This window comes from Protopterus annectens, chromosome 17.part0 (genome assembly GCF_019279795.1).
Source record: "Protopterus annectens isolate FY-2018-M chromosome 17.part0, PAN1.0, whole genome shotgun sequence".
In the NCBI taxonomy this organism is placed as follows: domain Eukaryota; kingdom Metazoa; phylum Chordata; order Ceratodontiformes; family Protopteridae; genus Protopterus; species Protopterus annectens.
In genome coordinates this window covers 702794113-702938291 of record NC_056751.1, presented here as the reverse complement: position 1 = coordinate 702938291, position 144179 = coordinate 702794113, and positions in this window count along the sequence as shown.

Here is a 144179-nt window from a genome sequence, read left to right as displayed (position 1 = left end):
GTCAAAGTAAATTCCTTCGGCTACAAGATGATCCTGGAATTTCTTAATGTAAAACCACAGCAAAAGTAGCTCTCAAGTACAGATTAAACAAGAAGCAACTACTAAGCAACTAAGTCACTATTCTCCCTTTTACAAGACAATTTGGGGCAAACAGAACTACAAAAGCCAATTGACAAAATGATTTATACTACATGCATTAAATAATGCTCAAAAACAGTAGTGATCACTGTATAAAGCAAGTGAAGTAAATCAAGAAATATTCTTATCTAACCTGGATGGCTCTGGATACAGTTGAAACAGCTGAAAAACATTGCTGAGTTCTATGGAAGTGGGAATACTTTACTATGGCAACTATGTATTTGTGTAAGACAAACTTGACCTATACTGTCCTTTCCAAAATTATATATTTTACCACATTCAGACGTCTGAGGTGTACACAGCCAACAGGGGGACTGTTATTGCTGAGTACAGGGGCTGTCTGTGCATGAGAATTACTAAACTTTATGTCATGGTCAAGTTAAACAGTCACTACTCTGAATACTTTTCAACATCTTACAGCAAGAAATCTGGACAAAGCCATCAATATTGGGGAGACAAAGATCTAAAAATAGGGACACTTTTTAATATTGCTCTTACAAACTTAGAAAATTGATAGAACAACAGGCTTCCCATTAGCATGATTTTTCTGAAGGGTATGAAGTCTAAAACTCAAATGTCTGTCATTATTTTCTGACTTCAACCCACAATGATTTACCAAAGAATTGGCAGAAAAGCACAATTTTATGAGAAACAAACCCAAAATATGAAGCAAAAATCTGGACTTTTGCGAAAATCTGTACGGTTGAGAGGTATGTTGGCTTTGCAGGACTAGTCTGCATTTGTGTAAGGCAAATTGGAATACTTTACTGTGGCCATATTGTATCATAAATGCATATTTAAGGATTATAATGACAGAAGTCCAAGTGGTCTTTTATGGTTGAAATGAAATGGATATTTGTTTTTATCGGTTAGCACATTTTGTTTAACTTCTTGCTGAAAAAACATTCAAAACTATTCAAATTTAAAATAAACCCACAAAGTTGGGCTTTATTATACAATAAATGCAATTTAAAACAAACTTGTAAACAAAAAGCAATCAGGAAGGTGAATCAAAATGAACATTTGCATTTGTAAATGTTCAAAAAAAGTGGGAGGGGCATGGTATGAAAGCTATCCATGCCTTAGGCACACTTAATCCACCACAGAATGTGCTAAACAGCATTATATAACCAAAAGAATCAGTTTCAGACTGTAAAATCAATAGAAGAAAACACATTTCAAAAGTTTATAAACAAATATGTAAATAAGGACATGCTGATACTGAATTGGGTATATTATAAGCTCACTGTTGAAGGGGAAGTGGCTAAGAAAAACCTTGCCGCTTATATGCTGCTGACTGGAGGTAGGAGGTTCTTTTCCTGGACACTATGAAAGGAATCCATGCAAATCATAAAAGCTTCTAAGTTATATATAGCCAAAATTCTTTCTGTGCAGTCAGAAATGCACTACTCATTTGCACAGACAATACATGTAGCACTATGCAAAGCTTTATAGTCATACAATATTTTAGTGCAGTTTAGCTTATTGTGGTAGAGCTACACTATATGGCATAGTTCTGAGTTAGTTATATAGTTTAACCTGTGTTACCTCAAGTTTGGTGTTTTAGTTCAGCTATAGAACCAGGCATGACAAAGTACAACCCACTTAATAAACTAGATTTGGAGTTTACCAGCGGGATGAGCCAGTACAAATTTTAGTGAGTGGGATAAGCAGGTTTTCTGAGTCATCACACTGTGATTTTTTGTTTGTTTAATTATACAACTGTGCTCCAAAGTTGTCACTTTTATAAGAAAGCAACATTGTTTTATTAAATATATAGATCTTGGTGCCAGCCTAGAATGAAAAAAAAAGATAAAAGTGTCTACTTCAGGTTTCTGTGAAGCATGTCTGCTTAGTCTTCTCTGAAGAATGGGAAGGGTAATGACAAAGTGACAGGAACAGTGCAGATGATGCCACCAACCAGATTTCATAGTACTGACATGTTATATATACAACAAAGTCTCCCAGTCACTCTTATTGCCTCCATCTATGTAACGGCTAAGTCTGTCAGTGATACATGCAAGCCCCACCTCTCTCAGCATGTCTACAACATTGTATTCCTTTTTCTCCCTGCATAAAGGGTAACTTAAATTAAAACTGGTGTGTTTTATGCTAATCATTCATGCTTTTAAAAAACAACTGGGCTGGCAGGGCCCTGTTGTTTTATCATTTATATTGTATCTCTGCCACTTACATTCGTTTTTCACTCTTGCCAATGTAACTGACAAAGCTCAAGATTGCATCCTTCTATATTGCTCCTGGTGAAGAAGAAAAACACATTTTCAGTCTTTAACTTATCAAAGCCTCAAATGCGCATGAGGCGTGAAGTGACGGTTCTACACAGTGGTGGGTATGCCCTGTTTCACTCGTCTACTCACCTCCTGCCTTTCCCTGAAGTCTCACTTTTATATATTACAAAATCACTCACATTATTCCTTAAAAGTCTACATCTCTCTACCAGCTTGACTACATTTTACTTGCTTGTCAACATGCCTTCTAACTCAAATATCCAACCTGTGTCTTATCAGTCACATAGCCGCATCATTTACAAAGACTCATAACATCTTTTGATGTAAATGTTAAGTCACAGGACCGAACAGCACCTTACAGCAAACAATCCTTAGTTTCTTTACATCTCTGACACCCCATTCACTTCACATTAACCTTCGGCATGGATCAGTCTACAATGATGCCCCAAGACACTTCTGCATAGTATACATTACAGCCCAACTTGCCACCACTATTTCTCCACCTAAAATCACCTTGTCATTCTACACAGATACCTGAATATGGAATAGAATTACCATCTTACATGTTAACAGCTTAAGTAACAAATGGCCCTTCACAGAAGCTTGGTTACAAGAGTGAGCCATGATGTTTTTCAAAATTACAGAAACATACCACAAAAACAGCAAAAGTACAGTTGCGTAAGCCCTACTTACCCATAACAGTAGATGTTCAAATTCCTCACTGCCTTAGTGGCATTTTGGGTTATTATCTGCCAAAGTAACCCAATACTTTGAAGATGAATCTTTATTAAAGGGAAAGACCAAATTACATACAAATAAATTGAAATTGTGGGAACAATGTTCAGGAGGTGGATGAATGAAGTTTGAGGGAAGGCAGGAATTCAGCAATTGGTGTAATGCTGGACTGATGATAGTTATAAGGAAAGAAAACATATGCAATGTATAATGCATGTAAATGGGAACAAATGCTAATATGGTTTGTTTTCTGTGAATGTGTTTGCCTACTTCCTAAGTGATAATTTAATAAAGGTGTTTAAAAATATAAAATAACCTAGTACCACCCAGCTTTCAACAGCTCAGACTATTCTCCCTCTCTCTTCATGTGATACCTGATTGGCTGAGCATATCCTTAGAAGGAAACCTTCAGCTGTCATAGGAAATGAGTCTCCAGTATTTTTTTTTTGCTTTCACAAAGAAGAAGAGGAAATTATCTGAACCCAAAGTGATCTAGCAAAAGTAAATTCACAGCCGATCGCAATACAATATAAAAACTAAATCTTAAAACAACCAAATCAAGTAAGTTAAAACCCACCTCAGTTTTGCACAGTTCTGGGGGATAGCAGATGGGTGCTGCCACTGAGAGGAATTCAAATGTATGCTTTTACAGTTCAGTAGGACTTCTGTAACTGTACAATATACATATTTCCTATAGCCTCAGTGACACTTTGGGTAGATTCCCAAAGTTTACCCTACCTGGGAGGCGGAAAAATGCTTCTAGAGTCCACCCCTTTCCAATATTCCAACCGAAGAGGATAAGGCCCTAGTCGAGTGAGCCTTAACCTTGCCTGAAAGAAATGTACCATGGTGGGAGTAACAGAAAACCATAGCAGAGGACAACCATCATGCAAATGTTTGCTTACAGACAGGTTGACCTTTCCTAGCCCCTGTACAGGAGACAAAAAAGAAGCTATGTACTTACTATAACATGCCATCTGTATTGTCAATTTTAATTTCTCCTCTCATATGTGTTCAGATACGATCCATCAAATCTGACTTGGCTGTTACAATAGCTTGTGGCAACCAAAAAGCTCTTGGGCACCTCCCCTTATCCATAATGCATCCCTCCCTGTTACCTCAGATCTTGTTTGCTAAGGCTATCTTATGTAGGTGTATAGAAAGAGAATTTCACATAAAAATGACCATAGTGAGATCATTTCTGGAGTATGGAGAAATATAGTGAATCTACCAATGTGAAACTTCCTGCTTTACCAGGAGCAAAGGCCGGGGACTTGGAGAGAGGGAATGTGAGGAGAAATGAAAATCAGCAATACAGATGGAAAGTTATGGTAATTTCCATAACTTCTTTATCTGATATTCTCAATTTTCATTTCATCCTCACATATGGGACAGACTCCCCAGCTACCTTTATCTTGGGTGGACTCATGGAACGATGTTCTTCAGAACCATTGAACCAAAAGAGACCCTTCCCTGGTGACCAAATCCAATTTGTAATGAGTGATAAAGATATGATGATTAGCCCATGTGGGCACTGCACAAATTTTGTCCATGGATGCATTAGCCTGAAAAACTACCAAAGTAGCCATGGCCCTGGTTGAGTGAGCTTGAACAGGTTGGGAAAGCTTTATACCTTGTTTGGTGTAGATGAAGGAAATGCAATCAGAGAGCCATTTAGCAAGAGTAACTGGATGCTGGAAGGCCCTTCCTAGGGCCTGCAAAGGAGATAAATAATTGATTTGCCTTTGTAAAATCATTTGTCCAGTGTAAATAAAAACATAATTGCCTATGGACACCCACCAAATGCAGTACATATTCATCTTTGTTACTGAAGTTAGGAAAGAAAATAGGCAAGTTAATAGTTTTATTGATATTAGACTCTGAAACAACTTTAGGTAAAAAGGAGGGGTTGGTGCACAAGGAAACTCTGTCTTCATGGAAAATTAGATATAAAAGTTGGGAAGATTACCCCTGAAACTCTGATATTATTCCAGCAGATGTAATGGCCACTAGGAAGATGGTCTTCCAAGACAAACATTTTATATCACATATTGCTGATGGTTCAAATGGGTGCTTGACGATAAAATGTAGCATTAAGTTTAGGTCCCCTGGAGGTGAGGGGTCTTTATGAGATGATCTTACCAAAAGGGTCCCCTTCAAAATGGCTTTGCAGAGTTTGTGGGAGATCAGTGATAAGTTATCTTTCCCTGTGTGAAAATCAAAGATTGCTGCTAATTGCACTTTAGTTGTAGAGGCAGCTGCTCCATTATTAAAAAGGTGAGCCAAAAATTCAAGAATAGAGTAGACAAGTGCAGTGAAGGGATGTACATCATGCTGTTGAGACCAGGATACAAATCTTTTCCATTTGCTCCTATAATGTTTTGAGTGGAAGGCTTATGGGAGGATAGTAAATGATGATGTACTGGGGAGGAGAGCATAAGCTGTCTGGCTATTAATGGAATTGGAGAAACTAAGGCATCAGCTTGAGGTTGGATAGACTGTGATGAATCATTCCTGTTGGATGTGACAGTAGGCCTGGAGTGGGATCCAGAGTCCAGGATTTTCTCTGTAAATGAGGCCAAAGGAAGGGAAACCAGATTTGTTAAGGCCAAAAAGGGGCAAGGAGAATTACCATTCTCTTCAACCTGTTTGCTTTCTGGAGAAATTTGGGAATCATGGAGTGGGGGAAAGGCATACAGTAGACTGGGAGGCCAGTTGTGTATCAGAGCATCCCTTGGTGACTCCCCCGTCAGGGGAATTAGGGCAAAGTAGCTGCTGCATTTGCTGTTCATGGGGGATGCAAAGAGGTCACAGCAAGGCTGGCCCCATCTGCGGAAAATTTCTTCCACCACTTTCTGGTTGAGGGACCACTCGTAAGGCATGAGAATGGATCTGCTCAGCCTGTCCACTATCATGGTGGACTTTCCCGGAATATGCATTGCTACATGAAATTGGTTTGAAGAGCTCTCCCACTGCCACACCCAGAGTGTTTCTTGACACAGGGTGTATGGTCTGGTTCCTCCCTGTTTGTTTCTTGACACAGGGTGTATGGTCTGGTTCCTCCCTGTTTGTTTCTTGACACAGGGTGTATGGTCTGGTTCCTCCCTGTTTGTTTCTTGACACAGGGTGTATGGTCTGGTTCCTCCCTGTTTGTTTCTTGACACAGGGTGTATGGTCTGGTTCCTCCCTGTTTGTTTCTTGACACAGGGTGTATGGTCTGGTTCCTCCCTGTTTGTTTCTTGACACAGGGTGTATGGTCTAGTTCCTCCCTGTTTGTTTCTTGACACAGGGTGTATGGTCTGGTTCCTCCCTGTTTGTTTCTTGACACAGGGTGTATGTCCTCCCTGTTTGTTTCTTGACACAGGGTGTATGGTCTGGTTCCTCCCTGTTTGTTTCTTGACACAGGGTGTATGGTCTAGTTCCTCCTGTTTGTTTCTTGACACAGGGTGTATGGTCTGGTTCCTCCCTGTTTGTTTCTTGACACAGGGTGTATGGTCTAGTTCCTCCCTGTTTGTTTCTTGACACAGGGTGTATGGTCTAGTTCCTCCCTGTTTGTTTCTTGACACAGGGTGTATGGTCTAGTTCCTCCCTGTTTGTTTCTTGACACAGGGTGTATGGTCTAGTTCCTCCCTGTTTGTTTCTTGACACAGGGTGTATGGTCTAGTTCCTCCCTGTTTGTTTCTTGACACAGGGTGTATGGTCTGGTTCCTCCCTGTTTGTTTCTTGACACAGGGTGTATGGTCTGGTTCTTCCCTGTTTGTTTCTTGACACAGGGTGTATGGTCTGGTTCCTCCCTGTTTGTTTCTTGACACAGGGTGTATGGTCTGGTTCCTCCCTGTTTGTTTCTTGACACAGGGTGTATGGTCTCGTTCCTCCCTGTTTGTTTCTTGACACAGGGTGTATGGTCTGGTTCCTCCCTGTTTGTTTCTTGACACAGGGTGTATGGTCTGGTTCCTCCCTGTTTGTTTCTTGACACAGGGTGTATGGTCTGGTTCCTCCCTGTTTGTTTCTTGACACAGGGTGTATGGTCTGGTTCCTCCCTGTTTGTTTCTTGACACAGGGTGTATGGTCTGGTTCCTCCCTGTTTGTTTCTTGACACAGGGTGTATGGTCTGGTTCCTCCCTGTTTGTTTCTTGACACAGGGTGTATGGTCTGGTTCCTCCCTGTTTGTTTCTTGACACAGGGTGTATGGTCTGGTTCCTCCCTGTTTGTTTATATACCAGACCACAGATATGTTGTCTGATTGAATCACCACCATTCTTCAAGGAAGAGCATAAGGAAAAGCCTGCAACACTAGAAGCACTGCTCTCATCTGCAGGATGTTTATGTGTAAACTGGCCTCGTTGGCAGACCATGTGCCATGGACTGTCTTCCCTAGATAGTGCCCTCCCACCCTATCTGGGAAGCATCTGTAATCACCGTGGCCTGCAGCTGTGGAGGAACAAAGGGTCTACCTTGTGTTAGTTGAGTGGCATGAATCCACCAGGAGAGATCTGTTTTGCAGGTATACATAATGAGAATCTGGTAGGACATAGGGTGGTGGAGAATTGGCCACTGTGCAGCTTGTAGCCATTGTAGTATCCGCATGTGAAATCTTGCTAGTGGAACCAAGATGATAGCTGTCGCCATTGATCATAGACCCTGTAGGATGTAATAGGCAGCTATCATCCTGTTTTGAAGCAGCTTGTAAGTTTGGCATCTGATTGTCTGTATCCTGGAGGATGGAAGTTTCACAATTATCTGACTCATATCTAGGACTGCTCCTATAAATTCCAAATTATATTTTTCATAATTTATGGTTATGCCTAGCTCTGTACAGGTGTGGCTAAGAGTCCCTTGCTTGTATAAGTAGAGCCTGGTCAGGGTAGAAATGAGCCAGTCATTTAAACAGGGAAACATGTGGAATCTTTGTTGTCTCAGGTGAGCTGCTACCACTGCTATGCATTTGGTGAACACTCTAGAAGTGGTAGTGAGACCAAAGGGCAGTGCTTTGAACTGGCTCCCAGATGGAAGCATAAATGCCTTCTGAATCACCTATCCATCTTTATATGGTAGTACGGATCTTGAAGATCTATGGAGCACATCCAATCACTCGGTTCCAAAAAAAAAAAGTATGGACTGTTCCATGATCATTAGGAACTTTTGGAATCAAACTGACTTGTTTAGTCTGCTGAGATCCAGTATTAGTCTCCAGTCTGCTGTTTTCTTTGGAACTAAAAAGAACAGTGAGTAAGTTCCAAATCCTCTATTGTCTGTGGGGGGACCTCTTGGATGACTCTTTTGTTTAGCAGTTTTTGTATCTGAACAACTGCATGATTTCTTCGGCTGGGTGGAACATCTGGGATTTTCTTGTTTGGGGGAGGCGGATGGAGAAAGGGTATCAGGTAACCTCTGCACCCATATATCGTTGGTTATGTTTAGCCAGGCTCTCCAGTGCAGGGGTAGTCAACCCCCAATTGCCTCCAGAGGCAGGCAATCAGGCCTCCTTTCAGGAGTGCTGGAAGGATTTCCCAAAGAAAGGTTCTCTGGACCCTTATGTTCTGTGGGCCTCCTGTGCCAAGAGGGCAGCATCTTCCAGAATTGTTCCCCCCACTGCCTCTGGGGCAACTTTCTCCATGTGTCTCATGATAAGACTCTTGTGATTTCTTGAACCACATTTTGCCACCACCTTTCTGATTCTTTGGATATGGTTTCTGAGGGATGGAAAAATGTATGCGCATGGCAGAAAGGGTCTTACCCTCTTTTTCACACCAGGATAGCGTATCTTTGACTTTGGGACCAAAAAGGGACAGGCCATCAAACGGAGTGGAACAAAGACATAAAAGGCTCCCATAGTTGCAAAGGCACATCCAGGCATGCCACTTCATAGATATACCTGAACCTGCCACTCTGCTCATTTCATCAGGTGCATGTGATATGAGCCACAAGGAAGAGTTAGCTATAGAATGTAGGGGTGCCAGCTGAGAAGTAACTCTTTCTCAAACCCCTTCAGCTACGGCTCCCTAAAGGGTATCTGTCAGTTCCTTGATCAGATCCCTCTGAAGTCTAGTAAAATGGAAAAAGCAATTAATTGACCATAAAGCAAAGGTTGCTGAAGAAAAAACTCACTTCCCGCATCTATCCATTATTCTGGAATCCTTATTATGGGGACAGATAGTCGAACTTTCCTCTGAGAGTTCCTTCTTGGTAGCTGCTACCATGACCATTGCATCTACTGCAACCCCTTTAGTAAGAACCTTTTTAACTTCTGGCATGGCCATTATTTTGTTAGGTCTCCTGTGAGTTGGCTCACTGGAGAGAGGGTTCTCCAATGCCCACCAAGAGATCAAGTCTATGAGCTCTTCAATGGGCAAAGCCACCCAGGAAGTAGACAGTCAAGATCTAAAGGTCACCAGGTACACTGACTCCTCAGGTGAAGGATTACTGGTCTGCCAGACACCTCTCTATTTCAAGATCTCCAAGATGTCACTGAAGGAAACATCCACAGGAGGTGACCATGGGGATCCTTCTCCCTCATTAAGGTTCGGCTCTTTCATTGCTGACTCCTCGGTGGAGTCCAAATGTTTCCTCTTATAAGTCCTCTTCTGAGGGACCTCCTCAATGGGGTACCCTGGGGAGGTATCAAAAGAGGCAGTGGTACCTTTACAGGTATCCTGGGGCCTAAGAACCTGCTATCCCTGTGGAATGTTATGGTCAAAATTGGTGCGCAAGGGCTACTGATGAGAAGCCTGTGGATCCAAGGAGGCAGGTGTCTTCCTAGTTGCAGAAGCAGTTATGACCCTCTCCAAAGCCCCAGAGGCTGACTGCTCCTGAGTAGAGAAGGAGCCCGGATTCAACAGGTCACACCTATGGACTGGGGACCTCTCAAGCTCTGAAGACAGCTCACCCAGGGTCAAAGCTGAAACTGAGCTGACCTGTGCAGAAGCCCTGAGGTGCATCAACTGCTCAGAAGATACCAGAGTCAAATGCATCTGTAGCCCACAAGGCTCACTATGGCTCTGAGAGTTCTTAGACTCCAAAAATGCTGAGGAGTTCTGAGCACAGGTTGAATCTAAAGAAAAGGAAATTCTCACATCTGAGCCAGAAGACACCGGATGTGTGAGATACAGTAGCTCTGAAGCTTGCCCTGAAGTCAGAGGAGGAACCAGTGGGGGATTGGATGCTTTGATGAATCCTGGACCTAATAGGAAGGAGCCATTGGGGAGTTAGTAATGTCTTGCACCCACAATATATTCTGGACCATCCATTCCACATCTTCTTCTGTAAGGCTTCTGGTAGAGCAGGAAGAGGAGGCAGACTGAGATTTTTATCTACTGAGAAAAGGGAATGATACTCTAGATGTGACTGGGTCAATAGATGAAGAGCACCTGGTCCTTGGCAGAGAAAGACTTGGCTTGAAGGGGCTGGTGGATGGATCCGAGTGCAACAGCTCTGATCTATCTTTATCAGACCAACTCAGAGCAGGAGAAGCCAGATCTGAGACAGACATGCTCAGAGCATATGGATCCGACAAAGTTGTTTTCTCAGAAGTCTTGAATATATCAGTCTTCAACTCCAAAGAGTCTTTAGGAGCCGAGGAAGGTCTCTTCTTCCCTTTGTCAGAGCTCTTAGAGGAAGAAGAAGCGGGGCTTGACTGAGCCAATCTAGACTTTTCAGAAGGCTTGGGGTCACTGCCAGAAATGGCCTCTACAAAAGAAGATGGCAACATGCCCCTTAAAATCAATTTGTGTTCCTTTCAACCAGGCCCCTCTGGTAGAATGAATGACAAATCGAACAATCCTCCTGTAAATGGAGGGAACTCAAACAGTAAACACACAAATTGTTGGTGGCATTGTTGGTGGTGATTGTAGGTTGGTGGCAACGCACGAAGCTTCGGAAACCATCCAGGTGCAACTAACTATAGGCAAAACTGCTCTACAAATTGTAGCATGCTACAGGCCACCCTCTCAAACTCAGGAACCCCACACAGCCTTCCTGAAGACACTGGAGGGTATAAATGTATCTCCAAACACCATCATATTGGGTGACTTCAACTACCCGAATATAGACTGGGAACATTACTCAAGCCCTAACTTTCTAGCCCAACGGTTCCTGGAGTTCATAAATTCAAATGCCATGGAACAGCTAGTCACTGTTCCCACGAGAGGAGAAAATATACTAGATCTCATTGTCACAAACATGGGGACAAAATGCTCCACACTGGAAGTATATCCCTCATTGGTGAGATCTGATCATAAACTAATCTCACTGGAAATCCACATCCCCACCCCAAACAAAAAGACCACAGTGAAGAACTTCTCTAAAGCAAACTTCACACTACTCAAGACTGGTGTGGTATCCTTCAAGGCCCCTGAGCCAGTGGAAACCACAACCCAAGCTGTGGAAGCCCTTACAAATGCCTTCTATGAACACCTCCAGGACTGCATGGATCAGGCAATCCCAAATAAAACCAAGACTCTTTCCACAAAGGGCAAACATCCAGTCTGGTGGACCCCAGCCATTAACAAACTTTACAATAAGAGGAGAAAGCTATTACATGATAGAACAAAATCCATAAAAGGGAAGTCACCCCTGATCATTATTAGAAAAAAATACGAGCACTCATAAAATCAACTAAGGCCAATTTTGAGAGAAAAATTGCCATGGATTCAAAGGACAATCATAAGGCCTTTTCAGCTATGTTAGGAACCTGGGTGGAAACTCCCAGATATGCTCAGAATTAGTCCAAAATGATACAAAAATCACTGAACCCACAGACATTGCCAACATACTGGCAGACAGGTTCAGTGCAAACTTCACCCCCCTCTCCCACCCTAAAGGAGAGATAACTATCCCAGCAGTGTAGCCTCCCAGACATCTCAAATGCGCAGGTGAAAGCTGCTCTCTCTAAAGCTAAAAACACAGCATCAATGGGACCGGATGGTGTCCCCGGCTGTGTGCTACGAGCTAAATGAGGAATTAAACCGCACATAAGGCAGCTGTTTAATCTCAGCCTTACCACAGGATACGTGCCCAAGGAGTGGCGACGGCAACTGTGGTCCCACTCCACAAAGGCGGTGCCTCTACCGACCCTGGTAATTACTGCCCCATAAGCAACAAGTCTAGTCTGCAAAGCTATGGAGAGGATCATAATGGAGCTCATAAACAAAGATATAGGGGACTTGCAGACATTGGACCCGACCCAGTTTGGCCGTCAAGGGAAGATCATGCCTTTTGAACTTGGTCGACTTCTTGAAACAGTCACCAAGGCCATTGATGAGGAAAGGCAGTCCATACAGCCTACCTTGACCTTGCAAAGGCTACACAATACCCCACTCGGGTATTGTAGAAAAACTTACCAGCTTAAATGTAAACCCATATGTCACAAGATGGGTTGCAAACTGGCTTAAGGACAGAACCCACAGGGTTAGAGTTGCTGGCGCTATGTCAGACTCCAAGCCGGTCACAAGTGGTGTCCCGCAGGGCTCGGTCCTTGGCCCCCTATTGTTCGGCATCTACTTCTCAGAAGTACAGGCCAACATGGGAGGACTTTGGCTGACAAAGTTTGCTGACGACTGCAAACTGGGCCATAGTGGAAAGTGCATCGGACACGGATATCCTTCAGAAGGGACTCATGGAAACAGATAGCTGGTGCCAGAGCCATGGCCTGAAGTTAAACACCAAAAAATGTGTAGTCATACCCTTCGGGAAAAACAAGGTAACCCCAAGCTACCATATAGGTGGCAATCCACTAAGCACAGAAGAGGTTATCAGGGACCTGGGGACCCAGGTTGACAGTGGCCTTTCTTTTGACACTCACGTTGCTAAAGTGGTTAGAAAGACCTTCTACATTGCCCACCTGATCATGAAGGATTCACATCCAGATCTAGTGAGGTCATTGTTCCCCTGTACTCTTCACTTATCAGACCAATGATCGAGTACAATGCCCCATTCGGGATGTATCTCACCCGGCATCTGCAGCAATTGGAGAGACCCCAAAAGTTCCTCACCAAAAGGATAAAGGGACTCCAAAATCTGTCATATGCTGCCAGATTGAAGAAACTCCAGCTCTATTCAGTCGCATACCGTCTGCTCAGAGGTGACATGTGCCTGACATACAAGGCCATGTCCAACCCGGAATTAATGGACATGCTCCACCTCAAAAATCCAAATCCACCAAAACCACTAGAGCAAGCGACTTAAACCTTAGCACGGATATAAATAGGACGTGCTGGAGGATAGATTTATCACTCAGAGACTCCTATGCTGTGGAATAAAATCCTGGTCCATGTGAGGCAGAGCACCTCGCTGACTCTGTTCAAGAGAAATCTTGACCTGTGGATGGGAGATCGTAGGTTTACCCCGGGAATCATCTCTGTGTCACTGCTGGACAGAGGCACACCAAACTAATGGGCACAGTATTTTTTCATATAAGGGGTGGCGTAAGCCACAAAAATTTGGGCTAGGCTTATAAATGCCTTAGGGCAGATAGCCTAGTATAAACCTATGAACCTATGAACCTATGAACCTAATTGTGTGAGTCACTGAAAGGAATTTTGTGACCGCACTTATAACATTTCTTAAAGCCAGCTAGCTTTTCAGATTTCTCAGCCATAGTAAAGTATGGCAGAGGACACACACACACACACACACACGCAGATATGCACTCACACACACAAGAAAAGAGAAAGACTTCAACAAAAAACAGCAATAAATTTTCAATATATAACAATCTACTTATCTTTGGGAGAGAAAGTGAAAAGGAGAAAGAAGGGGAAAGCTACTAATGACAGAGCTACACCAAATGGTATACAGGAGTAAAAGTGAAAGTAACCTAATAAAAAGGAAGGAAGTTTTAATAAGACAGGGGAGAAAGTGCTGAAAGTTAAACTAGAACAGCAATAAAAGAGGAAGGAAAAAAAGGTGATAAAGTATGAAAAATCCCACTTACCTGCCCAAGACCACAGGAATGACCACGTCTTCACGAAGTGGCAAAAAAGATCTGAGGTAACAGGGAGGGATGCATTATGGTTAAGGGGAGGTGCCCAAGAGCTCTTTGGTTGCCACGAGCTATTGTAACAGCCGAGTCAGATCCAATGGATCATATCTGAACCCGTATGTGAGGACAAAATGAAAACTGACAATATCAGATCAGCTGTTCAGCATTCCTAAAGGACTTTGTTCTGGCAAGGTAGTACTTGAGCTGCCTGTGGGCAACCAAAGCATGTAGAATCATTTCTCTCATGCTTTTTGGATCAGGATAGATCACTGGGCTAGTGATGGTTTGATTCAGAGTAAATTCAGAAATAACTTTAGGTATGAGCAATGAATTAATGCATATCACACTATCCTTTTGAAAATCAGATAGAGTTGGCCCACCATGAAAGCCTGCAGCTCTGCAGCTCACCTTGCAGATGTCAATGCAATAAGTAAAATAGTCTTCCAAGTAGTGAACTGTGAATCCATTTGAAGGGCAGGCTCAAAAAAAGGGAAGATCAATTTTTTATAACAAAGTTGAGATCACAGGGAGGAGGAATTTGCTTTCAAGGGGGTCTCCTGTGCAATACTCCTTTCATAAACTGATCACAAAAGGAGATGAAAGAGGGGGATCTATGGGGAAACAAACTGAGATGCCCACAAGATGCACTTTGAAAGAAGCATATAAGAAACCATATCTAAGTAGTTTGCTGAAACATTTTAAAACCAGCAGAGTCAAGACCCTTTTGGGACCTCTGTTTTTGGCTAGACACCATCTAGAAGACCTCTTTCACTTGTAAACACAAGATTTTCTAGTTGCCTCCCTAAACACTTGCTGCACATCCTCATCGAACAAGTGCCTAAAAGGTATCAAAATAGAATTATCCAGGCTGTCACCTAGAACTGCTCTAAGTTGGGATGTACCAATCTTCATTTATGCTAAGTGAGCAGATCGAGTCTGTGTGGAAGCTTGTGGTAATTACCATTAGCCAATTCCATTAAAAAGGAGAAAAAAATGGCATAAAAGGGGGTTACCACAATGACCTTTTGGTAATTCTTTCTGAATCTTTAGAAGTACCTGGTAATCATCAGAAAGGATGGAAATGCATGCAGAAATATTACTGACCATGGGATTGATAGAGCATCTGTCTTCCAATTATGGCTGCAAGGATGTCATGAACAGAATCTTTTCAGTTGTCTGTTTTGAAAGGAGTCAAACAGATCTACTTGAGGTGTTCTCCACATCTGGATCAAGTTCTGAAGTCCTGTACATGGAGCTTCCACTTGTTCATAGGTTCACAGATTAGTACTAGGCTAACTGCCTTATGGCCCATTTTAAGCCTAACCAATTACCCCCATGTAAGAATCAAACCCTGCATCTTGTGTCTGTAAGGCAACCACCTTAACCATTGTGCCAACCTCTCACCATGTGAAGGTATGTCTAGGATCTGCTTAGTCTGTCTGACATTGTGTTTTGCTCTGATGGAATGTATTAAGTCTGAAGAGTTAGAAAATGCTGCAGAGCCATCACTGCCAACCAGCAATGAGGTTATGGCCTTGTATCGCCTTCCTTGTTCAGGTATCATATCACAGTAATTTTGTATGTGACCATTAGAAGAGGACCGCCGAGTCCATTAGTAGTGAAGAAAAGGCATGAATCACTACCAACATCTCTTTTACATTTATATACTTTGGCATGTCCGGAGGACCCGAAAAGCCTTGCACTTGAACTCCCATGGACACTGCGCCCGGCGCAAAATCTGAAGAATCCATCAGGACAGAGTCCTGAAGAGACAAGGGAAGTCCTGGAGTGATACACAGTTGATCCCTCTAGTACAAGATTTCTTATTTTACAAATCCCAGAACTGGTACCTGTAAATCTAAAGAATGAAGGTGTTGGGTCCAACAATTTTTCAAGTACCACTGAATTTTAATCCTGTGTAGTCTGGCTAGTGATATCATGAAGATCATTGATGACATGAGGCATAAAATTCTGAGTTACTCTCCTGCTGAGGCTATATCTAGAAGAGAGAAATCCAAGAAAATGCCCTGATAAATCAGAACTTTGTCTTCTCGTAGAAAGGCCATCCTTTTTAATGTGTTTGTCCAACACCCCAGGAAAACAATTTGTTGACAGGCTGTTAGGAAGGATTTTTGAAAGTTCAATTTGAAGTCCAGGTGGGAAAGGCGGGATGTGATCTTGTCTAAGGACTTTGAGTACCTGGATACAGAACCTGCATTAATCAGCAAGGCATCTAAATTAGGCAAATGTGGATACCTAGGGTTCTACGACAGGCAACCACTATGGCCAAGTACTTTGGAAACACTCAAGGTGTAGTAGATAGCTCAAAGGGTAATGTAGAAACTGATAATACAAGCCAGACACAGCAACTCTCAAAAAAATCCTGAAACTGGGAGCAATAGGAATATGATAATCATCCTAGAGATGTAGTGTCACCATGAAACAGTGGTCTGGAAGCAACAGTACAAGCAAATGTAAGGTCAACATTTTGAATTTTAGAAGTTTAACATAGCTGTTTAAAAAGGACAAATCTACAATGGGTCTCCAGGACTGCTCCTTTTTGGTACTAAATACATTCTGGACTACAATCCTTTGCTCTTGTGTATCACAGGCACTAGATATGACTCCTGTTTCTACCACGTGATGGAGCACTGGAGGAAACAACTCTGTCTGATCTGGTGGGAATGGGGGAATTTCCCTGAAAGGGGGAGGATTTTCTATCGACTGTCAAGTTCATAGGTTCATAGGTAGGTACTAGGCTATCGGCCCAAAGGCCTAAATAAGCCTAGCCAGCAAGGTTCCATAGCTTACGCCACCCAAGAAAGTTATTTTCCTGTGCCACTGTACAGCAGAGACACAGAAGTGATCCCCGGGGTGTATTTCCTATTTCCCATGCACTCATCAAGATTTTTCTTGAAGATTGCTAATGAAGAACTTTGCTTGACATAGATGGGTAGCTTGTTCCAGAGTATAGGAAGTCTCTGGGACAGGAATCTATCCCTCCAGTGTGTCCTGTTTATTGTGGTGACAAGGTTTAGGTCCCTTGAGCATGTAGCTCGAAGGGATTGGGATTTCTTTAGGTGTAGCATGTTCAACAGCTCTGGGTTTGACATAGCTTTATATGTTAGGCAGAGATCACCTCGGAGTAGGTGATATGCTACGGAGTAAAGCTGGAGTTTTTTGAGGCGGTCAGTGTAGGGCATTTGTTTGAGGCCAGTAATCCTCTTTGTGAGGTACTTCTGTGGCCTTTCCAGCTGCTGCAGAGGGCATTGTACTCTATAATGGGTCTAATGAGTGATGAGTAGAGGGGAGCAATGACCTCTTTTTTCCTGGATGAGAACCCTTTTATGATGAGGTGTGCCACGTAGAAGGACTTTCTGACTACTGTGGTGATGTGACTATCAAAGGAGAGACTACTGTCCACCTGGGTCCCAAAGTCTCTTATCACCCATTCGGTATTAAGTAGATTGCTGCCTATGTGGTAGTTCATGGGTACAGAGTTTTCTTTCCGAATTATTCTCAGAACCTATTTCTCTGACACTATTTGTGGCCAGGCCACAAGGCTGTAAGAGATCTTGGGAGGAAGGAGGGGGAGAAGGGGTGCTCTGTGGCTTGGCATAGTCATTCCTTTGCAGGGAGTTGATCCTTTTTCATAAAGGAACCCGTCTTGTTTGCTTTTAAAGAATTATTCTCCTGCCATTTCCTTTTGGATCCCTGACTTTTGTTTGGCTGGAATTTTTGTTTTTTCTACCCCTTTAAAGAAGTCACCTTGTTTGGGGAGAAACTGGGTACACGAAACATCCTAGAGATCTCGTTCATTAATTTACCGCTGTCATTCCATTGTTTGAGAATCAGTGTAACAGAAAGACAAACACCAGTTCAGGGTTACCTATTATATTCTCGAAAGCCAACAATGTCGAATCCGACATTGTCGACACAAGAATAGCTAAAGTGCAGAATGTCGAATGGGTAAATGGAAATCTCCGTAGGGAGAGATTTCCATTTACTTCAATGTAATGCAGTGTCGAAGTTGGTATATTTAAGTAGAGGGGGGTGGGGGTGCGCTTGCCCCCCTGCCTACACCCTTTAGATTTTCTTTTTTTTTTATTTATTTTTTCTGAACATTCAAAATTTTAACGGTTCCATTATTAAAGGTTGACCTTTAGTGATTCGAACCATTAAACTTTCTATGTTCTAATATAGACCCCCAATTCAGAACTTACAGGTAAATTCAAAATTTTGTCTTTTTAATCATCAAAGAAGTTCTGAATCCATAGGCCAAGCATACACCCTTAAAACAATGGAAGCAGGAGCAGCATTTTGACATAGTTTGAAATGTGTTCAGAATTTGTTTGCAACTGACAGAAGTTAAAGCATTTCTAGTCCACAAAGTCCTGTCTCCAAAACAACCAATATGCCAAATGTGTGTTAAAAACCAGCTTCACATACTTTAACTACTTATAATAATGCCAAGACTGGAATTTGAAAAGTCAAAAGGTGTTGATGCTGGGACCACAGAGATTTTAGATACCACTGCTTCTGTCACATGTGGAGTCTTGCAAGAGGCATCACAAAAATCACGGAGGCCATGAGACCCAGAATCCTGGAAAATTCCAGAAACACATCTAAATATCTGTTCTTTGTGCTGAGGTGTCCAGCTGGCTCTGCAGGAAAAGCAATCCTGGAAGAAGTCAGAAAAGACTTTTGAATGTCTCTTGTAATCCCAGCCTGTGTAGGAGATCCTTTACCCAACACACAGACTCCTGACACTTTGAAAAAAATTCTGTAAAGATAAGCAAGTCATCTATATAAGGAAAATGCACACAAAATCTTAAGAAATCCATGAAATCTAGATGAATAGGAATGTAATGATATGTATCGTTTAGGTCTAAAGTCACTAAGTAATTCAAATGAGGAAGGAGGAGTAATAAATCATGAACTGACAGCATTTTGAACTTGAGCACTATCACAAACTGGTTCAGGAAGGAAAGGCCAAGAACTCCTCTCCAGTAGTCTACTTTCTTTGGCACAAGAAACACTCGAATAAAATCCTTCTCCTGACAGAGGAGGAAAAGAACAGCTTCTATTACCCCTGCAACAGTGTGTGATGCAGGATAGGAGAGAAAAGAGTTTGGACAGGCAGGTGAGCAGGAATTCCCTGAAAAGGAGGGAAAACCTCCCACTTCTATCTGTAGCTTTGACAGATCACATTCAAGACTCATATGTCTGACACAATCTGCCGCCAAAGAAACAAATGAAGATTCAGACTTTTTGAGAAGTCTATGGTACTGCTAGGGTGGAAGGGAAGGGGGCAGCACAAGGTCTCCTTATACAGTCATTCTGACTTATCAGACTGTCTTTTGTTCTGAGGGTTTCCATCTTTCTTTTTGGAACCTTCCAGTCATTTCTAACTGTTTGCATACCAGCAATTTGCTGAGATTATTTTGCTTTTTACTAAAGTTAGACGACAGAGCAAAGAATCCCTTGAAAAATTTATAGAAGCAGGGCTGAAAAGCAGAGATTTGGTGAATCAACTTCGACCACCTCCCCCAGTCACATGCTTTGATAACTTCTGCAACATAAGGGCCAAAAAACTGTATCTCTGTACAAAGGAGGATTCAAAATTTTACGTGACTTCCTATGGGAGGATGTAGTGGCAGCAGCCCTGGAAGTGGTATCCACAGAGACACAGGCACATTTTAAACAAAGAGTAGTGAACTGGGAAATAGAAGAAACCAAATTACACAAAACAGATTTCTCCTCACAAGAAGAACTTGTTCCCAAAATATAATCTCACATGTTCACAATTAGCGAGGATAAAATTCAGCATATGAGCCTTACAAATGGGAATAGTAAAATTAAAGCTGCAGAAGCATAATTTTTTTTCCTCAAACTTATCAACTAGGAATTAGGACCAACAAAGAATTTAGAAGTAGCTGAACTCATTAAGGCAATAGCTACTTCATCAGGTCTGGGATTTGTGTACAAAAGCTTAAAAGATTGAGGGACTTTATATAATCTATCTGCTTTTTAGGGGCAGCAGGCTGACTGTTAGGGAAATTGCAGACTAACAAAAACATCCTCCAGGGCAGACTGTGCTGGAGGAATAGACAAAGGTTCTGGAAATTCTAGTTTTAACAAATCATAATATTTTTGAGGGAATAAGAAACCTCAATATTTTCCCACTGAAAACAATGATTTTTCCTGGAAATAGCATCAGTGAAAGGGAATCATTCACAGGGACTATCAGATACCAACACTCTCCTCAAAATCTGAATCAGAAATTTGTAGAGATAGAGGTAAATATGTTCCTCCACATTCCACTTTAGGTTCAATCTCTTGAATCTCATCAGGAAAAGAAGGATCTTTTTTTCTCTCACCTGAAACAGTCTTAAAAGAAGGGTCAAGAACCTGGACTAGAGCTAAGTAGAATAAATTACTCCTGTCCAGAGTAAATGAAAAAGGAGAAAACATATGCTTAGGTTTCTGCTTCTTTTGATAGAAAATTTCTGAAGAAATGATCCAGCATTGCCAGTAACAACTTCCCCGGGGATGGGCACAGCATTCTGGATAAGCAGGGACACATTCCCTGCCCCTTCTCCCATGATTGACAAGAGCGTCTCTCCCCTGCCCCCTGAGAAGACACCAACAGCTGCAGAGGACATGGCTAATCACTGGTCCATGGTGACTGAATGGAATAAACCAAAGGGATCTGAAGAAAAAGCTGAGCAGTGTGACAGACCAACTCTGGCCATAGCATTGTCGCCCACTCAGCTGAGTCAAATTGCAAACCTACTTTGGTGGCAAAGGCTGCTTTACAATCCTTACTTTTTTGTGGCTAGAAGGTCTTACTGAGGAACCAGTACTTTGTTTCCTGGTCAAGATGAAAACCATGCTAGTTTCCCAGGTAAGCTTAGAGGCAATAGTCAGTTAAACAGGTAAGTAGCAAAAAATACCATTTCTCAGAAAAAAAGCACTTTAATCTCTTTCCCCAGCTCCCAAAAAAATAAAATAACCACTGTTTCTCCACAGAAGAAGTAGTTCAAACAACTTTTAAGCACAACAGAAAAAAAGTATATTCCCATCTAAAAGTACACAAAAGACATGAGATAGTCAACAAAAACACTTTTCCTAGCTTACATTTACTTAATTTTAAGAAAAAAATAAGTCTTCGCAAGTAAAAAAAAGTCATGTGGAAAGCTCTCCCCAAATGAAGTTATCTGCCCGGCAATGGAACAGTGTTAGCTGACCATTGATCTCCAAATGCCTGCAGAGGAGTGCTCTTCTCAATGGCAGGAAAATTCTGAAGTGTGTGGTACATAAACCTGACTTTTTAGTCATCTCGGCTCAAGCTATTGATTTGGGAGTGTGGAAGGTACCTTGAAGCTTTGGAACCTGGCCAGCTGTTATATTGTGTGCAGGATATAACCCATACTGCTTAGGCTCCTGCAACAATGATCATACTTGGGCCAAAAGGCAATCAACAGCAGAATCTTTAGATAATCCTTCTGGATTGTTAGAAGAATCCCTAATATCAGTGGAAAGGGCAGAAAAGTACATAGGATCATTCCTGGCAATGGGAATGAGAAAGCATCAGCCTTCCTGGTCTGTTTGTAAGGAAAGCTAGAGCAGACTTTCTTTAGTTGTCTATTCTGAGAGGAGGCAAACAGATCTATCTGAGATTTTCTACACAGCTGGATCAAGTCTCAGAAGATGACAGAGTGAGGTTTGTATTCATGAGGGTCTGCTTGTCTACTACAAAGTTTTGCTGTAATGGAATGTCTGAAGCCTGAAGAGCCAAAAATGAACTGAGCTAATACCTCCCAGACTATCATAGCAAGTCTGCAAAGGGGATAGAATCTGGTACTCCCTTTTTCTAAGTACTGCATTACTTTGGTGTTGTCTATGAAAACCTGCAGAGGCCATGAAGACAAGAGATGATTTATGGGCTTTCAAGGTATTTATAGCAGCCATCAACTCCTTGACATTTTGTCCTATTTGTTGTACAGACTTTGCAACTTTGGAAACCATTCCCCATGCCAGGTCTGAAGCATCTGTTATTACAAACTGAAGAGGAAGCACAAGGGAGAGTGGTAAACCTGGATTCTGGGAGAACTGGTCTACTCATCATAGAATAACCCTCATTACAACCCCCAGATATAAGGATCTGAAAAGTTAAAGGGTGTAGATGCTGAGTCCAGACTGAGCTGAAGTACCATTGGATTTTTCTCATGTGAAATCTGGCCAGAGGAATCAATCACAGAAGCCATGTACTGCAGAATCCTATAAAATTCCCTGGCAAATGCCAGATTTTGTTTGAAAAACACTGGTAGAACTTTTGGAACATCTTTTATTCATCTGGAGGAAGGAAAGCTCTTCCTGGGACAGAATCTAAAAGCCATCCTAGGAAAACAAATCTATGAGAAGGGATAAGAGAAGATTTCTGTAAGTTCACTTGAAAACCCAAGCTGAGTAGAATATTCTGAACAGTTTCTAAGGACTCTTGACAACTGAAAAACAAAAGTTTTCATATAAAAGACAATCAAGGAAATATGAAAGCATGTGAATGCTTTGAAGTCAGCAAAAAGCAATTACTGGAGCTTTTTATTTGTAGATACCTTGGAGCAGTAAAACTCACATTGTCAAGTGCATTCCTGCTGAATGACTTTCCAAGCCCATTTATCCAAAACAACCTGGTGCCACAAGGGAAGATGTAGACTCCAAGAGATCTTGATGGGGGATCCTGAAAAGGTCAACAGTCATTCTGATATTTAGGACTGTCGATTTTGACAGGCTTTCCCTTTGTTTTTGGAGCCTTTTGCCATTGTTGTTTTTTTTAAATTTTGTTTCACGCACCTTTCTGCTTGAATTGCTTTTCTGAAAAACGGAGAGGCAGTGGAAGGAAAATTTTATTAGCCTTAAAAAGGGAAGGTTGGTATGTACTGATCACCTCTCGAATCAAATTTTTCTCTCCTCAAACCTCTTAAGCACCTCAGCTAAAGAAGGGCCAAAAAGGTTTTAGTTTTAATGTCTTCAAAAAGATTTTGAGGACGTACCAAAGCAAATCTTCTTAGAACTAAACCAGAAGTAGCAGCCCTGCAGACAGTGCTAGCAGTGTCATAAGAACACTTTAAGGCGTGTTTAATTTTGACAAATACAAAAGGGCCATTCAATTTTTTTTTTTTTGCCTCAGAAGAGTGAAGGTTAACAGTTAACTTTTTCATGTTCTGCGATGACAGAATTAAAAACTTTAAGATATGATTGTGGCAGTTTAAAACTCTGAATGTTAAATAGGCAACAGAATACCCATTCTTCCCAAATTTGTCAAAAACTTTCCCATCCTTGAGAGGGGGAATGGGAACAGTATTAACAATTTGTCTAGTTGTAGTTTTGGATGGAGAAATCACTGCTTTTGGGTTACAAAACAAGTATTTGCAAGTCTGCGATAACTTGTACAACCTATCAGACTTCCGAGGGGAAGAAGGCTAATTGTTAGATAAACTGCAAGATGAGAAAAAAACATTCTCTAAAGTGGACAAAACAGATGAAACTGCTGCAAATTGAGGAATATCCAAATGTAACGAATTTTAATGCATTTGCTGAACAATGTGAATTTCTTTTCTGACTCCAGTGAAAAACCTCTTTCATTTTAGAGAAATTTTCAAAAAACAAGAAAGGTCTTCTGGAAGGAAATCTGAAGCAACACTTTCCCCAGAATCAGAATCTTCAGTTTGTGAAGAAAATCCTGAATCAGAACATTATTTCTCCCTAATCCCTGCTCTTCTGACCAAAAAAAATCAATGTCACAAAATGAGGAAACTGTTTTTCCTTTCTTTTCTTTCTTGAAGAGGAAGTGGGAAAGGTAAAAGCAGAAATTAATTTGCAAGTAAATCCCAGCAAATCTTCCCTGTTCACAAAAATAGAAATAGGAGAAGTCACATTTTTTTTCTTTTACTCTTCTTTCCCTGGGAGACTGCCCGGAAAAGGGCCAATAAAAAGCAGGTGGACTCTTCCAGAGTTCAGGCTGCCTTAAATGGCCATGTGGTAGACTTTTGCTCACCCCTACACCTGAGACCATGAAGACTGCCTATCCTTTGTCCATGGATGGCAACCCTGCAGACACAGAGGATGTATCCTTTCCCCAGTCCCCAGTGGTTGTAGAGAGGCTACACCAGAGGGACTGTGAGAAAATTATGAGCAATCCAAGAAACCAAATCTGGCCACAGCAGAGTCATCCATCAGTGGCTGAGGCAAAACTGGAAACGGTTTGACACTAAAAGACTCCCAAACTACTTTTTTCTTCTTGCAGACAAGGAAGGAAGAAATAAAGAGACAGATTACTGCTCCATAGGTCAGGCTGAGAAGGAAATGTTGAATGTAGGTAGCAGAGCATGAGAGACAATCAGTAAACTTAAAGCAGTAAAAAAATGATGGTTCTCAGGTAAGAAAACCACCACAAGTCACCAAAAGCTCAGTTTCTTCCCTAATACCAAAACCTTGGATAAATATGCAGAAAAAGTCAAGAAATAGTTTTTTACACAGTTTGTTCACACAAGCATTCACACCGTAAATGCTCCTCTGACAAGAAGTAACAGCTTAAAATATGTAAGTTTAACTGCCAATATTTTTTCACAGGAAAAAATCCTCAAGTTTGCCTCAAAAAAAAATAACAATGTGGAATGTTTTCCCCAACAGATAATTTATCTGCCCAGCCTTGAAGTATCACTTGCTAACTCAAGGTATCACAAAGCCTGCTGAAGGAACAGACTTTGATGGAAGAAAGCTCTGAAGTGTTTGATGCTTTAACTATCCTTATATTGGAACTCTACTCAGGTGCCTGATGGAGCACATGGAAGCTCCCCTTAAGCTTTGAAAAGCTGGGAAGTTAGCAGAGGATGGGTCACAAAAACCTTAGGCTACTGCAATAGTGATCTAATGTTGAACATCAATCATGACATCACAGCCAACTTTTTTGTAAGATTATGAAATAAATAACATGTTTGAAATCTACAGCTCAGAGCTCAAAAAGAATTTAAATATACAGTTCAGAGCTCCAAAACCCTTTCTGATAATACCAATCTATTAAACACCGTCTAAGGCTTCACTGCCCAAACAATTTCCTGAAACACCACTTTATCAGTAACTAACTTAGAAAAAAAAAGACTTTTTCCACCAACTGGAAAATTCCATTTTCAATGACAGTGCTATATTCTTTAAACAGTAAGAAAGCATTTAGAAAAATACAAAAGCACCCAAACCCAAAACCGAAAAGATCTTCAACACTCATTTCCATGTGCAATTTCTGTTACAACATTCTCTCTCGCACACATTTATAATTTTTCTCTAACATCCTGCATAATCTTCATTCGCTTTAATCATGTATTTATCCCTAGTCCTAAAGTTGCCTCTTCATTGTCCTTTCAGGAGTACAGACCCACTTAAAATATTTCAAAAAACTTAGTACACGAAAAATTTACTGACAATGTCAGGAAACACACATATTTCTGAGAAAGCTAGTGTGGGTTTCATTCTGGCCACAACACCCTTAATGCCATATATTCTGCCATGAAAAACTATTTGCTCAAGTATAGAAAAAAAAAACGTGTAGCTCCCATTGTATTTCACTGTATGGTTAACAGACTGCAGTTTTCCAATACACCACAAAGTGGAGCTCCTTTTCATTTGATATAAAAGAGAAACGAAAGTGAAAGAGGTCAAACTGAAACACAGGGTGAAGGAATAAGGGGCCTTGCATTAAAACTGGATTTTCTAGTGTCTAGGACAAGGAAGTGAAGTTTGCAGATCGTGTCTGTCCTCCTCTGAAAACCTGGTCAATGGTGATCTGTGGAATCAGGAGAGAAGTCTGGAACCAGTAGTCCAATGCCTGCATCTTATCAGCAAGGACAGGAATACTGTTGGGCCACTTATAAAGAAGCCATATTCGATTACCAGACGGCTGTTGGGTGATCTCTACACTTCTCATCAGTGGAACTGCAGTGCCTAACATCCAGAATATTATAAACAGAGTGGTGAGAGGCTTCGGCTGCCATTTTATACTTTCATAGGATTGTGCTATAGCTTTGACTGGGGCAGTATGCCTAGACCTTTTCACTTTTTCCTTTTCTGAACTGAAACTGTTTAGCTTTATCTCAAAATAGTACTGGTGCTGTCATTCTGTGGATCTCATGTTACTCACCCCTCAGTGTGGATTTCCCCTTTAATGCTTTGTGGATTACAAATACCTGGGTTTCAAATGAACTCCAACTTTGGGCCCTATCATGCCGGCATTAAGACTGTAAGTCGTTGCTGGCCAGTGAACAGGGTATAACAGCGTGTTTTCCCAGTTTGGTTTGATTAGAACTGATCAAGGTTATAGTGCTGTTAGTATTGCTGCATTATAGAATCTTTACTGCTCAATGACATTGCATTTTTTTGCTCATATTTGAATGACAAGACCTCTCTTATTGAGTTCTGGGGGTGTGATTTCACTGTATGTACACCTCATATTGCCTTATTGCTAAACTTTGTGCTGCTGAAATAATTTATCTGCCATTGTGCTGTTGCCTGTTAAGACTAGAGTTTTCCATCTAGAATAAAATCTGTTATTACTTGCAACCTTCAAAAACAAATAAAGCAAACACTGCCAGCACCATGATCTTGAACAATACTTTATTGTAAGAACAAAATAAAAAAACATACACAGATTGAGCGCTTTCTTCCCTTACACAGGGATTTCATCAGAATCAATAATCCACCATTTAATTTGCCTTTATATTCTCCCCCATGAATAATTAATTAGTTACTTCCTCCCTTTCTTAAAAAAATATATATTAGATTCTTAAAAGGAAACCTTGTTCCATGTTTCAAACTATAAACTTTAAACTTAAGAAATCCTTTGAAGTACTATAAAATGCTATAAAGTGCTTAGTGGAACCACATGTATTTTACCTTGTTATACATATGTGTATTTATACAGAATTGTTTTAACCATTGTAAAAGTGTTTAAATGTATTTTAAAAATTATTTTTAATGTATGGTATTCAAATGCATGGGTTTGCACATGTGGTTCCACTAGGCACTTTATAGTACTTCATAGGATTTCTTAAGTTTAAAGTTTATAGTTTGAAACATGAAACAATGTTTCCTTTTAAGAATCTAATATATTTTTTTTAAGTAAGGGAGGAAGTAACTATTTATTTATGGGGGGAGTATATAAAGGCAAATTAAATGGTGGATTATTGATTCTGATGAAATCCCTGTGTAAGGGAAGAAAGCGCTCAATCTATGTATGTTTTTTTATTTTGTTCTTACAATAAAGTATTATTCGAGATCGTGGTGCTGGCAGTGTTTGCTTTATTTGTTTTTGGTGGTTTTGACACTGTCATGGCTTTTGGATTCATTGTTGGAATTATTTGCAACCTTGGTCTGTTGGGTGTAAATAGGGTGTCACCAGAGTCAGGTAGAGAGAAACCCGTACACTATTCAGTTACACCTGCAGGTAAGCTTCATTTGTGGGCTCGTCCAGGATTGCCTGTACTGCCTAGAACTCTGCTCTATTCCCCTGAACATGTGTAAAGCAACACCAGCAGCAAGATGATCCCAGAAGTAGCCGCTAAGTGGTGCAAACAGCACAATGCTCAGTCAGAGCACTGCTTAGTTCTAGTGTTGCCAGGGGTCACATGGACTGACATGCAAATACATCAAATCACAGAATACTTACCAGTTGTAGGCCGTGGATTCTTATTAGACAGCACCATGGACACTACAGAACAGAGCACATTGGCTCTATTAGAATGAAAAAATCCTCTAGTATATGAGCATATACCTTCGAGTGTATCTGTTTCAGGTGAAAATGCAGTCCGTGTGGTCATTCCTGAGAAGTGCACTACCCCAGCAACAGAGCAAATACCTGTAGAAGCTATCCAAGTAGGTCAGAACCTTACACCAGAAACTGAAGCTTCACTGCCCACAAATACTATAGGGCCTGAAGTTTTGAATGCTTTGGGAAGTCTTGTAGAAAAATGCTTAAAACCTACACAGCCATTCATCGGGTTTGGGTAATGCAAATTACGTTTCTTCTCTGGCAAACAACCCACACCTCAGGGAGAGGAAGATTTTGAATTTTTTTTTGGATGATCAGGCTTCACAAGCCCTAGAGGAGTGGGATACCCCAGAAACTCAGAAGAAGCAGCAGATAGCTGAAAGTTTAAAGGGATTAGCTGCGGATACCATACACAACCTAAGGATGAGTAGGCACGATTGCATGGCCAAGGACTATTTAGGAGTACTGCAGGATGTGTTTGGAAGAACAGAGAGGGCTGCTGACCTATTATATCAGTTTGAACATACATACCAAGAAGATGGTGAGAAACTATCTGACTACATTAAGTAATTAGATAAAAAGCTCCACCAGATCATCCTAAAGAAGGGGGTGGATCCAAAAGTAGCTGACCAACTTTGAATTTGTCAAATTTTACAAGGAGCTCAAGCTATGGATCCCATTATGTGGAAACTGAGGATGAAAGACAGGAAAGAGATTCTAACCTATTCTCAGTTGGTTAAAGAAGTGAAGGAAGAGGAAGCCCTGTTGGAAGCCAAATCTCAGTGTTCAATATCAACTAAAGCAGTGAGTGAACACAAGCAGGAGCCTACAGCAGTGCTTACTACTCAAACAGGAGTCATGGTCCAGAGTGTCCGCAATGTAGAGGTGTCACAGTTGCAGGTGCGAGTGCCTTCTATAACCGACACCATAGCTCAAGTTACCAAGACAGTTGCAGAATTACAGAAAGCAGTGGTAACTTTAGCTCTATGGAGGAATACATCTGCTAGAACCTCCATGAAGGGACTCAGTGAAGGAGTGCTCAGTTACAAAGAGCTCCATGAAATCTAACATCAAGAGAAGTCTCCCTGGATCTCACTTCCCAACCACTCCTTGCAATAGGGGAGAGAAACTACCTACTGTGCACACCTCTAGCTCATCTGAGGTGAACAACCAAACTGTAAAGCCATCTCAGCAAAAGTCTCAGCATCCAAAACCGCAAAGGATTACTAAAATAGAGTTCCATCCTTTAAAATGGCGAAGCCAACTGACTATACCTCAACAACATCCTGACTGCCGTACAGCTGAACAACACCAGAAACAGAAGGTACCCGATGGCCTAGTGGGACTGTCCCCTATCATGCCAGTGAAGATAGAAGGAGTGTACAGTAAAGCACTGTTGGATACTGGTGCACAAATCACCATTCTGTTCAGAGACTTCTACCAGAAATACTTAAAGCATTTGCTACTTGGAAAGATAGAAGACTTGGAGATCTGGGGGATAAGTGACATAAAGTTCCCTTATGATGGTTATGTCTCACTCAAGTTAGACTTTTCCACCTCAGCTGTTGGGTCAACAGAAGTTTTTGAAACTCTTACTGTTGTGTGCCCCAGGCCAAAAGAAAAGGATTCGGCATCTATTTTAGTGGGGACAAATACTGACCTCGTCAGAAGAATGCTGACATCTCAGTTGACCCAAGAACACCCAACACTATATCCACTCCTGAGACCAGCCTTTTGTGCCCTTCAGAAGGAGAAGATAGTAAGAAAGATGAAATTGGTCATATATGGACCCTTGCTGGGAGAGAACATATAATTCATCCTGGTCAGGTCACCTGCTTGAGGGCCAAAGTGATAATACGTGGACAAACCGCTTCCTCTCATCTCAGGATGGAAATGGATCCAGAAATAGACTTGCCACCGGGCCTGGAATTAGTCCCCAAAGTTTGGCCTGCTGACATGCTGAAACATCCTTATGATACTTTGTCTGTGGGGTTGAAGAATAAAGGAAGTACACCATTGTCCTGCATTCACAAGTGTGTTTGGGAAATGTTTATGCTGCTACTCCCTTACCTGCTTCTGTTTTGACAAGAAACGAGAACAGTGTCAACGAGTTGAAGCTGGAAGATATTGATCTAGGAGGTGGCCTTCTGTCACCTCAGTGCATAACCAGAGCTAAAGAGCTGTTGATGAAGAAGAAAAATTGTTTTTTTTACAAGTGAGCTGGATGTGGGTTGTGCGAAAAGTGCAAAACACCAAATAACATTAAAAGAAGACCAGCCTTTCAGGAAACATTCCAGAAGGGTAGCTCCAGGAGATCTGGAGGACTTGAGAAAACACCTGGAAGAACTTAAAGCTGCAGGGATAATTCGAGAGTCAAGAAGTTCATTTGTCTCTCCCATTGTCGTTGTTAGGAAGAAGAATGGGTCAATTCGCATGTGTGTTGACTATCTTACTCTGAATTAGTGAACCATTCCAGACCAGTACAAAACTCCCCGGATTGAAGATGTTCTAAATTGTCTGGTGAGCAGTAAGTGGTTCAGTGTGCTAGACTTAAGGAGTGGATACTATCAAATCCCTATGCACCCAGAAGATAAAGAGAAGACTGCCTTCATCACCCCCTTGGGATTTTTTGAGTTTGATCGCCTACCTCAAGGTTTATCAAATGCACCGGCAACTTTCCAGAGAATCATGGAAAGAACAGTTGGAGACATGTATCTCCTGGAAGTCTTAGTGTACCATGATGATGTCATTGTTTTTGGGAAGACCCTAGAGAAGCATGAAGAAAGACTGATGAAAGTACTGGACAGAACTGAGAAGGAAGGACTGAAGCTGGCACTGGACAAATGCAAATTTTTCCCACCTTCAGTGACCTATGTGGGATATGTAGTGTCTGCAAATGGAATATCCACAGATCCCAGCAAAGTTGAAGCTGTGACATCTTGGCCCAGACCCAGAACCATCACAGAGCTGGGTTCTGTAGTTACTATAGAAGGTTTGTGAAAGGATTTTCAAAGATAGCAAGACCACTCAACCAATTGCTCCGAAATGATGAGGAAGCAGATGAAACAGATGAAGATATCCTTTTGAAGAAGCCTAAGGGACCGAGAGGCTCTAAAGAATTCAAAGAGAGTCGTTGGACTCCTGAGTGTGAAGAGGCATTTGAGCAGCTTAAGTACTGCCTCACACATTCCCCTGTGCTGGTATATGCTGACTCAACAAAGCCATAGACATTACATGTGGATGCTAGCAGAGATGGTTTAGGAGAAGTCCTTTACCAGGAGCATGACAAGAAACTGAGACCTGCGGCTTTTATCAGTTGAAGTTTATCTCCAACAGAAAGAAACTATCCTGCACACAAGTTGGAATTCCTTGCTTTAAAGTGGGTGGTAGTAGACAAGCTGCATGACTACCTCTATGGGGCTGAATTCGAAGTTCAGACTGACAACAATCCTCTGACATACACCCAGACCACTGCAAAGCTAGTTGCTACTGGCCACAGATGGATGGCAGCTTTATCCAACTACAACTTCAGTTTAAAATATTGCCCAGGACCTAAAAATGGAGATGCTGATGGTCTGTCCAGAAGACCTCATGGAGATTTGCACCTCGATGATGAATGGGTGGAAATTCCAGCACCAGGAGTGAGAGCTATGTGCCAGATTGCAACCTGCTACCAACAAACTGAATGTTGGGCCCAGAAGTTGAGCCTGTCTGCAGAAAGCATACCCCAAGCTTACTGTAATCTGGTCACTTTACAGGCTTCATCGCTAACAGCTTTGTGTAACAGTGACCTCAGGAGAGATCAAAGAGAAGACCCCTTAGGTCAGCTGGTGGTAGCTGCTTTAGAGAAGAAATAAGTTGATATGCTTCACACAGATATTCATCCACTGGCAAGACTTTTGGCTAAAGAATGAGACAGATTCCAAATACAAAATGGAATAGTGTATAGGAGATCTCCTAGTGCACTTGGCAGTGAAGAATGGCAATTGTTGCTTCCTCAGAAGTATCGAGAAGTAGTAGTTCAGTGATTGCACGATGAACATGGTCACCTTGGTTATGACAGAACTCTGGGACTTGTACGAGACAGATTCTACTGGCCATGCATGAAGCAAGATGTTGAGGATTATTGTTGTACATGTCTTCACTGCATTCAGAGAAAGACTCTGCCCACCAGAGCTGCCTCATTGGGTCAAATGGAGAGTAGTGAACTGGACGAAGGCTGGATCAGTAATGTGCTGGTGATGACAGACCACTATACCAGATACACGCAAACATTTCCAACTCACGATCAGAAAGCTATTACAGTTCTTTGTACACTGCGGCCTGCCAAAAAGGATACACTCTGATCAAGGGCATGACTTTGACAGCAAGCTTGTCCATGAACTACTCACTCTTTTGGGAATTTAGAAAAGTCACACCACTTCCTATCATCCTCAAGGGGATCCTCAGCCTGAACGTTTCAACAGAACTTTACTAGGCATGTTGGGAACACTATCTGCTGAGAAGAAGAGTCAATGGAGTAGACATGTAGCCACAGTGGTGCATGCATACAACAGTACTAAAAATGATGCTACAGGATTCTCACCTTACTTCTTAATGTTTGGAAGAGAAGCTCGTCTTCATGTTGATTTAAACTTTGGAGTCACAGTTGATGATATGCCAGTGCGATCTCATGGCAGTTATGTGGAGAGACTCAAGAAGAACCTCAGACAGGCCTATGAGCTAGCTGAACAATCAACAGGGCAAAGACATCAGCGAAACAAGGCTCACTATGACAAGAAAGTCGACAGAGTTCTTTTGAGAAACTTGGGCATACAAGGAAAGCATAAACTAGCTGACCATTGGGGATCTGAGATCTACATAATTTGTTCTCAGCTACCTAACATCCTTGTCTACCAAGTCTGCACTAAGGGGAAAGAAGGACCCATCAAAACATGGCACTGCAACAACTTAATGTCTTTGGCAGAATCAGTGAGACTCATGATTCCGGAACCTAAAATGGCTCAGCGAAAACCTAACTCAAGGCGATCCAGAAGACCTAGACAGAGAGGAAATATCCTCCCAAATATTCAAGAACCTGTGATTCCTCCTATTGAAGGAGAGGAGGACAGTGATGATGACTGGGATTTCAGTGGACTTTTTTTATGATGATGTTCGAGACCCTATGGACTGCAATCTCAATGTAAATGCACCGGAATTCGTCCCTTGTCACTTTGAACAATCCAGCCCCAGCAATAGACTGACTGGTGTTTCTGTGCCTCCTGCAGGACCTGATGCTGATGGAGGTTCTACTATGCAAACTTCGGATAGTGGTGCTGAGGACAGTTGTACAGTTATGGAAAAAGAAAGTGAAGTTATACAAGAGGAAATCTTAGAAGTAGACAATATGCCTACTGAGGAACTGGACATTGAGTGTGATGTGAGTAAGCAACCCTCAGAGCATAATTCCCCAGTTGTCTCTTTTGAACCAAAGCCTCAGAGATTGATTTGACCCCCACAAAGGCTTACATATGACAGTTTGGGACATAGTACACTGGAGCCTGTGACCACTGCTCATCAGAGAGTCTATGCCAATGATCCCAATGTCTCCTGCTCAGTTGGTGATACCCCATTCCAAGTTAAGCATAATGTTGATCAGCCTTGGTGGGATGTACCTTTTGAATGCAGAAATACTGTTCAGTTGATGGTGCATTAGTGTTTGTATATATATATATATATATATATATATATATATATATATATATATATATATATATATATATATATATATATTGTTGCTAATGTACCTTTGACTTGAGAGGACCCAAGTTTTCAAGTAGGGGAGAGTGTAGTTCCTACTGTATTTCACTGTATGGTTAACAGACTGCAGTTTTCCAATACACCACAAGGTGGAGCTCCTTTTCATTTGATATAAAAGAGAAACGAAAGTGAAAGAGGTCAAACTGAAACACAGGGTGAAGGAATAAGGGGCCTTGCATTAAAACTGGATTTTCTAGTGTCTAGGACAAGGAAGTGAAGTTTGCAGATCGTGTCTGTCCTCCTCTGAAAACCTGGTCAATGGTGATCTGTGGAATCAGGAGAGAAGTCTGGAACCAGTAGTCCCACGCCTGCATCTGATCAGCAAGGACAGGAATACTGTTGGACCTATTATAAAGCAGCCATATTCAATTACCAGAGGGTTATCGCTACACTTCTCATCAGTGGAACTTCGGTGTCTGACATCCAGAATATTATTGACTGAGTGGTGAGAGGCTTCGGCCGCCATTTTATACTTTCATAGGATTGTGCTATAGCTTTGACTGGGGCAGTATGCCTAGACTTTTTCACTTTTTCCTTTTCTGAACTGAAACTGTTTAGCTTTATCTCAAAATAGTACTGGCACTGTCATTCTGTGGATCTCATGTTACTCACCCCTCAGTGTGGATTTCCCCTTTAATGCTTTGTGGATTACAAATACCCGGGTTTCATATGAGCTCCAACTTTGGGCCCCATCATGCCAGCATTAAGACTGTAAGTCGTCGCTGGCCAGTGAACAGGGTATAAGAGCGTGTTTTCACAGTTTGGTCTGATTAGAACTGATCAAGGTTATAGTGCTGTTAGTATTGCTGTATTATAGAATCTTTACTGCTCAATGACATTGCATTTTTGCTCATATTTAAATGACCAGGCCTCTCTTATTGAGTACTGGGGGTGTGATTTCACTGTATGTATACCTCATATTGCCTTATTGCTAAACTTTGTGCTGCTGAAATAATTTGTTTGCTATTGTGTTGTTGCCTGTTAAGACTAGAGTTTCCATCTAGAATAAAATCTGTTATTACTTGCAACCTTGGTGTGTTGGGTGTAAATAGGGGTGTCACTAGAGTCAGGTAGGAAGGAACCCGTACACTCTTCAGCTACACCTGCCAGATACATCATTCACTGATCTAAGAAATGCCTTTGAGACCACTGGTCAGGCACCTACTCCTTCTTACACTCCAACAGACAGGATTAAGTATGGACCTCTTTCCTGCTTTTGGACCTACCTTTCAGACAGAACTTTTCTTTAAGATACAGCCAAATACTATTTTACTAGAATTAGGACACTGTACAGTAAGAATACCCCAAGGCTCAGTTTTGATCCCTGTACCCTGTTCTTTATCTAGCCATAAGCTGGTGATCATTTTACATTCATATGTTAATAGTCTAAAGCCAACAAGCTATTGGAACTCCACAGCAGCATATAATACCATCAGGTACACCCCAAGAATTAACATTTTCTAATTTCATCAATCTTATGGAACCATATAATCACCCCAATCAAACAAGCCCCTCTACATAAATAGTTGGGGCTAGACCCATTTCGGAACTTCAAGGTGCACACAAAAAATAATGTTGATCAGATAAAGGCACAATTGAAAGCTTGCTATTCTATCTCCAGTTTAACTCAAGGTGGAGAGTCTTAACACACAATGTCCTAATACCTAAAATTACAGTATGGACTCTCTTCTACTGCCTTCAATTCTTGATGTAATACTAAAACAAAACAAAGTGCTGTTAACATTTGTAGGCTTATTAATTTATTTTGCTATTTATTTGACATTTGTTTACCGGGAAAGTCCGACTGGGCACTGGGCCAAAAACTGTCAATTTTCAGCAAAGGTCCAGGGAAAAAAGCTTCACAATCACAATCTATCAAAAATCAATTACAGATATTTAAAATCACAAAGAATCATGTAACACTACAAAACATAGGCGAGAAAAAATGTTGTAATGAAAAAAAGATAGAGCATATGTTTCATAGTAGAGTGCAATGAAAAACAATAACATGAGCTGGAGAAAATATGTGAGAAGAATTTCATTAGTCATATTAGTTACATAGATTAGTATGTGATAAATGAAACCTGAGACAATTATAATAAGATATTTAAAAGAGATATTAGAGGTTACATGATTAGAGACATTGAGAAGAAATTTAGTGAAGTCTTAGTATGACAGATGGTGTTCATGGAAGTAAGGATGGAAAGAAATGGAGATTGTAAGAAGAGTGCAAGGTAGGATGTCTTTAGGTAGCTTAGGTAAGTAGGGAGAAAAGAGAAAGAGGCAGAAGAGATGGTAAGGTAGTGGGAAAAACAAAATAAAGGAGTGGAGTAGGAGATTGGAGAGGGTTGTGAGGTGCGATTTAGGTTGAATGGGGTGAGTGAAGTATAGTGAGTAAGTTCAGCCAGGATTGGCACAGGAGCAGCTTAATGATTTTATAGGCTCATAGGTTCACAGGACAATACTAGACTATTGGTTTGGAGGCCCTTATAAGCCTATCCAAGAATTTCACCCATGTTCCCACAAAGTCAGCACCTGTTTTCCCTGTCCAGCAGGGACACAGGTGGGATCTCAGGGGTATATTTTCTGTTTCCCATCCAGTTGTCCAGGTTCCTCTTAAAGAGGGCTAGTGAGGTACTCTGCTTGACATGGACAAGAAGTCTATTCCACAGATGGGGGAGTCATTGGGACACAAATCTATCCTGCCAACAAGTTCTATTAATGTCACAGACCAGGTTGAGACCTTGCATGCGGGTTGCGCGAGTGGAGTTTGACTTATGGATATGCAGCAACTCCATCAAGGCTGAGTTTGAGAAAGCCTTGTATGCCAGACACAGGTCACCTCTGAGCAGTCTGTATGAGACTGAGTAGAGGGACAGGGCTTTTAGCCTATCTGTATAGGATAGGTGTTTGAGACCCTGGATTTTCCTGGTCAGGAGCCTCTCTGGTCTCTCCAACTGCTGCATGTGCTTGACAAGGTACATCCCAAAGGGGGCATTGTACTCGATAATGGGTCTGGGAAGGGAGGAGTACAGGGATGTTATGACCTCTTTGTTCCTGGATGAAATACCCTTACTTCTGAGGTAGGCCACGTAAAAAGCCTTCTGTACAACAGAGACAACATGGTGGCCAAAAGTCAGGTTGCTATCAACCTGGGTGCCCAAGTCCCTCACGACTCATTGCATGCTTAGTACACTGTTATTAATGTGATAATTAGTGGGGACACAATTTTCCCCAAAGGAGATAATGATGCATTTCTTGTCATTCAGTTTGAGGCCATGCTTCTGGCACCAGTCATTAGTTTGGTTAAGACCCTCTTGGAGGATGTTCACATCATTAGGGGAATTTATGACAGTGCCCAGCTTCCAGTCATCTGCAAACTTGGTCAGCCACAGACCACTGGTTTTGGCTTGCACCTCAGAAAAGTATATCTCAAACAGTAGAGGCCCCAAGACTGATCCTTGGGGTATGCCACGTGTTACGGTTCTACTACTAGTGGTGGCTTCCCCTATTTTGACTGAGTGGGTTCTATCAATGAGTCAGTTAGCTACCCATCTGGTAATATATGGGATGATGCCTAGCTGGGAGAGTTTATTTATTATGCTGGAGTGGGGAATAGTGTCAAAGGCTTTGCCTAGGAAAAGGTAGGCAGTGTGCACTGTCTTGCCCTCATCCATGGCTTTGGTGACTGTTTCGAAGAAGTTGACCAAGTTTAACAGGCATGATCTCCCAACAAACTGTGTGGGATAAAGTGTTTGGAGAGTGCCAATGTCCTTGTTTATAAGGTCCATGATAATGCATTCCATGGCCTTGCAGATCAGGCCAGTTAGGCTGATTGGCCTATAATTGCCTGGGTCAGTGGACACTCTACCTTTGTTTAGAGGGATGACAGTGGCTGTCCATCATTCTGATGGGATGAAGCCTGTGCACAGGCTTTGGTTGAATAGGGTGCCTAGTGGTGCTGAGAGCTCTTGCCTGAGTTCATGCAGGACACAGCTAGGGATGTTGTCAGACCCCATGGAGGCCATATTTTTTTCCCTTTGAGAGGGTATTAATAACCTACTCCCTAGTAATGAGGGGAGGGTGGCAGGTGCTGGGGATGTCCTGGTTTACTGATGGGGGACAGGGGAGTGAGGTTTTCACTGAACTTGTCTGCCAGCAGGTTGACTATATCTATAGCATTTGTGTATGTGGTGTTCTTGACCACCAGTTCAGAGCAGATTTGGGAGTTACCATTGAGATTGCAGATGTATGCGAAGAAGGCTTTGTGATTGCCCTTAGTGGATGTGGCCAATTTGGACTCGAAGGATTTCACCAGTGACCTTATTTGCTTGTTCAGACAAAGGAGAGATTGCTTCCAACTTGGCACCTGCTCCTTCTTGGTCCTGGACAGCAATTTTTTCATTTTATCATACAGTCTGTTTATTGCTGCTGTCTACTAGACAGGTTTACTCTTCCTTGAGGAAGATGATTTGGTCCTGTCAGGTATTGCTGAGTCCATGCAGCTATATAGGTGCTCATATAATTTTTTGGTGTAGGCTTGGACATTAGTGCTTGATTCAACTGAAGGGATGGTGGCTGTGAAGCTGCTTATACCTGCTCTCAGGAGGTTGTAGTCAGCTTTGGAAAAGTTTTTTTTGTTTGACCCTGGCAAGGGGGTGGTCAGGGGAGATGGTGACTTCGAAAGTGATTGCTTTATGGTCGGATCTTACCAAGGAGGATGACACTGCAGGGGTGCTACAGTGGGTACTCATGTTGGTTAGTACCAGGTCCAGGATATTTTCACCTCTTGTGGGGGTGTCGACCAGCTGATCAAATGCATTGACATTGACGAAGTCGAGAAATCTCTGGGCATTCGTGTTTAAGCTAGGATAGGTGGGCTGTGATGTGCATGTGTGCTTTTGCCACGGAGGTCTCTTTTGTTTAGTTATGTTTTTGTTGAGAACCTCCACATATGTAGGAATCTACTGTACAGGTGTGGGTGGTGTTAGAGGTGTGGTGCTTGTAGTGTTTGTGCAGACAACCTTCTCAGTGCCAGATGTACTGACTTGTGATTGAGACAGCAAGGATTCTAGGTTCTTAATGTAATTGCATATCTCACATATTGTGTTCCTAGTTGGTAGAAGAAGAGGGTTGTCCATGTACATGAGGCAGTTGCTACACAGTCTCAGAATGCCCATATCAACAAGATTAGCAGGAGAAACCACAGGAAATTGTCAGTCCATTGTTGTCAGAATCTGTGGAAGAGAAGTAAAGGATGGTAGAGTGGGCACTATCAGAATAGCTATAGGTGTGAGTAGGGCTGGATAAAATCACAGTAGTTGCAAGGGAGGGAGTCAGTTACACAGGAGTGCTGATAAGCAGAAAAATGCAATTAAGATACCTCGGAATGCATTAAAACAGCTCCACAGCAGTGCACAATGAGCAAACAAGCACAACACCCTGCAAACACAGGGTATAAATACCAGAAAAGATGGAAGAATCTAGAAGCATGAATTACTACCCAATCCTGCTAGCCTCTGCTCTTTCAACCAATCACTCATGCTAGAGAAGGTCAGGCAACCCTGTTACTCTCATTAACAGTGAAGACAAGAAACTACCAGCAGAAGATGGCTGCCAGAAACACAGGAAACTCAACAAACAAAACAACCATGTCTGGATAACAGCAGGCTTCTATCCAGACTATGCTACCTGACTAGAACACAGAAACCTAACATAAAATGCACAGAAAAGCACAGATAGAGCACTCACAAACAGAAAATACAACTCGGTATGAAAAAGCAGTTTACTGTTAAGTAATTCAATAAAAACGCTATTACAGTAATGGAACACTAGCAATGAAAATACAGGGTTTTTTTTGCTATGGAGTATGAGTACAGGCTTTGACCAGAGGATTTATTCGGTTTATTTACAGGAAAAGTTGTGTTATGATCTGAGAGTTCTTTTAGGGAAATATATGTTGATTCAAGGGGTAAGAGATGGGTAGGCTAGTGGTTGTGTCAGATTTTATGTATTGTCATAACTTGAATGTAGGAGAGGTGGAGGGAGAGTTCCAGACAGCTAAGGGTATGCAGAGCTTTACAGTGGTGGGTAAAGGTGGATGAATTAGTGGCAAACTTGGCAATTTTATTGTAGCAGATTTCAAGTTTGTTTTTTATGGATGACTGTACATTGGTTAGAACTGGGGCTCCATAGAGTAGGGAGGGCATAAGGTATGTTTTGACTAGAGTATTTTTTGTGGGTGCACTCAGAAAATGTTTGTTTCTATATTGCATGCCTAGTTTTTGATGGGTTTTCTTGATATTGCTTTGGATGTGGAGGTCATATTTAAGATTATCATCAATTATGACTCCTGATAGTTTGGTACAAAGAACTAATTCAATCTCAATGCTATTTTTTTGGCAGGGCTGAGTAAGAGTTTGGCTTTTGAAAATCAGGTTTCAATGGAGATGGCAACTTGTTGAGTGACTTTTTTGGAAGTGACTTAAGGTGTTTGAAAAGCAGATGATGATAGAGTCATCTGCGTATTGAATCAGGGTGCCATCACAAGAAGGTCAATTTAGACTATTGATAAAAATATCGAATATTATAGGGCCAAGGATGGAGCTTTGTGGGACTCCTGTGTAAGGGGGAAGGTATGCAGAGATGGATCCTTGCCATTTTACAGCTTGTTGCCTGTTGGCAAGGTAGCTAGAGAACCACTGACTAGATGGTGATGATAGACACAGGGAGGAAAACTGACTGACGAGGTTACTGTTAGAGACCATGTCAAAGGCTTTTGATAGCTCTAGAAAAACTGCACATACAAGTTTATTAGAGTTGCAAGCTTTAGTCACAGTGTCTGTAAATAATAGTAATGCAGTGAAAGTGATGTGGTCTGGCCAAAATCCATGTTGCATATTGGTGATTAGCTTATTTTGTAAGAGATGGAGAAAGTGTTGATGTATTCATCTTTCAAGGATTTTAGATAGGGGAGACAGCATGGCTATGAGATAGATATTTGTAATGTCGGTGAAATTACGTTCTTTATATAAATAGATAATGTGTGCCATTTTCCATAAGTTAGGGACACAGGATTCTGCCATTAATCTATTAGTAAGAATGCTAATTTGGTATGCTATTGCATCTACAGCTAGATTTAGGTATTCTGGGGGAATATTGTCAACTAAGGAGGAACAAGGTTTTAGTTTATGTAAAAACGTTTTGAGAGTTATAAAAACTTATTTGAAATGCAAAATGGGTAGAGTTGTCTGTGTGGATTGGAGAGGTTACAGTAAGGTGAGTTTTGTGAAGGAGATATGCTAGGGTCTAAGGTTGGGGGAGTTAGCTGTGTGGAAGGTGCTGTGTTAGGTTCATTTGAGGTTAAGGTAGCTATGCATTCTGTGAACAGGGGGAATGTCGGAGTATGAGCTGAGATCCTTTTTTGTATCTGGGTTGATGAGAGAGGATATGGAGACCCAGAATTTTTAGAGCTGTTTTTATGGCTCTCTTGTAGGTGAGTATAATAAGACTTTTTATTTCTATTAACTTGTTTCTTGACTTGGTTTCATGGCTGTCTGAATAGATACAGATTTTTTGTCACTTTTATTCTTTTGCCATTTAATCCATGCTTTGTCTCGGTTTTTCATAAACAGTTTGCATTGGTTGCTGAGCCATGGGGCATGGTTGTTTTTAATTCTTTTTGTGCACTGTGGGACTAACATGTTAAGAATATTTAGAAATATTTAGAAATGCTGCACTGAAGTATTCAATTGCATCATTTAAGGGGAGTCTTTTTAGGATGGACCAGTTACCTGCTTTCAAATCTTCAATGAAAAGACTCTTTGGAGTAATTGAAGAGATTATGGGTAGTTTTGAGCTTATGTTACTTTGCTAGTTGTGTAATATTCCTGTGGGCATAAGTTGGTAGGTGGTCCCTTAGTTTATCTTGGGGGGTACCTGAGGAGGTAAAATTAGATGGGTTGGTAACCAGAATCCAGTCCAGGATAGATTGTTGGGAGTTATTTTTCCCATATTTTGTTTGTATATTAATAAGTTGAGTGACTCCAAAGAGGTTAATGCTGTTGATTGCTGAATTTGCAGATAAAGACTGCCAGCCAATCAGTGTTTACATAACCAAGGAAGATAATATCATTTGTGATTGTGTCTGCTATCCAGGATAGTATGTTTTCAAGTACTGGAATGTTCTGTCCTGGGGAGGGGGATATATATCACAGCAATGCCTATGTTCTTGTCTCTATTAAGTTTCAGGAATGAGATTAAGATTTCTGCTTTGCCAAACATTTGGATTGTGCCTGCATAGGGAGTTACTGTGAGCATTTTTTGGGAAGATTCTAGCTATTCCACCGGCTTTATGTGTTCTATTGAGCCTAATAATATTATAACCAGGGGGTAGTATTTCAGCATCTTTAATTTCAGGTTTTATCCAGGTTTCTCTTGTGGCTAGGATTGTCTGGGTTGTGTAGAATCATCCAGGCATGAAAATCTGTGATTTTGTTGAATATACTTCTAAAGTTTAGAGTGAGTACTTTTAAACGTTTAGGGTATTCCTTGGTTTGAGGTTTGTTGGAGTAGATGTCACCACATTGATGGATGGTGGACAAAGGTGGTTTATCTATTTTGACATTTTTAGTGAGACTGATGGAAGTGCTACCTTGACATTTGAACTGGCATTTTGTTATTATTTTTGGGTTACAACAGTGGAATGTAGTTATAGGAAATAAGCTTGAAGAAACTTTTGAGTAGTTATTGGGAAGATGGTTGATAGGTGAAGATGAAGTAGTGGTTGAGGTGTGTGTATTTATTATTACTAATGCTGGGAATGAGAGGAAGAGGATGAATAAGGTGATACAGGAGGGGAACAGCATGATTAGTGTTTAAAAAATCTTGTAGTATGGTGAGGTGAGTTAATTATCAACGATAGTAGTATGCAGAATAGATTTGATGAGGAGGGAGCAGAATGAGATTTAAGAAGGAATTTAGAAAATAAGTGGGTGGGGATGATAATGAGAATAGTTTATGATGGGATAGTGCAGTTAGGCAATAGATAGAGGATGAGTAAAGGAGGCAGAGATTTTAAGTTTAGATGCAGTGGGGGTGGGAACTGGGGGCAGGGTAGGAGAGCAGAGTGAAGCTTCAGAGTAGCAATGGCTGGACAGAGTGGGTTGGCCCACAGTGGAGTAAGTACCAGGAAAACAATCTGTAAAACTGCAGTGAGATATGAGATAAGACAAGTCCTGATAACTTTAAAGGAGGTAACATAAGCTGCTAGATTATTGTTAGGATACAGATACTTTAACTGCAACAGGCAGTATTGCAGTGAGTTTGGCTTGAAATGAGTATAAGAAAAGTAGACAGGGGGCTGAAATATATGCCCTGGTTATTATACTGTAATTTTAACTCTGTTTTCAGTGAATTTCAGTTGTTTACTTAGGGGATTACAGGTATTAGAAGACATGTATCTGTTACAGCATAATAATAATAATAGATTGTTGTTATTGGGGTTTGAGGGCTCCACTAGGTATGTGCATGCTGACCTCTGGACAAGTTAGCTTTAAATGCACTGTGCAGGTTAAAACTCTGATTTATCTTATTTTTAAAGTGCTGCAGCTTATATCACTGTTTTCAAATCAGTTTATGGGCTTTACCTGCATTTTCCAGGGAAAATTTACACTGCTAGAGTGAGATATATTAAAGTATTAATTTAGCTTGACAAGTATTATAAGGCCTTTGGGTGTAGGCAGGGGTGCAGGTGTCCCTCCAGCAAATTCAGCGCTACAGTACAGAACACACTGACACAGAAGTGAGGAGAAAAAAAATGTTGTCTTAATATAGCGTTCCATCTAAGTTGTCCATCTTCCACTGTCATCAACCTGTCGGTTCGGTTCCAATCCTTCAGAACTGACTCATCCATTTCTATAGCTCATGGACTCCAAAAACTCTTGAGCATATCCCTTACCCACAATGCTTAAGGTAGATTACCTCAGATCAAGTTTGCTGATAAGTGAATGAAAGATGTAAAAAATAAATGATAAGAAACCATATCTGGAGTAGAAATATTTTCCAAAATGAAAAGTCTCAGATGAATGCCCGTTCTTCCAGGAAATCTGGTAGGGGAAGGGGGGAGGCAAGTTGATGCCAGATGAAGATGGACAACTCAGATGAAATGCTATGGTAAGACATAACTTCTTTATCTGATGTTGTCAATCTTCATTATGTCATCAACCTGTGGGACAGAGTCCCCCAGCTACTTAGAACACTGGATTGACTCAAGGAAGAATATTCCTGAACAGCATTGAACCAAATTATGTTCTTCCACTAGAGACCAGATCTAACTTGCAATGGTATGAGAAGATGCCCAAGTTGCAGCCACAGAGATGTCATCTATGGATGTTCTCAACTGGAAGACAGCAGAAGTAGTTATCGCTCTAATTGAATGTGCTTTTGGGGTATAGGCAAAGAAATACCCCTCATCCTATAAATGAAAGAGATACAGTCTGAAATCCACTTAGCTAGAACTATTTTGTTCACTGGTTGTTCTAATTTATTATGTGAAAAGCAAATAAACAGCTGATCAGACTTCCTGATTCCCTTGGTCCTGTCAAAGTAGAATCTTAGTTGTCTGTGAACAGCTAATAGATGTAATGAGTACACTCGCCCTTGTTAGAAACATTTGGGAACAACACCAGAAGGTTAATGCATTGATTAAGGTTGGTTTACAAAACTACCTTAGGTAGAAAGGATGGATTGGTTCTGAGAGAAACTTTATCCTTATGGAAAATCAAATATGGTGATCTAGACAAAAATGTTTGAATTTCTGAAATTTGTCTAACCGAGGTGATGGCTACTAAAAAGATAGTTTTCCAGCATAGATACTTTAGATCACACCTAGAGTCCAGCTCAAAGGGAGACTGTGTCAGAGTTTGCAGAATCAAAGTAGGGTCCCAAGGAAGAGTAGGATCCTTAAAAATGAAAAATAGGCACCGGAGGCCAAATCAGTTCCAACACAAGCTTCTTTAATGGCGAAATTCACAGACATACATAAACATTATATAAACACTCCTGTAACATTTTTGTCGTAAAAACTTCATCAGATGAGCGTACTAACCTACATAGCTTGCTTATAAACCTGTTGTTTCTTTTGAATTAACCAATGAAATGTATTAAGTATGTTAATCAGTCATGAATAATGCATTGTAGAGATTTTCTATAACATATAACTAAATATATTATACACACATACATAAAACTTTTTATAACTTTTTATATGAAACTTCATACTTGAAAGTTGTTCTGAAACTGTGAATAAGTCAATAAAATAATAATATATTTGAAAACAAATAATATATAAATGAATAAAGTTTAAAACTGCAGTAAAAACCATTTGTATGTTAAAATGAATTAAAATAAGGTGATGGCACCATTTGCTAGACAAACAAGAAAATCACATATAATTTAAACATGAGCAATAAAATCTGTACCATATAAATATATAAAATATAATCCTTGTGAGTTTAAAAATACAAAAATTTAAAAAATGTCATAAATAGAAATATATTGACACATAAAAGTATATGAAAGTGGCTATTACAACCTTTAAAAATTATTTAATAAAATATATTTTAATTTTGCTGTTCTAAGCTTTAGTACAGGTAGGTACCAGTGAAACTGTATCATTCAACTGTGGGTAATTACTAGCTTTAAGGACTAATTGCCAATACAGCTACTTGTACTCTAGCCTGGTTCCCAAGGGCCTCCTCTCGGATCAATAGGTAATTGTACTTTCTTACTGGAAAGACAAATATGTTTTTAACTCAGAATATAGGCAATATTGAAGTTTTAGATGATATTTGTTTGTTGTGGGTTAACACAGAGAAATTCTAAGAATTTTTTAACTATTTATTAAGCACCACCATTTTTTTTAATTTATTTATGAATTTAATGTTACAGGATTAAACTTTCTAGATGTTAATACACAAAAGGTTAATGACAGTTTCATTCTTGCACTATGCCAGTGCCCATCCCCCAATTCAGAAAAGAGGGGTAGTGAAGGGGCAACTGGTTTGTGTAAGTAGGATGACATATACTGACAGTGATTTTGAAATTGAGTGTGAATTTTTAATGAAATTATTTAAGGCTAGGGGTTATCCCAGTGAGTTGTTAAAGGAAATATATGATGAAGTATTAGCAGCAAGAAAAACAAGGTTTGCTCCCATTTTAGGACCAGAAGATTATGGTGTAGGGATTACCATCCTAGGTAAAAGCACAGAAAATGAGACTTATCAGTGCACCCTAACCATCAGTTATGATGGAGAAACTGGTGTGGTAAGGAGAATTATTGAGAATGAGTGGAATACATTTGCAAGGATATCAGACTTAAATATTATTTTTGAAAAACCACTCAAATACACCTATAGGAAAGGACATAGCATTAAGAATATATTAGAGAGAAATACGCGCTATAATAACGGGAGTGGACATTTGAATAATATAAAAGGAACACAGAAATGTGGCATTTGTAACCAGTGTTCATATGTACAGCCTGGGGATACAATATTTTTAAGATGTAGGAAGAGACACATTAGCACAATAGGTTATGCTAATCGCAATACCAAGGGGGTGATATTTTTGGCCCTATGTAATGCATGCAACTCATTTTATGTTGGAAAGAAAATTTAAAGAAAGAATACATGAACACAGGTACGATATTAGGAGAATGAATGAAAATAATGCTTTGTTTAAACACACACAAGTATGCAACAGCGCTGAATTCTGTTTTTGTGTAATTGAATTTAAACCTATTGACCCGAGAGGAGGCCCCTGGGAAACCAGGCTAGAGTACAGGGAGCTGTATTGGCAATTAGTCCTGGAAGCTAGTAATTACCCAGGGTTGAAGGATACAGTTTCACTGGTACCTGTACTAAAGCTTAGAGCAGCAAAATTGGGGTATATATTACATTATCAAAAACCCGTACCATCGAACACCACAGCATCAACACACATAGCCTGAACTGCAAATACGCCAAAACCCCTAAACCGCAAATTTTCAAATCTCAAACCATCACAGTCGGCCAACATCACAGCGTGCTACATACTACATACCCAAACATAATAAACAAAACACATACATACACTAACCAAACCCTACTAACCCTATATTAAACCTTACATACATTACTATCTATGCACTTATCGTAACCCGCACCCTAACCTTAAGGTCCGTAACTATCGCACACCTACCCTACAGACGTATACCTAAACAAAATAAATAATCCACACACATACAGTTAACAAAACCCTACTTCTAACCCTACACTAAACCTTACATACATTACCTATCTATGCACTTACCTTAACCCGCACCCTAACCCTAAGGTCAGTAACTATCGCACACTTACCTTACGGAGCTATACCACACATGGGCCAACCATGACACTTCGACATTTCATGTTTCGCAGTTTTGAACATTCGCTGTTACCGTAGTTCGCGCAATGCGTGTCGGTCTTGTGGTGTTCGCTGAAACGGGTTTTCACTCACCCACAAAATTGTAATATATTTTATGAAATAATTTTCAAAGGTTGTAATAGCCACTTTCATATACTTTTATGTGTCCATATATTTCTATTTATGACTTTTTTAAATTTTTTATATTTTTAAACTCGCAAGGATTATATTTTATGTATTTATATGGTACAGATTTTATTCATGTTTAAATTATATGTGATTTCTTGTTTGTCCAGCAGATAGTGACATCACCTTATTTTAATTTATTTTAACATACAAATGTTTTTTACTGCAGTTTTAAACTTTATTCATTTATATATTATTGATTTTCAAATATATCATTATTTTATTGACTTATTCACAGTTTCAGAACAACTTACAAGTATGAAGTTTCATATAAAAAGTTATAAAAAATTTTATGTATGTATGTATAATATATTTAGAGTTATCTTTTACAGAACATCTCAACAATGCATTATTCATGACTGATTAACATACTTAATACATTATAGTGTTTCATTGGTTAAATCAAAAGAAACAACAGGTTTATAAGCAAGCTATGTAGGTTAGTACGCTCATCTGATTAAGTTTTTATGACGAAAATGTTACAGGAGTGTTTATATAATGTTTATGTGTGTCTGTGAATTTCGCCATTAAAGAAGCTTGTGTTGGAACTGGTTTGGCCTCCGGTGCCTATTTTCCATTTGTCTACTTTGGGGCACTTTTTACCACTTTTTGGTTTAAGAGTAGGATACTTGTAAGGGGGTTTTAGGAGGAGTGCACCTTTCAAAAATGCTTTATAAGGCCTATGTGAAGTAACTAATGATCCAAGGAAATCTTTGCGGAAATTAGAAATGGCTACCAGTTGGATTTTAACCATGGAGGTGGAAGCTCCATTATTGAAAATGGAAGCTAGAAAATGAAGAATTTCATGAATTGGCGCTGAAAAAGGATCAAGGTAATATAGAGAGGCCCAATGAATGAATTGTTTCCATTCATTCGCATAATGTTTGCGTGTAGATGGTTTATAAGATGACAAAAGCATGCGTCTGACTGGGGAAGAGAGCATATCATGCCTGGCAATTAATGGAATTGGAGAAACCAAGTGGTCAGTTTGAAAGTTGTAATGTCTGGGTGACTGATGCCTTTTGGGTGTGACAGGAGGTCCGGAGTTGAATCCAAGGTTGTTAAACCAGCTAAGGCCAAAGGAAGGGGAACCAAATTTGCCAAGCCGAACAAGGGCAATGTGGATGACTTTGCTCTTCAACTTGGCTGCTTTCTGAAAAATTTGTGAATTAGAGGGGTCGGAGAAAAGGCATAAAGGAGACCGGGTGGCTACCAGTAAAGAAGAACATCAGTAATTCCCCCTCTGGGGGGATGAGGGCAAAGTAGCTGCTGCATTTGTTGTTCAGATGGGAGTCAAAAAGGTTGCAGCAAGGCTGGCCCCATGTGCAGAATATCCTGTCAGAAACTTTTGGGTAGCGGTACCACTCATGAGGTAGAAGAATGCACCTGCTCAGTTTGTCTGCTATCACATTTGACTTCCCTGGAATATGTGTTGCAATCAGAAAGCAGTTGGATGAGACTGCCCACTTCCATACTTTGAGGGCTTCTCAGCATAAGAGGTAAAATCTGGTTCCCCCCTGTTTGCTGATTTACCAGACCAATGACATGTTGCCTGTCTGACTCACAATCAACCCTAGAGCTAGAGAGTCCTGGAATGCTTGCCATGACAACAGCACTGCTCTCATTTCTAAAATATTTATATGCAGATTGTCCTCTGTTGGGGACCAAGTGCCTTGGACTGTCTTTCCTTGCAATAACCCCACCACCCAAGCTGGGAAGTGTCTGGGGTCACTATAGCCTTGGGTTGAGGGGGAATGAATGGGCACCCTTGTAAGGCTTGTTTTGAATGAATCCACTGTAAGAGATCTCTCTTGCATGTGTTGTTGATTAAGATTGGCATAGACAAGGGATGCTGAAGGATGGGCCACTGAGCTGCAAGAAGCCATTGTAAGATCCTCATGTGTAACCTGGCTAGGGGAACAAGTGTTATGGCAGCCGCCATTGATCCCAATGCTTGAAGTACTAGCCATGCTGGAACTATGTTTCTTTGTACTAGTATACAGACCTGATTCTGGATAGTTTCTAATTGAGATGGAGGAAGTGAGGCAATGGAGGTTCTTGTGTCCAACAGAGCTCCTATGAAAGTTAGACTTTGATTTAGTTCCAGCAAGGATTTTTCAAAGTTGATTGTGATGACTAGATGGTTGCATACTTGTAAGACTTTCTGTTTTGCTGTTATTAGTAGTTGCCTGGTAGCAACGGAAAAAAGCCAGTCATCTAAATATGGAAACACCCAGAATCCTTGCAGTCTTAAGTAAGCTGCTGCTACTGCCATGCCTTTGTTGAACACCCTGGGGGGTGTGGTGAGACCAAAGGGTAGAACTCTGAACTGGTAATGACTGGCTCCCAGCTGGAAGAGAAGCAATCTTCAGAAATGTATGCCCATATTTATGTGGTAGCACATGTCCTGAAGATCTGTACAGCACATCCAGTCGTTCTTTCCCAGAAATGGAAGAATGGACTGAACTGTGTCCATCTGGAATTTGTTTTTTCTAACAGATTTGTTCAGTTTTCTGAGATTCTAAAGCTGGTCTTTAGTCCCCTGTCTTTTTTGGCACTAAAAAGAATCTTGAGTAAAACCCAGATACTATTTGGTCTGGTGGGACTTCTTGGATGACTGATTTTTCTAGCAGCTTTTAAATTTGAATGGCTGCTTGTTCCCTCTGACTGCGTAGAACATCAGGGGAATTTCTTTGAACAGGAAGAAGGAAGGGAAACCTCTGACATGAGGGTGGCATCTTCCATTATTGTTACTCCCTCTACTCCTGGGGGAACCTTCACTAGGTGGAGTCTGGGAAGACCCTTGGGATTTCCTGAACCACATTTTGCCTGCTGCTCACTGGTTCCTAAAGAAGGACCTCTGAGGAGTGGAAAATGTACTCCTATGGCAGAAAGGGTTTTCCCATCCTTCTCACACCTAGTCCAAGTGTCTCTAACAGTTGGGCCAAAAACGGAAGAGCCATCAAAAGGTGCATTGACAAATGAAGACTTGAAGGGGTCAGCAAAATCACACAAAAACACAAAATGCATCCAGGAGTGCCTTCTTATGGAAATACCTGAACCTGCAGCGCTTGTCATTTCTTCGGCTACATGTGAAATGCGCCTCATGGAAGAATTAGAAATGGAAGTCAGGGTAGCCAGCTGAGAGGTGACCGATTCTCATACCTCCTCAGAAACAGCTCCTGAGAGAGGATCTGACAGTCCCTTTATCAGATCTCTCTGTACTCTAGAAAAATATGCCAGGTAATTCAAAAACCATAGGGCAAAGGTCAACGAAACATAAACTCGCTTCCCGAATCTACCTATTGTCCATGACTCCTTGTTGGGGGAATGGATAGAGGAACTTTCCTCCGCTAGTTCGTTGTTCGTGGCTGCTGCTACCATCATGGCATCTACAGGAACTCCCTTTGTCCAAAAAGGCTTATTCTCTGGGTCTGTGATAATTTTGTCTTGCCTCTTGGGTATTGGTTCAGTGGCATCAGGGGCCTTCCACGCTCGATGAAAAATCAACTCTATGAGCTTGTCAGCAGGTGGAGACACCCAGGAAGTAGATGGGTGGGTACCAAAAGCCTGCAGGTACACAGATTCTTTGGTTAAAGGGTTGAGGGACTTCCAACTACCTCTCTGCTTGAGGATTTCCAGGTCAGGAGGAGATCTGGGGGACCCTTCAGACTCATTGAAATCCGTGTCTTCTGTGATGGACTCCTATGGAGAATCTAAGTGTTTCCTCTGACACAATTTCTTCCAAAGCACCTCAACAGGGGGAACATCTGGGGAGGTTCTGGAAGAAGAAGGGGTACCCTGCTGGGTAACCTGAGATTGCAGTACCCACTGACCCTGCAGAGTGGCTGGTTGATGCTCCAGGCCTGAAACAGCCAGGGATGGATGCTCCAAGGAGGAAGGAACCAACCTGGTACTAGAAGTAGCCAATGCCCTATTCATGGCCTCAATGGCTGACCCACCAGAAGACAAAGGGTGTTCTAGGACCTAAAGGCAGAACCTTGGCACCAAAGGCACTCTCTGTACCGATGAGGTCCTCCTAGAGACCAAAGTCGAGCCTGAACTCATCCATGTCAATTCATTAAGATGCTGAGATGGCTCCAATAAAAAGGAAGCAGACCCCAATGACTTGGAATTGATCGTCAAGCTGTGGCCCTGAGAAGACTCTGGTTACAACATGACTAAAGTACTCAGGGCAATCATCCATTCCAAAGAAAAGTATATGTTCAGACCTGACACGTTCAGTTTCGGAAAGCTTGGAACCGAGGACTCTAAAGTACCTAATGGGTTAAGAGGAAGAAGTATGGAAGGGGAAGTAGAAGGTGTCGGTGCCTGTCCCAAAGGGGTAGGAACTGGAGTACCTGACATGCCTTGGGCCCGAAGTATTCTCATCACCAACCTCTCTACTTCGTCTTCAGTCAGACACCCGGAACAACAGATGGAGACCACCAAGGGAGACTTTGGTCTGTCTATAAAAGTGGAGACGAGGCCTGTCAGCAAGGGGTGCACTGAAGGTGAATACTTAGTCTGAGGTAAAGGAATAAAGGAAGGTGCCAACTGCTCTGGTGCCGACTAAAGAGTCAGAATCAAGGAAGCAGACATCGGTTCCAAAGCATGTGTCAGAGGTGAGGATTTAGAGGTCAGTTCTGATCTGAACCAGAGATCCAGATATAGCCTCCCCAAAGGAGAAGGGAAGTAGGCTTTTTAGAATAAGTTTGTTCTTTCTATCTACCAATGCTCAATGACTGAAAGTGTGGCAGATAGAGCATCCCTCTTGCAAATGTAAGGGACCCAAGCAATAAACGCATAATGAAAGCTGGTTAGAAAAGGAATTTCATGACTGCATTTCATACATTTTTTAAAGCCAGTCAGAGCCTTCTCTTTATTTGCCATCTCCATGAGAAGTCAGCAATGGAAATGCGCGCACACACACACACACACACACACACACACACACACACACACACACACACACACACACACACACACACACACACACTTACAAAAGAGAAAGGTAACACACACAAGAAAAAAAAAAAACATCGGGACAGAATGATGGAAAAGGTTTGTTTGTTTGTTTTTAAGAGAAAAGGGACATGAACAATGGTAATAGGAGACTTACCTAGCAGTAAGAGAGGAGGGTAAGGGATACCAGCAGTAGCAAGGAAGAGCTGCCCTACAGCAGACAGAAGGGGAGGGAAAGTGAAGAAAATCTGCCTAAAACAGCTGAAAGGTATTTAGAAGGTGTGATAGACCAATAGAAGGTTAGTAATAAGATTAGACGAGAGCTATAAGAAAATTATTTGACTTAACTGGTAAGGCTCGAGAGAGAGAGATGGAGAACCAAGTCAGAAGCTGAAAGTGGCAAATGAGATCTGTGGTAATCTACCCTAAGTATTATGGGTAAGGGATGCACTCGAGAGTTTCTGGAGTCCATGAGCTATAGAAACGGCCGAGTCAGTTCTGAAGGATCAGAACTAAACCCACAGGTTGATGACAAAATGAAGATTGACAACTTCAGATTAAGATATTTCTTCACATTTAATCTGATTCTTTGAATCTGCCTTACATAGGTTTTAACTGAAGATATTTCTCCTTTTGTGCTTTTGCAAATGGAGTGAAAATACAGCTGCAGAAGTTCCACTGGTAGTGAGAGTGCAGCAGGAATTGTTAGAGATACTATGTGCTCAGCTTGGAAAAACAAGATAATTCTTTAAGAGATTGTCTTAGCTTTTGCAGCAGGAATTGTCAGAGATACTATGTTCTCAATATGCTAGGAGAGGAGACAGATTAAAATAATTAGGATTGTTTGGTGGTTGAACTGGGTAGATAAAGTACTATTCATCTATGCTTTGCTGCATTTAGGACTGTTTGACCAATATATGTAGTGCACTATATTTCACAGCTAGCTGCGGTGGTGGTGCTGCAGTAGCATTGTCGCCTCACAGTAAGACGTTGTCCTGTTCGATTCTCAGCTAAAGCGTCTTCTGTGTGGAGACATGTGTGAATGGGCGTACCTTTGATGAAGGTTGTGCGTCAGGTCTGGCAAGTCGGTACGTAAAATCTATTGCCAATCATTAGCGGACCGGAGTTCCGCTGTGGCGACCCCTAACCGGGAAAAGCCAAAAGATACAACAACTATATTTCACTGCTGTATATTTCTGATTTACAGCCTTTAAACAGGAAAATAAGGCAGCTAACAGATTTGTATTGGTATGCAAGTTTGGGATTACTAAAATGAAGGCTTCCACATTTTAGAGGGACAGATGGAAAATAAAGTAGCTAACAAGAGCTATGTTTTGGTATGCAAGTTTGGGATTACTAAAATGAAAGTTTTCAGATCTTAGAAGGACAGGTAGAACTAGTTCAGTTAGTTCCCACTCTTTGTTACACAACATACAGTCTGTAAATGTGACATTTAAGTACTTTAGAATAAGCAGCTTGAATTTTAACAGATATGAACAAACTAGACAATGATCCAACTGTTTACACACACAGAACTGTCTCGTATAATTAACAACTGAATAGACTAGCCAGTAACTGTGCTATTCATAAAACTTAAAAAAAACAGGTACCACAACTGAACCCTATGGAGGAAGACAGTAGAGGCATGCTAATATATATGCTAGAGATTAGCAACTGAAAAAAATAACTCTTAATCAGATGGCAACACAACAGTAACTTATTTGATGTAACTATACAGTTCATAAAGCAACAAGTTAGGTGCTTTCACTGAATCCTGGAGCAAAAAGCCAGTAGAAACTTTGTTGATATATCTGCTAGACATTAACAGCAGAAAGACAACACTTAGCCAGTTTGCATATCAGTAGAAGCTTATTTGTAATTGTTTATTATATAAGGTTGAACCAGAATGAAATAATACAGAGACAGGTTCTTTTAAGAAATTCAAATACAAAAAAATGCAATGTACTTTACTGTAGAATTAAATAGCTGGATGGAGTTGATTTCACTTGAGTCATGGGGTAGAAAAGGGATTCTGAATTTGTAGCCACAAAGCCTACAGCAGCTGGAGAACAACTGAGATGAGGGGAGGGCAAATCAGGTACTTCAATGGAATGCAGTTACTCCCCACCAACATTTTTTCCACGAAAATCAATGAGGTAAAATGTTTATGGATACAAAGACAATGTCTTTGGACTCTTATCTACTTGAGGTGAATGACAACATTTAATTTTATAGTTATGGGCTTTATCTGCTTTTTGCAGGGAAATTTTACACTGGTAGAGTAAAATATGCTAAAGTGTTAATTTAGCTTCACCTTAAGCAGTATAAGGCCTTTGGGTATGAGTGTCCCTCCAATAGATTCAACACTACAGTATAGAAGACACTGATGCAGCAGTGAGGGAAAACGAGATATTTCTTTTAATCTGATTTTTGGAAACTGCTTTACATAGGTTTTAACTGAAGATATTTCTCCTTTTGTGCTTTTGCAAATGGAGTGAAATACAGCAGTAGAAGTTCCATTAGTAGTGAGAGTGCAGCAGAAGTGGTCAGAGATGCTACGTGCTTAGTACAATAGGTTTTAACTGAAGGTATTTCTCTTTTTGCACAACTGGAGTAAAATTCACATCACACTGAATACAGGTCTATATTAATTCAACGAAACACATATTCATTGAATACGTCTTCCACAAACACCAGCTGCCGAAATTCACTTCAGAGAACTGCGAAAATTTTCAACAGGTTCACAAACACTTGGCCCACCAATTATCTGGAACACACAATGGACAAAATCAAATCCACCCAAGTGGGGATCTTTGCCCCCATACCCCTCCCACTATACTATATACCAACTCCAAAATCACACTACAGTGGGGAAAAGGGCAAAGTTGCGGTGATGGCCAGTGTTTGCAAACCATGGGAAAAATTCTGTGGTTCGCTGAAGTGAATTTTAGCAGCTGGTGTTTGTCTTTCTCAGAACTAAAACAGACCCGTGAATACTGCTATATTACTATGGCAAACTGATTCATTTATCCCAGTCTGAGTTTCCCTTCTGTTTACCTTCAAATGCATACGTAAAGATAGTCTAATTCTATGCATCAAGGTCTATTGCTCGGTGGTGCAGTGGTTAGCATTGCTGCCTCACAGCAAGAGGTTCTCCAGTTCGATTCTTGGCTGGGGTGCCTTCTGTGCGGAGTCTGCATGTCCTCCCTGTGGTCGCGTGGGTTTCCTCCAGGTGCTTCTGTTTCCTCCCACATCCCAAAGACATGCTGTAGGTGGATTGGACACTCTAGATTGGCCCTAGGTGTGAGTGTGTGCAAGTGTGTGCCTTCTGTGGAAGGTTGGGTGCCGTGCTGGCAACTCGAAACCATAAAACTCCACTGCCAATCATGAGTGGACAGGTGATCCACTGTGGCAACCCCTAACTGGGAAAAAGCCAAAAGAAGAAGAAGATCTATAGCTCTATGGCATAAGATCAAGTAGGCAAGGTGACCTTATACTGGGAAGTACAAACTTTGTCTTGGCCATAAATGAGAAGAGTTTCATGAATGTTGCACTTTATAACTGGAATTACCTTCCTGTGGGTAAATATAATCAAACTAACTACATTCATTATAAATAAATTATTACCACATCATAAAATGACATATGGCTGGTCAGTGCTTTCACAAGAAAGGAAAATCTGCTGGAATTCTATATTCTTTGTCACTAAAGGTCCCAGTTCCCCTACCTTATGATGCTTAGTAATACTCAACTGATAACAGCACAAAGAGATCAAAGCACAGGATCACTGGAAAGGAAAATAAAAACAGAAGGGCCCTACTGCAGGGCAGTCTCAATAGGTAAGGAAAAATCCAGCTACAGAAGACAAAATTATGGATAAGTCAGAATGTACAGCTGTGTTAGAAACTTACCATAAATATAGATGTTCAAGGAGTTTCACCATTGCAGTACACACTTGTTGGGATAGCCTGCCTTGTAGGTAGCCCACATCTGGCCAATCTTCAGAGCTCTAACATCCCCCAGGGCTTCAGTCAAAACTGTCCCACCAAGGTGTGGCAAGTGGTATAAAGGGTGCATTGGTTGACGCATGATGAAGTCCAGGGGGACAAACGCCAGTAACACAGTCCAGTGGGCCAGGTGGAATGTCTCCAGTTGGACTATGTCCACTTCAAAGGAAAAGACTGCAACAAGTGAATATAGCCAAGTAAAATCCAACCAGTAAAGTGGAAAAAAAAGCGTCTCTGGAGCCACACAGAAAATTTGAATGTATTAAACAGTACACAAAGTTTCTCAAAACTGCTTCATCAGGTGCACACAAGCACTCCAAAGGACCCTAATACCTTTCCCCAGGATGACAGCAGGCAAACCAGGAATGACGGCCTCACAGAGTGGCAATAGGGAAGTATACTCTAAGGATATGATGGCCACCCCAACACAACTGCTGACCAAGTGAATATTATTGACAGAAGAAAGAGGATATGATGGCCACCCCGACACAACCGCTGACCAAGTGAATAAGTGAATATTATTGACAGAAGAAAGAGGATATGATGGCCACCCCAACACAACAGCTGACCAAGTGAATATTATTGACAGAAGAAAAAGAATGAAAGGAAAGAAGTAAAGAGGGAGAAGAAAAGGAGACTTGACTGTGACAGTAAAACTACTTGGACATCTGTATTGATGGCACATTCCTAACACAACTGCACCATGTTCATTGTAAAATTCATTGCTGCAGTCCTCACTTCTTAGGAAAAGTCTCAATGCAGTGAACATTAGGGAGGAGGACAAGCTCGATGGAGATAAAGCTCAACAGGATACTGGAAGCAAATCTTGCCTGGGTCTTGGATGCAGCCTCCACATGTAATGCTTGACGAAGGTGTGCACAGAAGAAAAGGTAACTGCTTAATGGATTGCCAGGACGGTGACTCCCTTAAGGAAGTCTATGGTGAAAGCTGTGGTTTCAGTGGAATATGTCCTTTTCTGGACTTTGACTGGTTTTCCTTGGTGCTGGTAACAGAAAGATGTTATAGCCACTTAGAAAGGGTCTGGTTGTTGATAGATTACCCTCTTTCACTTTTGTAAATTAGGAGAATAACTGATTAAACTTTCTATTATTTTTAACTCTGTGTAAACAGACTTTCAGCTGCATTTGCACATCTAGCTAATAGAGTACTCTTTCCCCTGAATTTTGAAGCTTAGGAAGGAAAAATTATATCTGCATGGTCTTGTGAAGTAGCAATATTGAAACCACCTTAGGCATGAAGGATAGGTTAGTACACAGTGACACTCCGTCTTGATGGAATGCTAAGAAGGGCTCTTTGCACATCAGGGCTTGGAGTTCCGAGATCCATCTAGCAGAGGCAACTGCCACTAACAGCAATTGCATCCAAGAGAGAAATTGAAGTGGTTATGATGATGATGCTGGTTTAAAGAAGAGCAAAGTTACTTTTTCTATGACATAGCTGAGATCCCATGGTTAAGCACTCTGCTATCTAGGTGGGATGGAATGGATGATCCCTTTGGAGAAATTGCTCAACCTAAGGCCTAGAATACAAGCGAGAGTCCAGAGGTAGAGAGCTTGACATACCAGAAGCATGAATTCTTACATATGTGTGAACTAAACCTGTTTTTTAAAGGTCTGACAGATATTCCAGGACCAATGCCATTCTAGCCTTTCTGGGGTCAATATCCCTGAAATGGCATCAGAATACAAATATTTTCACTTTGCTATGTGGAATTTTCTTGTGTTGGGTTTCCTAGTCTTCTTCATAATGTTTAGCATGTCCTCAATACATGTGCATCTCTGGATCTTTCAAGCTGTCAGCCAAAGTGTGGCCAGGATGGAGCTAGAAAGGACTCTCTGTTTTATGTCAATAGGTCCATCTTTTGAAGCAATGCTTTGTGTTTTCCTCTTGACAGATTGTTCAGGAGAGGGAGCCAGTGTGGTCTTGGCCTAGGAGGAGCTAAGGGAATCATTACTGGCCTTTCTTCCTTCACTTTGAACAGTACCATGGGGATAAAGGGCATGGCAGGAAAAGCGTAAATCAAATGGCCTGTCCAATTTTGGGAGAAGGCATCTGTTTCCCATGTCTCTAGAGGGGCTACTCTGGTGTGAAACTGTCTCACATGCCTTTTCAGATGGCAGACAAACAGGTCTATGTCTGGTAACCCCCCTCTTGGTCAGATCAATACCTACTTCCCTGTTTGTCTAGGAAAACAAACTACTATTAAAATGGATAAATTAGCAGGGCATATAAAATATTTCATAATAACTATAAGCAGAGGAGAGTGGAAATACAACATACAAAAGAACAATAGAAGGACATCTGTAAACATCTCAAGTATGCCACAAAGTCCAGAAGACCTGCAATTTTTACTTGGAAGCATTTGCATAGGTATTTTCATAACCCAAACAGACTTCTGAGAAGTTTTATTAGACAGTAAGTGCTGTAGGTGTGATAGGAAAGAGAGTGATAACTGGAAACACATTTTGGAGAATTTAACCAACTGACAGATTTTAAAAGATGCCGAGAACTTTGTTAGAAGTACTGGGGAACAAATGCATGTAACAAAGGATATGATTCTTTTGAGCTGTGATATATGAACCAAAATGCCCAGAAGTAGTAAGGCCTTAAGCTTAATTATATTGGTTGCCAGAAAAGGAATTACTGGAAAATGGAAACCAAAATCTGAACCAACTGTAACTGAAGCACTGAATATTGTAAATGAGACAAAAGAACTGGAGATGAGATCATTAGAAAAAGGAAGGAGCAAATTACATATAAATAAATGGAAACCATGGGAACAATACATGCAGAGTAATGCTCAGGAAAAGATGTGAAATTTAAGGGAAGCCAGGAATTGAGCAATGTAAGTAATGTTGGAGTGAATGAAAATGCATGTATACTACATGAAAGTAACAAAGAAAATGTTACTCGGATTTCTTTTCTTTTCTGTGACCTTAGATCTACCTACGTCATGCTTTTCAAATGCAATGTTTAATAAAGATGTTAAAAAAAACAGACTCCTAGAGTCAAGTCTTCTGCCAAGGGCTGTGGGTTGGTATTGACAATCTCCAGACAGATGCTGGAAGCATGTTGGCTTTGAGGAGTTTACAAGATTCACGTTCAGGTGAAAATATAACTGAACCACTCTGTTACACCAGACAACCAGATGGGGAAGGGGCTGCAATCCAGAGTCTTTTTCTGAGCCCTGACTAAGGCTCCTAAAAACTTGTCATAGCTAAAATCAGGAAATACAGGTATGTCTGATAGGCTCATGGAAGTTGTCCTAGGGCTTAGAATTTGGCAGGCTTATCTAATAGCCATGGAAGGAAACAACTGCAACTTTGATAACTGGAGATAGATTCCATAACTTGTAACAAAATCGTAGGCACATCATTATCAATTTTCTTAAAAGGTTTAGCTGTTAAAAAGAAAGATCATGCTTGTCTGCATTTTATACCCCACCCTTGGGTTTCTTCAGAGGGCTGTTGGAGTCTAAAGCTGATGCAGTTCTTCTTTGTTACTGCAGTGATGGGGTATCAAGAAGTTTGGGCAGAAAGGAATTTCTCAAACATTTGAAGTCAAAATCGTTTTCTGTTTCTTAAGGTATCAACCATAAAGGCTTGATAAACTGAACATTTATAAATGTGCTGTTTTCAATACAAAACAGACAGCAGTCATCCAATGGTGGGATTTTACTCCCATACTTTCATGTTTTTAAAACTTCCGCGGTGGTGCAGCGGTAGCGTTGTTGCCTCAGAGCAAGAGGTTCTCCCGTTCCATTCTCGGCTGGAGTGCGGGGAGTGCCTTCTGTGTGGAGTCTGCATGTCCTCCCCGCGGTTGGGTGGGCATTCAAAAGACATGTGTAAATGGGCGTGCCTTCGCTGAAGGTTGAACGTTGAGCTGGCACCTCGGCGTTCGTGAAAATCTACTGCCAATCATTAGCAGACCAGAGTTCTGCTGTGGCGACCCCTAACCAGGAAAAGCTGAAAGGCAACAACAACTTTCATGTTTTTAAACCTTAGTTTTAAGGCTAACAGCAATTAATATACAGCAAGATGCAGAGGAAAGACATTCTGGGGTAAAAAGAAATAAAGCCCTGGCTATGACTGAAATGACCAGAGTTGTAATAGTGGTCTGAATGCTGAAGGAACCAAGCAGAAGAGGATAGGAGTAATTCACTGATGCTAGCTCACCTTCCTGGAGTAAAAGTGATGATCTGATGCACTGCAGTGAAGATATTTTATCAAAGTTGCCTCACTTGTAGCAACAGTCAAATCATGGGCTTGGTCCCTTCATACAGCGTGTGCAAGAATGTGTACACCTTTTGAGAAAGCACTGAATGCCCTCACATCTGTGAGCATGTACAGAAATAACCCTTATGGCTGCATGGATGATGACAGACTATGACTGGCAGCAAGGACGGGTACAGATAAATGCAGGAAGACTGACAGTTAGCAAGTCTTGGAAGAAAAATATAAATAAAAAGTGATAACCTTTCACTAAGCTCCAAAGAATAGATTCAAAGAATGAAGGAACAGAAAATTCAAACGTGATAGGCTTAAAGCAAAAAAAAAAAAAATATATGCCCCTTGGCATTCAAGGGGAACTGGCAACAAATGAACCCTATGAGGCTGTTTACTTACAGAAGAACTGATGTCCAGATCCTTTGTCTTCTCATGCTGCACTGGCACTGGATTCAGATTTCAGAAGCCTCCTCTCAATTCATGTTCTGGGTGCTTTCAACTGCTATCATACAAGGCTCTGGATTCTGTCTGCTGCCATACTATAAGATTCAAAACAAGCCTGGAGTTTCTCTCTCCTTCATCACCAGCTGGCTGGGTGGAAACACTGGCAACAATGGCATTGTTTCCATCACACTTTCCAACAGCCAATTCAGAGAAAACAATGGAGGCCTTAACTCAAGATCTGGTGGCCACATGAAGTCATTGATGGCTTGTAAGATTAAGCACTGAACATGGAAACTTTTCCATTAGGAATATCACAATCTTGATCAAAATTTTGTGAAGAATAAAAAAGAAATTGGGACATGATTTGGCAGTAGGTGCACATGCATACCAGAAGGATAATAGCGGAAGAAAAAAAATTGCCAGGCTGGAGACTGCAGGGTAGGAATGCTCTAAGTGCACATAACCTTATGGCTCATCAACTATCTTTTTTCTCCAGTGAATTGCATATCATGCAGTGTACACTTTGTCCACAGAATTCACAGCCCACATCAACTGTGTCTAAGTTGGAAAACATCTACTGTATAGTTATGAAAATACAGTTGTTTATGAGCTTCTGTGTTTAGTATTAGGGAAGTACAACTATTATTAGCAATATGGCTCAACTACATCCTCCTAGAATTCTTTCACTGTAAGGAAATTTGGTTGAAATCTGGAAGCTCTGGATCTGGAAATTTGATTTATTTCTCAGTGTAATTGGATTACCTGAAAAACCGTAAGAGGTACAGAGTGCTGTATCCCTGAATATTACTGGGAAGAAGCAATAAGATATAGTCAGTGCAGAAAGAATCTGCAATGTATTAGAATTTTGTTATTTTACAACAGTACAAGGCTCATCATCGACTATATATATGTATATGTCACTGAGTTGAAGAAATGAGCCAGTGACTTTTGTGAAATGCATGACTCTTTAATAATAAATAATCTGTGGTATACAAAATAATGAATCAATGGGAAGACTTTAAAAATAAATAAAGTTGTGGATGTGTGCAGAGCAAGTGAATATACTAGTGCACAGATTTAAAAAATTAACTAATTGAGAGAATGTGCAAAATAAAATGGAGTCAAATTATAAGGCAAAATAATAAATAAAAAGAAGATATGCTATAAAACAAATAGATACATAAGAGAAAGCCATTTCAGGCTTCGGGATGGAGGTCATGTTACTTACATAATTGTAATTTATGACTGCAGTAGGCAGAGCTATAAAGATGACATCAAGTCCTGACCTACATGTGATGAACACTATAGAACATATTCTAGTAAATGCTACTTTCCTATAATGTGTAAAAGCAAAAACATGTTTAAAAGAATATACTTGTGGCTGAAAAAAATATGACTGTGAGTTCTTTGTTGGGATTATGGATAGGAAATGGCATGATACTGTGAAGGCTGGAAATGCATAGGTTCATAGGTTCATACTAGGCTATCTGCCCAAGGGCATTTACAAGCCTAGCCCATAGTTTTGTGGCTTACGCCACCCCTTTAGTATGGGGAACTATACCCATTATTTTGCTGTACCTCTGTCGAGCAGTGACACTGAGGTAATCCCTGGGGTATATCTGCGATCTCCCATCCATTGGTCAAGATTTCTCTTGAACAAGGCCAGCGAGGTGCTCTGCCTCACATATACCGGGATTTTGTTCCACAGCATAGGGAGTCTTTGGGTGATGAATCTATCCCTCCAGCACGTCCTATTAATAGCCGTGTCGAGGTTTAAGTCTCCCGCCCTTGTGGCTCTGATGGATCTAGATTTTTTGAGGTGAAGCATATTCATCAAATCTGGGTTTGACATGGCCTTGTATGTTAGGCAAAGGTCACCTCTGAGCAAGCAGTAAGCAACTGAATAGAGCTGGAGTTCTTTCAGTCGGGCAGCATAGGACAGATTTTTGAGACCCTTTATCCTTTTGGTGAGGAACTTTTTGGCCTCTCCAGCTGCTGCAAGTGTCGGGTCAGATACATTCCGAATGGGGCATTGTACTCAATCATTGGTCTGATGAGTGATGAGTAGAGGGAGACAATGACCTCCCTTGATCTAGATGAGAATCCCTTCATGATAAGGTGGGCAATGTAGAAGGTCTTCCTAACTACTTTAGCTACATGGGTGTCGAATGACAGACTACTATCAACCTGGGTCCCCAGGTCCCTGATAACTTCTTCTGTGCTCAGTGGATTGCCACCTATTTGGTAGCTAGGGGTAACCTTGTTTTTCCCGAAGGGTATGACTATGCATTTTTGGCATTTAACTTTAGGCCATGGCTCTGGCACCAGTTATCCGTTTCTGTGAGACCCTTCTGAAGGATATCTGTGTCAGATGTGTTTTCTACTATGGCGCCCAGTTTGCAGTCATCTGCAAACTTTGTCAGCCATAACCCTCCTGTGTTTGCTTGTACTTCGGAGAAGTAGATGCCAAACAAGAGTGGGCCTAGGACTGAGCCCTGTGGGACACCACTTGTGACAGGCTTTGAGTCTGACATGGCGCCAGCAACTCTGACCCTGTGGGTTCTGTCATTCAGCCAGTTTGCAACCCATCTTGTGATGTATGGGTTAATATTTAAGCTGATGAGTTTATCAATGATACCCGAGTGGGGTATTGTATCGAAGGCCTTCGCCAGATCGAGGTAGGCTGTATGGACTGCCTTTCCCTCATCAATGGCTTTGGTGACTGTTTCGAAAAAGTCAACCAAGTTTAAAAGGCATGATCTGCCTTTGACAAAGCCAAACTGGGTTGGATCCAAAGTCTGCAAATTCCCTATGTCTTTATTTATGAGGTCCATTTTGATCCTCTCCATGGCTTTGCAGATAAGGCTTGTCAAGCTAATGGGCCGGTAATTTCCAGGGTCGGTGGAGGCACCGCCTTTGTGAAGTGGGACCACAGTTGCAGTGCGCCACTCCCTGGGTACGTATCCAGAGGTAAGGCTCTGATTAAACAGCTGTCCTAGCTGTTGGTTTAATTCCTCATTGAGTTCGTGGAGCACACAGCCGGGGACACCATCAGGTCCCATGGATGCTGTGTTTTTTGCTTTGGAGAGAGCAGTTCTCACTTGGGCGTTGGAGATGTTTGGGGGGCTGCAATCATTTGGTATAGATATCTCTCCTTTTGGGGGGGAGGGGAGAAGTTTGCACTGAACCTGTCAGCCAGTATGTTGGCAATGTCCGTAGGATCAGTAATCTTCACATCATTTTGAACTAGTTCTGAGCATATCTGGGAGTTCCTCCCAGGTTTCTAACATAGCTAAAGAAGGCCTTATGATTGTCTTTTGAGTCTTTAGCTATTTTTCTCTCAAAATTTGCTTTGGATGATTTTATGAGAGCTCTTAGTTTTTTACTTATAGTCATCAAGGGTGTCTTACCTTTTAAGGATTTTGCTCTATCTTGTAGTAGCTTCCTCCTTTTGTTGTAGAGTTTGTTTATGGCTGGGGTCCACCAGACTGGACGCTTGCCTTTGGTACAGAGAGTCTTTGTTTTGCTTGGGATTGCCTTATCCATGCAGTCCTGCAGGTGCTGGTAGAAGGCATTTGTAAGTGATTCAGCGGCATGTGTACTGTTTTCCGCTGGCTCGGGGGCTTAAAGGAGACCACACTAGTCTTTAGAAGTGTGAAGTCGGCTTTCGAGAAGTTCTTTACTGTGGTCTTTTATTTCAGGTGGGGTGGGATGAGGACCTCCAGCGAGATTAGTTTGTGATCTGATCTCACCAGTGAGGGGTATACTTCCGGTGTTGAACATTGTGCTCCCATGTTCGTGATGATGAGGTCAAGTATGTTATCTCCTCTTGTGGGGATGGTAACTAGTTGTTCCATGGCATTTGAGTTTATGAATTCCAGGAACTTTTGGGCTAGGGTGTTTGGGCTTGAGTAGTGTTCCCAGTCTATATTAGGGTAGTTGAAGTCACCTAGTATGATGGTGTTTGGTGATACATTTATCCCTCTAGTGTTTTCAGGAAGGCCATGTGAGGTTCCTGAGTTTGTGAGGGTGGCCTGTAACATGCTACAATTTGCAGAGCAGTCTTGCCTATGGTTAATTGCACCTGGATGGTCTCCGATGCATCGTGCATTGCAACCAGTCTTGAGGTGTGGGAGTCCTTGATGAATATGGATACACCCCCTCCTTTCTTGGTATTGTCCGGATTTTGGGGCCGGAACGCATGATATGAGGTAAAACCTGATAGTGCTGGGGTGCTCTCAGGAGCCTTGAACCAGGTTTCTGTCACAGCACAGACATCGATGTTCTCCATACTGAGAAGGGCCTCGAGTGCGTGCATTTTGAGATTCAGACTTCTGGCATTGAGCAGCATGGTGAAACAAGAGTAGAATGCATACTGTTGGAATGAAATGCTTAGAAATGACAGAATTTTCCTCAGGAAAATTTTAAACAGCTAGGGTTATTAAATGGCATCGAACAAAGTGCTGTGTGTGGATTGTTAATGTATTCCACATACCAAATAGCACCATTAGGTAAAAAAATGCTAATGTGAGTATACACATTTGGACTACAAACTCCTGTTTCAAACTGTGTCACTTATGCAAATAATCCTAATATTTGGATGGTACAGCCTGTGAGAAGCTAGGAGCAATAAAACAAATTCACAGTGTAAAAAGTAAAGATTACATCTGTCCACAATCCAATTACGCAGCAACAAAAGCATCTTGGATAGTGTGCTACACCATACTAATGGTACCTTGCATGACTATATAGATGCATTCACAAGTTTCAAAAGCTTGCCAACAGACTATCCCAAAAATGATACCTGATTTTGTACCACAGAGTCATGCTTCTGGAAGAGTACCTGTAGCTCACAGATGTAAAGTGGAGCAAGAATCACAAAATGGAGATCCTAGGTATTGTGAAGAAAAATAGATCAACAGAATGGGGGTTATTATCTTCACTGCTGTGAAGATAATATATGCATTAATTTACAAGATCTGACTAAACAGATTAACAGAGGATTACCCATTGTTTGCAGTTGAGGAAGCAGTCTAAATAATATCAAATTCTATTTTTCAGTTCTAGATGAAAACTAAGATTTCTGTAAGATAAAGGTAGATTAATCAAGCTACCACTGTGTAATATGCTACACTATTATTTTTATGCAAAGTCCTTAGGCTTCAATTTAGTATTTCATCATCACCAGAGGTATTCCAAAGAGCTACTGCCCATGTAACTGAACACTTAGAATGTATTACAAACATAGCTGTTCTATAAATGTGAGATCAGGCAAATGAAGAACAAGACAAAAGACCAATACAGTTGCTAAACAGATTAGTCATTACAATTTTAAATTAAGAGTAAATGCAAAATTAGAGTGACTGGTGAAATACATGGGTCATAGTCTACTGTTAGAGGGTCTAAAACCTGATCCAGAAAAAGTCAGAAGTCAAGCAAACAGTACAGAAATTTCAAGGAAAGTAGTAGTGTCTTGCAGTTTGTGCCTAATATATCTGAATATATCAGAAATAACAGTAGTAGATGAAAATGTAATTTGGAAATGAAAATGTGAAGGAAGAACGTTTCAAAATGCTAAAATTATACTGAAATATACTCCAAAATTAAACTACTATGATACAAGTAGGCCAGCTGTGTTACAAGTAGATGTCAGTTAGAATGGACCAGATGCCTACGGGTCAAAAGCATTTACAAATGAACAAAACAGATATGCTCAGATACAATGGGAACTATTGGCTGTAGTCTCCAGTAAACATTTTCAGGTGGAAAGCAACAACCCTTTCAGGGCACATTCAGAAAGCCCTTGCATAGAACAGTTCCAAGACTGTAATGGATGTTAATTAATATTCAGAAGTTTGACCTGAAAGTGATACAAGGCAGGGCAGGGAACTATTCAGAACAAATACGATGAGTGGAACATGAAAGCCAGAAATGTATAGTTACTAGAGGAAGAAGTAGAGATTATCTGGGTAATAATACAGCTACCAATGTCAGAATGAAAGACTAAACTTTTCACAGATGTAGTGTCACAATTTAGAAACACAGCTACTGAAAGGTGTTATAACGAAAGGCTGGCTTGAGCAAAAATCATCAGTAAGAAAGTTTAGCCTTACTTTTTTCCTAAGGAAGAATTAAGCTCTGTTCAGGACTTGCTTCTCAAAGCTGACATAAATAAATGTTAAAAAATCAAATAATTAGATAGATGATTGATAGCATACATGAGCTTCATCTTAGAAAGGGATAGTGGAACAAACTGATGCAATTATGTTATTAGACTATCATGTAAAGTCATAACAAATAACATGCAGCTTACAATACAACACTAAACTAGTCATAAAAATCTCATACTAATCACACAGACCTCCATATGGTAAAGCTGTTAAAAGTAGCCTACCTAACCACAAAGGCTTCCTAAATGTAACCCAAAAAAACAAGTACCCTTAACAACTTGACAAACACACAATACAAGCATCACCTACCATGAAACATACATCACAGTCACAATGATTCAGTTCAAAAGCCCATAAGACAAATCTCCATACAGTGCAATATCTTAGTCTTAGGTGACTCCATAGTGAGATACACTGATGCACCACTCACCAGGCTGTTTTAGGAGAGGGTCACAGTTAGTTGCCTGTCAGGTGCAAGGATTTGCCACATCATACATGCACTCAAGTCCCTGCACCACAAGTACAAATATGACACAGTCTTACAGCACTGAGGTGTTCATACGTTGTTACTAGGCTAATGACTACTAGGGCCCTTGCAAGCCTAGCCACTCACCCCAAACCATTCAATCTCCAGGTATCATGTGGGGGGCATGTTAGTAGGCAGGTAGCTAAGAATTTGTAGGGGGGGTGTTAGTTAGGTTAATACTTTTCTTACTGATGTCCTGTATCCATAAGGGACATGGGGGGCAGACCAGGGGTAAATATATGATTTCCCATCCAAATGTCAATGTTTTGTTTGAATATGGTCAGGGATGAATTTTGTTTTACAAGGATAGGGAGCCTATTCCATAGTGCAGGAATTCTTTGGGACACATATCTATCTCCACCATGTTCTGTTTATGCCACAAGCAAAGTTCTGACCCCTGGATCTAGTTTTTTTTCTGGTGCTGTTCATTTTGTGCATGTGCAACAGATCCATTACAGCTGGGTCTGAACAAGCCCTGTAAGCCAGGCAAAGATCACCTCTCAGCAGCCTTTGGGAGAATGAATACAGAGATAGAGCCTTTAGGCAATCAGTGTAGGACAGGGTATTCATGCCCTGAATTCTTCTAGTGAGAAACCTTTGTGTGCGTTCCTGCTGTTGCAAGTGCCTGGTTAGATACATGCCAAAGGGGCATTATATTCAATGATGGATCTGATAAAGACCAAGTAGAGTGGTACTATAACTTCCTTGGACCTGGATGCCATACCCTTACCTATAGCAACATAGAATGATTTTCTTATGATCTTAGCTTCATGTTGGTCAAAGACCAGATTGCTGTCTACATATGTTCCCATTTCCCTAACTACTGGTTCAACACTTAGGGGCATTTTATTCATGGCGTAATTATCTTATGTTGACAGTTTCTCAAAGGGCATTATAATGTAATTCTGGCATTGAATTTTAGGTTATCATTTGTCTGTGTTAAGCTCACTTGTAAGATGCTAGTGTTTTGGGAAGAATCTATAATAGGTCCCAATTTACAATCATCAGCAAACTTGGTGAGCCAGAGGACTTTACTTTAGCCTTGACTTCTGAGAAGTAGGTACCAAACATGAGTGGGCCTAGTACAGAGTCCTGGGGTACTCCAGTGGTGACTGACCTCTTGGTCTCTTGGTGGAGGTGGCCTCATCAATCCTGACTTCTTGTGTCCAGTCTGGGAGCTAGATGGAAATCCATTGAGGTATGTAAGGGTATACACCTACTCAGATAGCTTGTCAACAATGCCTGAGTTGGGTATTGTATCAAATGCCTTAGCCAGGTCAAGATACACATTATGCACTGTTTTACCCTCATCCACTGCTTTGGTGACCTCCTCAAAGAAATCTACCAGGTTAAATATGCATCACCTTCCTTTAACAAAGCCAAATTGGGATGGGTTCAGTGTCTATAGGTTGCTTATATCCTTGTTTATCATTTCCATGATAATTCATCCCATGGCTTTGCAGTTTAGGCTTGTTAGACTGATGGGTCTGTATCTCCCTTGGTCAGTTGATAGTTCACCCTTTTAGAGGGGAATGACTAATGCAGACTTACAATCACGTGGCACATAGCCTGTTTCAAAGCTGTAGTTGAAGAATGCCTCAAGTGGTCCAGATAGGTCATATTTTAGACTGTTCATGAGGCAACTGTGGATGTTGTCAGGACCCATTGAGACAGTGTTCTTAGTTTTGGCAAGTGCTGCCAGCACCTGGTCCTTGCTGATAGCTGAGGGAAGTATGTTGGAGTGGATTTCACCTGGTGGAGTTGGGGAGAAGTGGGGGGGTGAAGTTTGAGCTGAATTTATTAGCCAGTAGATTTGCTATGTTACCCTGATTAGTATAGGTGGTACCATTCACAACCAGTTCAGCACATTGTTGTATGTTACATCTAAGATTCCAGATGTAGTTAGGCATCCTGACCTCAAAGTTGGCCTTGTTGGACTTAATTAGACCTCTTAGTTTCTTGTTTAGTTGTATAAAAGAGCACTTGTCATTACCGGAGTTACCTTTCTTGATTGTGACCACAAGTTTTCTTCTTTTATTATATACTCTGTTTAGGTGAGGATTCCACCAGTGGGGTTTGTTTTGGGTTTATTTCTGGTAGGTTCAGTAGCCTCTATGCAGCCATTCACATGTTTGTATAGTTACTTTGTGAATAATTCTGCATAAGTAGCTGGTAGTCCTGGGGTTGGGGGAAGCCTTGAATTTTGACAAACTGTCACTTAATAGAATAGTTTGCCTGTGAATCATTCGTAGCTGTTACTGGTTTAGCTGGATTTTCTGGGTTCATTTTTACTTCGAATGAGGCAGCTTTATGATCTCACCTCACTAGTGAGGAAGTGACACAGAAGGTGTAGCGCACTCCCATGCTGGTGAGTACCAGATCCAGTATGTTTAATCCTCTGGTTGGAGCATGCACTATCTGTTCCAGGGTGTTACTGTTATAAAGTCCAGGAAGCACTGTGCCTGTGAGTCTGAGGCAGTGTACATTTCCCAGTCTATAGAGGGGTAGTTAAAGTCACTCATGAATAGGGTATTTGGTTGAATGCTGAGCACCTCTAGTAGGTTTAGGTAAGAGTTGTGAGATTCTAGTGGCATAGATGATGACCTGTAGCTAGCCATGATATCGTGAAGGACATTACCTAAAGTGACCTGCACATGGATGAGCTCCATGGTATCATCCCATTTAACCAACTTGGAGGAATGTTTGTTGATAACATAGATCAAAAAGCTTCCACCTTTGGCCCAAGTCTGTGCTGTTGTTATTCTAAATGTATGAAAGACACTGTAGCCTTGCACTTCCAGAGTACTTTGTATGGCTTTAAACCAAGTCTGAGTCATGGCACAGATGTTTATATTTTCTAGAGTGAGGATGGCTTGAAGGGTGTGGAGTTTTTTGTTTAGGCTCTAAGCACTGAGCAGTAACACCTTAAGGCTGCTTGTAGACTTTTTCACTATGTTGGTAGTTTTTCTTTTTTTGGCATTGCCTACAAAGGCTGTAAAGCAGTGGACAAAGTTTTAGCCAATATCTGAAGGCCTAGGATAACAGGAACAACCCATCCTTGGCAAAGCAATATGGTCTTTTGGCCATGTTCTCCCATGCTGACATATACTGGATGCCTGAAATGACACCAGAAACTAAGCCAGTTATGAATAACAATCATTTTATGTTCATACTATGGCATCATCCTTGGTGAAGGTAGAATGCTGCTCAATGCAAGGCTCATACCTATCTGTGACACATATTCTAAGAGATCCATTAGGTCTCTTTTCATATAGTCCAGTGAGGTATGTCTCGGGTCATTTACACCTACATGTACTAGGCCAAAATTATATTGGTACCTGGGGTGCAGTAACTTTAGTGTGTGTGTGATATTGTGGATCTTTGCTACAAATAGTCAACTAACTGCTATCTTCTCCTTGTCCAACCTGGTGAGTGGGGCATCTGTGTGTCACACAATGGAGTCTGTAATGACAAGAGTATTAGGTAAAGTGCATGCTTTCACTTGAGGTAGCATTAAGTGTAGGCTTATGTGAGATGTTTGGTGTTGCTTTTGGTGTGTGCTTTAGTGATTGTTGAGGAGCGCTGCCATTAGGTGGTTGTGGAGGTCTTTGAGATTTGGGGAAGGTTTCTTTTAAGCATCTCAGCATAAGACGATCAATTTGTATGGTGAATGGTATATGTGAGGGGATGTAGTGTGGGTATTATTGGCAACCTCATTTTTATGCAATATTTTTTTTGTCTCCAGGGAAATTGTGTATTTACATCTCTCACACGCCATGTTATTTTTTTAATAATTAACTGGTTGTCTGAGAACATGAGACAATTACTAGATTTACCTTTTGATGCCAAAATTTTCCAAGCTGACCACAGAGACATTTGGAAACTGCATATCCATGTCTCCTGGTCCTGTAATAGGGTTGGCTGTCTAGGATTAGAGATTGAGTTTTAACAGGGGTTTCCTAAGATAGTTTCTGGAATTAATGGCAGGATCTTCTCCAAACTTATTTCTGCACAATGCCACACTGTTTAACAGGTTTTGTCTCTAATCTTAACTTCAGTTGTAGCTGGTGACTTCAAATCAAAGGGGGCTGCAGGAGACAGCTGAATGGGTGGGGTCAATGGGAATGGGTGTGGCCAACTAAAAAGGAGAGGAGCTATGCTCAAAACCACAAAAACTGTAACTTTAATTAAATACGCTGCCCTGGGTGCCAAACCATCTTTATGAGAGTCCAATCAAGACAAAATGAAGTGCAGAAGAAAAAACATATTTCAATGCATTGGCTGCATGACAGCTTACTTAATATCTAGACGGAAACAAAAAGGTTGTGAGGCATGAAAAAATAAATTACTTTTTAAATACATTACTGGAATGCCAGTCAAAATCAAGTATAAGAAAAACAAACAGCACTCAACTCAAACCACTTCTCCTTGCACTGCAGTTCTAATTATAATTTATATTCATCATTAATCTTGCATTATTATTTGATGGTAACAAGGAAGGTAGCAGTCCATACGTATCTACAGACTTAAAGAGAAAAAGTACTTTCGTTCCCAATAGTAACACTCAAGTGAACGTTTTTGATAAAATGGTATGTAAAGATATTTATTATTTGAACAAAGAAATTGTTAGAGAACATCGGACTAACAAACATTCATTGGATGACAATATTACTAAGCAAGAAAGAGCTGTTTTGAACGAAATTATGCACAACAAAGAAGTGAGAATCATGAAACCCGACAAAGGTGGGGGGGCAGTGATATATTCCAACATGGCTTACAAAGCTGAGATACATAACATTTTACATCAATCAGGGAACTACGAAATGGTGTCCATCAATCAAATTAATATAGGCTTCAGAAGAATTGATTTGATTTTGGAAGAATATTTATTAGACCATCGCATCACTGAAGATATATACAAGTTTCTTAAGGTGGATCACCCGGTTATGGCTCGCATAGTAGGGATACCCAAAATACACAAATCACTGACAAAGCCCCCATTCAGACCCATCATATCGGGTTCAAGATCTAAGACTTACAACATTGGAGTTACCATCGACAGATGGACCAAACATATATACCAAAATGTACCTTTTATTATAAAGGATTCATGGGATTTTTTGGCCAAGCTTAGCTCTGAAATATGGACGGAACATTGTACATTGATTACCATCGATGTATGTGATTTGTTTTCGAGTATACCTAAAGATGAAGGCCTCGAGAGGTTTGGGAACAGTCTAAGGAAATTTTCGCAAATGTCCTGGGACAAAATCAACTTAATTATAGATATGATGGGTTTGGTTTTGGACCACAATTACCTCACCTTTGAAGGAGAATTTTTCAGACAAAGCAAGGGGGTTGCTATGGGGGCTTCTTGTGCCACCATTTTCGCAAACTTGGTCATGTCCGATTGGGAAAATGAATTTATTACTACTTGTGAATTTTTTACTCACATCTCCTTCTATGTGAGATTTCTGGATGATATTTTTATTTTGTGGAAAGGTCCTAAAGAGAAAATTACAGATTTTATCGAATATATTAACGGTACCACCCAATTTCTTAAGTTTAGTCACAACATTAGTAACCAAGGTATAGCATATTTAGATATTTATATTGGTTTAATCAATGGGGGATTCACCTCCAAGGTACATCGTAAAAGTACATTTTCTAATGATTATTTGTATTTTGGTAGTGAACATCCACCACATATATTTAAAAATATTATTAAAGGACAATGTATTCGATGTGCCAGGATGTCATCTACTAGAGAATTAATGGAAGTGGAAATGGAGTTTATTACACAATTGTTTGTGAACAGAGGATACCCCATTAGTATGATTAATGAAACAAATGAATATGTGAAAACTCAATGGGGGTTTAAATACAAACCTTTATTAGGTCATACAAGGGAGATCAATGAAATTACACATCCCCAGTATGGGCATACGGGTAGAGTTTGTATTCTCACATATACCCCTTATAGTGTAAGAATAAAGGATATTCTTAACAAATATTGGGATATTATTACTGTTATAGATTCCAATAAGAAGATTTTAGGAGAAAAACCTAGAATTGTCTATAAGACTGGTCCTAATATAAAAAGGTTGTTGGAAAATACAAAGTCTAGGAAGGGGGACAATAAGCAGGACAACATTTTCACCAGTAAGTGTGGAAGATGCAATCAATGCAAGTTTATCAACACAAATAGTAAAATTACATTAGATGATATTAACCACACATTGATAAGAAGTATAGGTGGCAATTGTTGCACTAAACATATAGTCTATATAGCCCTATGTAAAATATGTTCAGCCTATTATATAGGCAAAACAGAAAGGGAGCTAAAAAAGCGTATTTACGAACATTACTATAGAATTCAAAAAAAGGATTGTAAGAATGCACTATACAGACATATCAAAAAATGTGGGGAAGAACATATATTTTTATTTTTTATTATAGATGAGGAAAAAGAAATACCTCATGGGGGTGATTGGAAAACTAGATTAGCCTGCAAGGAGAGCAAATGGCAGATCCTCACTGATTCTACAAGAAGTCCAGGTATTAATGATTTCATCAGCATCAAACCTTTTTTGATTTTGGACTCTTAACACTTTAACAATTACTTTTAGTTATGTGTATATATATTAGTACTTTTATAGATTGTATAGATTATCTAGAAAGTGAATGTTATAGTATAATTTTTATACATTTTTATACATTCAGATAAAAACTTTTAATATATATAAAAAATTTTTAGACACATATGTTTTTCATATATACAATAACCCACAGTTGACAATAAGGGTATTTAACTACAGTTTATCAGGCATAAATGTGTGTCATGGTTGTGATGGAATGGTTTCAATGTCTGTCTCTTTAAGAAAGATTCAAATGTTGGCGCCAAAATGTGTTTAAATTAACTGGAAAAGATGGAATACACTAGTTCTGAGGAAGTCTGCGATGGGGCAGATGAAAGCGCTAAACTAGTGTTATTTGCTGCTGTTTTCATGTACAAATAAAAGAATTCGTTTTTACACATTGGATGATGTGTTTGTTTCACTCATCAGGCTAGCGTTTTGGATTTTGGCAGTGCACATTGAACTTCGCTATTTACATTTGGGTACAAACTGCATGTTGGATTGTTTTGTGAGAGGAAGCTACGCTATACCACTGAGCCCATACACGCTTCATTCATATTCATTCCACTTTTCATTTTGTGAGTGGAAGTCGGAGGCTGCTGTTCAAGCTACGCTACCTTTTTTGTTTCTGCGGTTGCTGGTTATCATTCTTGGTTGTTCGTTCTGATTTTATTCATAATTTATATTCAGCTTTATTAAAGTACCAAGTAATATGCTGACAGTAGCAATCTCTGTGATACCCCCACTTGTAAAAATGTTTCTTATCCAAAAAAGACCTGCTGCCTGACAACAACTATCTACTTGTTTCATGGGGAAAACATGATCAAAGTAAAAAATGAAAAGCAAACAAGAAACAAGCTCAAGACACATTGCTTAAAGGATTACTGTACAGGTTATGGACCACACATGATAGATTGGCATTCTGTTTAGTTTGCAGGTAAAGCCGGTAATGAGCTCTTAAAATAATGTAATCCTGTCCTTTATTACAAATACTGTCATATGCATTTCAATATCCAAGGCTTATATGTTATCTAGTTATGTAAGTATTCTCTGCATGGCAACAACAGAAAGGCTTTCAATGTTGCAGTTCTTTAACAGTATGCTTATTAAAACTCACTTGCATCTTACAATCTCAGACAAGCTTACCAGATGGTCATTAAAGCATTGCTACTTAAAGACAGAGCAACAGGCACTTTCTGAATAATAATAAGTATAAATCAACAGTATAAAAATATGACAGAAACCAGAACATTCTGCAAAATCAAGGACAGATGAAAAGCCATTGTAGTACTTGTGTCTACCTTGGATGGGGGGATAGTCTGCACATTTACACTGCATAACTGCTCCTTGCCTTGCTTGGACACATCCAGAGTCACTACATTGGGGGGGGGGGGGGGTGCAACAAGTATGTCACAATTTGAAATGTCTCTGGCTGACTGCGATGGCCCTGACACATTTGTCATACCTCTCAACCTCAGAGCAAGAAATCTGGACAAATCAATACATATAAGTGGGACAAAGGCCCAAAAATAAGGACAATTTTTAAATATTGCTCTTATAAACTTAGAAAGATAATAGAATAGTAGTAGGTCTTGCATTAGAATGAATTTTCTGAAGGGCATGAAATCTGAAACTCAAATGTCTGCCATTATTTTCTAACTTCAGTCTTTAATGATTTGCCACTAATTTTATTTTTGCAAAACACAATTTTATGAAAAATGGACCAAAATGCGATTCAAAAATATAAAATAGCCACACAAAATACATCTGGGAACCTGTCAAAGAAGGGACACTTTTTAATATTAGTACTGCTAACTTGAGCAGCTGACTAAATAAAATAATCTACATGCATTTATGAAATAAATGTAATCTCTAACTGATTATTACAGTTATTAATTAATTGTAAACCCTCCATGTTTTCTTCCAAAATTGTCATTTTTGCGGAGGGATTATTAGGGGAAGAGCAACATTTTGAGCCAAAATCGGGGACAGTTGAGAGGTTTGAATATGTCTAATTCTATAAAGCAATTTATTTGCATGTACCTCTCAACCTGTTAATACAGGAAATCTGGACAAGGTCAAATATATGGGGGGAACATATAAACAGTACTAAAAATTGCCCTTGTATAAACTGAGACAGTTGATCGAGTAACAGGTTTTGCTTTAGCAAGCATTTTTCTGAAGGTTATGAAGTCTGAAACTCAATGTCTGTCATTACTTAGTGACTTTATTTCTAAATGATTTGACAGAAAACCACAAATTTTATGAGGAACAAACCAAAAATAAGCAAAAATCTATTCATTCTGCAAAAATCTGGACAGTTGAGAGGTATAATTCAGCTGGGGCTGTCTTTGAGTTTGCTGCCCTTCCCCCACTCACAAAACCATGGTCAAATGGAGCTTCCCCCCTACAGCCATTCCAATGAACCATTACTTGGCTATTTCATCCCATTTACCATAAACACTAATGTGCATACTGCTTTACTTCTGCAATGATTTGGACTTCATTTGAAAGTTTTATTTTGCATTTTACAGCGCAAACACTAATAGATATCATATCTGCTAAACAAAGCAATGCAGTCTCACAATCAGAACAAACTTAGCATTAAAACTTCTCTGCCCTTGAAAACTCACAATCACTGAAACAGCATTGAAACCCACATTCAAAGAAAATACATTTTGCCATTGGCAGATTAACTTTGGGTTTGGGCTGTTTTCAAAGCACAGGCCCCTTGCACACGAAACATACACATGCTCTTTCATACACCTTCCTGATTGTATTAAATTATATTCCTTGTACAATACAGTACAGTTTTAGAGGGTGTTTTAAATTTATTGTTTTGAAATTTTTCCAGTAAACAATGAAACAAAATGCATGCACCAGTAATGACAAAACTGCCCAATTCAGAACTTTTCCATCATAAAAGTCTACTAAAGCTTCTACAGTCCACCAGTATCAGTACATATGCACAATCTCTGAAGAAGTATAAGTCATCTAAATAATTCCACATTATTTATTTTATTTATTTATTTTACATTTGTTGACTGGGCTAGTCTAGCTGGATACATGTCCATTTTCAGTAGAGGCCCAGGGAGATGAGCTCCAAACATAATCAAATTACAAAATAGAAATTACAAAATAAAATTACAAAATAAAAAATGCAGTACTTGCACTAATAGCTTTCATATGTAGATAAGCTCAAATCATAGCAAAATTACTATATATAATACTTAAAAGTTTCTAAAGTTCTACTACATAAGAGAATTTAATAGTGTATAGGTTACAATTAAATGAAAAGTTTGTCTAAGAAGAGGAAAAGTAGTTTAGAGTCTTTGCTTGGGTTTTTAGATTTAAGGAGGTCAGGTACACTTTGAGGTTCTCGTGTTGCCATTTGTATGTCAAAGTAGGGGAACATGAGATGAAGGTAGAGAACAAATTATACAAATGAGGGCTGGAATAAAGTTAGCTTCTAGGATTGAAGGAAGAGAGGGGACAAAGCCCATAAGGAGGGTATAAGTCAAGAAGAGATAGTAATAAGAAAAGTGAGGTTCAGTCAGGTTTAGAGCAGGGACAGAGCCAATGATTTTTCATAAGTTCTTTGAGGTATTTTTTGTAGAGAGATGTAGATGAGAGAGATGTGAGTGACATCGGAAGCTTGTTCCATATTTTTCCCACAATGTTGGTAAAAAGGGAGTTTCCAGCTTTGTTATTAGATTTGATATTGGCGATTAGTAACTTGTTAGCTGAACGATGTGTTGCAAGATTTTTGTATGGGGAGATAAGGTTAGAGAGGATTGGAGTATTATTTGGGTGATGAAGGGTTTTTTGTGTGATCACTAGTTGATTGTTTACCAGCTGGTTTTGTAGTTCAAACCACCCGAGTTGTTTAAGGTTGTGACAGTGGTGGGTTCTAAAAGGGGTGCCAGTGGCAAATCCTGCTATATTGTTATAGCTAGTTTCGAGCTTACTTAGATTAGATTTTGATAGATTGGTATATATAGCAGAAGCATAGAATAGGGTAGAAGTGAGGTGGGTCTGGGCAATGGTGGTTCTAGCTAGAGGTGTGAGGTAAGGTTTAATTCTATACAAGGAGCCAAGTTTTCTATTGACCATCAGTATAGTATTGTTGATATGATTGTCATAGCTGAGGTTATTATATATGGTAATGCCCAAGAGACGTGTAGTAGTATGAGGGGAAATAATGGTACTGTTGTTAGAGGTAATTGTGAAATGGATAGATGGCAACTTTTGGGTGGGAGCAAAAAGTAACAATTTTGTTTTTTTGGGGTTAAGGAGGAGGCAGTGGTCAGTAAACCAATTTTCAACAGTGTTAAATACTGTTTGGGTAAGAGTTTGAAGAGAGATAGATGAATTAGAAGAACATGTTAGAGTCGAATCATCGGCATATTGAATACAGGTGGCTTGAGGAAAAACAGTATTGAGGTTGTTAATAAAAATGGAAAATAAAAGAGGGCCTAATATAGAGCCTTGAGTGACTCCAATGTTTACGGGGAGGGGTGTTGATAGATTATTATCCCAAAGCACTGCTTGCTGTCTGTTTTTTAGATAGGATGTAAACCAAAGTATTGCTTGAGGGTCAAGACATTGTGCTTTTAGCACACTGATTAGTAAGTCATGGTTAACCATATCAAAGGCTTTTGATAGGTCAATAAATAATGCGGAAGACAGAGAATTATTATTTCGATTTTTGTTTATACAGTCGGCAAAAGTTAGCAGGGCAGTGGTTGTACTATGAAAGGGCCTAAAGCCGTGCTGGCAGTTGGCAAGTAAATTGTTGTTGAGCAGGTGTTGAAGTAGTTGATGATGAATACATTTTTCCATTATTTTGGCAAGTGGGGAGAGTAATGCAATTGGACGGAAATTGGAGATATCAGTGGAGTTGCCTCCTTTATGTAAAGGGATAATGTGGGAGACTTTCCATATTGATGGGATGCTACTTTCTGTGATGGTACAGTTTATAAGGATGGATATGGGATAAGCTATGACTTTGGATGCTATTTGAAGATATTCAGCTGGTAGGCGGTCAGCAGATGGGGTACAAGGCTTAAGTTTTTGAAGGAGTTTGCAGATAAAGGATGTTGATACAGGTTGTATGTGGAAGGAGGGCACTGAATTGTTTATGTTTTGTAAAGGGTTGGGAGGACTGGGAGGAAGTGTCTTAGCAAGATTCTGAATAATTTCAGTGAAGTAATTATTGAAGGCATCAGCTATTTGCAAAGGATTATCATGAGGAATTGAAGTTGGGGCTGGAGTTTTGGAATGTCCTGGTTGGAGAAGTTTATTGATGCCTGACCAGAACTTTTGTGGATTTTTTGAATGAGATTGTTGAAGGTGGAGATAATAATTTTTTTTGTCTAAGATAATGTCCTTTTTGGTTGCATTTCTTAGCTGTTTAAAGAGTAGATGGTCTGCAGAGCTCTTAGTGGCTCTCCATTTGGCCCATATTTTGTTTCGTAGGAACATGTTTTCCTTGGTTTGTTGTGTGAGCCATGGAGCTGCTTTGGTCCTGACTCTGGAGGATCGAAGTGGGGCATGGAGATCCAGAATTTGTAGGAATTTAGTATTAAAGTAAGAAACAGCTTCATCTAGTTTGAGGTGCTTCAGAGGTGACCAGTTACAGGCTTTTAGTTCATTTTGAAAGTTATCTTCTTGGAAGTGTTTTTTTGTATGGAAGGTTGTAAAGCTGTTATTGGTAGGATAATGAGCCTTTTGCTTTATTATATAGGTTAAAGTATGGTCACTAATGTTATCAGGTAGTGTTACTGGTATATAGGTTTCAGGATGACTATTTACAAGGATCCAGTCAAGAGTGGTTTCTTTATTACTAGGTTTGTGTATTCTTGTGGTGGTGTTTATTAGTTGGGTGAAACCATAAAGATTAATGTGGGTGTTAGGATCAGGGGAGCTGCAGGTAGTCCAGTCAATATTAAAGTCACCTAGTACGATCGTTTCTTGAGGGAGTAGGGTGGAAAGGCTACTAAGAATGTTTTCAAGAGTATTAGTGTTATTTCCAGGCGGGATATAGGTACAGATTATAAAAATAGATTTAGATTTATTAAGTTGTAGTTTAATAGTAAGGGTTTCGGCATTACTATTTGGAGGTAGAGGTGCATTATAGGATGAAACTAGAAGTTCTGATTTATACAAGATAGCTACACCCCCACCCTTTTTGGAAGTACGGTCACATCTGAGGATGTTGTAACCAGGTGGGGTTATTTCAAGGTCTTGAATAGAGGGTTTTAACCAAGTTTCTGTAAGACAAAGGATATCAAATGCATGAACTTGTAGAAGAGCATGTAATTGACTGAGTTTGTTGTTAATGCTACGGATGTTAATTTGAGCTATTTTGAGAGAGTTACCCAGTTGTATGGAGGTAGAAATTCTATTAGATGCTTGTGTTTGTGCATTATTGATGTTTTGTTGGTTATTATAAATTTGTTGATTAGGGCCAGGATTAGGATGAATATATCCATCTAACAGAAGATGAATAGGATGTTTTAGTACAGTCATTATGTTTTTAAAGTACTTGGGAGAGCTTAACTTGCTGGGGAAGTAGGTAATATGAGAAGATCTATGAAACTTTGGGAGTACGTAAATTGATGTGGAGGTTATATTGCTATGGGAGAGGGAGCTGAGATGTGAGTTTGGTATAGTTTGTTGCTGGGGATGTTTATTATTTAGTAGAGAGAAGTGCTCATAGAGGGTTAGGGTGTAGGGTAAAGTTAGGAATAGTAATGAAGAAGTTATAAATAGATAATTTTTAAGGTTATAGTTATGTAAGAAGGTCATTATAGAAAGTAAGGTTTTGTCAGGTAATGTAAAACGTAAGATAAAGTAATTAAATATGGTGTGTTCTGGTAGTACAGAGGGATAATTGTACCTTAGTAAAAAAAGGTGGGGTTGATTAAGGAGATAAATTAGTTAAGGGAGGAGTTCTTAATTAGAAGTCTAAGGTGATAGGAAGCTTAGTTAAGTGGGTGTGGCTTGTTATGTTTAAGTTTAACAGCACTGGGGGTGGGTGGAAATAGGGGGTAGGGTAGGGGAGCGGAGTGAGCCCACAGGGCGAACGGAGCGGGATACAGCAGGTAGAGTAATAGGTAGCAGAGACAATCAGAGATGTTGCAGGTTCTAGGTGCAGTGAAGATGGGCAGGAGCAAGTAGAGTTTGGAAGAGCAGGTTGGAGGTAGAGATGGATAGAGGAGAGAGGGAAGATAGAAAAGAAATTATAAAGCTATAGGGTGTAGAAGGAAAGGAATAAGAGCAGCAACACAAAGCAGGAGGTAGAGCAGCTAGTCTGGGGAGCAGTCTGGGACAAGATCCAGGGAAGAGGCTAGAAATAAGTGGGGTGAAGAGGTCGTAGCCTGAGGCTACCTAGGAGCACCACCTAGTGGGCAAATAACAGATTGGGACGAGGTAACAGAAAAATAGGTAGCAGTGAAGGGGAGTGACAGATAATGCGTCTAGGGGGTAAGGGAAAAGGGCAGTAGGAAACACAGACAGAGAGGGGTATTGCTGCTGGTACTCTGAACTCAGTGGCTTAAGTACTATCACTGCAAGATACAGGATAGAAATGCACAGAAACAGTTTACCACCTATGCACTGTAAAGTTAGGCATGTACATATAGAGATATATGATTAGGGTGTGACATACTTTCTGGTCTGATAGGAACAGATCTGAAATAACAGATCACAGGGCAGGAGAACCTTTAGCCAGGCTTTGGAATGGCTGTAAAGGATGGAAGGGGTCCTTAAAGACCAGTCAGGTCTGTTAGTTCAGAATAGGAGGTAGAGCACTAGGAGGAATAAGAAAGATAACATCATAAGACTAAGGTAATGGTTAAGGCAGCAAAACAATAGCTGTGTAGTAAAAACAGACTTCTAGAAAAATATAGTGCAAATATATAATACACTAACATATAACATAACATATGCTAGGTAAAATAAACAGTTCAGTAGATGAGCAAGGTAACAGCTACTTGGAGATAGGCTGCTTCTCCCATGGTGGTAGGCCTAACGTGGACTAAGTAATCAGAAAGCTGCACATAGGACAATTAGTTTAACATACCAAGTGGTTGGCACAGGCTGTAAGTCAATAGGTAAAGCTACACAAAAGGAGCCTTGCAGGTAACCAGCAAAAGCGGGGCACCCAGGTACATGAGTAAGAACTCAAGAGGGGGGGATGTATTTTACCCTATATTGTACTTAAAATTAGGTAGCAGTACACAAGCAGGATAAAAGGCTGATATTAGGGTAAGACGCTAGAACTAAGCATGCTAATAAAGGCAGCACGTGCAGAATAATGGGCCGGTAATAGGGTAAGACGCTTAAACTAAATACGCTAAATAAGGCGTTTCAAATAGCATCTGCCTAAGCAAATACGCCTACGTTAATAATTGCTCAATAGGCAGGAGAATAGGCTTGTACAGGTCGATATTAAGGTAGGACACATTAAAGAGATCTGTAACTAATGAAGAGGTTGCTGCTAGCAAACAACTTTGTATTTCATTGTTTCATTTACAAATAAAGCACCTGTTACCCTTGAGGAATAAATTGCCTATCTTACACTAAAAAATGATAAGCTAGCAATATTGCAATAGGGAACGGATGGCAAACTGATAACAGGTTCATAGTTACTAGGTGTCTTCGCCAAAAAGGAGTGCAGCATCCACCCCTTTTGCAACACAGTACAGTATCAGCAACATATCTATCTACTGTGGGAGTAGAACCCACAGCCTTCTGCATCAAAAGCAAGTATACTACCTGTTGTGCTATTAACAATGCAAACAGACTCAGCATAAGCGGCACTAAACTTTTGCTCCCCTGCAGCTCTCAGCTCCTTGTAAAATCTACTCACTCAGCTGTATCTCTGAACTTTGCAGCACAAAGAAATATGGAAAAAGCCAAATTTTATTGTGGGGGGGGGGACAAAAACCAGGGACACATTTTAAACATTGCTTGTATAATAAAAGGATACGTTGAAATGGCAGAGTAAACACTCCTCCAAACACACTTGAAGTAAAATAAAAGGACAAAACCCGTCGAGAGGAAGTGAACACGGCAGGAGCTGTACACGAGAAGTAGTGCTCACAAGGGCATTCACAATTTCACAAATATGATGCGATAATAGACTCCAACAGCTGAAATAATATAATAAAATCCACGATCCACTGAAGTATAAGCAGAACAGTTTATTGCAAATCAAGTAAGCGCTTTCACCTACGTGGCTTCTTCAGACTCATACTCAATACAGCTCTAACAAGTTTAAATAATTTCCTGGGCGGGAACTCTATCAATTAAAGCCACTCCATTCAATTAGCATGTAATAAAAACACTCTAAAATCAACCATAAAATCAACATAATAATAAATGCTGTGTAAAAACATATAATAAAAATAGAGTCATTCCACTCCAAGCACATCATATAAGACTGCAAGTGCAAAATATATGATAATGTAAACAAGTAAAAATATATAAACAAGGAGAAATAGAAATAAAAAATAAGGAACAATAAATAATAACTGAATGTGTGGATGAGAATAAGGAGACATATCTACTAGTGGGCTTTCAACTTTCTCATTTTTAAAAATGGTTTAACCGATAGCTTTGTGTTAAGCCCTGGGAAAACATCTGATCTAAGCTTCATAATCCATATGTTCTCTCTACTTTCAGTATGTGTCCTTATATCTCCTCCCCTAATATTAACATTTACTTGCTCTACAATCCTGAAATTAAAGATGTGATTGGGACCAAATTCAAGGACATGCCTAGCTAAAGCATTACTTTTATGCATCATCCTAATACTGTACAGGTGTTCATGTACACGGTCGTTCAAACATCTGTTAGTCTTCCCTATGTAGAAGGATGTGCATGCTAAGCAAATAGCAAGATAGATAACATTGCTAGTTGTACGATCTCCATTTACTTTGAAAAAATACTTGTGTTTACTAACAGGATGTATAAATAAGGTATTAGAATCAATGTGTGGACAAAAATTACAATTGCCACAACTAGAAGTACCACAAAGTCGAACAGTGGAAGAAGGGTTCATACAACGCTTATCGCATAACAACCTTTTAAGATTTTTCTTGTTCTTATATCTAAAGCGTGGAACATCACCTAACATCTCTTTAACTTGTGGGTCAACCATTAAAACATTCCAATGGGCCTTTACCACATCTTTAATGTTCCAAACGTCATTGGTATAAAAAATAGAAAAAGCCTCTTTGCTGGAAGTAATGTCACTAGGACTAATTACAGCATCTATTTGGTTGATAGCAGTCCTTCTATCAGAAAAATATGGAGCGGCCGCACCTGATCTCAATTCACAAAGACCCTCTATACCTTTGGAAATGTCATTGATTTCATAGCCTCGCTGCAAAAGCCTTTGGTTAAAATCTGCAAGGTCACGTTCAAAGCCAATGGAACTCGGATTATATCTCGAGATCCTCATGGCCTGTCCCTTAACAATGTTGTTAAAGATATATTGTGGGTGCATATTGTAGCGATGCAATAACGTGTTAATATGGCAAGGCTTCCTGAAAACCCCAGTATTAATAAATCCACTGGGTAATTTCTCCACGAAGACATCCAGAAATGATATCTTGGTGGTAGAAATCTCACAGCTAAACTTAAGGTAACTAGTAGAAGAATTAATCTGTCGGATAAAATCATGTAAAACTGTAGTGGAGCCTCTCCATAAAAAGAAAAGGTCATCCACGAAGCATCTATAGAATAGAACATGTTCTAAAAAGGCAGGTAACTGATGCATAAATTCATATTCCCATTCGGCCATAAACAAGTTGGCGTAGCTATTGGCACAAGAAGTGCCCATAGCTACGCCATCTTTTTGTAAAAAGCATTTACCTTCAAAATAAAAGATATTATTATATAGGACTAACTGTAAAAGAGAAATCAATAAGTTGACTTTGATCTCAGACATATCAGAGACACGTTTCAAATATCGACCTACCATGTCCAAACCTGTCTGGTTAGGAATTACAGTAAATAAGGATTTTACATCCATAGTTACAAAAATCAATTCTGTTACATCTGTTATATCCTTAAGGCAGTCATAAAGGTTGATCAAAAATTGTTGTGTGTCTTTCAAGATATACATATTACTGTCTACTATTGGTCTCAGATTACTTTCTATATATATAGAAGATGGTTCAGTAATCCACCCCCTTCCAGCAACAATTGGTCTTAAAGGGGGATCTTGTAGGTCTTTTTGTATTTTGGGGAGTCCATTGATCAAAGGGATCAATGGTGTGGGTACATCTAAGAACAAAAAAAGTTTGTTGTCAATCATATTACTATTCAACAATCCTAATAAAAATGAATGTACCTTATGGGAATAGATCCGTACCAAATCAATTGCTAATGGCTGATAGAACTGTTCATTCCCAAGCATGGATAACATCCGTAGTGATTAGTGTCCATCACTACGATGCCCCCACCCTTATCAGCTGGTCTAATGGATATCGTCGGGTCTCTACATAAATTCTTAAGAGCATTATTCTCTGTAAAAGTCAAATTATATTTGACATGTGAACGCTTGCGATTACTATCTCTCATCTTATATAAATCATCCTCGACGAGTTTACAAAATGCTGCTAGGAGTGGGTGTAACTGTGGTACAAAGACACTAGGGCATTGGAAATGTGTGCTAGGAACATATTGTCCATTATTTTTAAAGGTTAATCTTAAAGACAGATTGCGAACATATAATTTAAAATCTCGTATAGTTTCTTCAAAAACACTACCTGTAGTGGGTATAAAAGATAGACCCTTTGATAATACTGATGTCTCATCAAGTGTTAAAATACAGGAGGATAGGTTAAACACTAGGTTTTCCCCCTCCCTTTGCCTTCCCACATTTTCTTTATGTTCCTGTTCAAGGGTTGTTCTAATGACAGCTTTCGCTTCTGTCTTCCTCTGCTCAATGATCTTCCCCTCCCTTCCCTGTTGTCTTCCCTGATTGGAAAAGGGTGGGATCGATTGAATGTAGGGACATTAGTAGTGTTGGATGTACCAACACCACTGTCATTACAAGGTGTATATCTCAATGATGTGTTTATTTTACTCCTTACAACAGGTTCAGGAGTATGAACTATCTCTAGATTCATATCTGAACCGTGAGACACTATTATGACATCAGATGTACAATCAGTTACTTTGTTATTAAGGACAGGTGCAACATTAGAAATATTATTAACAATAATCTTAGATTGATCAGTCACTCTGTCTTTTTCAGGCTCAATCTCATGAATAATAGCAGGTCACTGAGGATTATTCGCATTAGGACGAGAAATGTCTGATTGTTGAATATTTGAAGATACTCTGTCATCAGCTTCAGACACAGCTTCTCTAACCACATTCAGACTATTATGTCCAGCAACAGTCCTGGTGATTCTTGGCCAAGTGAAAATATGGCCCAATCTAAAGTCTGATATGTCTCGTTGTAATTTGTGTTTCTTTTGTGAGAGAAGCTTTCTCTCATATTGACTGATATTATCTAGAATATTGTTAAAACTATCATCCAGCAATTTATGTGGAAAACGCTCATAGAGCAACTTTTGTTGTTCTACTATGTGCGACCTCAACACTTCTTCAATAGGTAGAAAAAAGTTATTCAATAATTCCATATATTTATAGTTCTGACATCCACAACACATTTTATAAACTTATTGTCACTACAAATAAAAGTGAAGCTTATACAAAATCCCATAAGATTTTCAATAAATACAGCTATAATTAATGGTACACCTAAAGGAGGAGGTATAATATCATTTATTTTGTTAATTGTTATTCTGATTATATGTTTTATATGTTTATAAAAGCTAAATGATTTCTCTAAAAGGAATTTCTTTAAACATTAATGGACTGAATAACCCATGTAAAAGGGCAAGTTTAATGAGATACATTAATTTGCATAGGGCCAACTTAATATTCCTTCAAGAAACACATCTCCTGAAAAAGGATATTGATAAATTAGCCACTAATAAATATACAGTCTTGGTTAGTTCAGAACACACTCAGAAAAAGAGGAGTGGCTATTTTATGGAATAAAAGTATGCCCATACCTAAAACTATTAAGTCTTATAAAGATGATAAAGGAATGTTTTGTATGGTTACAATACAGATTAATGGAAAGACATATACGTTAATCAATGTATATTGGATACCAGGAATTGGCATTAATACAGTGAAACATCATCTCAATAAGATCATATCATTTTCTATAGGAGATATTATTTTAGCAGGTGACTTTAATTGTATCCTACATGAAAAAGATACTACTACTATAGGAAAAAGGAAAATTACATCTAATGCAAAACATTTAAAGGGTTTTGTTAATTTATATCATTTGAATGATATTAATAATCAGATAGATTCAAAATCATTACCATACACTTTTTTTTCTAACAGATATAAAACTTATTCAAAAATAGATAGAGTCTTTATTTCTAACCAGATGGTTACAGACTTAATTAATTCTAAAATCATTTCATGTCCTCTATCAGATCATAATTCAATTGTCTTTGAGTTTATGATAAAAAGTACTTACAATGTTCAGATCAAAAGGATTCCAGCATACTTAACTCAACTAAAAGACTATAAAGGTTATATACTTTCAAAAGTGTATAAGAGTAATACCGCTGAACACTCCCAAAGTATCCTCTCAGCAACAAGCAAGAGCCAAATAATGTAAAAATACGAACTGTAGGATACACCACGAGAAGTCCAAAATTAGTACAAAGCTTCTTCTTTATTCCATAAAACATAAAACGAAGGATGAGCGCTTTCGCGTGCACCATGCACGCTTCATCAGATCTACTTACTAATGATTTAACTTCACTTTATATATCATTTGTAAAGCATTTAATCAATCCAATTAAACAATTATACAATGAACATTTTCTCAGTTCAAAAGTTAAAGTGGCCTAGTGCATTCAAGTAGTATTAGCCTGTGTGCTTCTCATTGATGAAGGTGCTCATCATATCAAACGCTTTAAATATAAAAAATTGTTTAAAAATGACACATGTTGTTAAGAACCTGTCTGCTTGATTAATTATAAAAACTTTTTAAGACTAAAAATCCTAAAAACATAATGCAAGATGCTGATCAATACTATCTATAACCAGTGACAGCGCTTGCGGGTATGCAAAATCTTAAGTGCCATACTCATGTGAAACCGCTGTTGGTGCATCATAATAAAGTGTTACAAATTGTTACTTTAGTTATATATACATTTTAAACCAATATCCTTTAAAAATATTGAAAATATTTTAATTCATTTGTTATAAACGTTCAAAGGAGTGTATCTGTGAAGAACGTATGCTTTATCATAACAAAAATATCTATGTCTTGCGAATCATAAAATTCATGAAAATTAACATAACATAAAATGATATGAACCAATATATAACATTGATCAATACTGTTAGAGTTGGTCTCATAAAATTGAAAATCGACAACCTATATAAATCTCATGAAATACATGTTATATGCCTTTGCATGGCACTCGCTCTTATATTGCGGCGTCTGAGCATGAAACCTAACCGGAAGTGCAGATCCTTAGAATAACTAACTGAATGTATAAATAGATAACCATATTTAAGCAATTCAATCTAAAAATTCTTTTATTGCAATATATCAGCAGGCTTCATTAATATCATCGTTGTGCAATAAATGTAGTCTATGAACAAATAATAAAAAACTACATAAAAAACTACATAAAAATAGCATAACGTGATAAACTTAAAATACTAAATATTTCATCTATTATGTCATTCATGAATTCATATTACTATATTGTTTAATCACTAAAAAATGGTCATCGTTAGTAACAACTGTCAAAAAAATTGGAAAGTGTAAAAAAACAGCTCATTAATGTCATAAATCACCTATGACAAAAACACTAACAACACTAATACATTGAATTCTAAAAAATATGATCAAAATATTATATGCATAATTATGAATTCTATGGGATACAATAAGCTATTGTACCCCTGTTTATAAACTATTGTTTAATGACTGTAATAAAATGGACTTACTGTTCTAAAATAGGTTTTAACGAAATATAATTGTTAATACCTGGTGCCGTGTGTGCTCCAGATCTGAAAATCCAATCAAGTTCCAAGCGTGCTAGATAGTTAATGTTATCTCCCATCCTTAAATTCTGTCCTACTACTTGTAAAACCCTGAATCTGAATTCATGTGTGGGATTTAAGTTAATGTGAGTGGCTAGGGCATTCAACGCATTCCTCTTCCGAATGTTGTAAATATGATTGTATATACGCTCCTTAAATTTCCTTTTTGTGAGCCCTATATAAAAGGCATCACATGCTGTGCAGTTCGCCATATAGATCAAATTCATAGTATTACAGTCTGCATGACATTTGGGTTTAAATTTAAAAAATTCTTCTGGATGCTGGTAATCCTGTATGGCTGTAATGTACTTGCACATATTGCAATTTGTGCATGGGAATGTACCACATTCTGAGCCTCCCTTATCAGAGTTTATCCTTGTTTTGTTAGAATCAAAGGCAAAAATAGTTTTTAAATTATCACATGTATGGAATATAAAAGAGGGTCTATTACCTACTATGCTCTGGAGGTCGTTCACCATGGTAAGCACATTCCAATGCTTACTTATAATTTTCCTGATTTCAGCATTGTCATTGGTGTATTTCATCATAAATCTGACCCTGTTCTCATTATAGGTTCCTCCACTATATATTGAACTTGATGTCTGATGTCTGCTATGATTTGAATCAATATCATTAGACCTGTCACCTCCTATGTCATGTGTTACTGAATAGATGACTTCATTTTTTATTTTCTTAACTAGATTAGAATTATAGCCCCTCTGCAGAAAAAGTTGTTCCATGACTTCAGCCTCATTGAATAGGGTCAACTGATTTTTGCACAATCTAGTTAATCTAACGAATTGGCTTTACTACCCCTGCAAATACATGTCTTGGATGCATACTACTAAAATCCACTAATGTATTTTTCCAACACTTTTTTCTATAGAGTCTGGATGTCAACTCATTCTCAGTATTGAAATGTAAATTGACATCCAGAAAATTGATGTCCTCTCTGGAGTACTCTACTGTGAATCTGAGAAACTCCGTGGTGGATTCTAAATAACATACAAATTCCTGGAGCTCTACATCTGTTCCTGCCCATATTATGACCACATCGTCAACAAACCTCCTGTACAGTTGTATCTTGTTCATCCATCTGCTGTTGAACAAGTGTTGTTGTTCCCAAAAATGTAAAACCAAATTGGCGTAAGTATTCGCACATGGGGTGTCCATAGCAACACCCCATGTTTGTAAATAATACTTACAATTGAACATGAATGCATTGTTGTATAACACTATTTCCAATAATTGGCTTAACAGAATCTGTCTGTCGACCGTGAAAGTACTTTCTTTCACCATCAGATGTTCATTGTATAATTGTTTAATTGGATTGATTAAATGCTTTACAAATGATATATAAAGTGAGGTTAAATCATTAGTAAGTAGATCTGATGAAGCGTGCATGGTGCACGCGAAAGCGCTCATCCTTCGTTTTATGTTTTATGGAATAAAGAAGAAGCTTTGTACTAATTTTGGACTTCTCGTGGTGTATCCTACAGTTCGTATTTTTACATACTTTCAGAAGTGCAACATTTTTTAGACTTAAACAATACACCTGAAATCTCCATTGTTTATGTTTGGGATGCTTTAAAATCATATTTATATGGACAAAGTATCAGATGGTATAATAATAAAAGGAAATCTTGGGACAAGGAATTACTAGATATTCAAAGCAAATTAGACTCATACAAACATAATAATAAAGAAAATATTATGGACAAAAAAGTAATTGAAGAAATAAATAAATTAAATGAGAAATACAAAGAAATTTTAACTCATAAAGTTAAAATAACATTAGAGAAATATAAGTTTTTGTCTTACTCAATAAGTCCCAAATACTTACATAGACTTAAAAATGAAACAAAAAGGTTGAATAAACAAAATCATATCAAAGAAATTTTCTCTCCAAGGAAAAAGAAGAATGTTTCTAGTTTACCAGAAATATTAGATGAATTTAGAAATCACTTTTACAAAATTAATCATAATAACATTAACATGGAGCCTAAAGATAAAATAAAGAAATTTATAACTACAAACATGAACAAAAAACTAAATAAACAACAGACTAAACTAATGGATAAAAATATTTCATATACAGAGGTTATTACACAAATAAACAAGCTTAAATCAAACAAAGCACCAGGTAATGATGGTATTATACCAGAGATCTATAAAATTCTTCCCAAAAGTACTTACTCATTAATACATAAGGTTTTTATTTTGGCTCAAAATGAGTTAACAATTCCCCCATCTTGGCAATACACATTTATTTCACCAAGTTTAAAACCCAATAAAGACCCAACCAGATGCACTTCATATAGACCTATTTCATTACTTAATGTTGACTATAAAATGTTTATGAGTATTTTTGCTGATAGATTAAAGACAATCATCCCAGGCATTATAGATATAGACCAGACAGGCTTTATTGTAAATAGAAATACTTTTGATAATATAAGGAGAACTTTAACGTTAATTGATTTTGCAAATAGGAAAAAGAAAGATTTAACACTTATTAGTCTCGATATAAGTTCAGCATTTGATTCAGTAAGTTGGGACTACTTGTTTATCTTACTGAAGTGCACAAACTTCTCAGATGCATTTGTAAATCTAATTGAACATCTATATAAAGGAGCATTGGCTTACATTAAGATAGGAACATATGTCTCACAAAAAATACCCATTTTAAAAGGTACAAAACAAGGGTGTCCACTCTCTCCACTATTATTTACTTTAATAACGGAGCCTTGGGCTAATTTGATCAGAAACAGTACTGATATAGAAGGATTTGATATAGATGAAAATACAATATCTAAAATTCAACTTTTTGCAGATGATGTTCTAATTACATCAGCTGGATCTAACTCTTCTATGCAGTCCTTATTTGATAAAATGATGGATTTGAAAAATATCTCTGGTTTAATATTCAATGAAGAAAAAACTAAAATATTACCAATATACACACGAAAAAATGTCCTCAATGATTTTAACAAATATATACCCAACTCAGGTCAGATAACTTACATAGGTATAATATTCTGAAGAAGTGTTTTACGAAAGCGGACAAATAAATTCTGTGTACGCTATTTGGAAGCATCGCTTTTTTGGTCTACCTTCGTGGCTTTTTATTTTTATAGGTATAATATTAACTAAAGATATCAAATCTATTATACATAATAATTATAGTACCCGTCTTCTTAATATACAAAATATTTTCAATAGCTGGAACAATATGTTTTTTACCATGGAAGAGAGACTCACAATTATTAAAATGATAGTATTCCCTAAGATATTATACTTAATACAATCAATAATACTCCCACCTACAAAAATAATTATTAAGAAATTGAATTCACTAATGTTAAATTTCTTATGGGCACCTAATAGACCTAGGATTGCATTAAAGAAACATACTAATAGCTGGTCTCAAGGGGCATTTCATTTCCAGACTTTAATTTATATACTATCTCTTCTATTATAAAAGTTATTACTTTGTTAATAGATCAGTCATATGTTGCAAGATGGAAAGATTACTGGGAACTAATTAGCATTCACTTCTTGAAAATCTCTTTAATACATAAAAATATTATTGTAAATAACCCCATGTTATGGTTACTAAAAAAATTTTGTACTTCATCCATTACACCAAAATATGTAGTTAGTTACCCATTAAACATTATTATCAGTTATCGTAATTTTATATTCATGCATCCTAAGTATAAGGAATGGAATTTTATTATATTCCCTATAATGTATACACAAGGTATGCTTTTGTCAACCACCTCTGAAAGAACTCTTTTAGTCACAGAGAATGATCTAAAGTATTGGTATCAGTTGCTGTCTGATAATAAAGTAAAAATTTAGACTTCTTAAAGCAAGAATTTGATTTGAGAGAAACATGTTGGTTAGAAATTCAGACTTTTAGACATCTTATTAATAAAATTGATTTAATGTCTTTAACAGTTAAAGAATCTGTTCCAATACTGATTGATTACTTGATATTAAATTTACAACATAGAGTTTCTGATAAAGGTAAGCTCTCATACATACATAAAATTATCAGAGAAGAAACTCATTACAGTTCAGATACCTATTGGAATTATTTCATTTCCATTAATGGTGAATCACCAAAACAACAAGATAAACAATATATATTGGAATCTGCTTATAAAACTACTTCTTCCATTAATTGGAGACTTTTTACTTGGAAATTTTTACATAGATCCTTCTATACACCTTTAATGATGAATAAAATAAATAATAAAGACAACTTATGTAAAAGATGTAATGTAGAAATAAATGCTGATTGGGCACATATGTTTTATGACTGTATAAAATTGAAGGAATATTGGAAGTTAATCAATGATTTTTGCAGGCCCTTTTCACAGATAATTTCATTGTTTCTAAATCACTTATATTATTTAACACACCTGTTCCTAAAAGTGTTAAAAAGTTAAACTTCCCTTATTATGGTCTATTCTAGCAGTGGCTAGAAAAATAATAACCAGAAATTGGATTTCAGATACCCTCCTTCACTTAATGAATTTAAAATGTTATGACTGAAGTGTGTCATATGGAATTGATGACAATAAAATCAAGAACTACTAGAAAAACATCTTATTATATTATATGGGATACTTTACAAAACCTGTTAAAAAAATCTTAGTCTCAATAGCATGACATTATAGTTTAATCAATTGATTTGATTTGTAGTGGATGTCTTTGTAAATACTTTGGTTATTTTATTGAATGTTATAACTATTTCTATTTTAATTGCTTGTATAAAATTGTTATGATATTTATTTTGTATGTTAAAAACAATAAACTTGTTTTAAAAAAAATAAATAAATAATTCCATATATTTTAAACTAACCTCGATGTTGAGCTGCTGCCATTGGTACAGCAGTTCTGGATAGGTTGTACCAGTGGTCGGCATCTTTAAGACTCGTAACCCCCTCGGAATTATTCGTCTCTGGATGCAAACATCGAAATGCAGTCGTTGAGACTGTAAACGCTTTAGCTTCAAAAAATCCGTTTCAATTGTGTCTAGTGCTGTACATAGTTCCTCTTTATTAAAAGTCGATTCCGAAGGCTCCACATCATCCCCATTATCCTCGTAGAGTGCTAGAGGGTTGGCGCGTTTGCGCAAGCAATCAGCGAAGCGTTCAGTGATAGGTCTAACTGTAACGGAACTGTCCATTGGTTTCTTAATAGTATACGGCAACTCCACCTGGTCAAAAGCTCCTTCTGCCATGTCTCCGCAAACAATAACTTGAAAAATAAAAGGATACGTTGAACTGGCAGAGTAAACACTCCTCCAAACACACTTGAAGTAAAATAAAAGGACAAAACCCGTCAAGAGGAAGTGAACACGGCAGGAGCTGTACACGAGAAGTAGTGCTCACAAGCGCATTCACAATTTCACAAATATGATGCGATAATAGACTCCAACAGCTGACTCCAACAGCTGAAATAATGTAATAAAATCCACGATCCACTGAAGTATAAGCAGAACAGTTTATTGCAAATCGAGTAAGCGCTTTCACCTACATGGCTTCTTCAGACTCATACTCAATACAACTCTAACAAGTTTAAATAACTTCCTGGGCGGGAACTCTATCAATTAAAGCCACTCCATTCAATTAGCATGTAAGAAAAACACTCTAAAATCAACCATAAAATCAACATAATAATAAATGCTGTGTAAAAACATATAATAAAAATAGAGTCATTCCACTCCAAGCACATCATATAAGACTGCAAGTGCAAAATATATGATAATGTAAACAAGTAAAAAATATATAAACAAGGAGAAATAGAAATAAATAGAAATTGCTTGTATAATGTTGGAAAGTTGCTAGAATAAAATGTTGTGTTACCACTATACATTTTACTGCCAAGCCTTAAACCCAGGACCCTGTGCAAAACAGTCAGAGCAACATACCACTATAGAACAAACTGAAACTGGTGTAGTAGCTAGGAAACCAAAAGAGAAACCAAATGTTTAGCGCTTTCATTCACCAAATTTAATATGTGAACTTCCTCAGAAACAAATGCAAAGTTTTACCCAGGTTCCTTATATACAAAAAAATACAGGAAATGACATCAAGTCAGTTAAATAATTCCAATGTTTAAATATAAATAAAAAATGAATAAAACAAAAATTAACATAAAAATCTATATATGTATATATATATATATATAGTGTAAAAATGATCTAAGCAAAATCATAATAAGTAAAACTACACTATCTATATGTTAAGAAACACTTTAGATTAATAGACTCATTAAGTCCAGGTGACTTGTCAGCACCCAACACAAGTTGCCACAATGTCTCCTTACACTCCAAAAAATTGTTTAAATCTCCAGCAAATTCACCAATCTTGATTTTTTCTTGGAACAAAAGCTAATTTTTAGCAGAGGCCCAGGGTGAAACACTCCAGACAGACACATGTCTTTGTAAGATGGGAGGACAGTAGAGGAAACAAACACAGGGAGGGCATACAGACTCCACACAGAAGGTAAGGCACCCCAGCCAAGAATCAAACCAAAGAACCTGTAGCTGTCAGGTAACAATGCTACCACTGCACCAATGCACTACTAGCTTTGCAAGGACAGAGAAATACAGAAACCACAGATTTTATGAGGAATAGAACAAGTATGAGGGAAAAATCTGCAACGTTTTTACAAATAGTGATGGGCAGGGAATTCAGGCTGTTGCCACCTGGGCCCAAGGTACAGAGTTCAAGCCTTATTCTCTACCCACCACCATGTAGCACCTGGGGCATTTTACACACACACAGACTCAGACATATAATTGCATTCATTTTTGTTTATTTTTTCCCACTTTTACATAGTGTAACTTTTTAAGTTGCTTTTAGTAAGGGAAAGATACAACAGCAGCAAGTGTTTGTATCCACTGCCATAGTTACTTTTGTGATATTCGTGGTTTTGTGATCTCTGGGAAGTATCCATGGCAGCTGAGAGTGTTAACCTCAACAGTCAAGAAGGTTTACTTGACTTGTCGGTGTATCCAGTTCCTGCTAGTGGTTCTGGTTTGGACCACTGTTCTGAGCAGAAGTCTCATGAAGAGTTAATTTCTTTAATTATCAAAGTTGTGAAGGACACCTTTAATTTTGGTGCTGACAACAAGAACTTTGATGCTGCCACCACAGTTGATTCTGTGGGTGGTTCAGTTTCATCCTTGAAGGGAGCGGAGAAAAAATCACCACACACTGATGTTTGTAATCCGCCGCCAAGACTTACAGGAAGTGACGACATAGGTACAACGAACGGTTTAGTTTCACTAGTGGCATCGACTTCTATCGCTAATAACAATGGAATTAGTGAGACGAATGTTTGGAACTACGTTTGTAAAACCTACAATAACCCCTTTGCTGATATACAAATTGAAGGTTTGGGCTTCACATCAAGTAAGTCGCTAACTAACAGTTTACATACGGACAATGTCATGTGTAAAAAAAGTATATACGACCTTGAAAAATTGGTTTTTAGACGTGTCACCTTGGAATTAGAAATTTCATATTTGGGTGAATGTATAAGTAGGAAGCTTGTGCCTCAAGGTCTGCGGATAGCGAAGTTTCTAAACTGTGTCACTTTAGGTGACGATCTGAGTAATAAGTTAATTGAGCTTTATAATAACACTGGCATTATAATGATGGGTTTTTTGGTCGAACACTATAAAAATGAACTTTTGACTATTAAAGACAAGATCAAACAATTAGATGACCAAATCAGAAGTTTTGGTTGTTTTACTGATCACGTCATTTTATACAATGGTGTGGAGGCGAAGGCCGACAGACACCAGGCATCTATTGTGGCCAGGAAACAAAATAAACTTAGGAGGGACATTTTAGCCTATGAATCTAAACAGGCGTATTTGGTACAAGACAGCGTGGTTGACACTACTGACATTATGCATAACAAAGGTGACAATCCACGTTCAATTCCTAACAATGACGTTAATGGGGATTCAGTAACACCTTCAACATCAGCAGATATTCAGGGTGGAGCTGTGAGTTTAGATAAGAACACTGAACTTATTAAACAGGTTAATGCAGTTACAGAGAGGGGTTCAGTAGTTTCTGAACATTTAAATTCACATAAGGTGAACTACGCTCAAGCATTGGCTAATGGTAAACAGGCCCATAATCAAGGCCCTTTTTGGGTGAACAGGACACAGAACAAACAGACTTGCAGGTGGAACATTACACCTCAAACCCAGTGGAAGGGCAAAGGGAAAGGGAAACATCCCAATCAGACAAAGTGCAAGATATAAACAATAGACAAGTTGAAGATTTTTGCATTAATGTTATCAACTTGTCTAGTATTGTGTTATCAGATGAAGTGGTAAATGTTTTGAAGAGAGGTTTCTCTTTTATTCCTAATAATAGAGTCCATATAGCTAAGTTGTTAGTTGACTTTAGACTCTATTTGAGAAAACTAAATCTCAGTTATATTTTGCACGATGTATTGGCTACATCACACACTTTTTCCACCAGTGGACCTAAGAAAGCTAGTACCTTTAACCCCCCCGTTGCATACTACTCACCAAGTCTTTCAAAATTGATGTGAGAATGAATTTAAGAAAATGAGTTGTCAGCCACATGAGGAAAATTTGAGTCTTACAGAAAAACATGCTTTATATGAATTGTGTAAAAATTCTAACATCAGAACTATGAAGGCTGACAAAGGGGGTAAGACTGTAGTCATGGATACTGTTCACTACAACAATTTAATGTTGGACATGTTACATGATGATAAAATTTACAAAATGGTTAGTATCACTGATGTGAAAAAAAGTTTTCAAAGGGTTGACACGTTGTTGTTTGACATGTTCAGCCAGGGTGAATTAGATTATTCTACTTATGAGTATATTTTGGTTCAGCACCCTAAATTAGCCACTTTGTTCGGCATTCCCAAGTTACATGTTGATCAGTCCAATCCGCCCTTCAGGCCTATCATTTCAGCAAAACATTCTAAAACAAAAAATATATCTGTTTGGCTTGGCTATTTATTAAACCCAATTGTACAGAAAACTAAATTTTACATTAGGGATTCTTGGCATCTATTGGAAGAATTGCGTCAACTGAATATTCATTTAGACACATCTTTAGATTCTATTGTTTTTGCCACCCTTGATGTCAAGTCTTTATATACATCTATTGAACAGGAAGAGGGGCTAGAATATCTTAGGGAATACTTAACCAACTTTACGCATTTGGACAACATTAAAGTAAACACTGTTTGTAGTCTTATGGAGCTTGTTTTGGACAATACATTTTTTTAGATTTGACAAACATATTTACAAACAGGTTTTGGGAGTAGCCATGGGGGCAAGGGTGGCACTGGCATTTTCCAATTTGGTGATGGCCAATTGGGAGCTTAAATTTTTGGCAAATCATCACAGTTTTGGTAAGGTACTTTCTTATTTGAGATTTATAGATGTCTTACTATTTTTGTGGACTGGCACATGTGAAGAATTTCTTGGATTGGTGGATGATTTAAACCACACCACTCAGTTTTTGGAGTTCAAAATGAGTGGTTTTGGAGAAAGTATTCCTTTTCTTGACATACTGCTTAGTATAGACAAGATTAACCACAAATTTCAAAGTAAAATCTATAGAAAGGAGGTTTTTGTTAACCAATATCTACACAAGGATAGTTTGCATCCTCTACATATGAAAAAAGGTGTTGTTAAAGGTCAAATTATCCGTTTGAGTAGACTCACTACAGATGACAACACATTTTTTAATGAAATTACATTTTTACGATTGTTATTCATTTGTAGAGGCTACAAAGCATAATGGATTCAGGACATAGAACAAGAAGTAATATCATTAAGAAAGGGAGTTGCTAGACCGATTCTTTTGTCTAGTGAAATTGCTTTAGGCTCCAGATCAGATCCTTGTGACATTTCTAACACTTATAACATTGCTTTTCCTTTGCCTATAGTTGATGAAATGTGGTTCATTAGGGATATATTAATCAACAATTGGAAGGCAATATTAGGAAACAAAGAGTTGGTTGGTATTTTAGGAGTTAAACCTGTATTTACCTACAAGAGGGTGGTTAATCTAAAGTCTATGCTTGAGGTAGAACATAATAGATATGATGATAACATCAGAACTGTTAGCATTAAGAGGGGTACATACACTTGTCATAACTGCAGACAATGTAGATACATCAGTAACAGCAGTAGTACAGTTATCAAGTGCCTTAATTATACCATCTGGGCAAAAGGTTATTACAACTGTAATTCAGATTACATAGTGTACATCGCAAATTCTGTGTCCTGTGAACACTACTATATAGGTAAAACCAAAAGGGCCTTGAAAAAGAGAATTTACGAACACAATTTAGCCATAAAAAACAAGGACACGTTGAATTCCTTGGCCAAACATGCAGCAGTCTGTACAAATTTTAAGAAGTTTGAATTTTCAGTTTTAGAAAAAAATCAAGATTGGTGAATTTTCTGGAGATTTAAACAATTTTTTGGAGTGTAAGGAGACATTGTGGCAACTTGTGTTGGGTGCTGACAAGTCACCTGGACTTAATGAGTCTATTAATCTAAAGTGTTTCTTAACATATAGATAGTGTAGTTTTACTTATTATGATTTTGCTTAGATCATTTTTACACTATGCATATATAGATTTTTATATGTTAATTTGTTTTGTTTTATTCATTTTTTATTTATATTTAAACATTGGAATTATTTAATTGACGATGTCATTTCCTGTATTTTTTTGTATATAAGGAACCTGGGTAACTTTGTATTTGTTTCTGAGGAAGTTCACGTATTAAATTTGGTGAATGAAAGAGCTAAACATTTGGTTCCTCTTTTGGTTTCCTGGCTACTACACCAGTTTCAGTTTGTTCTACAGTTTCTTTGGTCGACTTTTGTAACATACCACTATGCCATATCAGCTGTTTTGTGAAAGAGGAAGATGGAAACTTAAATGGCTACCATTTAGTGAATTCAGTTCTCACCTTAGCTCTCAACCTCTTAGCAAAAAACACCCCGACAAAGCCAGTAATGGGGGAATATAGCCCCCAAACATATTCAGTGAATTCAGTTCTTACCATAGCTCTCAACCTTAGCACAAAAAAACCTGGATGAAGCCAATAATGGAGGAATACAGTCCCAAAAATAGGGACAAATTTCAAATATCCATCTTATACACTTAGAAAATTGCTAGAATAAAAGCTTTTGTGTTACCATGCACTTTCTGAAGAATATGAAGTCTGATATGCAAATGTGTGTCATTTTTAACATTTGTTAACCAGGAAAGTCTAACTTGGAACAAAAGCTAATTTTTAGCAGAGGCCCAGGGAGAAACACTCCAGACAGACACATGTCTTTGTAAGATGGGAGGACAGTAGAGGAAACAAACACAGGGAGGGCATACAGACTCCACACAGAAGGTAAGGCACCCCAGCCAAGAATCAAACCAGAGAACCTGTAGCTGTCAGGTAACAATGCTACCACTGCACCAATGCACTACTAGCTTTGCAAGGACAGAGAAATACAGAAACCACAGATTTTATGAGGAATAGAACAAGTATGAGGGAAAAATCTGCAGTGTTTTTACAAATAGTGATGGGCAGGGAATTCAGGCTGTTGCCACCTGGGCCCAAGGTACAGAGTTCAAGCCTTATTCTCTATCCACCACCATGTAGCACCTGAGGCATTTTACACACACACAGACTCAGACATATAATTGCATTAATTTTTGTTTATTTTTTTTCCCACTTTTACATAGTGTGACTTTTTAAGCTGCTTTTAGTAAGGGAACGATACAACAGCAGCAAGTCTTTGTATCCACTGCCAGTTACTTTTGCTTCTTGTTTTTTTATTTACTTTTTTATGTTATGCTCAATGAACAATGGTGTTTAGCAAGTATAAACAGATAGCAACCATTTCCTTTTTCTCAGTTATGTTTTGCAGTGGCTTACTATGCTGCAGTGAAATGAATGGCTATTTTTTTTTTTACTATTTATTTACCAGACAATCCCACTACATCACTACTCTGCTGGGGAAAGTTTGTTCTCCATTAGGGTACTGCTGTATATTCTACTTATTATCTAAACTGGATTAGTCTATGAAACAGCATATGACGACGTAAAGACATTTAGTTACAGTATAGTTTCATGATTCGTGATTCATTGCTAGATTGTTTTGTTGAAATGGCACAACAATAAATTATCAGCCCTTAGTAAACTTGGGGGCTTCTCTCCCTGCACACCATTACTTAATATAACATCCTCTGAGATCACACAAGTCCAGGAGAAGATAAAACAATTCAACAAAATGGTACGCAGATTAGATGTGAATCACAGAGCCAGTACATGACATATAAAACCATTCTGTGATGAAATGTACATACAATTAATGTGAGAAACTTCAATACAAAGGCGAATAATCTCTGAAACAGAAAAATCTGATATTTGAAATTGTGCAGATTGTATTTCCTACATGGCTATTGCAATCATAGAGGTATATTCTGTCTTAAACTGAATTTCTTTGCATGGCATTTAGAGTATTTAGGCTGGATACAGTCTGCCCTGCACAGGTAGGTTCCCACTTTGGTGTGGGACTCCACAGGCACACTTACATTTTTTTCTGCATCTTTATCATAAGACAGAACTTCACTGTGTTACTGAATACTAAGCATGAAGGGAATGCAGAAAAGGCTGGATTCTAGAGCCCCCACCCCCACTTCTTGTACTAAGCCATCTGTCCTACAATTAAAGTTTTTCAGGCTACATGTGTGGAATGGTAAACTGCAACTTAATTCAAGAGTGTTAAAATTTGAAAGAATACAAGTTAATTTGCCCTTGTCTCTTTGGCTCAGGTCTGCAAAATATCAGTTTAACTACCATTTAATAAATAAAGTTAAATCCCTATAAAACATGTGATACCATACTTAATAACATTCTGCTTTCACATTCTCTACTTACAGGACTAATGCTTTGGCTGTCTCTGAACTGTATTAATTCCTCTTATGATCACTTTATTCTCTGCTTGCATTGTACTCTGTCCACAGCTGTGGCTTTAAAGATTAAAGCGCAAGCTAACTTTAGCAAAACTCTTTCAGCAGTGGATAAAAACTATGTCTTTAAAACATTGCCAAGGAATGATATTACTCTATAAAATTTACAAATACATAAAGACTTAGCTGATAGGCTTGTCAGAAAGCTGCTACAATCAGTAGCAATAAAAAATATTTGAACTCAAGACGTCAACAGCTCTGTCTCTGTCTAGATTACAGGATCATATCATAGAAAATCAGCCTGATGTCTCAGCCACCCAGGCAAATTCTAGTAATCTTCTTCTAAATATACTTCAGTGTCTAATAAGCAGCAAACATTTGGTTGAGTATGAAAATCCCTTGCCAACAAGTTAGAAAGCTAAACCTATTTTCAAACAGCAGGTGGCAGTAAATTTCTCCTTTAGTTCACAGGCATACCTGGTACAACTGCATATGTTTATTTACAAATCATCCTGCACAAAACTCATGCTGGGCAATCCAGACACTAATATATACACATTTTTATGAAGAATCAGTCTGTGTAAGAAAAAGCAGTCCAACTGTACCTCATTTTAAAGAAATGTTAATTTTTCTTCATAAAACTTCCATGTTCTGTATTTAAAGGCTATGTCATGAATTCTTTAAGATTTCCAAGTAAAAAATGCGGGGTAGATAACAATGGAATCATATGGTTTCATTAGTAAAACAAGCTGTTACACACACACACACACACACACACACACACACACACACACAACCTACCTGTCCTCCATAATGGTGGCGATCCTACAGTTAAGTCTTCTACCGGCCGATCTACTCTGCAGCCCAGCTAAGCTCTGTAACGGCCAAGCCCAGCTAAATCATCCTGTCTGTAATGGGCTGCGCATGGGTCTCCAGTGAGAGCACCAGATAAATCCTCCTGTCTGTAACGGCCTGCGCATGGGTCTCCCGCGAGATGGCTGGAGCATCCTGTCCCGTGAGATGTGAGGAGGCTGGAGCCTCCTGCCTGTGGGCGATGCTGTCCGGTGACCTTCCAGTCTGTGCAGTTGTCACTGCACAGACCTCTGGGCTGGAAGGACAGAGTTTCCTGCCTTCCCTATCCGAACTGCCTAAGAGAGCAGTCTGGAGTTCAGGAATGAGCACGCATGCATGCATGGAGTTCTGGTCTCCCTAACACAGCAGTCAGGAACCATGCACGCATGCATGGAGTCCGTGAAATTGTTTTATTTTTTTTTATTTTATTTTTTAATTTCTTTTATTCATTTTACAGGTGGGGGGCTGCAGTCCTGCAGTCCTATAGCATGAGCCGCCCCTGCTATAGGAAACTTTTACGGTCAAGGTGTGCGCTACATGAGGAATGATCCCCTGGAAAGGAGAAATTTCCTCCCACTGCCATTTGTAACCCTGATGAATGATTTTCAGAATCCATTTTTCTGAAACAGGCTGTTGTCAAAGAGAAGAATGAAGATTCAAACTTTCTGGAAGCGAGAGAGGGCTAGAGTGGGAGGGGGTCAAAGACTTGTTGGACTGTCCTTAACTTTGGGAGGTTTGAGAGTTTTTTGGAATCTCTTTGCCACTTCTTCTTAAACATCTGTTTACTCTGTTTTTTGCCAAAATTGGATGAGGAGAAAGAAAATCCCTTGGGCAATTTGGAAAAAGAGGGCAAACAAAATCTTAGAGATTTCCTGGATCAGCTTGCCCTTTTCATCACACTTTTTGATCACCTGTGCAGCAGAGGGGCCAAACACTAAATGTCTAACAGAGAATTTAAAATTTCATTTTAACATAATCTGGAAGACTCTGAGAATGCAGCCAAGCAAACCTTCTTAAAACTGCACCAGTGGCCATAACCATGGAAGAAGCATCAACAGAGTCATACACACACTGTAAACAATGAATAGTGACTTGTGAAAAAGAAACTAAACTATTTAAAGCAAATTTTTCTTCAAAAGAAGAAACTGTAGATAAAACATTCCTCATACTTTCCCAATATGTCAGAATAGGCTTTAACATATGAGCCTGACAATTTAAAATTCTGAAATTCAAAGTTGCAGAACTACTTTTTCCCCCAAGACCTAACAATAATTTTCCCATCAAAGTAGAACAAAAAACTCTTTAAATGGCTAAAGGACTCCAAAGTAAATCAATTATCAGAAACAGAAAAAAGCAGAAGTCCAACACCCAACATACAACAGTTTATTAGAGGAACAACACAGATAAGAAAGCAAAGCTTTCAAGAATATAACTCTTTTTCAATGAATAAAAAACACTGCAACTTCTCTCCTTTTACATAAAAAACAGCCAATCAAAAGCAAAAATATGATCACATGGTACTAAACACACTTCTATACTATAAACAATCATACCAATGAATATAAATACAGATAAATCAATAAATAGCCTTGACAATTCATCTAAAACACTCTACATGTCATAACACACAAAAACATATAAAAATCATAAAGATAAAAATGAATTATCATAAAAATCACATTTAGTTTTTAAGTACTAGCTTAATACTATTACTACAGTTAAATCCTGGTAGTTTACCAGCTTTAAAGTAGTTAATCCATTTATATTCCATGAACTTAGTTCTTGTTATTATATCACCCCCATGAATATCTTGAGAAATAGTCTATAAAATTCTAAACTTAAATTTATGTTCATTCCCACTATTAAAATATGTTTTGCTAGGGCATTGGTGGTAATATTTCTTTGAGTATCAGTAAGATGCCCACTGGTTCTCTCCTTTCCTATATAGAAACATTCACACTGAGTACAGTTAGCAAAATGAATCAATTTTTTTTGTGTGACAAGTACCTGATGCTCTAAATGTAAATTAATTCTTGACTAATAGGATACCTAAAGTACAGATCAATATTAATTTATTTACAGTAGATACAATTATAACACAGGACAGTAGCATTATTCTTACTAATTTTACTACTACTTAGACTAGTCTTTGTATCTTTATAACATAGGAGGTGGAGGAATTGTTATTTTAGATAGAGACAAATATATTGCAAGTATGTTAGTACATTTAAGTAACACTGATACTTATTGTGAGATTTCTGCAACTCATGTTATAGCCATTACAGATAGACTGCAAGTTTTTTTGTTTGATATGTTAATAACAAGCATGATTTCCGAGCCACTTTTTGCATATTTCAATATAGAGTACCCAGTGACTCCAATTATGTATGGTCTACCAAAAGTCCATAAAAACATAGAAAGCCGACCCATGCGACCTATAGTATCTAGTTGGGAGTGGGCGACAGAACCACTGTCAATATATGTTGAGAAAAACCTGCATCCTATACTTAAGGAATGTACTACCGTCTTATTGGACACTAAAGATTTTTTGAGAGACCTTAGTGCACATTTGGAGGGTATAGATGACCAATGTTGGCTTGTTACTCTTGATGTAGAGTCCCTTTTCACAGTTATTCCCCATACTTGGGGCATAGACAATGTAAGGGAACTACTTAATAGAAAAGGGATAGAAAATACCAAAATTCGACTTATTTGTACCTTACTTGAGATCATCCTAGAAAATAATATCTTTGTGTTTGGCGACAAGTTTTATATACAGAAGGTTGGCGTGGCTATGAGCACTGCTTGTGCCAATAGCTACGCCAACCTAGCACTTGTACAGTGGGAAACTGAGAATATTTTGACAGGTAACGTTTTTCTAAGTCTATTATATGGTATAAACATTTTGTTGATGATATTTTTCTGTTGTGGCATGATAACGAAGATAATTTGCAGCAATTTCTAAACTTCATTAATACCATTACCCCCTTTCACATACAAATACTCAAATAGAGAAATAGAGTTTCTAGATGTAAAAGTTACAAGAGATACACTCAATTATGTTCATACCTCCATGTACATGAAACCCATTAGAAAGAATAATGTTCTACACAGTAGTAGTATGCATCCTAACTACACTAAAACCAATGTGATCAAAGGACAGATAGTTAGATGCATGAGGCTATATAATGATGATGATAGTTTGTCCCAGCCCCTTACCCTGTTAAAACATGAATTTATTGAAAGGGGATATAAAAACCCAGAGATATAGACAAACAAATAAAAGTGGCTTGGAATGAGAGAAGAGAGAGGTACAAGCCCTATTATGATAGGACGAGAACCAACCAGGATAACCAAAGTAACTATGCCACTAGTACCACAGTAACCAGGAATCCAGAGAATAATGTATTACGTTTTCCATTAACATTTGCAAGTAATATCAGTACAGTCTGTGATATAATTAAAAATAATTGGGGCATATTGTTAAATGTGGATGAACTAGAAGGTGTTATAGGGGCTACACCATTGTTTACCTTCAAAAACAACATGTCATTAAAAAGACAGTTGTGCTATAAGAAGTTAGATGGAGACCACTATGCAAGGTCTGATAGGCTAGGTACCTTTCCATGTAGAAGGTGTACAGCCTGCCCCTTCATATTTGGAGGGGGGCAGTATACACACCCGATTAGAAAGTTCAGCATTGATACACGCTTTTATACAGACTGTTATAGTAAGAATGTTGTATACTTTGGTTTCTGTACAAAATGCCCAGCCTACTATGTAGGCAAAACTAATTGGCTACTCAAAGATAGAGTCCTAGAACATGTAAGGGACATTAAAAATAAAAAGAGACAAGTGCGTTAGCGATGCATGTTATAAAGGAGGGAGCCACACACACCTTCAAGTTTCTAGTGTTACATATCATACAAGATAATAAAAGAGGTGGGAACATGAACAACAAGACCGAAACCTCAGAACAAGAATGGATAATTAGGCTTCAGGCTGACAGACCACCTGGACTAAATAGTAAGGTTTCACTGAAACCTTTTCTTAGGAACAGGGCTTTGAAACATTGATTATTATGTTTGGTCACATCTTCTAATATTTGTACATATATTTTACAGTTTTACCACTATCTAATTTTATAGAGCATGTTTTTACAGTTTTTTACATATATTTTTAGTTCACTATTTATATGATTGATTGTTTATATAGTGTTTGTATAGTGTATGCCTTTAACTTTTATTTATTCAATCAAGATGCTGTTAACTGATTGGATATGACCTAGATGTATCATTATTTAAACAAGAGCAGCAGTTACTGTAGTATGTCTGAGGAAGCAGAGAGGACTCTGTGAAAGTGATCACATGTTTTATATTTTTACTATTTTGTATTAAAGTGTTGTTTTGCCATGTGTATTCCAACGAGTTGTTGGCTTTTTTGGAATATTATACTTTTATCGTTGGTTACTTTATCCAGATTCAGGGGATCTGTGCTTGATAGTGTCATATAGCAACCTAGCCTTGAGCAGCATTTTACTATCAGCAAGAATGATGCTTCAATATGAACAAAACTTTATTGACTTCAACATTTGGCTTAGCTTCTTGTGTCATTCAAAGGTGGTACAATATGAAGGGGCGTGGCCAAGGATGAACACAGGATAGCAGCAGATTTCTTCAGCTCCACCAATTTCATTACACTGACAGGAATTAATTACTTAAAAAATTAATTTTTGAAGTAATTTTCTTTCTAAATATGTTTGTTTTATATAGTTCTTGAACTATATCTAAAAAAGAAAGGAAATTTTAACAATATTCCTGTCAGAAATCACTTTGGAAATTTTCCTGTCAGTTTATCAGTCTGAAACGAGTTCCAGTAAGACAAATTCTCAAGACTCCAGCATCAAGAAAGAACTTCAGTCTCTGATAACTATAATCCAGCAACTTACTGCTAAGATGGATAAAATGGATACTAAAATAGATACCTTCATAGAAAAAACTACAAAACAAATAGACTTGTTACATATAGACCTGCAACAACAGAAGATCCAGATGACAGGCATAGAAGAAGCTGTGAATGACATGGAAAATAGAATCCAAGAAGAGGAAATCAACATTGAGTTTCTGCTGAAACAAAATACACATTTACAAACAAAGCTGGATGACCTGGAAAATAGATCTAGGCGCAATAACATTAGGATTTTTGGACTGCCAGAAAATATTGAAGGTAACAATATTACTTCTTTTTTAACAACATGGCTCCCTAAAACTTTAGACTTACCAGAAGCATTCTCTTTTGGTATCGAAAGAGCACATAGATCTATAGCTAATACTAACTCTAACAAAAACTATCCTAGATCAGTTATAGTTAGATTTATATCATCTTTGATAAAGAGATGGTTCTTAAATCTGCTTGGGCTAAAGCTCCTGTTAAGATTAATGAGACAACTGTGCGTTTTGACAATGACTATTCTTCCTTGGTAATAGCTAAAAGAAAAGTTTTTCTGCCACTAATAAGGGAGCTTAAAAGCACAGTTTAAAACATACCTTCTGTTTCCTGCCAAGCTAAAAATCTTCCTTCCTGATGGTCCTAAAATTTTTGATGACTTAGACTCTGCTTTACTGTTTATCAAAAAAATAAGATTTTGGATAAAATAGAGGAAATGGAATGGGCTAGTCCTTCATTAAAGAGACTGGCAACTGAAACTTCGTGGAAGACTTCAGAGAAGAAGAAGAGACTAAAAAAAAATGATTTGTTCTATGTTTTTTTTTTTTTCTCTCATCATTTTACTTCATTATTAATCTTTTTAAATATAGTTCCTGCATTTCCAGAAAGCCACAAATATTCTGAAAAAGATTTAATCAAAGTTATTCTCTGTGTGCAAAGAAATGTTTTGTTTCATAACCAGTAAAAATATCTGAGGAACTAATATCAAGCTATTATTCAATTTGTTTCTCTTTCTGAAAAAGAGAAGTAAGATCAGTAATTTGATACATTTTTTTTCTTTTTTTTCTCCTTTTCTTCTTTTCTTTGTTTAAACAATGACATTCTATTTAGATTCTGTAGTGGGTAAAGGGTGGGGGAGGGCAGGGAGAGAAGAGTAATGAAAATATGATAAATGGAATAATAACATATTTATTCCTTGTAAAAAGTTTATATGTTCTTCAAATGCTATTCCTAATTATACTTTCTTGATTATACTGCTTATGCTTGTTTGTAAATAATCTGTCGTGCTTTAACTAATAATAATTAGAACTAAATAATAGTAAATAATATGTTTTATTTTTAACTCTATTAATATAAACAGTAAGTAATATTTCATTGTATATACTTCTTATAGCTTTCTCTTACATTTTTTTATTTCTGCTTTACACTCTTTTATTTTCTACTCTCTTTTTCTTTTCATTATTCTTTCTCTTTATTTTTTTTCATATTAATATATAGAAATGCTTTTGATCATATAGACACAGTAAATAATAAGATTTGCATAAAAATTGAGTTGGGACAAAAATATTGAGTTTTATTACTTATTAATAACTTTGGGCTTAATTTCACTTACATAGAGGCTGTAATAACCTGTAAAATACATTGCGAAGGTTTTGTCATGTTTAGATGCATTTACACTGCTAAATGAATGTTTGTCACTAGTTTTTAACAAGTTTCCCGCCAAAATGTTAAGGGAGACAATCTGGGATGTGGGCTACTTCATGAACAGTGTCCTCGAGTTGTTTCAAAAGCTTCAACTCTCAGAATTCTCACAGAGAAGCTGAAAGCAGTCAATTTGACCTTTGACCTAGATATCACACTGACACATCACAGATTCAGGAAGAACACTCTACCAGGAAGTAGAACTGATGCAAATGCGACTATGTGAAGGAAAATGAACTCTTTAACATTTAAATGTGAGTTATTTTATATAATTACTTAAATATCTATGTTATAATTCATAAAATATGTCAGTTATAATGATTTTAAATGATGCAGTTTCTTGTAGTAAGTAAATGTCTTATTTTAGAAGGCATAGAAAATGAAACATTTATTCAAGTGTTTTGAAAATCTACTTGACTGCAGCATACTAATCTGTGTTAAAACTTATGTTCCAAACATATACATTACTATAACTCATTTAATTCATCTGATTGACAAGCATAAATAACTTTACAACTCTATTCTGGAAGAAATTGTCATATGATATATTTTAAAGCAGTAGTATAGACATACAAAATACAGATGGCTTTTTTTACAATAATGCAAGTGTTTCTGAGAATTTGCATAACTATGCAGTATGATTTATAACAATTTCTATAAATATAATATTTTATTCTATTGACAATAATGAGTATGAGTAAAATGCTCATATACAAGCAATTCAAGGTTTTTTTTTTTTGGAAGCTGTTGACTGCATTTACATGACAGAAAATAGATGCATCTTAATATATGTAATGTCTGAACCATATTAGCCAAAGTTTTTGATTTAAATGAATGTTAGAACTTATTTTTACATACTTTGAATAAATTAATATGTAAATATGCCTTCCTTTATTTTTTTTTTCTCTCTCTTTCTTTCACTCTCTCTCCCTCTTTTACGTCTTTTATTTCTCTCTCTCCTCTTGGTTCCTAATATCAAGATTATTTGAATGCTATTTGAATACAAGTGTATTATATTACATAGATGTATATAGTAGTATGAATAGTTTAAAAAAAAAAAAAGGTTATTTTAGTTTATATGATGCTGTTTTATCAAATGTGTAGTCTTGTCTTGCTAGATAATTGAATTGAAAGCTGTTAATTTAAGTTAAATATAACCAGTATTAAATTAATAAGGTGGTAGCTGAGGTACTGCTGCTTAGGGTAGGGGGTTAACTTGAGTGGTAAATACTACTCTAAGTTGGAGTTTTTAACTCCAGGCTGGATGCAAGGTTTAATCCTTACATTATTTTCACTTGTTCATTGTTATATGTATATAGTTTTGACATCCACAATATATTTTGTACACTCATTGTCACTACAAACAAAATTGAATCCTATACAAAATCCCATAAGAGATTCAATAAATACAGCTATATTTAAAGGTATACCTAAAGGAGGAGATGTAACATTACTTATGTTGTTATTTGTTATTTTGATCATAAGATTCTTAAGTTTTAAAAATGCCAAATGACATCTTTAAAAGGAATTTCTTTAAACATTAATGGATTGAATAATCCATGTAAAAGGGCAAGCCTAATAAGATACATTAATTTACATAAGGCCAACTTAGTCTTCCTGCAAGAAACCCATCTCTTGAAAAAGATATTGATAAACTAGCCACAAACAAATATACAGTATTGGTTAGTTCAGAGCACACTCAGAAAAAGAGGAGTGGCTATTTTATAGAATAAAAGTATGCCCATTCCTAAAACCATTAAGTCTTATCAGGATGACAAAGGAATGTTTTGTATGGTTACAATACAAATTAATGGGAAGACTTACACTTTAATTAATGTATATTGGATACCTGGAATTGGTATTAATACAGTGAAACATCATCTTGATAAGATCATATCATTCTCTATAGGAGATATTATTTTAGCTGGTGACTTTAATTGTATACTACATGAAAGTGATACTACCACTATAGGAAAAAGAAGAATTACATCTAATGTAAAACATTTAAATGATTTTGCTAATTCTTATCATTTGAATGATATTAATAATCAGATAGATTCAAAATCATTACCATACACCTTTACATATACAGATACAAAACTTATTCAAAAATAGATAGGGTCTTTATTTCTAACCAGATGGTAACAGATTTAATTAATTCCAAAATCATTTAATGTCCTATATCTGATCATATTCAATTGTTTTTGAATTCATGATAAAAATACTCATAATGTTCAGATCAAAAGGATACCAGCATACTTAACTCAACTAAAAGACTATAAAGAATATATACTTTCAGAAGTAAAACATTTTTTAGACATAAATAATACTCCTGAAGTCTCCATTGTCTATGTTTGGGATGCCTTAAAATCATATCTATATGGACAAAGTATCAGATGGTATAATAATAAAAGGAAATCTTGGGATAAGGAATTGTTAGATATTCAAAGTAAATTAGACTCTTATAAACATAATAATAAAGAAAATATTATGGACAAGAAAGTTATTGAAAAAATAAACAAACTAAATGAGAAATGCAAAGAAATTTTAACTCATAAAGTTAAAATAACTTTAGAGAAATATAAGTTTTTGTCTTATTCAATAAGCCCCAAATACTTACATAGACTTAAAAATAAAACAAAAAGGTTGAATAAACAAAACCATATCAAGGAAATCTTTTCTCTAAGGAAAAAGAAGAATGTTTCTAGTATACCAGAAATACTAGATGAATTTAGAAATCACTTTCACAAAATTAACCATAATAACATTAACATGGAACCTAAAGATAAAATAAAGGAGTTTATAACCACAAACATGAATAAAAAGCTTAATAAACAACAGATTAAACTATTGGACAAAAGTGTTTCATATACAGAGGTTATTACACAAATAAATAAGCTTAAATCAAACAAAGCACCGGGTAATGATGGTATTATACCAGAGATATATAAAATCCTTTCTAAAAGTACATATTCATTAATACATAAGGTTTTTATTTTGGCCCAAACTGAGTTAATAACCCCCCCATCTTGGCAATATACATTTATTTCGCCAATTTTAAAACCTAATAAAGATCCAACTAGATGTACTTCATATCGGCCCATCTCATTACTTAATGTTGATTATAAAATGTTTATGAGTATTTTCCTGATAGATTGAAGACAATCATCCCCAGCATTATAGATATAGATCAGACAGGCTTCATTGTAAATAGAAATACTTTTGATAATATAAGAAGAACTTTAACATTAATTGATTTTGCAAATAGGAAAAGAAAGATTTAACACTTATTAGTCTTGATATAAGTTCAGCATTTGATTCAGTAAGTTGGGACTATCTGTTTACCTTACTGAAGTGCACAAACTTCTCAGATGCATTTGTAAATCTAATTGAGCATTTATACAAAGGAACATTGGCTTATATTAAGTTAGGAACATATGTTTCACAAAAATACCCATTTTAAAGGTACAAAACAAGGATGTCCACTTTCTCCACTATTATTCACTTTAGTAATGGAGCCTTGGGCTAATTTGATCAGAAACAGTACTGACATAGAGGGTTTTGAAATAGATGAAAATACAACATCCAAAATTCAACTTTTGCAGATGATGTTCTAATTACATCAGCAGGATCTAATTCTTCTATGCAGTCTCTATTTGATAAAATGATGAATTTTAAAAGTATTTCTGGTTTAATATTCAATGAAGAAAAACTAAAATACTACCTATATATACACGAAAAAATATTCTCATTAGTGATTTTACTAAATATGTACCCAATTCAGGTCAGATAACTTATTTAGGTATAATACTATCTAAAGATATTAAATCTATTATATATAATAATTATAATACCTGTTTTCTTAATATACAAAATCTTTTAATACCTGGAATAATATGTTTTTTACTATGGAGGAGAGACTTACAATTATTAAAATGATAATATTCCCCAAGATTTATACTTAATACAATCAATAATACTTCCACCTACAAAAATAATTATCAAGAAACTGAATACACTAATGTTAAATTTCCTATGGGCACCTAATAGACCTAGGATTGCATTAAAGAAACATACTAATAGCTGGTCTCAAGGGCGTATTTCTTTTCCAGACTTTAATTTATATACTATCTCTTCTATTGTAAAAGTTATTACTTTATTAATAGATCAGTCATATGTCGCAAAATGGAAAGATTATTGGGAGCTAATTAGTATGCACTTCATGAAAATCTCCTTAACACATAAAAATATGATTGTAAATAACTCCATGTTATGGTTACTAAAGGAATTTTGTACTTCACCTATTACACCTAAACATATGGTTTGTTACCCATTAAATATTATTATTAGCTATCGTAACTTTATATTCATGCACCCTAAGTATGGGGAATGGAATTTTATTATATTCCTATAATGTATACTCAGGGTATGCTTTTGTCATCTACTTCTGAAGGAACTCATTTAGCTATAGATAATGATCTAAAGTACTGGTATCAGTTGATATCTGATAATAAAGTTAAAAATCTAGATTTCTTAAAACAAGAATTTGATCTAAGAGAAACTTGCTGGTTAGAGGTTCAGACCTTTAGACAACATCTCATTAATAAAATAGATCTAATGTCTATAACAGTTAAAGAATCTATTCCAACACTGATTGATTACTTGATATTAAATTTACAACATAAAGTTTCTGATAAAGGTAAACTTTCATACATACATAAAATTATCAGACAAGAAACTTTTACAGTGTGGATACATACTGGAATTATTTCACTTTTATTAATGGGGACCCACCAAATCAACAAGATAAACAATATATATTGGAATCTGCCTATAGAACTACGTCTTCCATTGTCTGGAGACTTTATACATGGAAATTTTACATAGATCTTTTATACACCTTTGATGATGAATAAAATAAATAATAAAGATAATCTATGTAAGAGATGTAATGTAGAAATTAATGCTGACTGGGCTCATATGTTTTATGACTGTATAAAATTGAAAGAATACTGGAAGTCAATTAATGAATTTTTGCAGGCTCTTTTACAGATAATTTCATTATTTCTAAATCTCTTATATTATTCAACACACCTGTACCTCAAAGTGTTAAAAAGGTTAAGCTTCCCTTGTTATGGTCTATTCTAGCAGTGGCTAGGAAAATAATAACCAGAAATTGGATTTCAGATACACCTCCTTCGTTCAATGAATTTAAAAATGTTATGAATATAGTGTGCCATATGGAAATAAACACAATTAGGTCAAGAACAACTAGAAAAACATCTTATTATATTGTATGGGATAATTTACAAAATTTGTTAAAAAAATCCTAATTTCAATAGCATGGTATTTTAGTTTAATTAATTGATCTGATTGTAGTGGATGTCTTTGTAAATACTTTGTTTTGTTGAATGTTATAATCATATCTATTTTTAATTACTTGTATAAAATTGTTATGATATTTCTCTTGTATGTTAAAACAATAAACCTGTTTTGAAAAAAAAAGGTGGTACAATATATACCACCTAGTATATAAAAAAAGAATCTTATGGGTCTGCAGCAATTTATAAAGCCAGTCAAGCTTCTTAGGAATTGGAAGTTGACTGTTGTGATCTGAATGTGATACGAAAGGTATACCTTGAGTGTAAGTGAATTGACTGCTGACTTGGTATAGTAAAATTGATATAGTAAAAGATTAATATTCTTTTTGCTGTATTTTCCTTTATTTTTTCTATGTAACTATGGGAATGAGGTTACTTTATGACTTGTTTTTCACGTTTCTTCTTGTTTTTGAGGTTACTGTATGACTTGTTTTTCACATTCCTTCTTGTTTTTGACACTACTTTTTGCACAAGCTCCATGACCCTGTGACTTCTTTTGCACATTCCTTTAGGTTTTCAGTTAACCACAGGAACTAGCAGGCTTACGTGGAGCATTCCTGAGCATCCATCCAATGCCTATGTTTTGTTTCAACATAATCTTTGCTAATCCTGTATGTGTCAACACATATAGCCTTTAAAAGATGAGACTTTCTGCTCAGTCAGACAGAAGTTTCACCTGTGGAATGGATGCACTGCCCAGGAACTTTCCCGATAGAGACTCCTGCCTGACTGAAAGGGGGCTTCCCAGTCGACGTGTTGGCAAGGATGAAGCTTTTAACTTTATCGGTGATGTATTAATTCTGTTATTTCTTGATATACTATCATAAATTGCTTTATTTAAGTTATACTATGTTGTTTATATGTATTACTCTAATTTTACTGTAATAAAGTGACTATTGCCTGACTTCTTTGTCTTGATCATTTCTGATCTTGCTAAAATTAAACTCATTAGGCAATACATTTTTCTTGGCATAATCGACAGGATCTAAACTCTTTAAGAAAAAGAATAAAGATATTGCTGCTGCAAAGGTTGAAATTCCGGGATGGGATGCTGCTCCCTATGGGGTGCTGGCCACTGAGTGGTCTTGTAGTACAGGTTTGAATGACAATTGTTGTGTTTAAAAGATGCAGAACCCCACAGATGTTGATTAGCCTCCTAATGATAAACCTTTGTACATTTTGAGGGATGCAATTCAGCACATTAAGGAAGAGGGAATGAAAACTGCTATTTTTATAGGACAGGCAGATGCATTAATGCAATGTGCACTGTCTGCAGCTACAATAAATAAAATCATCAGACTAGCCCCTCCAGCTCATAAACCTGTAATTATGACACTATTAGTCAAACAGGTAACCCTCTTTCAGATGTCATTGAAACCATTAGGCAGTTAGGGGAATTGGGAGACTGGAGACCCAGGAATAACACAGGAGATAGGAGAGAAAACATGAAGGATGATTGAAAGGGGGCCTTAAATTGAGTGTCAAGGAAAGATATGTTTACTGCCCTACTTAGGGTTGAAGTGAGTAGGGATAAAATCGATGGGATAGATACTCAGAGTATGTAGAATCGCTATAAAAAGAGAGAATTAAATAAAAAGAATGATGGAAACAAGAAGTGCAAGTGCTAGGAAAGGGAAAGGGGGAATCAGTTAGGGACGCAAGTAATTCACTCGAGCCAACAGCCCCATCACTCATTCTCATACCCCATCTCATATCTCTTATCCTCATTTATCATGGGCAACTGACATCAAATTTAATTAGGAAATTGGCCAAGCTCCAGTGTGGGGATGGGTTCATAAAGATGCATGACCTTATGCAGATCTTGTGAGTCATTGGCAGAATAAAAATGAGCAGAGTCCAAGACCTGGTTGATAACGGAGTAGAGGCCTATTTACTCTATGGGAACCCAAACATGTTTAAAGGACAACATGTCACTATTACAGAAACAGGAGAGAAAAATACTGAAGCTGTTCAAACAGTACTTGAAATAAAAATAGGGCAGTTACCTAAAAAGAAATATCCTGTTTTGATTGACCTATTCCAAAATATATAAATGGAACTGACATACTTAAAGGGTTGACTTTGAATCTTGCAAATGGCCAGTATCGATTTGGCACAAAACCGTTCATTTCAGCTATGCTGTTATGGTGGGACATGTTAAAATGCCACCAGTAGAATTACCTTCGACTACTAAGGTAGTAAGCATGAAACAATATCGCATTCCCAGAGGGCATAAAGAGATAGGGGGGACTATTCAAGATTTACTGAATGCAGATGTTTTAAAAAACAACCACTACTGCATGGAACAATCTGGTATGGCCGTTAAAGAAAAGTGATGGTTCATGAAGAATGATGGTAGATTATCGGGAATTGAATAAACATACTCCTCCTCTAACGGTTGCATTTCTGGATATGATCACATTGATTGAAAACATACAAAAACATGAGGGAACTTGGTATGCTGTAATTGACTTGGCAGATGCCTTTTTCACCATACCAATATCTGAGAAGAATTATGATCAGTTTGCATTTACTTGGCAAGTTAGGCAGTATACTTTTACAAGATTACCTCAGGGTTACCTACATAGCCCAACTACATGTCACAGAGTAGTGGCTGAGCATCTTGATGAAATGCAACTTTCAAAGGATATACAAATATCTCATTACATCCATAACAGTCTGAAAGAGGAATCAGATGAAAGGACAGTGCAGGAACAATTGCAAAATGTAAGGGGTGGGGAATTAATTCCACTAAAATCCAAGGACCAGCTCAAACTGTCAAGTTTCTGGGTATCCAATGGCATAATGGGTACAGAGAGATTTTACTAAAAGCTGAGCAAAAGGTTTGAGTTCCCTTCTCCTCAAAATAAGAGAGAGACACAACAATTCATTGGATTGTTTGGATTTTGGAGGCAGCATATCCCTCATTTGAGTCAAATACTTTCTTTGTACAAAGTATCAAGGAAAAAGTATGAATATAGCTGGGGAGATGAACAGCAGCAGGATTTGAAAGGGCTAAGCAAGCTATACAACACGCTGTTGATTTATGGCCCATGCAAACAGTGAAGTAGAGCTGCATGTGTCAGCACATGATCAATGGGCTAACTGGAGCTTATGGCAAAAACAAGGTGCAGAGCAAGTACCTTTGGGGTTTTGGACTACAAAATTACCTGAAGCTGGCAGTAGGTATACTCCCTTTGAAGAACTACTACTAGCTTGTTACTGGGCACCTGTAGATACTGAACAAATGACTGTAGGATATACTATAGCTTTGAGTCTTGAAATTCCCATTATGCAATTGGTAATGAGTTCATCCAAAACACACAGAATAGGACACGCACAAGAAGCCAGTGTAATTTAATGGAAATGGTACATTCAGGATCAGGCTAAAACAGGTGCAGGAGGGGTGGCTATGTTACATGATAAAATAGCTCAGATACCTGTGACTGATGAATTACAATCACAATTGTCACCTGAAACAACTTCAGTGGTTGAAATGGAGACAACCTTTTGTTCAATTATCACTGCAGCAAAGGCAACATGCCTAGTTTACTGACAGATCAGCAAAATATGTAGGAAACAAAAGGTGTTGGAAAACTGTGTCTTACAATCCTACCACAAAAAGTGGTTAACTGCCACAGGTGATGGTAAGAGTAGCCAATATGCTGAACTTTATGCAGTGTTTCAAGCTTTAAGACAGGAAACACCAGGAACATGTCATATTTACACTGATTCTTGGTCTGTAGCAAATGGTTTATCTACATGGTTGCCTACATGGCAAAAGAATAACTGGAATATGCATTCAAAAGAGGTGTGGGGAAAGAATTATGGCAGCAAATATGGGAAATGCTATCTCAAAGTACTATTACTGTGTATCATGTAGGTGCTCATTGTACAACTGATTCTCTAGAATGATAGTTTGATTCTATTACAGATGAACAAACTAAATTGCTGAGGCAGAGGTTGATAAGGGCACTGACAAGAATACGTCAGAGCAGTTTGGCATGGCAAAGTAGGCTCATCAGGAGTGTGGACATTTGGGAGAAAAGGTCACTTACAGGTGGGCACAAACAAGAGGTATTCTGATTTCTATGGATTTAATTAAGACTGTTATTTTACAGTGCCCTGTATGTCAGCATATGCAGCATACACCAATACCACAAATTGTACAGGGGCACTTAGGCAGAGGCAAGCTACCTGGGCAGATCTGGTAGCTTGATTACATAGGACTGTTACCTTTAGTAAAGGATGTCAATATGTACGTACAGCAGTAGATACATATTCAGGGTATTTACTAGCCTATGCATGTAAAAGAGCTATACAGGTAAACACCTTGAAAACAACTGACTTGATAATTTTGTACTGTGGCATTCCTCTCCAGATACAAACTGACAATGGCTCATATTTTAAGGAAAAATGGTACAGGATTATAGTAAACATCACAACACTGGATGTGTGTTTCACATCCCTTATTACTCGCAAGCAGCATGTTTGAGTGAATGGATTGTTAAAAGAGCAATTAAGAAAGTTGGGAAATGGTTTCCTACAACATTGGAGAGACAATTTGAACATGACTCTGCAAATTTTAAACAACAGACCAACTGCAGAAAGTGAGACTCCTTTAACGTGGATGTCGACTCCATCATTGCAGATCAAACCTTATGTAGCTACCAATGCCATTATGTACTGGGAAATGAAAGAGGGTGCTCTGACCCCATTTAGAGCAACTCCATAAGCAGCAGGTTTAGATCTGCATGCCTTACAAATGTATAGGTTAAAACCCAGAGACATTCAATTGATTGAAACATAAGTAGGCGTTCGAATACCTCCTGAACATTGTGGTTTGATAGCGCCCCAATCAGGACTAGTTTTAAAAGGTATACAGATTGTGGGAGGTGTCATTAATGCTGATCACCAAGGTGAAATCAAAGGGATATTAATAAACAGTGGCACTTCAGTCTTACTAATACAAAAGGGGGACAGAGTGGCTCAACCTCTCATAATACCAGTGTATGGTGGGTCTGTGGTAAAGGGAATAGCCCCCACCACTGTGACAGTTAGAGGAGATAAGGGATTTGGATCCATAAACATAAATAATGGTGCAAAAATTTGGATCCAATCACCAAATAAATTACTTGAGCCAGCTAAAGTTGTTGCTACAGGAAAATATAACACCATTCTAGTAATGAGACCAGGACAGGGAAAATAGAATATGCACCTGCACACAAATGTTATCTATGAGGATAAATATATTTCCTTTTTGTGATTTCAGATTTCATTGAAATGCATAGTAATCTTTTTTTATTATGTGGAGTCCATCTGGTGGAATCTATAACACCAGGTGTAAAAGTACACAAACTTAATACTACAACAATACAGTGGGGATGGTTTAAAAGTACAAGAAATAGAACACAGACAAATTTTACATGTCCAGTTAATGAAGGTTGTGGAATTGCAAATATGATCATTACAAGGAATGTAACTATTTGGAGAACAAAAAAAGGACATTTGTATCTTCAATTATTAGATGAAGGAGAAGCTATGACTGAAGTAACTAACAAAACAGATATAAAATGCTGTTATCTTGATATTAATTGTAATAGAAATTATAAAGCTAGGTATAATTGTAAAAACAACACAGACATTTTTAATTGTGCTATATATCTACAAAATATTACTATATTATTTTGCATGAACAGTTCTGAAATTAGTAATAGGAATGCATGGGCTTCAGTTATAACTATATTAAATAATAATCCTACAGCACATTTTGATTTAATAGTAAAAATTCCTTCAACATGTAAATATGTAGGGCAAAAATATCAGAAGACTGTATTGCATTTTAATATTACTTTCCCAAGCACTGAAATGTAGAAGATTATGATCTTGGTATGACACCTTGTTAGGACGCATAGGAAATGGGTTAGAAACCCTGAATGCAACTAATGTTGAAGTCTTAGCTAACAATTTGAAAACTGCTGGTCAGGATATCTCTTAGATTGTCCATTTACAGGCTCAGTGGAACCCCGCTGTGTGGTACACTGAAAACAGACAGTTAACTATGAAAAATAATTTCTGACACAGTTTAATGATTCATTAATTAGTAATTAAAATTTTGATGCAAATGTAACTCAATTTGTAATCTGGACCAAATGTACTCGACAGTCTATATATATGCAGATAAAAAGGAATTCTGTTCAAACTAAATTGTTAGTTAATAATATTAATAACACTAGTTTTATTAACTATTTGGAATTGTTATTTAACATATTGTATATACAAAAAGGCTTCTCAAGTATTATTAGTTTCCTATGCCTAAGTCAGTAGCCAAAGGATTGAATGCGATACAAAAGGTATACCTTGAGTGTATGTGAATTGACTGCTAACTTGGTATAATAAAACTGATACAGTAAAAGGTTAATATTCTTTATGCTGCATTTTTCCTTTATTTTTCTATGTAACTATGGGAATTAGGTTACTTTGTTTTTCACATTCCTTCTTGTTTTTGAGATTACTCTATGACTAGTTTTTCACATTCCTTCTTGTTTTTGAGGTTACTCTATGACTTGTTTTTCACATTCCTTCTTGTTTTTGAGATTACTCTATGACTAGTTTTTCACATTCCTTCTTGTTTTTGAGGTTACTCTGTGACTTGTTTTTCACATTCCTTCGTGTTTTTGAGACTACTTTATGACTTCTTTTTTCACATTCCTTCTTGTTTTTGAGACTAATTTTTGAACAAGCTCCATGATCCTGAGACTTATTTTGCACAATCCTTTATGTTTTCAGTTAACCACAGGAACTAGCAGGCTTACTTGGAGCATTCCTGAGCATCCATCCAATGCCTATGTTTTGTTTCACATAATCTTTGTTAATCCTGTGTGTGTCAACACATATAACCTTTAAAAGATGGGACTTTCTGCTCAGTCAGACAGAAGCCTCACTTGTGGAGTGGATGCACTGCCCCAAAACTTTCCTGATTAAGACTCCTGCCTGGCTGAAAGGGGGGCTTCCCAGTCAGAGTGCTGGCAAGGATGAAGCTTTTAACTTTATCTGTGATGTATTAATTCTGTTATTTCTTGATATACTATGATGCATTGCTTTATTTAGGTTATACTATGTTGTTTTATATGTACTGTCTAATTTTACTGTAATAAAGTGACTATTGCCTGACTTCTTTGTCGATCATTTCTGATCCTGCTAAAATTAAACTCATTAGGCAATACATGGTCATGCGAAGTACATGCTGCACCTATAACAGAAGGAATGACCAAAGGTCTAAGTGTGTCTGACTGCAAATGATTATAGTATATCTTTTAGTTCTCAGAAATCTGCTTTTCTTAACACTGGAAGAGGTCCTTTACTTGAGTATATATTATAAACACGAAAACCTTTTTGAGCGAATACTACAACAGCGACACATATAGCCTGAACTGCAAATACATCGAAACCCCTAAACCGCAAAATTTAAAATCTCGAATCGTCATAGTCAGACAACCCCACCGCTTGCTACATACTATGTACCCAAACATAATAAACCACATACATACACTAACCAAACCCTACTTCTAACCCTACACTAAACTTTACATACATTTCTATCTATGCACTTACCTTAAACTGCACCTTAACCCTATAGTCCATAACTATCACACACTTACTCTATGGAGACATACCCAAACAAAACAAATAATCCACACACATACACTTAAAAAAAAAACCCTATGTCTAACACTAAACCTTACATACATTTCTTATCTATGCACTTACCTTAACCCACACCCTAACCCTAAGGACTGTAACTATCGCACACTTACCTTACAGAGCTATACCGTAGATGGGCGAACCATAACAAATCAACATTTCAACTTTCGCGGTTTTTGGACGTTTGCCGTTTCCATCATTCATGCAATATGTGTCGCTCTTTTCAGATTCGCTCAAACATATCTTTGTTCTTCTAATATAGACCCCTTTATTCTACCAATAGTGTCTGCAAATGAAATTTCCTCTACACGGAGCTAGACAGAGATGAGAGGTTGGCCAGAAGCTTGACTAAGTGAAATCAATCCCTGGATGGTGGCCAAGGCAAAGCCAGCCTTGATCCTGGATGCAGCCCTTAGGTTATAATGTTTGGAAAAGCTCTGGACAGAGATCCAAGTAGCTGACTACAAAATGCTGTGTGTGGGAACCCTCCTGAGGAAGGCAGTAGTAGCAGTTGCCCTAGTTGAGTAAGTCTTGTTCTTGTGAGGTGTTGGTTTTCTTTGATGATGGTAACAGATGGAGATAGAATTTGCAATCCAATTAAATACAGTCTGCTTGTTGAGAGGATTAGCTTACTTTACCGTTGCAAAGCCTACAGATGATCATATTTTCTGGAAGGTTTTTTTGTCTAGCTAAAGTCTGAGCAGTCTGTGTAAATTCAAGGAATGCAGTTTTCTTTCTCCCTTATTTTGTGGGCACAGAAAGAAAGCAGAAAAGTTTATGGTTTGATTAAGGGAAGGCTAAGGCCCCACTTTGGACATAATGATAAAGGTGGAGTTGGTGCAGACAGTAGCCATGTACTCATGGAAGATAATGAAGAGTTCTTTAAACGACAGGGATTGCAGTTTTGAAATATGTCTAGCAGAAGTCAGTGCTATTATCAGATGTGTTTTCCAGGTGAGGAGTCTGATGTCATATGAAACAGCAGGATCAAAGAGGGGGACAATAAGTTTTTTCAGCACGAAATTGAGGTCCCAAAGGAGGGTGAGTTCTTTTCTGTGTGGTCTCAGCTGCAGAATTTCTTTAATAAATTGTTTTATGGTTGGGTGGGAGAAAATAAAGGGATCCAGAAGACAGGAAGCAGAGATGGCTGATGCATGTTTTTTAATGGATGTGTAAGATAGCGCTTTCCTCTAAAGTTCTGAGAGGTAGCTAAGGACCAGGGCAACCTAGACTGAAGCAACTCTGTTCTTTATTAATGCACCAGTGACAGAAATAAGTCCACTGGTGGTCCATATTAACCAAGGATATTCACACCACCAGGTTAGTTGCCCAACACAATGCATCTGAAATTCTCCAGGTGCAACTAACACTAAGTAAGACTGCAATCCAAATTGTAGCTTGCTACAGATCCCCCACCATGCCCCAAGATTCTCATTACATCTTTCTAAACATACTGGAAAATATTAATATACAACCAAACACCCTAATACTGGGTGATTTCAACTACCCTGCCATTAACTGGGAAAACTACTCATGTACCAACACCTTTGCCCAACGGTTCTTGGAATTCATAAATTCCAATGCCCTGATCAACTAATCCATAGTCCCACCAGGGGCTCCAGTATTCCAGACCTGGTCATTACCAACATGGGAAATTGATGCTCCACACCTATGGTCACCCCCTCGTTGGTCAGGTCAGACTATATGCTAATCACCCTTAACATCCACATCCCACCCCCACCCCCAGTAAGGAAACCTCCATAAAAAACCTCTCCAAAGCCAACTTCATGCTACTCAAGTCAGAAGTTACAAACTTCACGACACCCATGCAGACGGGAACTGAAGGTTCGACTGCTGAGTCCTACACTAAGGCACTGTACGAGCACATCCACTCATGCATGAATTGTGCCATCCTAAATAGAACCAAGATGCTCTCCTCCAAAAAAAGGAAGCCAATCTGGTGGTCCCCTGCCATAAACAAACTTTACAAAAACAGGAAGAAACTGTTGCAGAAAAGAGGAAAATCCCAGGATGCAAAAATCTCCCTTACCAGCCTCAGTAAGAAGCTGAGATCCTTCATAAAATCCTCCAAAGCTAGTTATGAAAATAAAATTGCCAAAGATTCCAAAGACAACCACAAGGCATTCTATAACTATGTCAAGAATCTAAATGGCAATGCTCAGATCTGCTCTGAGCTACAACAGAATGGCATTAAATATACTGATCCCAAGGATATTGCCAATATCTTGGCAGATTGATTCAGTGCCAACTTCACCCCCCTCTCACCCCCTAAATGGCCCATCTCAATACCGGAAGATTGCCAAATTCCAGTAATAATGGCCACACAGGTAAAAAATGCACTCTCCAAAGCTAAGAATACAGCATCCATGGGACCAGATGACATCCCTGGCTGTGTACTACATGAACTACAAAATGAACTGGCACCTCACCCGAGTGTCATGTTTAATCATACCCTCACCTTAGGCTTCATGCCCACTGAGTAGCGCACAGCTACAGTTATTCCACTCCACAATGGGGAATCCACCTTGGATCCTGGGAACTACCACCCCATCAGTCTGATGAGCCTGATCTGCAAGGCCATGGAACGTATTATCATGGAACTTAAAAACAAAGACTTTGCCAACCTTCAAACACTGGACCCCACCCAGTTTGCATTCGTGAAGGGTCGATCTTGTCTCCTGAACCTGAATGACTTCTTCGAATCAATCTCCAGAGCCGTGGATGAGGATAAGGCTGTCCACACAGCCTATCTGGATGTTGCCAAGGCCTTTGACACCATCCCCCATTCTGGAATCATAGATAAACTTACTAAGCTGAGCATTAATCCCTACATCACTTGATGGGTTGCCAACTGGCTTACTGACAGAACTCACACTATAAAAGTAGCTGACTCCAAATCCAGCTCCAGACAAGTGACAAGTGGAGTACCTGAGGGTTCAGTCCTGGGACCTCTCTTGTTTGGCATCTACTTCTCTGAAGTACAGGCAAACACTAAGGGACTCTGGCTAACAAAGTTCGCAGATGACTGCAAACTGGGAGCCATTACTGAATCCCTAATGATGTGGATACTCTACAAAAGGGCCTTACAGAAACAGATGCTTGGTGCCAAAGTCATGGGCTCAAGCTGAATGCCAAGAAATGTACCATTATCCCCTTTGGGAAAAAACATGTACCCATGAATTACCACATAGGTGGCAGCACACTAAACACCGAAAGTGTGATAAGGGACTTGGTCTCACCTTCAATAACCACATCACCACAACAGTCAGGAAATCCTTCTATGTGGCACACCTCATCACTAAGGGCTTTTCATCCAGAAAAAAATGAGGTCATTGTCCCACTGTACTTATCCCTCATTATACCCATTATAGAATACAATGCCCCATTTGGTATGTACCTCTCAAGACATCTGCAACAACTGGAAAGGCCGCAGAAATACCTCACTAAAAGAATCACAGGCCTAAAGCAGATGCCCTATGCTGACCACCTTAAAAAACTCCAGCTATACTCTGTCGCATATTGTCTACTCCGAGTCGATCTCTGCTTAACACACAAGGCCATGTCAAACTCAGAGCTGTTGGACATGCTACACTTAAAGAAATCCCAATCCCTCAGAGCTGCACGCTCCAGGGATCTAAACCTTGTCATCACAATAAACAAAACATGCTGGATGGATAGGTTCCCAACCAAAAGACTCCCCAGACTTTGGAATAGATTGCCCATACATGTCAAGTAGAGCACCTCTTTGGCCCTCTTCAATAGGAACCTTGATGATTGGATGAGAGAAAGGAAATTCACCCCAGGGATCACGTCAGTCACCCTGCTAGACAGGGGTCCAGGGAAGTAAATAGTGTGGGAAGAAATAGCGAGGGAATTGTTATGGCTAGGCTTGTATAGGCCCTAGGGCCAATAGCCTAGTACCAACCTATGAACCTATAAGATTTCTTGGTGCTATGTCTTTTAGCCTCTTAAGATAAGCCATCCTCAAAAAGCAAATAGCTGGTGGAATGGAGTACTAGATCATCCACCCTGCCACAGCATCAGTGTGTTCAAGTGAGGTTATATTGTGGAACCCTTAGTTTGGGTAAGGAGGTCGACTTACAGTAGACGTGCCCATACTTCTTCCTTGGCCATCCTCAGTAGCAGAGAACCAGTGCTGCCTGGGCCAAAGGGGCACCACTGGGACTACCTATGGGCTGCCATCCCTGATTTTCTGTTGTACCCTGGGGATAAGAGTCATGGAAGGAAAGACATACAGAAATAGACCTGTCCATGATAATACTTTATTTGGAGCACTCGTGCCACAATTCTTGAGTTGCTTGTTTTGGTGAGAAGCAACAATATGTACTTCTGGCGCACCCCACTTGTGAATTGTTTGAAGGAAGCCTCTTTAGAATCCACTCATTTAGGTCTAGTCTTGTCCTGCTGTGTGTATCTATAATGTTGTTCTCTCACCATTGGTGGTAATGTGCCAGGGGGTCAGACCCATTCCTTGTGCTAGTTGTGTGACCACCCTACATAGGAGGTACAAGTGGGTGTCTCCTTGTTTTTTGATATACCACATCACTGTGATGTTGTTGATTCTTATGGGAAGATTCCCTGGTTGCCAGTGGGCTCTGAATGCAACCAGTGCTCTCTGGACTGCCATGATGGCTTAGTGGTTAACTACTGTGACTGTAGTATGCAGGGTCCTGGGTCTGAGCCTTGCAGAAGCTTAGGAGATGGGTGGATGGCTTAATGGCTAAGGTGTTTGCCTTACAAACACAAGGTGCAGGGTTTGAGTCTCACAAGGAATAATTGGCTAGGCTTAAAATGGCTTGAAAGGGCAGTTAGCTTAGTACTAAACTATGTACCTATCACATCTTTGACTCTGATATGTTTTTGAAGGAGTTTCATGTCTGAAGCACCCTAGACTCTCTTCTCATCTGAATGGGCTCCCTTAGGCCAGACTTAAAGCATGCATTGCAAGAACTTAGATGTCCATCTCCACCCAGACGGTAACACTTTGGTTGGCCTTGAAGGCATTCAGCCACCACTGCATCTCCCTCTTGATGCTTGGGAGGAAGAGTATGGGGTTTTAGGAAATGCTGGTGTTCACACTAGAGGATTTTTAGGTACCTCTTATGAAATTAGCCTCAATGAACCATTTGTATACATGATGCCATAAATTACCAGTTTTATGCTGTAAATAATGATAATAAGATGCACGCACTCGAAACTCTCCTCAGCGTGGAGAACATCGATATCTGTGCAGTAACAGAAACCTGGTTCAGGGCTCCCGAGAGATGATAATAAGATGCACGCACTCTAAACTCTCCTTAGCATGGCGAACATCGATATCTGTGCAGTAACAGAAACCTGGTTCAGGGCTCCCGAGAGATGATAATAAGATGCACACACTCGAAACTCTCCTTAGCATGGAGAACATTGATATCTGTGCAGTAACAGAAACCTGGTTCAAGGCTCCCAAGAGCACCCCAGCACTACCAGGTTATACCTCACACCATGCTTTTCGGCCCCAAAACTTGGACTGAACCACAAAAGGAGGGGGAGTATCCATATTCATCAAAGATACCCACACCTCCAGGTTGGTGGCACAGCACGAAGCATCAGAGACTATCCATGTGCAACTAACACTGGGTAAAACTGCCTTCCAGTTTATAGCCTGCTACAGACCACCCTTCCAAACCCAGGAACCCCACTCAGCCTTCCTGAGAACACTGGAAAATATGAAGGTCTCTCCAAACACCATTATATTGGGCGACTTCAACTACCCAAACATAGACTGGGAGCATTACTCTAGCTCCAACACCCTAGCCCAAAGGTTCCTAGAATTCATAAACTCAAATGCTATGGAACAACTTGTTACCACTCCCACAAGAGGAGAAAACATACTGGACCTGATCATCACTAACATGGGGACTCTATGCTCCAGACCAGAAGTGTATCCCTCACTGGTAAGATCAGACCATAAACTGATCTCACTGGATATTCACATCCCGACCCCACCCCCTGCCCAGAAAACCACAGTGAAAAACTTCTCTAAAGCAAATTTCACACTCCTCAAAACTGAGGTGGAATCCTTCAAAGCCCCAGGGCCTGTGGAAAATACGGCCCAGACCACAGAATCCTTTATAAATGCATTCTATGAACACCGTCAGGAATGCATGGATCATGCAATCCCAAATAAAACCAAGACCCAATCCTCCAAAGGCAGACGTCCTGTCTGCTGGACCCCAGCCATAAAAAAAATATACAATAGAAGGAGGAAGCTACTACATGACAGAGCAAAATCCCAAAAAGGGAAGGCATCTCTGATCAGTATTAGCAAAAAACTAAGGGCACTCATAAAATCGTCTAAGGCCAGCTTTGAGAGAAAAATTGCACAGGACACTAAGGATAATCACAAGGCTTTCTTTAGTTTAGTTAGGAACCTGGGTGGGAATTCCCAGATATGCTCAGAATTAGTCCAAAATGACAAAAAATACACCAAACCCACAGACATTGCCAACATCCTAGCTGACAGGTTCAGCTCAAACTCCCCCCCCCACCAAAAGGGCAAATATCTATCCCAGCAGAGTGCTGCCTCCCTGACATCTCAGATGCTCAGGTAAGAGCCGCCCTCTCCAAAGCAAAAAACACAGCATCAATGGGACCAGACGGTGTCCCGGGCTGTGTCCTACATGAACTCCAAGAAGAGCTAAACCCGAACATAAAACTACTGTTCAATCTCAGCCTTACTACAGAATATGTACCCAAAGAGTGGCGTACAGCAACAATGGTCCCTCTCCACAAAAGTGGTGCCTCAACGGACCCTGGAAACTATCGCCCCATAAGCCTCACTAGCTTGGTCTGCAAAGCTATGGAAAGGATCATCATGGACCTCATAAATAAAGATATTGGGGACCTACAGACACTGGATCCTACCCAGTTCGGCTTTGTTAAGGGCAGATCCTGCCTCTTAAACCTGGTTGACTTCTTTGAAACAGTCACCAAGGCCATTGACGAAGGGAAGGTGGTCCACACAGCCTACCTGGACCTTGCAAAAGCCTTCGATACAATACCCCACTTGGGCATTATAGATAGGCTCACCAGCTTAACTATGCCACTAGATGGGTTGCAAACTGGCTCAAGGACAGAACCCACATGGTTAGAATTGCTGGAGCCATGTCAGACTCCAAACCAGTTACAAGTGGCGTCCCACAAGGCTCAGCCCTGGGACCTCTCTTGTTCGGTATATATTTCTCGGAGGTACAGGCCAACACAGAAGGACTGTGGCTGACAAAGTTCACAGATGACTGTAAACTGGGTGCCATAATTGACTCTCCAGCTGACACAAGCATCCTCCAAAAGGGCCTCATAGAAACAGACAACTGGTGCCAGAGCCATGGCCTCAAGCTAAATGCCAAAAAGTGTATAGTCATCCCCTTTGGCAAAAACAAAGTGCCCACAAATTACCACATAGGTGGTAATCCATTAAGTACAGAAGAAGTAATTAGGGACCTGGGGACCCAGGTTGATAGCAATCTCTCATTTGACAACCACGTGGCCAAAGTGGTTAGAAAAACATTTTATATAGCCCACCTAATCATGAAGGGATTCACATCTAGATTAGGGGAGGTCATTGTGCCTCTTTACTCATCCCTCATCAGGCCCATAATCGAGTACAATGCCCCATTTGGGATGTACCTTACCAAACACCTGCAGCAACTGGAAAGACCCCAAAAGTACCTCACCAAGAGGATCAAAGGGCTCAGACAGATGCCATATGCTGCCTGGTTAAAGAAACTCCAGCTCTACTCAGTGGCATACCGCCTGCTCAGAGGCGACCTGTGCCTGACGTATAAAGCCATGTCCAACCCGGAATTAAGGGACATGCTGCACCTCAAAAAATCCAAATCCCATCGAGCTACACGCTCGAGAGACTTGAACCTCAGCACTGAAATAAATAGGACATGCTGGAGGGACAGATTCATAACCCAGAGGCTACCTTCACTCTGGAATAAAATCCCAGTCCAGTTAGGCAGAATCCCTCATTGACTCTCTTCAAGAGGAATCTTGATGAGTGGATGGAAGATCGTAGGTTTACCCCGGGTATCACTTCTGTGTCACTGTTAGACTGAGGTACAGTATACTAACCTCGAAAAAGGGCATATCAAAATTAATTTAAAATGGGTGGCGAAAGCCAAACATACTCTGGCTAGGTTTATACATGCCCTAGGGCAGATAGCCTAGTATGAACCTATGAACCTATGAACCTATAAACACCAATTTTTAACCTTGTTCAGATGCTTTCTATAATCATGAATTACTTAAGTTCAAGAAACTCTTACAGCTCTGTCTGCAGCCATTTAATTTTTCACCTCTCAGCAGAGACATCATTACCTTTTCCTTACAGTGAACTTCTGTAAGGAGAAAGAAAATATTTAACTGATTACGATATTCTGAAGCTGTCTAATGTGTAAAACGTTGGTATATCAAGTACAGCTCACCTTCATTCTGCAAATATTTGCAGCTCATTTCTAACAGCTCGTTCATGACAAGCAATCAACTCTTAGAAGACACTTCCTTCTGTGCTAAGCCTGGATATAGGCTTTGCAGAGCTGCAATGAACGTGCGCATAATATTAGATGCTAAAGAGAGCAAGAACTCTGGTTTAAAAATGAATGTAAGCCTTGATGCTTCCTGAGATATCAGTCAATCAAATGGCACTACACTCTCTCACCATACCTCCCATTCACCACTGGTGCACCACAAGGCTCTATCCTTGGTACCCTCCTCTTTAACATACTTACCAACACCGTCCACACATCCACACAATGGACCTCCCTATATATAGTATGCGGATGACTCCACACTCATTTGCACATCTAACATGGCACACCTTAAAAAATTACTCAGGAAGGTTTAACAGTAACTGAAATATGGCTTTGTAACTCACAATTCTTGCTCAAACTTTAGAAAAAAAAAAGACTATTTTTTCCTCCCAAATCCCTATCCCATGAAAAAACTAAATTTAAAGTCCTCCCTCTTGATAATATAATCAATGAAGTCACTTATCATAACAAATTATTAGGGATGATAGTGGATGATAATCTTACATTTGACCTGCATATACAAAATTGCATAAGAAAAACTCACCAAAAACTAAGAATGCTTTATAGAGCCAAACGTTTTCTCACTGATGAAACTAAAGCTACACCTGCTACTACTTATCTCCCATCTTTACTAAACTTCGGGCATCACAAAAATTAAAACCTAAGGAATACTATAACAAATTTACTACATTTGCAGCAAATACCCCTTTCAGAACCCACCCCTAATATAACATTAAAAAGCCTAAATTGGTTAGAACTACCCCAACTGACACATACACAGCTTCTTGCCACCTATAAAAATCACCCAGAATCCATCTACTCATCCAGCACTAAATAACATTCTACACAATTATGTTCCTAGTCAGTCATTATGATATCATGACCAAAACCTCCTGTCTGTCTACAAACTAATCAAATCTGCTGGGCATTGTCTTTACTCGTACTATGTTGCTAAGGCCTGGTACTCCTCCTCTCTATCCATGAGGTCATTACCCTCCCTCTCATCCTTTAAAACCACTCTGAAAGACTTTCTAGCCAAAAGCTGGCTCTGTTCTTGCTCAACACCAGGATAAACTATATATCCCTAAATGTGAACAAATACCTATTCATACCTCACATCTCCTTACTCTCCCTTCTTCACTCATTTCCCTATTTCTATCAATTTCTCTCCCCTGGCTTTCTCTCTAAATATACCATAAGCCTGCTTTTCCCTCACTTTGTTTTGCAATCCCTGTTTGTATTTTACTAACACCTTTCATTTCTCTGTAAACTGGCTAAAATTTCTTTGCCTATTAAATCATTGTCATATAACCTGTATTTATTCTTAACCAATGTTTTCATATTATGTCTAATTTGGTATAATTATTTAAACTTTATTTTTTTTTTTGTTATTTTAATGACTGTAAAATTGTTCTTAAAATGTTTGTAATACTTTGGAGCTTTTCTCCCCAGGCCTCTGGTGAAAATGGGCTCCTACATAGTCAGATTCTCACGGTAATCAAATGTCAATAAATAAATACATTTTAATGCTGAATACTTTAAGTTATAATCCATTTCGACAGTTTCAGCTTGAACCAGGAAAAGGTGAATAAACCAAAATGTACACCACCCTGGACCTCTAAGTTCAATGAAACCACCACCAGAAGGAAACACTTTCAGATAAATCAAAGGATTGCAATAGCAAAGTCCCACGTCTCTGGTCCCAGTGGTTTAAATAACATGTTTTCTAATGCACCAATTTTAAAATGGAAATCCACTGGGTGTTACAAATGAATTTTATTTAATATCTATCTATATATATATATATACACACACACGTGTATATATTTAAAGAATTTATTGTGATGTAATTAGTGTGAGCAATGATTTTTGCGGTTTACTATTGAAACGTCAAACGGCACTACATTGACTGTACTATAGTCGAACACGGAAGTTCGAAAATAGTAATGCCGACGACAAAAAAACAATCTAGGAATGATTTTAACATGGGTCGAGGTAGGTGTTCAGTATTATTCAGAACTACAAACATCTCCCCTACCTCGACCCATGTTAAAACACAGTCCTAGATTGTTTTTTTGTCATCGACATTACTATTTTCGAACTTCCGTGTTCGACTATAGTACAGTCGATGTACTGCCGTTCGACATTTCAATAGTAAACCTATTTTTGCATATTAGGAAGTGATGTTATTCTGTGGTCCCCAACTATATGGATAGGGATGAAAGCACTGAGATTATTAAAGGTTTATTTTTTTATTCAAGTCATTTTTTTTACTTTTGGACATATAGTTTTTTGATATTTTTTTCAATTTCAAGTTGCTACTCAGAAGTTTATCTAAAAGTGGTTCCTCCTGGTGGTGGTTTCATTGAACCTAGAAGTCTAGGCTGGTGTACTTTTTGGTTTAGTCATCTTTTTGGTTCCTGGTTTGTGGTTTTGCTGCCTTTGACCCCAGGCTCCATGACATCATCATCATCAGGAATTATCAAAGAGTCCCGCACTGGAGGTTTTATCACACATATAGTGTTTGAACACATGGTTGGTAATCTCACCAGACTTATTCAGCAACTTGCACAGCAGGTGAAGGAATTTTCGGCTTCCATGCAGAGCACAAGTAATTCAGATATTTGGAATATTACTCCAGTGCAGAGGATACATGCCATTTCCAAAGTGGTCAACAAAAAATGTATTGCATCTCAGAGTAGGGAAAATGAATCATGTCAGTGTTTTAATCACAGTAACTTCAAAGGTATTAACATCGGTGAGTGACTACAAAGTAGATCTGTATTTAACAATGACATTTCACAAAATGACGAGAAAGGAGTAACTGTGCAGAAACAGTTGAGTTTATTTGAAAAACAAAGCTATTAAAATTTCGGAAGTTACACTTAGAGAGCTGTTATTTTAGAGAATACCTTAAGGCTAAGTTGTTTCCCAAGGGACTTCGACTATTGAAATTTCCATCTGGATTAGTAGAATAATCTGAAATGCATAAAGAACTGATTCATTTATTTGATAAACACGGATGGGAATTGATGAAATATAATCAGAGGTATACGGACTTTTAGGAAGTAGAAATTAATCAACTTGATATTAATACTAAAAAGGAGTTAGAATTTGGATTTCATAAAAAAAGATTATGATAAATTGTTTTATAATGTGGATAAGATTGTTGACAATATTAAAACTAGGAAAGAGAAAAAAAATATGGAGGGTAAAGGGTGACTATGTGATGGCAAGAGCCTATCCAAGGCTACCAGCATAACACAGGGAAGATCAAAATAGTGAAGAGGTGACAGTTTTGAGCATAATTAAATTTTCAATGATTTGGCATCTGACCCTTTAGATCCCCCACCACTGAGAAGGTCAGAGAGACTGATCAAAAAACACAGAAAGAGAGACAACTACCCTATTCAGAATTCTGACTCTTGGAGGGATCACGATGGGACCTCATTTCATCATCAGAAGGCAAGGAAGGGGAAATAAATATTACACTTAATATTACAACTATTATTAATGATCATGGGGATTTTAAGATCTACAATTTTAATAATATGGAAATAACATGCCAATTAATTTTTTTCTGTGCTATTTTTAATCAAGAATTATATACAGAGGTTGACAGGGACAGGAAAAAAACAAGTGTATATAATCCCCCCGTACACCTTGTCTTGTTCCTTTTCCAGAAATTGTGTGAACAAGATATTCAATATATTTTAGGAGATGGGAGATGGGAAGAGATAACGTTACATATATTTTGGATTGTGCATTGTATTCATTAAACGTTTGGATTTATTCTGGGACTGACCGGTGTCGGGCATCTCCTTTCAACAGTGCTTTAGTAGGTTATCACTAAAATTCATATAAACCAGGTTGATCCACCCTTATTGTTAATGCTAAGGGGTCCAAAACTTGTAGAATGGACAAATTTATTGATGTCAAATTAAAAAATGTTCTTAGGGAAAGGGATTTTCTTACCAGTATTAAGGATAACATGTTCACTGATGAATTAATTTTAGTCACCACTGATGTCAAGAATCTTTTCTCAGTCATTCAACATCATGTAGGAGTTTCATGTTTTTCTTGAATATTTAAAAAATGTCAGGATATTACATACTAATACAATTAGTATTCTAAGGACCTTTATTGAATTAGTTTTGGATAACAATTTTATCTGTTTTGATGGCAGTATTTATAAACAGAGGACAGGTATAGCTATGGGTGCAAAATGTGCCCCTATTTTTGTTAACATAGTTGTGGCCTTCTGGGATCACAAATCTGCATTCCATTCAGGCTATGAAAGTTCATGGGCATTATATGGTTATTACCTAAATGATACCAAGGAGAGATTAATGGATTTTTTTTTCTAATATTAACAGCACTACTAATTTCTTAAAATTCATTTTAGAATTCTCAGTAAGTTGAATTACATTGATGATCAAATAATTAAAGATCTGGGTAATTAGAGATTTGTTTCTAATATTTATAGGAAAACCACATATTCTAATATGTTGCTGCACTATAACTGCCATCCTTGTCATCAAAACAGAGTCTTCATTAAAGGACAACTTGTTAGACTGTGTCAGATGATATCTAGCCCAGAATTATTTCAGGTAGAAAGTGACAAATTAAGATCTATGTTTTTGAAAAGAGGGTACCCAGATGAATTTCTAATATATTTGAAAAGACACACCTTAAAAGAACTATGGGAGTTTTTACCCATTGTTATATAAGAGGTAGCAGGACATAATTATCATAATAATGTGAAAAATGCAAGTTTAATAAGGGATTTATTCTCACATATAATGGAGATGTTGAAGCTGTAACACAGATTATTAAAATTGGAGAGTTTTTGATTCAGTATAATCCAAGGTTTAAGTAAGGACAACACCAGGGCATAAGCAAAGCTGAACTCGTAATGTGTAGAATTATGCGAAAGGGTGAGGGAGCATATATATGTGATTAATAAGGAAGATGAAGCCAACACCTTAGCTAGACATGTTGTGAATAATGACCTTACACATAAGTTCACCTTCCTTGTCGTGGAACTTGTACGTAAGAATGTAAGATTAGGTGATTTTTAAAGAATTATACTGAGCAACATGAAATAAAGTGGATTATTAGACTGCAAGCTGATAAAGGCAGTGGTCTTAATGATAAAGTTTCTCTAAAACCATTTCTTAAAGACAGTCCACTTCCACATTGAGGCAGTAAGGATTTCATTAGGGTTCATTGTACTTGTAGGTGTTTATTTTCATTTTCTAACATATTTATATTTAGGTTTTCATATTAGAGTAATTTTAAAATGTTTTTTATATGGATGAATAGATATATGTTTGTATATGTTTACTTACACATATGTATATATATTTTCTGCATAAGTATATTTTTTATGAATGTTTAGAAGGTTATTTTTTCTATATCTTATAATTCTACAGAAAACCCCTATAATAAAAATAAAAGTAAAAATATATGTATACAAGGTCTATAGGAATATATAGGTATAACAGTCCTTCAGAGAGCACTGCCATCTAGTGGATTCTGTTAATTCTCACATGCCCTCTCACAGTGTTTCATAAGAATGATTTTATAAGTTTATAAAATGCATGAGATGAGTAGTAAGGTTTTTATTATTATTATTATTATTATTATTATTATTAATAGTAAATAATTGCTAATGTTTAAAATTTATATATTTATTTTCATGTTTTTTAATGTGTTCTGATAGGAATATACTGCACTTATAGGTATATACTAGTTGCACTGCACTGATTGAAAATTCTGTAATGACATCATAGGCTTTATAGCCAATTATAGAATGGTTTTACCTTGAACTGCATTTAAAAGTGGTTTGTAGTAGTGTGCATATAGTCTGATGAAGTGTTAATGGTTTAACGCAAAAGCACTTACTAAGTGCACTGTTCATTTTATGTTTTACGTTTTATATTATTAAAAGTTCAGCTTCGCTTATGCCTTGGTGTTGTCCTTACTTAAACCTTGGATTATATAGTATCTGAAAGCGTGAGGCAACTTCATCCACGAACGAGTGTTTGCTGTTGGAGTTTTTGATTCAGGATTGATAAACACACAGGCAATATGAGATGGTCCATGTATAGTTTACAGAAAGGATTGATGTATTACAAATGATATAGAGAGTTTATGGGGAACAAGTACTGTGTACAAAAAAGACCCCTTTTAAATGTGGAAGATGAAATATTGCCCCTATATCTATAAGGGGGTACAGAGATCCACATGAAAGGTATGGGCACGGTTAGTTCAAGTGCTTATTTTAATTGTGGATCCAAAGGCTTGGTCTATATAGCAATCTGTCGATTAGACTCAAAGCTTTACATTGGCAAAACAGAAACAGCATTTAAAGACTGTAGTTAAGAACATTTATAAGCAATTATGAACCATAATCAGACCAATGCATTTTGGAAACAGATACAATTTAATGAAGGACAAGTGAAGATTTTAAGTTCCATGGATTAGAGATGGTGGAACATGATTTTAGGGGTGGATCATGGAAAACTAATTTAGAAATCAAAGAACTGCAATGGCAGTTAAAGTCCCACATCTCAGGTCCCAATGGTTTGAATGATATGATTTGTATTGCACCAATTTTAAAATGGAAATCCATTAGGTGCTATTTTTCAAGGTCATAAATGCATTTTTGACTATATTTTTATATATGAGTGTAGATTTTTATGAATTTATTATGATGTAATTGGTGTGAGCAATGATTTCTGCATATTAGGAAATTATGTTATTCTGTGTTTTTATCTAGGAGTACTCCTGGAAGGCATTCCTGCCGAAGCGCTAGAGAGAAGTAAAGTGTTCATTAAATTGTCCTTTAACCTGCAATGGATTGTGTAGATCTGGCCTTTTTTGTTGTTTTATTGCTTTGTTTCATTTGGTGAGTTTTGGTGAGTTGTTTTTCAAATAATGAAACAGTATATGCCAATTTTAGGGAGGGCTGTACCCCCATTGGCACAAATACTAAAAATGCTAACTCTTGAGTATGTTCTACTTTGGAGTAAAAGGAATAGTTAATTTTCCTGAAAAACAACTTTTTTCCTTTATCTCTAAGGTTGTCAAACCTCAGAACTGATATATTTAGAATTTGGAGTATGAAAGTTATAGCCACATACACATTGATTTGTACCCCTTTAAGATTATTTGGAAACATTTTACAAAGTATTTTAAAATTTGATGTTTAAAAAAGAAGTTATGTCCTTATCATAACGTTCCATCTGTGTTGTTGATCTTCATTCATTCTTGATGAATGGAACTCAGTTCCAAACTCTCGGAACCAGTTTGGACATTATACAGTTTGCACCAGCCCAAAAAACTCTCAAGCTAAAACTCTACCCATAATACTCCTCTCATTACTTCAGATCGAGTTTGCAGCCAGGTATAGAAGGATAACAGAAGCCCTCTCTAAGGTGAAACCTAAAATCCTCCCAAAACAAAGTTCCAAACCTCCAGAAGTCCTTAAGAGGGGGCAGGAGAGTGGAATGCCAAGAATGAATAAAGATCGACAACACAGATGAAACATTATGGTAAGGACATAACTTCTTAATCTGATGTTGTCAATCTTCATTCATTCTTGATAAATGGGACAGAGTTCCCAGCTACTTTAGGTCCTGGGTGGCCCTAAGGACAGATATTCCTGAGCACCATAGAGCCAAAAGATGCTCTTCCCCTGGAGGCCATATCCAATACGTAATGAGTGATCAAGGTACAGGGAGTGGCCCACATTGTGGCTGCTCATATTTCTTCCATGGAAGCCTTGGAGTGGAAAACAGCTGAAGTGGATATAGATCTGGTAAAATGCACTTTAACAGGTGCAGGCAACTAGAGGTTATTATGATTGTAAATGAAAGTAACACAATCCCTAAGCCATTTTGATAAGGTAACTTTGGGACTGGTTTACCCAAAGTTGAACCTGAAAAGGACAGAAATAACTGATCTGATTTTCTAGATGATTTGGTTCTGTCCAGAAAGAAATGTAACTGCCTGTGAACATCTAACAAATGCAAGCAATATTCACTTTTATTTGAAAAAGTTGGAAAGAAGACTGGCAACTCTATAGTCTGGTTAATAAATTCTGAAACCACTTAGGGTAGAAAAGAAGGATTGGTTCTTAATAACACCCTAGCCTTATGAAAAGTCATATAAGGTTGTTTCACACATAAGGCCTGCAATTCAGAAACTCTCCTGGCAGAAGTAATAGCCACCATAAAAAGAGTTTTCCACAATAGGAACTTGAGATTGCAAGTAGTTGCTGGCTGAAATGGGTGAAGGACTAAGGATTGTAATACTAAGGTCAAATCCCATGGATCTGCAGGAACCTTGAACAGGGGTTTGAGACATAAAGTACCTTTAAGAAAGGTTTTACATAATCAATGGGAAATTAAGGGATGATCACCAAACCCATTGTGGAAATTGGAAATGTCTGATAATTGGACTTTGATGATGGAAGCAGAAGCTCCTAGTTCAAAAAGGGAAGCCAGAAATTCCAACACCTTGTCAACCAGAGCATAAAAGGGATCTAAATTATTTATACAAGCCCAGCTTGAGAATCTCTTCCATTTGCTAAGGTAGAGTTTCCTGATGGATGGTTTATGAGAAGCCAGAAGGACTTTTTGTACTGGGGAAGGTAATTTTCTCTGCCTGGCAATTAATGGAAATGGAGATACCGAGTTGTCAGCTTGAGACTGTGAAGGTTAGGATGCACCAATCCCTGTGGGTGAGGCAGCAGGTTTGGATCTGGGTTCAGAATCCAAGAACAGGGAATCAGGTGAGGCCAAAGAAGGGGAACCAGACTTGACGTGGCCAATAGGGTGCAATGAGGATCACTTTGATTCTCAATCTTTGGGTTTTCTTCAAGAATAGGAGAATGAAAGGGAATGGGAGAAAGGCATAAAGTAGTCCTGGGGCCAATCGGGGAGGAGTGCATCTCTTGGAGACTCCCCCTGCAGGGGGATTAGGGCAAAGTAGCAGCTGCATTTTTTGTTTATTGGGGAGGCAAAAAGATCACAGCAAGCCTGGCCCCAGCAATGAGAAATTTTTATCACCACCTTGGGATTTAAAGACCACTCGTAAGGCAAGAGGATGCATCTGCTCAGTTTGTCTGCTGTCATGTTGGAGCTTCCCAGGATATGTGTTATCAGAAAGCAGTTGGAAGTGATAGCCCACTGCTTATCCTGAGAGTTTCCCAACACAGGGGGTAGGATCTGGTTCCACCTTACTTGTTGATGTACCAGACTACTGTCATGTCTCACTGGATTGTAACTGTCTCTGAAGGAAGCACAGACTGAAAGGCTTGCAATGCTAGAAGCACCACCCTCAATTCTAGGACACTGATGTGCAAATTGGCTTCTTGTGATGACCAAGTGCCTTGAACTGTTCTTCCCATATAATGCCCTTCCACCCAATCTGGGAAGCATCCATGGGCACTACGGTGGCGGGCAGAGAAGGAGTGAAGGTGTAGCCTCATAGATTTTCCTCTGACTTCATCCACCAGGAAAGATCCTTCTTCCAGAGATTTATCAATATCTGATAAGACATTGGCTGTGTCACTATTAACTATTGCACCACTAAGAGCCTTTGAAGCAGCCTCATGTGATACCTTGCGAGGGCATAGAACCCAGAGCTTGCAGAACAAGAAAGGCAGGAACCTTGTTTTTGGAAATTAGTTGTACTTGCGACCTTAATTTCTGTAGTCTGTGTAGAGGGAGAGATGCTATGCAAGAAATTATATTGAGGCATGCTCCTATCAATTCTAGGCCTTGTATTAGAGTCAACTGTGATTTCACTCTGTTGACTGTAATTCCCAAAGACTGGAAAAGATTCATTATGAAGTCTGTGGTTTGAAGCAGTAGACGCCTGGTTGGGGTGGTGAGGAGCTAGTCAGCCAAGTATGGAAAAACTCGGAATCTGTGTAACCTCAAGTGAGCTGTTACTGCTGCCATACATTTCGTGAACACCCTGGGGGCTGTGGTGAGACCAAAGGTCAGCACTCTGAATTGGAAATGACTAGCTCCCAGCTGGATACGGAGGAACTTCCATCGAGCGTTTTTTCAGCTTTATGTGGTAATACGCATCCTGAAGGCCTATAGAGCACATCCAATCATTCTCATCTAGGAAGGAAAAGATAGACTGGACCGTGACCATCCAGAATTTTGTTTGCTGAATGAAATTGTTGGGAAGGCTGATATCTAAAATTGGTCTCCAGTTCCCTGTCTTTTTGACACTAAAAAGAATCAAGTAAAACCTGGATCCTCTTTGGTCTGATGGGACTTCTTGGATGACTCTTTTTCTAACAGCTTCTGAATTGCTATAGCTGCTTGGTCCCTCTGACTGGATGGAGCATCAGGGACTCTTCTTGGAATCCTTGGAAAGAGAGTAAAGGGAATTTGGTAACCTCTGGTGATAATTCTCTGCACCCAAGTATGCAAAGTTATCAATAGCCAGGCTGAGTGGTGCAGTGAAAATCTTCCCCCGACTGCTTCCAGAGGTAAGCAATCAGGCCTCCATTGGTAGGACTGCCCAGAGAAGGAATCTCTAGAACCCTGATTTTGCAGACCTCCTCTACCACAGGGAGGATGTCTTCGACTTGAACTCCACCCTCTGCCTGAGGGGAATATTCAACACGTGTGTCTTGAAAAGGCCCTTGGGACTTTTTGACCCACATTTTTCCACTCCTCTGCTTCCTAGAGTAGGATTGCTGAGGAGTAGAGAAATGAATGCCCAGGGCAGAAGGGGTCTTTCCATCTTTTTCACTAGTGGCTAGTGTATCTCTGACTTTGAGGCCAAACCAAGAAGATCTATCAATAGGATCATTGACAAAGGAAGACTTGAAAGGTTCCATGAAGTCAGGAAAACAAAAAATCTGGCACACACACGTGGACCACAAAACCAGTTGCAAATGAATCCAAGGCACAAGGAGAAGTTGTAGTCACTTTTTATTTGCAAAAAAACACAATAAAATAAGCACTTTCATCATCAACTACTGGAGACTCCATCAGACAAAGTACCAAACACTAAAAGCAGTTATTTTAAAAGCAGAAGTCAGAATACGCCCACCATCCTAACCAATCAAATCAAAAGTGGGAAATGACATCCCAACAGGATCATTATTGCACTTAAAGAAAACTGCATTTCATAAACAGATCCAAATATGTATAAATATAAATACGTGATAATATTAAATATTTATAAATAGACTAAGTTTACTGAAACATTCTGTATCACACTATATAAAACCATATGAGACACATATAAAATGAATTAAAAAAATCCATGTGCTTAACAAATGCAGTAAACTATCTCCCCATTGCCTTTAATTTTAAAAGGCAAGAAATGGAGAGACAGTCATTCAAACCTGGCCACTGGTCGGCATCTAAATGAATTTGCCATGTTAATTCTTTCTTTTCTAACAAAAGTGCCCAGGGTCCACCCCTTTCATCATGGTCAAGGGCATCCAAAATTAAAAATTTAAACAAATGTCCTGGTTTTTCTGTACAGTGTTTAGCAAGGGCATTTGTGGGTTTGTTAAATCTTATGTCCCTCAAGTGTTCATATATCCTGTTTTTAAATTTTCTTTCAGTGTTTCCTATGTAAAAACATTTACAGAGGGAACAGTCTGCACAGTACACCACCCTTTCTGTGAAGCAATAGACCCTCCTGTTCAATTGCACTCTAATTTTGTTCACCATAAATGTATTACCCTCCAACACAAAACAACAATGGGTGAAGACCCACATTTCTTCATCACCCCTTGCTGTGAGACGCCACCATTTGATGCTAAAATAATTTTTAAAATTATTACCTTTTTTAAAAACAATATTGGGTTTACTACCAACACATTCCCTTACATCTTTTATACTTGTAAGAATAACCCAATTTTTAAAAAGAATCTCAGAGATGTCTCTGCTGTTGTTGTTAAATGCAGTAATAAAGGAACACTCAAAATGATGGGTAACTGTTGGGTCACCATCAACAGTTTCCCAATCTTGCATGTACTCACCAGGTGTCTGTATAACTTGTTTGTGACAAACCTGTTGACTACTAAGCAAAGGGGTAAAAAAAAACTTTCTCCCTTTTGTATACTACTTTCATCATTACCTCATTGATCAAACTTGGGGGGTAGCCCCTTTTAAGAAACATACTCTTCAAGCAATCATATTCATATGAGAAACTATCAAACAGGCTCACCTTACGAACTGTCCCTTTACTACTGCTTTTTTCTGCTTGAAGGGGTGTGTACTTTCATAGTGTAAATAACTATTGGAATAGGTTTCCTTTCTATGAATATGCACCACAAAGACCTTGTTAACCACATCCTTTGTGAGCCATACATCCAAATATGCTATCTCCTTAGTGTTAATGTTGTGGGTAAAATTGAGAAAAGTGGTCGTCTGGTTAATATATTCC